Source organism: Ixodes scapularis, unplaced genomic scaffold (genome assembly GCF_016920785.2).
Source record: "Ixodes scapularis isolate PalLabHiFi unplaced genomic scaffold, ASM1692078v2 PGA_scaffold10__122_contigs__length_95168666, whole genome shotgun sequence".
NCBI classification, from domain to species: Eukaryota; Metazoa; Arthropoda; class Arachnida; order Ixodida; family Ixodidae; genus Ixodes; species Ixodes scapularis.
Genome location: NW_024609836.1, coordinates 33,669,004 through 33,813,182, shown reverse-complemented (window position 1 = coordinate 33,813,182; position 144,179 = coordinate 33,669,004). Strand labels below are relative to the sequence as shown.

The 144,179-nt window shown below is 46.5% G+C and overlaps 1 protein-coding gene and 2 pseudogenes across 1 annotated transcript; 1 reads left to right on the top strand and 2 right to left on the bottom strand.

Moving 5' to 3' along the window:
* Positions 1–69,395: 69,395 nt before the first annotated feature.
* LOC120843158 lies at positions 69,396–71,045 on the bottom strand (annotated as a pseudogene).
* Positions 71,046–75,018: 3,973 nt separating this feature from the next.
* On the bottom strand, positions 75,019–76,223 carry LOC120843159. Its single transcript, XM_040214398.1, has one exon. The coding sequence runs from the start codon at positions 76,221–76,223 to the stop codon at positions 75,099–75,101; it is 1,125 nt and encodes a 374-aa protein (XP_040070332.1). The 3' UTR covers positions 75,019–75,098.
* Positions 76,224–81,074: 4,851 nt separating this feature from the next.
* On the top strand, positions 81,075–137,971 carry LOC115312638 (annotated as a pseudogene).
* The last annotated feature ends 6,208 nt before the right edge of the window (positions 137,972–144,179 follow it).

Sequence of the window (144,179 nt, the reverse complement as noted above, 5' to 3'; positions counted from 1 at the left end):
GTACAGGCAACTTGCTTTTGCCCGGTGGCCTTGTATCCTAATGTAAACCGCCTGCTGCGAATCCTGGCCACCACGCCCGTTAGCACCGCTGAAACGAAACGTTCGTTCTCGAGACTTCAAAGCCTCGAGTCATACTTGAGAGCTTCAACGTCCCAACAGCGCTCGCTAGGGGTTGCACTTTTGACCATTAACCGGAACATCTAAGTCAGCCCCGAAAGTGTCCTCCCGCTAACCCTATCGGCCGATGGCGGCTCCCACTAAATCTTTAGACCCCACAAATTGATTGAAACTGTTACTTTTTTTCTGCTCCTTTCTCGTAAAATGACATGAAAGAATGGAAAGAACCCAAAGCATGACCATAGCACGATCATTTCTGAAAAATGTGATCCACGCAGGCAGGCACGTAGCTGCAGGATCTTGTTTTGGGGGAAGGGGCGGGGGAAGGGGGAGGGGAGGGCCCGCCCATGACGAGATGCTCTTTGAGAAGGAGGGGGGAGTGGAAGTCCGAGCAAAATGGAAGATTTCGGAAGTGGGGTAGGGGGGAGGATGGCGGACGGCCACATGCCCCCCCCCCCCCCCCTTCTGGCTATGTGCCTTCATGCAGGAACAATGAGCATGATGTTTCACTTGCTCATTGCCCCAGTGCACATTGCAGAGCTTATATTTAATCATATCTTAAACTTCACTATTCACTGGCACCCTTCTGTAGTTTTTACTCATTGGATAACCGAGTGTTCCGCAGAGAAGTGTATGCAGGCGAAAATGCAAACAGCGCACAGTATACGGGGACTAAAGGAAGTGGGAAGTGGAAAAAGGACAAGCGCTGATCAGTATCAACCAACTACCCACATCGCCACCCTTATTAAGTGTATGCATCGGAATATTTTGTGGGCCTGTCTAGAATTTTTTTGTTCAAAGCAAATTATTATATTTTATGATTGTGTGCTTTCGTTGTTCACCATTAAAGTTTCCCTCTTTAAAGATTGAACGAACGAGATACAGCAAAAAAGGTTGAATATTTGTCTTCTAAGAAACTGAAAAATAGTACCTAAGATTGTGTTTGTGCAATTTATTTTCCTCTCTCTTGTTTCTTTTCTTCTTTTTTTTTTTTTGCATTTTGAACAGTTTGAGCAAAGAAAAGCGCCCACTGAAAAAATTTTCTGCGTATGCCTCTGCTCGTCTAAAACTTCATTCTGCTTTCTACCAGGCGGTCCATGCAAAAGAAGCACCCCTGACGAACTGTTGGGGATTCATTGATGGCACGGCACGCGCCATCTGCCGCTCCTCAGAGTCCCTGGAGGAGTATTTCTCTGGGCACAAGCGCCACCATGTGGTAAAATACCAATCAGTCATGTGTGCTAACGGAATAACATGCGAGCTTGACGGACCATACCAGGGACGTGGACATTGCATCGCGGGGAAGGAGCGACCAGCCACACCGGAGTCCGGAACCCAAGTGTTTTGTTATCACTTCTCTCGAACTAAAGATAACCCCAAGCATGCGCACTAGCATGGACGCGTTGCTGCGGGGCACACTAGTGAGAACTGTCGTGTCATCACTACATCCCCCCTTCTAAGTTTTACAAGTCCAAACGTACTGGTCGCCTAACTTGGCGGCCCGACCGAGTCACTCTTATCGGCGTATTGTCCGCCGTCGACGTGTCCGTCGACGTTGATGTTGAAGGGGAGTTCGTCAAGTTCGTCGGCGCTGCTGTTGGTGCAGGCTAAACTGCAGTCGGCTGTTGTTGGCTCCCTGCACCCGGACTTGCTCTTGCCGTTGAGATCGCAGGACTGGCTGGAGCCGTAGTGGCCGTACGCTCATTGGTCGAACCACCGGGATCCGGAGCGTCGAAGCCCGCCGGAGACGCATCGAATGGCACCAGGTGCCGGCGGTTGCGTTGCAGGACTCCTGTTCCGGTTTCGACTACGTAGGAGCGCGGCCGCTTCGCTGGACTGAGGACTGTTGCTCAGCATCGTACGTCTTGTACCCACACGTCCTCTCCTACGGACAGCGGGCGAAGTTGGCGAGTGGCGTGACGGCGATTGAAGTCCTTTCGCTGGCGTCTTCGGGCATCCCCGTCTTTCCTTTTGAAGTCCCGACGTGATGGCCACGCCGGCTGCAACGTCTCTGGCATCTTCGGTACCTTTGCCTGCAACCGTCGGCCCATTAGTAGTTGGGACGGGCTGTAACCGGTCACTCCAGGGGTGTCTCGATACACCAGGAGGGCCATGTGCGGGTCCCTTGACTTGTAGAATAACTCTTTCATGGTCCGCACCACACGCTCCGCTTCCCCATTCGCCTGTGGGTAGCGTGGGCTGCTCGTGACGTGCTGGAAACCGTAGCTCTGGGCGAAATCGGCGAACTTTCTTGAAGAGAACTGCGGCCCGTTGTCTGATACCAGCACGTCGGGGATCCCAAACCGGGCGCATGTGCTCTTGACTGCTGCGACGACGGATGTTGACGTCGTCGACGTCAAGCTGATGACCTCTGGGAAGCGGGAGTAATAGTCCACGACGAGCACGTAGTGTCTCCCCTCGAGCTCGAACAGATCCGCTCCGACTCTCTGTCACGGGCGACTGGGAGTCTGTGTGCTGATGAGTAACTGAGAGTGCTGTACTCTTGTTTGAGCGCACCGCTCGCAGGCTGTCACAAGTTGCTCTATTTGGCTGTTTAGAGTAGGCCACCAAACTACGTCCCTTGCTCTTGCCTTGCAGCGTCCGATGCCCTGATGGCCTTCATGTATCAGCTGCCGCATCTCGTGTCGCAGCGAGCGCGGAATGAAGATGCGGCGGTCTTTGAGTAATAAGCCATTGTACACAGTGATGTTCCCACGTTCCTTCCAGTACTCTCGTAGATGAACAGGATCTCTGGAGACGTGTTCTGGCCATCCCTTTTCACAGAAGCGTTGCAAGCCCGAGCAGATGCCGTCTTCCGCTTGGTGCTTTCGTAGGGCTTCCAGGCGGGATGACACGAAATCAGCGGCTGCTGAAACCACTTCGCCGACGAAGAGTTCTATGGAGTCCACCCGACATTGGCAGTGCTGATCCAGTTCCTGCACCGGGGCCCTTGACAGGGTGTCCGCCGTAGCTAAAAGTTTGCCGGGGACATAAAGAACGGTGAACTGGTAGCGCATGAGGCGGATGCGTAGTCGCTGAATTCGACGTGGCATCAGATCCAACTCCGCAGATCCCAAGAGCGTGACGAGAGGGCGGTGATCCGTTTCGATTTGGAAGTCGATGCCTCTCAAAAACTGATCGAGGCGCTCGACCGCCCACGTTACGGCCAGGGCTTCTTTTTCGGTCTGGCTGTAGCGAGTTTCGGTGGTTGTGAGAGCCCTTGATACATAGGCCACTGCTCGTCTCTCGCCGGAGGGCTGATCTTGAAGCATGACGGCCCCGAGTCTGTACGAGCTTGAATCAGCTGAAACTACCGTTGGATAGGACGGGTCGTACTTGGCCAAGCAGATATGAGAGCTAAGCATGCTCTTCAGCTTCTCAAAGGCAGCTTGCTGGCTTGGTCCCAAGTACCACGAGTTGCGCTGTTGCAGCAGTTCTCTGATTGGCGCCGTGACGTCCGAGAGGTGTGGGATTAAGCGCCCCACGTGGTTCGCCATCCCTAGCAGTCTTCGTACCCCGCTAACGTCCGAGGATATCGGCAACTTTCGCAGGGCCTCGATCTTTTCGGGGTCCGGGCTGATTCCTCTCGCGCTGACCAACACGCCGAGAAACTTGACTTCTGAGGCAGCGAAGCTGCACTTCTTGTTCAGTTTGACGCCTGCCTCGTCGAGCCTTTGCAGCACTTGCTGGAGTCGACGATCGTGCTCGCCCTTTGATGCGCCGAAGACGAGAATGTCGTCGATCATGCTCACAACTCCTTCCAGTCCCTCTAGAATGCAACTCATCTGACGCTCGAAGTACTCTGGCGCTGAACAGATGCCAAAAGGCAGCCTGCGGAAGCAGAACCTTCCCATCGGGGTTATTAACGTCGTCAGCTCCTGGCTTTCTTCAGAAAGCCTCACTTGGTGGAAGCTTGCAGTGGCGTCTAGCTTCGAGAAAACCTTCACTTGCCGAGACGTCCGAGGATGTTCTCAACCGAAGGTAAAATGTGACGCTCTCTCAGTACGACTTTGTTGAGGCGCGTGAGGTCTACGCAGATGCGGTAGCCTCCTCCTGTCTTCGGAACGACGACCATGCCCGCGCACCAGTCTGTGGGGCGGTCAACCTTGCGGATGACTCCTTCAGACTCTAGCTTCTGGAGCTCACCACGAACGACGTCGTGCAGCGGGATCGGGACTCTCCTCGGTACGCTTAGAGCGAAGGGCTTGGCGCCAGGTCGAAGCCGGATGACGTACTCCTCCTTTAACTCCCCCAGACCGTCGAAAAGTCTGTTTCTCCGCAGCACCGCTGGTGTCGCCACATTGTCGACAAACTGAATGACTCCCAGCGCTTGTATTGCTGGGAAGCCGAGAACAGGGGGGTGTTGTGAAGGCATGATGTAAATGTCCTGCACGGTCGACTTGTACGCTCCATTGCAGCGTTGCGGGGAACGTGCCCAGTACTTTCAGGGGGTGGTTTCCGGGGCCCGTGAGCTCACCTTCTGGGCCCGTTTGCTCGAAGCACTAACCGCGGCTAAAGTTAGCCGCAGTACCTAGGAGAGGGATTTTGCGATCACGTGTCTGGGCTCGGTAAGGATGCGGGGAAACATGGCGGTGCTCCAGTGAGTGAGCGCCGCTCGCTTTGGAACTAATATGTCGTTGTAGCTGCAATATCGGGCGCGTTAGTCAGCAACGAATGGTGCAGGAGGCTTTCGCTTTGCCTTAACTCACTTAAACCGCAAAGCATGGGCAATGACATCGCAGGATTTTTTAGATAGTGTTTCGATTCTGGGCATTCCTAAGCCTAAATGAACGCGAAAATTGTCGGCATTGCAACGTCTTTAGAAAGCGGATTGTTGATAGCACACAAAAGCAGACAGCGTCCCAACTGACCTTTTTTCTCAATTATCCAAGCACCGAGGTGCATGCTACGACTGTAGTTGCACGCGTCGCACGTGCTGGCGTCTGCAGTAGTAACCGTCCTAAAGCAAAAAGTATAAAACAAATTTTGCCTTGAACGCGCGTTCGTTAAAGCCTTATTATGATTTTTTACTTCAAATCTTTTATAAGAGGAAACGCCAGCGCGCGTGAACCGTAGAATTACACTTCAAGCGTTCTCCTCGCGAAACTTAGATAATCCATGGGAAGGTGAGCCTCCGACCCCTCTGGAAAGAAGTTCTACCAATCTGGGTCGTCGGGACATCTTGCGAATTTCGGTACATGTGAGACAAGAAGGAAAATGTGCATTGCCTTCGGAAAATTTTGCCATTTTCGTGCTGTCTGCATGAGTACCGCCGTCCACATGAATGAAGTCCGGGCCATCATAGAAGTTGGCTGCTTGGATAGCTGCGAGGATGCCGTCCTCAGTACTCCGCAGGTGCACGAAAAGCAGTATCTCCATTTTTGTTCATGTCGAGGAAACGGTGTTATATATTTTGGTTTACACCGGGTCAGCAGCTTCGATGTTCCCTGAAGATACATATCAGAAGAATTTTGATTCTTCGCTTCGGCTACAGGACTTGACTGTTAATTTGTTTGATTTTTCGCAGCGGAATATTGCAGTGACGGGTTGTTTTGTTGCCGTGGTTGCTTACAAGGAGTGAAATGTTGACGTGCATTTATATGCCCTATCGAAAGGCACGAACATACTTGGAATCGACGCCGTCGCTTGTTCGCTTCTCAAAATCAATGGTCAGGCATTGAAGTGTTTCAACACAACGTGTGTGCCATCTGCTCCTGGGAAAAACTCTGAATCAAGATTGTGGGACCTTTGTCATGTGCGCCGAATGATTACAGGTATGCCCTTATGTTAATTGACGAATTCAGTCAGTGTCCGGAGGTGTGCTTGATGAGGAGGGATGTCGGGAAGTATTGTTTCTTTTTTATGGCCGGTGTTTATTTGTGAGGGCTACCCCGCTGAACTTGTCAGCGATCACAATCGTCAGTTCGTGTCTGCCGAGTTTCAAGTATTCTTGAAAGATCGGGGAGTGAAAAACACCTTTTCCTCTCTGCATTATCCTCAAAGCAACGGCGAAATTGAGCATTTTGACCGTGTATTCGAGGACTTTGTGCAACTCAGTGCCCAGGAGCGACGGCCCCTGAAGGAAGCTGTGGTAGAGTACCTGGGTGTCTATCGATGCACTCCTCACACAGCCACTGGTGAGAAGCCAGCCTTCCTGCTGCACGGAGGCCGCCCCAGGACGAAACTGGCCATTATCGGAGGACCATCCAGAGACTTCTTCAGCAACCCGGCAAGAAGTCTTGCAAGCCTACGAGAGCATATGGCCCGGTACCAATGGAAGTCCAAAGCATACACGGACCCGCCGGGGAGCCAAGGTCAGCCAGTTCAAGCCGGGAGAGAAAGTTCGCATCAAGCTTCCAGCGCACGTTCCAAAGGGCCGCACCAGCTGCTGGGCTTTCCAAGAAGGGGCAGAAAGTGTCAATATGCAGCGGCAATGATCCGCCGATGCAAGGGCCATTCTTTAGATGGACGATTCTGATTCAAAACTAGCTGAATTCTGCGGTTCAAAAAGTCACTAAAACGTTACATTTCTTTTCTATTTAGGGCTCCACAATAGAAAGTTCACCCAAGCGGTGAGGTTGTCGTCATTGACACCATAACGACATTGTAAATTCTGATTTTGCGAAGCGTTTGAAAACAACACAAGGCTCATTGTGGTGTCCACTGGTGGTTATAGGGTTTTCAATTTACTCCGGGTAACTTTGTTAATTATTTCTATTGCCTGCAGAAATGCTCCATTTATTTGTGCTAAAACTGAATGTAAATTAATTACAGATGATCCGCACTTTATCTCCTGCATCAATTCATTCCCCTGCAGGTATGCTGCGAGAGAGCCGGCTCTACGACAAGTTGTTACAGTTGGTGGATGGCCACTCGTACGTGCTGTACGGTGACCCGGCCTATCCCTTGAGGCCACTCCTGCTCAAGTCTTATGGTTTCAAAGGCGACCCCAGCACAGGTGGAATTTAACAAAGCAATGAGTACCGTAAGGCAAGCCGTTGAATGGGGGTTCGGCAATGTTGTTGCTGAATTTGCCTTTGTCGGTTTAAAAAAAAAAAAAATCAGAAGATCCGCAAGCAAAAGGTTGCTCTCATGTACAGGGTGGCTGTCCTTTTGTCAAACTGCCACACCTGTATCTACGGAAGCCAAATCACTAGCTTTTTTGAACTGGAACCTCCAACACTGATGGAGTATCTCCAGCCTATGTCTAGTTAATAACTTTTTTGTTTGATTTTATGCGGCATGAAAGGCTGGCATATCATCGATACTTCGAACAATCCAACAATGCAAGGAGCCGGCGGCAAGAAATTTATTGTTGTATGTAAATCTTGTGGTAATCTTATTAACTGTCAGTGAACAAGCATGTAGCCCTTTATAATTTTCGACACGTAAAATATATTTTTCTACTTCAATTTGGCTGGAAGTACCGATGGAATATCGCTAGTCATTCAAGTTTACAATAGAATTTTTGGTTGCATTGCGGTAAATTGAAGTGCATGATATGACGCTGGGTTGTGCCCCATTGTCATAACAATTGAGTAAATTAATTCTTTAGAAACCTCTTTTTTTAGTACTAGCAGTCATTTTAAATCGTGCATGTGACAACACCCAACTATACTCTGTTCACCCTTAAGCTGAGACTGCAGCCAAAGTACAAGTGTGAGCTAGACCGCGCTCCTGGCTTCGAGAGGCGCATTTCTAGCATGAGTGCATATTCTGCGGAAGAACGCTTCAAAGCAGCTACCCCGAGCTCTCATGTATGTGGGATTAGCTGCAGTCTCAGCTTAACGGTAAACAGAGTATGGATGAAGCACAAGGCAATTTCAATGAACTATGATGTAAGTGGGATAGTGCGTGCCATTTCCACAATAGCAAATAGATCTGACAGAAATTGGTGTCTCGTTGCCAAGCTTTCCAAGTAGCAGATGGCTTTCCTTCAAATCTGCTTTTACTTCGTCAGACCGTGTCATCCAACATGTTTATATTGTACAGTGTGTCTACCTGCCCTCAAGCATTGTACATATTTATATTTTCAGCAAAATCAAAAACTTGCAGACTATATCAATCTACTTATTTTCTTCTTCTGATGTGTTCATTGTTAAAACAAGATTTGCTGCTGCAAATGGCGTCCTTTATTACTGAAATGTTTTGCAGATCATATTCAATAAAATGTGTGATCTCCCTTTATTGGAAGTATAGAGCCACAAATCTTCACCTCCTTTTGGCCTGAGCGAGCAGGAACTCGAACATGATCCGTCGTTGTTCGGACAGCTCGCGCCTTTCCTCGGCTCTGGCCAGGGCTTCCTCGGCAAATCGTTCACGCTCGAACTCCAACCGTTTTTCATCTAGAGCGAGTCTCCGCTCTTCTATATCGAGCTCCCTCTTTCGAATGGCTCGTTCCTAATGACTGCGGTGCTGTAAGAAGGCGGCCACGTCCCCATCGCGAGTTTTCTTCATTCCTGCACAAAGTCATGAGCAATCAGAAAAAATGACAGCAGAGTGAAAACAGTTCCGATATGGTTCACCCCTACAACGATAAGCAACTGGTCGTTTCTAATGTTCCGAGGCATTCTCATCAGAATTAAACTTGAGGAAGAAAACGAGAAGGACGGACGACCACAAGCTTCCGTTGGGAGTTCGTGGTTGTCCGTCCGTCCTCGTTTTTTTCCTCAAGTTTAATTATCCCTACCAACCGGGTCGTTCTGTCCTTTCTGATTAGAGGTGCACCCTTGCTTTAAAAGTGCCTTCCACACATTTGAGCCTGCATTTGTAGCTCTTGGTGTATCACCTCATTAAGATGAAACTGAATATTGCAAACCAAGCATCTCAAAAAGAATCTACTCACTCGGGTGGGCATTGTCAACAGCTGTAGTGAACATATTTAACCCAATCACTGGCAGCTAATTGAGTCTCCAGGCAAAATCATACTTCAAGCACTATGCTTTGAATGTAAATTAGAAATAATTGCAGCCGTTGCACATGGGATACCTAATGCAGGACCAAAGACCTAGGCTTCAGCGCACGTGTAGGTACAGTGCCAATCAAAATAGTGAAGCCTCACTAGTGTGGTACTCCCTGCTGCTCAACCTGCCTTTTTGTTATTCCTGCCTCAACACTGCTGCCACACTTAATCCAAAGCAACGTAAAGGGCTGTAAATAGGATGCATTTCCTGCAATTTGCGACATTTGCCGTGACTGAATCAAGGCTTTTTTACACTCTACATCTGCCTTCATACATTATTTTTGCCGCGTAGAAAGCAGGCTACCATACGGAGCTTTTCTCCTGACAAAACTAATGTATGAGAGCAGATGGGAAACGTAGGAAAACCTCCACTACTGGTACAGCAAATGCCACGAACGGCAGAAAACATGCCGTTTGGACAGCTCTTAATAGGGAGTTTGAGCACTTTGTGTTGATGGCTCACACTCACAAAACAATCAGGTGCTCAACACAAGTGCTTAATTTAGCTTGTGACATGTAGGTAGCTACATAAGCACCCACTCCTGCAGCTCTTTGCAGCACTGTGCTGTACCTACTTTGAATTGTTCTTGAAAAAATGAAATTCTGACAAGCTGCACCCATGAAATGCAAACAATTTCTAGCAGAAAAAGCTTAGTTCAGACTAATTTCTGTACAATGCAATTAATCAAACATGCAATGTGAGGTTATTCGTGCTTTGGAAGGCAAAAAAAAGTGTTTGACACTGCTCAACTCAGCATGCTTCCTTCCAGTTTATCGGGAGTTTTGATGTCTAGTACGAGACTTGCCTGGAGTAGAAATTACTCGAGTAAAATGCAAGTGGTCCTGGAAACACTGCACAAAAAAAATAATCATACAATGCTTAGTGAATATTGATGTTCATACCACGTAGTGCCACAGTACTTGCCCTAGGTGGTGGTGACCTTGTGCGGTTGGATCCATTGGCCCCATCGCTGGACGTCGACTGCGAAGGGTCTCCGGTGGCAGACGTGGCAACTGTAGGCATGGCAACTGTAGGCGTGCTTCTGGCGCCATTCTCACACAAGTGCATGAGTAGAAGAGAGGCTGGAGACTCCACACCTGCAGATAACGTGTGAAACAAGTTGAGTGAAATCACAATTTTGGCAATTCTCAGCCTCAAGCACAGAGTTAACCTATTGTGAATCGTGCGAAGCCATTGTAACGAACGCTAGAAGCATTTAAGTATGTGGCACACTACACAGAATAAGGTTCTCTTCTGCAGCCTCTACAAGCGAAACAGAAGTGTAGGAGAGGCTGGGAGGGGAAGGGAGGGGGGGGGGGGAGGCAATCGAAGAGGTTGGCTCGGGGAGAGCTAGTGGCCTTAAAGAAGGTAAGTTTCTAGGTGAAGTTTGCTATCATTAAGGGTCCTCCCAAACTACAGGCAGCTTCTCAAGTTCTCTGTGGTTTGTGAAATTTCAAGCTTAACTATAAAGATACCTGAATCACCTTATAAATGTATCCATTCGTTTTTGTAATAAAGTATGTCATCACACATTCCAGTGGAATCAAATTTTCATCTATATCTGTAGACAGTGTTTCTTCGATGGGTGTCACAATGTTTGTTTATGCTGATGCCACGACAGTGTAGGGGGCTGTGATTTTTGCAAAACTTTGTGTTCTTTTTTTTTAACCTTTGCGCATACTATACCGCAAGAATGTCGGAAATGCATAGTGATGAAGCTCCAAGAACGACACCGATGCCAAGAGTGCTGTGAAAAGCAAAAATCTCTTTTTGTGCACAGCCCCTTTCTTCACAAAAGCCTGCGATTGGGATTATCGTTCCCCCCTTTTATCACTGGAGTCTAGGATTTCGGACACTGGTCTATGCAGGTTATACTTGCCCATGTCGTCCAAATCTTCGTCCACTGCCTTCTCTGCGTTGGCTATGTTCTTCGCAGCAACGGCTGCTCCGCTGACTGCCGTCACAGCCGTCTCCCTGATTGCATTGGCAGCCTGTAGTTCTGCCCTGGCAGAAGCTTTGCTTGTTTTGCTGCCTGGCCCTGTGGCGTGGCCCGGCGTCGTGCCCACTTTCCTGGGCTGTACCTTTACTTGATGTCCAAATTCTCTAGCCATATCATTTATCGGAGCAGATGCTCCTTTTCAGAATATTGCTCCTCTGTGCCGGACCTAATGTTTGAAGAATAAAATGGAAATGATTGCAGCAGGAGTATTTCAATCCAACACAAGGCGATTTAGTATCTTTAAGTGTTAGACGTGAGTTGACTTGTCAAGATTTAGCATATCTGCATGAGACAACCCTGAATTTTATCTAGTCACACTTGCAGTAAGTAACCGCCTCATGAAAAGTCATGCTGCATCAACATAGCCATTGGCTCTTATCAAACAGGAATACAAAACTCTGCATCCGATCAATTTTCAAATTTTGTTGTCTCAAGTCCAGTCACATGGGCACCTAAAAAGTCATCCCCATCAGCAAGGCAAGAGGAAAATAAAATGTACAGGGGGAATCGATATGAACCGACTATAGGCAACCGGCAATGTTTGGTTTGGCGCCATCTAGCGACTGAAACAAGAAATATTGGGTACCCCTGGGAGTGGCGGCAGCATTGTTCAAACGTGAGCTTTTAGTCTGGTGGCGCCGCTTAGCATAGTGTCTGAAGCGAGAAATACTGGGTATCCCAGGAAGCCGTGATCCCGTGACGTGCCAATGGAGCGGAACCTACGTCCCTGACGGGCCAATCGGAACGCGACTGCCTATCACCGGAGCGCGCCTCAACTCCGCAAAAGTATCAGACTTTTCGCTGTGTCATGCTCCAATACGTGTGCGTTGCGCTCGTATACTTGGCGCATTTCGAAGCCTTCGGCACGCAATGTGGGGCTTATCGTTTACCCTTTGCCAAGTTACAACGAGACAGGGTATAACCGTGCGCTCTCACCCTGCTGGCGCCGCCTGGCCGGTGCCGGCTGGCTAGAATCTAGGAAAGAGCATCTAGGAAAGAAATCTAGGAAAGAGCAACGCAGACAACCTCTTATTAATTTCGGAGAATTGGAAATAGAACGCAAATAAACTGCGTTAAACAACGATTTCCTTTCAAAATATATGCTTCGTAAAACAGTCTCCCAATTTCACAAGATATAAACTCCGAAAACACGACACCCGTACTATAACTGAATGCAAATCTGGCGTATCCGTGGCTGTGCCCTCATTGCATCATCGCTTGCCAGTTCTGCACAGGTCAGTTCAGGCAGTGGATCTCAGAACGAGCCGCAGACCGCATGTTTGGCCGATTTCTGCTTAAAATACGCTCGAGGAACGGAGGTTACTGTACTTACTTTCTCAAGTTCGTCCTGTCTTCTCGACGAAAGTGGCCGAGCAACAGGTCACAGCGTTCGCGTACGGCACGAGCGGTGAAGCGTTTCCTGTTGTCCTGTTCATCATCTCTGTGATAGAGGCTTTGCAAAGTACTACGGGTGTAGCCGATGACCCATGCGGCAGTCTGGCAACGCTGTGCAGCCGCTCCCTAGCCGCCATGAGAAAGGAAGGCTTAGAGAAAGGAAACTTCGAACTCGTCGACATGGCCTGCGCTTCGCTCCCTTGCCGTTACGCAGTGAGCAGCGCATTCTCGATTTTTATTCGGGAAGATCGTGCACAGAAAGGAGCGGTGCAATGTTGACATCGCTGTAAAACAGGATCACGCGCAAACTCGACAAAAGTCGCGGAAAGACAAACCAAACGCATTGAAACTGTCTGGTCATCACGCTCTGTGTGTGGCGCCCCTTAGAGAAAAGTCGTTCAAAATCAGTATACTGAAAGTATACTAATAGTGAACTTGGGGTGTGTACTGAAATTGTGTTAGTTTCACACTTTTATGAAACAAAATAGTATACCTTTAGTGCACCCAATGTACCCAGGCAGCACAAAAATATTGAACCAATAACGGACAAATATCGGTCAAAGTTTTAGGAAATGACGGTCCAATAATGATTTGCACCCCGGCTCCAGATCGGTCCAATAACTTGAACCGATCACGGGGAAAGTTTTGAGACCGATATCGCCAACCGTTTTGTGACCGATGTCGTCAACCGTTTTTCGGCCGTCTTTCGAAACCGTTTTATAGCCGTCTTTCAAAATGTTTCGTGGCCGTTATCGTTGAACCATTTTGGGATTTAAATGTCTTCTTGAAATACGTAAGAATGCGAATGACGTACTCCGACATCAAATGTGAAACTCTTTATTTTCAATGAAAACGGATGCTTCATTTTAGTGGGAATTGGAGATGTCTGACCATCTTCGACTTGGACAAGGGGTATGGCAGCACTGCAAAAAAAATTTCACTCAATTTTATGGGTAAAAGTTGCGGGTTCCATAGTGCCAGCATGGTTTCCCGTAATCTAGAAACCGAACAGTCTGTTAAAAACAATGCATATAATTTTGTAAAATGACGGAACGTCTATATTCCACTTAACAGACAGTTATCCGTTTTCCCATTTTATTGGTAAAAGTTGCTGGTTTTATATTGCCGGCAAGATTTCCCGTAATCTAGAAACTGGACAGTCTGTAAAAACAAGGCACATAATTTCGTAAAATGACGAAATGTTTGTAGCTCACTACGGAGGCCTATCCGTAGGAATTATGAAAGCTGTCGGCACTAAATAATGAAGCACAATACCTTTCGGCCTTAGATAAGGCCAAAGTTACGAGCCATCCGTACCACCCGCACCTCCAATACGTCAGGCGACTCCCCTGGGAGGGCTATACCTTTGCCAGGGGTGCCACCTGACGTATCGGAGGTGCAGGATTGGTGCGGATGGCTCGTAGCTACGGGCTTCAAGAAGACAGAAAGGTCTAGTGCTCCGTTATTTAGTGCAAACAGCTTCCATGCTCAAGCAAGCCAAAGTCCCATGAAACTTTTGAGGTATGGATTGGTATGGAGAGTTCATAGGCTCTGTCATTCAATATACTAACTTGTATAATTTTTTATCCTTACACAAAACAACAAGAGTTCAACAAGAAAAAGAGGAAAACAAACAGCGCAAGGAAAAGGACAGAGTAGAAGGCGGTAGACAGACACAGCGCTGTGTCTGTCTACCGCCTTCTACTCTGTCCTTTTCCTTGCGCTGTTTGTTTTCCGCTAATATGAATGACCAACTAGCCCAATCGTCAACACTACTGAAGAAAAAGAGCACACAACCTCTACTACTCATTGCCAGGATTTTGTTTGTGTGAGATCAGCTGTTCGTAGAGATGACAGCTGAACCAATTAAGAAGTTTTGCCACAATGCCTTTATTGGAAGAAGGCATGCCTTGCTTTAAGTTGGGAGAAATTTTACATTACAGTTGTCCTTCCGCTTGCCATCTAGATGCCCCTCCATGCTTGCGCTTATAGTTGTCCTTCAATTGGAGACCTCTTCGGTATCTTCATGGTGCATGTAAGAGCAGCCTGAAATAAAGAGCAGAAGAGGATTCGAAATCAATACACAATCACAACAAGCTGTATATGACATACATGGTTAACATCAGCAAGCAACGTGTTTACTACCTAGCCCAGCTCCCCACCTTTCTACTGCACATGATATTTATTTATTTATTTATTTATTCAGATACCTACAGCGCCATGGGGCATTACAGTAGGGGGGGAGAAGTTGGAAATGAAGAACACGAATAGTTATACAAAAGTTAAAAGAGCAATATTCACAAGCCATAAATCTTTCAGTATCACAACAAAGTGCAGGCTACATAAAAAATAAAAAATGCAGTCTACTAAACACTCCGAACGTTACTCAACTACTAACTAGACACTACGAGGTTAGTGTTGAATAAAACATATCGTTAGGAACAATGTTGACCACCGAGGCTGGCAAACCGTTCCAATCCCGTATTGTTTTAGGAAAAAAAGAGTTCATATAGACGTCACTTTTACAGCGGAATTCCTTGACCTTATACACATGATCTTTTCGTTGCGATATGTAATCTGGCGGGTGAAGGTAGGCATTTCTATCTATCCCAGTCCTACAGTGAAATATGTTATTAAAAAATTTCAGTCGAAGGTTCTTCCTTCTAAAGCTTAACTCCTTCCACCCTAGGCTCTGTTTCGCACGAGTCATACTAAGTCGCCTGTCGTAAATGTTTAAAACAAAACGGGCAGCCCGGTTTTGTACTTTTTCAAGTTTGATTATCTGGACAGCAGTGTGAGGATCCCATATAGTGCAGGCATATTCTAAAATTGAGCGGACATGCGAAAAATAAAGTCTCTCTTTCAAGGAACGTGGTACAGGCTTAAAGTTACGAGCGAGAAAGCCAAGCATTCTCGAGGCTTTAGAGACAGTATAGTCAATGTGCTTACTCCAACTTAGGGTCGAGGTTAGGAATACACCAAGATATTTGTATTCGTAGGCAACAGTGAGTGGCTCGTCATTAATGGTATAAGTACTGAGGGACGGAACACGCCGTCTCGTAAATGGGATGTGGACAGTTTTCTTAAAATTAATATTCATTTCCCACAGTTTGCACCAATCGGTAATTGCATTTATGTCTGCCTGTAGAATGTCGACGTCATCACTCGCTCGTATTTTTCGATAAACAACACAATCGTCTGCAAAGAGACGCATTGGTGATGACACAACACCCACGATATCATTCAATATAAAACAAACCTCCCATAAATTGAACCAAAGTAAAAGTTGCATTGATTTGAATACCCAACACAACATGTGCTTGAGAAACAAAACTAGCAAATTAAACTTTGCATAACCATTCAGTGATATTAAGCACAATCAAGTGAGCCATATCTCCTTTAGAGTATACAGTAGGCTCGGAGATATAATACCTCTGGTTAAGTCAAACAAATTTAAAAACTTGGGCTGTCCCGCTACGTTTTCAATGTATTCATAAGCCGCTTAATTTGAACGACGTTTTCGTGTAATCTATACTTTTTGTTCTCGCGGCCCCGTTGAGTGCACTTCTTTCCGAGCACCGGTGCACTGCGGAGAAGCAGCACCTGTAAAGCTTGCTTTCACAGGCTTTGTTTTCCTGCGGTGCATTGGTGCTCAGTAAAAAGCACACTCTACAGGGCTAAAGCAGAGCAGAGCCGTACATATAGATCTTGGTATATGAAAGGAGCAAGGAGAGCCAAGGCCTGCATCAGACGCAGATAGAGGGTTCGACAATCTCTCGTGGCCAACCAGAAGCTGAAAATAATCCCCTAGCTACGGTAGTGAGAAACGGTTTTGATAAGTGCCTAAGAGTTAATTGTAGTAACTCTCCATGGTTGAAAATATGGTGCACGCACTGTTTCGATTCTGGTAATGCAAGTAGATGTAGGAGACTCATGTTCCGCTTGATTTCTGTTTTGCTCAAATGGAGTCTGACCGCTTCGACGCCTGGTGCACGGATTACGTCAATCGTTCAGCTGGTTGCGCACGTTTTTTATATTTTCTATATCTTCCACCGTGACTTTGCATGACCACGATCAAAACATCACTGCACCCCAGTCACCGAGAGTTACTCTGACGAGCTCATTAATTTTGTTTCTCACAACCACTGCCAGGATATTATGCGCGGCTGCTGGTTGGCCATACAAATTTGTGAAAATGCTCTGGAACACGCCCAGCCCACCTTGAGCGAAAGGCGCCTCCTCATTTGCCTTCTATACATCCAAATGCATGGTTAAACTATCTCTATATACGTCTCTGAAGCAGAGGACACATGAGCGGCAAAAACGGGCGCCGCGCGGCAGTTTCCATATCAATTTGCAAGGATGCTGTGATGTGGCGGCATGGCTTTATATCGCAGTGTTCACGCAAGTTGCTATAGAAACTGCAGCACAATGCCCGTTTCCATTAGTATACCATAAGTGCACCTCGAGTGTACTTTTAGCATACTATAAATGCACGTTTAGTAAACTACATGTATGCTTTTAGTGTACTAAATGTACACTACCAGTACATATATACGGAGTGTCCCAGATAACTTGCACCAAACTTTAAAAAGAAAAAAAAAGAACAGAGCGTTCTGCGGGAGTGAAACCAACTCTACGCTGTTAAAAAGTCTTTGCAAAAGTGCACGAAATTGTTTTAGTGCGCCTATTTATTTAATTAAGAGTAACAAGCTAACTTTTGAAATCTTCATATAAAAGCCGAGGTGTGAAATGGAAAGTTGTAGAGCGCATTAAGAAACACCCAATGAAACCATTTTCAACAAGGTGCACTTTGCATGCTCCTTTTTCCTAAACTTCAAAAAAAAAAAAAAAAAAAACACGGCCGCGAAATACAAAAAAAAAAAAATACCGCGGGACAACTCGCTTCCCCAATCACGGCGTGCGAGCACGCCGGGAATGTGCATTCTTTGAAGACCAGAAAAAAGCACGAAAACGTATTATGTTTCAAACACTTTAATTGGGTGTTTCTCAATGCGCCCTGCAACTTTACAATTGACAACTTGGCCCTTAAAAGAATATTTTAAAGGTTAACTCATTAATCTTATTTATTTACATAACCAGGCGCATTAAAAAATCTGTGCACTCTCTCTTGACGCTTGCTAACGACAGTTGATTTCACTCCTGCAGAGCCCTCCGGTTTTTTTTTTTTTTAAGTATGGTGCAAGTTATCTGGGACGCCGTGTATGTCGGACGTTCTGAATGGAAAGAACGGTCTCAAATTGGCCAGAAAAATCGGCGCCTGCATTTAAAAAACTGACTTTTCAAAGGTGTTTCTTTGAATGCTGTATTCCAACCTGTGAAATTTCAAGAATGGAGCTCATATAGCTCCATTTTCGTGAAATGTTAAGAAACGCCGTTGACAACTCATTTGATGGTGATAATGCACAGGCGCCACCATCGGGAGATGCACTCTTAAAAATTAGTTGGGAAATTAACGACAAAATCTTTGGCAGCTCTATTCCTCGTGAGAATGACGTACCGGCGTCTTATGGAACTGTGTGAGAAAAGCCATAAAGAAGAGGTGCATTGCATTTTTCAACTGAAAGTATGTATGTGTAGCATACAAACATTATAATCAGTGTTCTTCGCGTAATTGATAAGACAGAAATTGAAATCCTACTTATCACTTTATTCAAGTTTCCCAGCCTGCCTCACTGTATACTCTCCTTTGTGATGATGATATGCCATTACATCCTGCGTAAAAAGAGAAGAGAAAATTACCCTACGCCACTCTATGATATAACATCACATAATTCTCTCGAAGGACCACTATGTGAGGAAGGCAAGATAGTAACGACTTCATCCTGACGAAAGAATGAGGAAAATCGGACAATATCATTTCTGAAAGCCTGATATGTCAGACATTGGTGGTGTGCCTTCTTTGCATGCCCAGGGCTATGCTACAGGTAATAGTGTTCATTGCAGGGCACAACATTTATTACCTCAAATCTTAGGCACCACTAAAGAAAAAAAAAAAAGAAAAGATCCAAGGTTGCAGCTTCTACATTTTAAGCACATGGATTGATGAAGGCCACAACGAAAACATCTTAGAATGGCCAATTTCAGGGGTGTGTGTGCTAATAATAAAATTGTATGTTAGAAGTTTAGTATAATACGGCATTCAATACTGGTTTCAAGATTAATTGTACTACTGTAAACGACCTAATTTTCACGAAGGCTTCACATTTCACGAGTTTATCAAAATTGCTCAAAATTGGTCATGCAAAAAAGTAGCCCCATGGGTACGAATGCATTAAACATTACTCCTGATTGCAAAATTTTGTACCTGCAAAGTATTCTCAACACTAACACTTCATAAAATGATTGAAATATTGAGCTCGAGCAAACAAAGTCGTTTATGCCATTCAAACCTTTCAAAGCGCTCGCAGAGTCACCATTGCGATAGATTGGCTTTGTTCAGTGCGGTTCTCCGCATGTGCCAGTGCGCTGCAGAAATTAGTCCTGGATGAAATCCCAAGAATAGGGAAACATACACACTTTTTGATTAAATAGAATCTAAAAATGTTCACGTCGAATGGCTTCCCAGGAGACTTCTCGGGTCCGGATGCACTGTTACTCCGCAACAAGCAGGCTCTCTTGGGATGACAAGAAAAAACCCAGCGCCCTGAACGCTGTTCGAACCAGCACTCGGGAAAGTCAAAAAGCCTGTCAAGAGCTCGCTATCGGGACAGGCCGCTTACTTGCGGTGGCTTCATACCTGTCTGCCCGATGCATCATCCAGTCACCCATAATAGAGATAAGTGGGCGGACGTCACTTTTACTCTTGTGGTGCAGGTCCCTGCAGGTTCCCATAGGTTGCAACCTGCTAGCCCAACTAAGTCAGGCCTGCAGCCCTGCGGGAAATGTCAATTCCACTTTTTTAGACGTAGACACCCACATTTTGCGTGCACCTGAAAGAAGCTCTAGCACAGAGCAAACAAAATGATTGGCCTTTTTTTAATGCCTCCTTTTCTTTTGCTGAGAACACACATACAAGTCATACGCTATTACACATTTCAGTGGTGCGGCTTAATTTATGATAAGCACTTTTTTATATAACTTCGAGCTTTTAGAGAAACGATTCAATATAATGGGCCGGATATAAATGGTTGCTATGAACTATCCTATATATTTACACATTATCTGATATCATAAAAGCACTAGAGCAGGGTAGGGGTGTACTGCATCAATTATAAATTTCTAACCAATTAAAAGTTGGCATTTATCTTATTTATTAGTATTGGCTATTATTCTTTGACAATGAATAACTGGGCGAGTTGGTACGTTCGTAGTCTTTAAACTCCATCAAATATTCAGGTCCTTTTAACATTTTTCATGCTTTTGCTTTTTCTGACTGCTCTGCTTTTTGTAGCAGCTTTCGCCGCCACTAAAAAACGTGACATCCAAACTCACTTTATTCACAAAACACAATCGCAAACTTGGAAAGCGTGCCGCTTCCGCATACCCAAAGAGATCGTCCGTCTCTACGGCACAGGCATCAGCACGGGCAAGAAATCATGCTGCTCGCTCTTGTAACGTTTTTCTCGCTCCCGCCTTATGAAACAAATCGTTGGCGAGAGACTGTTGGGACCACACGTCAGAACTAGAATGACCTGTGATTGCTTGAACTGCCGTCAGACTGTACTTGGACGCTCCGCAAAAGCGTCGTCGGGCGACCGTCGTAGGGACGGCGCCCAGGACAGGCCCTCGGCTGGCCCTCGGTTCCGCCGCACGCGAATCTTTCTCACCCTGCGGAGAGAGCCATAAATTTTTAAAATACGCTCTTCTTAAATAACGAAATACAAACGGCTAGAGCATAGTGAGAGTCAAGCGTAGCTCAGCAAGCTCACGGTACAAGACAAAGTTTGAAACAGCGGCGCACTTCGCAGAAACAAAAGAAACTTCCTGACCTTCGCTTGCACCAGTCGGCCATGACTGTCCGCCACTTGCGACGCTGCGTCTCACAGCTCTCAGTAATCACTTGCTATTATTGAACACGGTATTCGTAAGTAAGCTATCTAAAATATCCGCTAAAACGGCTAAAACGTAAAAAGGAAGCGATGCTCGAACCCTCCGGAACTCAGGGTTGCCACTGGGTTCGGTGTCAAAGTAGCCAAATCACGTGCAGAAAGTAGCCAAAAGTAGCCATTCTATTCGAAATTTCGCCAAGAAGTCGCCACGCCAAATATGTACAATATAAAGGTAATAAAAACAAGAAAAAAATAATGAACACTATACTAGCAGTCTTGAGTTTACTGCACACACGTGCCGGCCGTACTCGGACGTAAATTGAATAAATGTTCAGAAGTTCACAAGGGTACGTGAGGATGAAGCGCTTCAAACGCTTCAAACTAATATCAAACACTGAGGCGAAGTTCTAGTTATCTAGTACATACTTTAAAAAAAAGGAGTAGTACTTCGTCCTTTTTGGGTACTAAATCGATGTCACTGAGAGTGATCCCCCAAAAACGGCAAAACCCCGGTTTAGTCCCTCCCTTTTCTTTATTCCCTTTCCATTGATCCCTTCCGGTCAAAGTTTTGAACCGTTAAGAGGAGTGCTTTTGATCCCTACAGCAGGGCATCAGGGACTAAGCTTAACTCTTCAGGGGATTAATTATGGTCCCTTGAGCGCCGTCGTGTTTATAATTGGGGGAGTAACTTTGATCCCTTTGGGAATCAACAGTGGTGATTGGGGGACTAACGTTTTTTTATTGGGGACTAAAGTTCGTCCCTTTGGGGATTAATTTTGCCACTTAAAGGGATGATATTTATAGTGACGGGGGAGTAACTTTCGTCCCTTTGAGGATCAATTTTGACCCTTTTAGGGATTAATTTTATAGTATTGAGAGGGTAATTTTTGTCCTTTTGTGAACGAATTTTGACACTTTTAGAGCCGAAATTACTAGTAATGAGACCCTTTAGCTGTGAATAGGAGTGAAAGGTTTGCGGCATTGAACAGCTTCCTATTCAGAAAAGGCAGATTGTGCAACTTGTTTGAAGAGGTATATCTTCTGAAAAGTTGCAGAAAGTGTCTTTTCAGAGCAGGGAGGTATTCAATACCTCAGACCTTTCACTCCCAATTCACAGCTAAATATTGCAGTACATATGAAAAGTCGCACACCTTTATTTGGAAAAAGCAAGCCTTTGTTGTGAAAGAAGCTGCGAAGACTGGATATGCGAACACTCGTAGAACTTTCAGGCAGGTTTTTTTACAGCTAACATCACCATTTTACGAAACACGTTGCACCAGCTATCTGTAGAAAAAAAAACTAGCACTTTCATTGTAAAATATATTTATTCTAGAACTACACAACACTGTAAATGAAAACAATTGCACATCACAAGAAAGTATACAAGAAAATACTGCCATCTTGGCACTGAAAAACTTGCCGAAATTTTACATGACTAGCATATATATAGGAATCTACAATGGTTCTTAGTGCTGCTGAACGAGCCCGACAAATTGGTGCCTGCACATTAAAAGTTAATGCATTCACTGAATGTGCATGTTACCTGTTGAAATTGTAAGGAATTTCGCCTCCTTCCTGTGAAAAGTTAGACGAACTTGCCAGGGCCTACGGTGGACATGCTTGCAGCGTTAGCAATGCTTGTAAACTGCGACGTCATTTTGTTCTAAGCAAGGGAAGCAGAAGGCGATCTCATCTGCTCGTTGTGCCTACCGGGAGTTACAACCATCGCTAACTCTATCATCTGCAGACATGACTGCTATTGACACTGGCCAGTTAGTTGGTCTTATTTTTCATGTGAAGGGAGCTAAGCTTTGAAATTTCTGCAGGAAAAATTCACATTTGGTTAAATCTTAATTGAGCTTTCTAGATGCAGGATCTGATTGTTCTGGCTCGTTTCACAGCACTAAAACATACTGTAGACACCCTATATATCCATTCAAAAATAAGAAAACTTGTAGAGAAAAAAAAAAGCTAACAAGAGACAGCTCTTTTTAATGTCGTTTGTTCCCTTTTTTAATGAAAATGACTATAAAAAATCAAACACCTTAGTAAAAGAGCTCCCAATCATAAAATGTGAGGCAGTAAAATTACTAGTATATTTATAAATTTAAAAAAAAGAAAAAAACCTGGGAAAGGTTTTTGGCCTGTAGGAACATATCTCCAAGAAATTACTAGTATATAAGATGACTCAAATCCCCAGGCTCGACCTAAAATGGACCGTAAAAATTGACGCCTGTACGTAGCGATCTAAATTTTTCGTCATAGGTGTACTTCACAGGTAGTTTTTTTAATTACAAAGCGTAGCTCTTTTTCTGTAAATAATAGGGCGAATAAACTTGCCACGGTCTACGACGTGAAGGCGACGATTTTTACGGTCCATTTTTGATCGAGCCTGGTGAATTGAATCACCCTATATTTATAAAAAAAAAAAAAAAAAAACAGAACAAAAAATTAGCCATGGGTTTTAGACCTTCAGGAATGCATGTGCTCAAGAAAGTAAAAATAATGTTCACTTAAATGCGAATGCATTCCTTCAATGCATTACACAAGCCCAGAACAACATTCCTTTAACAACATGTGTGGAAAAAACTTTTTTTTTGAATTTAGGCTGGTCAGCAGCCTTGTGCCCATGCAGCCCAGCTTTGAATGTTCGAGACCTACAAGTCTCTCTAAACAAACAAATGTGCAAAAATATTTAACGAAGTACTGAAGGTCGAAAACCCATGCCAGGCAGAAACGAAGTGCCACAGCTTCCAGAGGGCCCTCTGTCTCATAAGCCAGATTTACAAAAAGCACACTGCAGCGGTCTGTTGGGGTCCTGGGACACACTTCGATGGAATAGACTGCGGGGCACGTCTGAAACAAAGGTTGGGAATTAAAACAAATCATAAAATCGAAGGCTTTCTAACAAAAAGAGAGGCCTGGCCTTAGAGCAGATACAAGTAACTGATGATAAGCAGACACAGGTAACTGATAGACTACCTGAAACAGGTTCAGTACATACTCCCTAAACCTAACACCCCAAACCAGTTACCCTAATATTGTTCTTGGCAAATCAAAGCTAAATTGGTCATTGGAGCAGCTGGAATATCCTCTCCAGGCTAGGTCATCATCGGGTACCCAAACTTCACCACATTGTTCGACTGGTGAGCAAAGGAGTAGCACGCAAAAGATCGACCATCTCCGGTCAACAGTAAGTTTCGGGAGCACTGCGATATCTAAAACTCCTAGATGCGGTTGATGTATGTGAAAAGGCTCTTAACACGGATTCATCTAACGCCTTGCATTAAAGCCGGAAAGGTATTTCGTTTATAACGAAAAATTCAGCCTTCAGGCTCAAAATACAAACGTGAGATTGTAATTTACGGATATTGTTGATCATATTCAGCCTATTGCTGAACACGACGAGTATATTTCAAATTATGTTGAAGTATCCCTTTAAATTTTTTCGTACCACATAGCACAGACACTTCAGGAATTTTTTGTCCAACCACCATCAACACTATACTCCGTTTCCCCTTAGTCAGGGCGCAGCGGATGCTACGAGCCATCAAAGCAAATCCAAAGCCGTGCGAGTGTCATGTGTCCCTAGAGAGCGGGCGCAGCGACACGTGTTATGTGCTATGTTCAAAGAGCACGATTAAATGGGATTAGTCTTAGCATCCGCTGCATCCGGACATAGGGTGAAACAGTAATACCATGCAGTCAAATCCTACCAGGTGAGAAATAAGGGCCTGATTTTGTTTCCTCATATGCACACAGTTAATAACAGAATAATCACCCATACTAGTGGATTGTCTTTTAAACTAGTCCTTTCAATTGTGCTCAGTGCCAAGTGTCACGGCAATTCAACACAAAATATGAAGGCTCTATTTAAGCATCACATCAGTAATACAAATTTATATTTCTTTTTAAATACAGCCATTCCCCCATTTGTTTTAATGTTACTCATCACCAGACGGTCACTCACAATTTAAAATTAATGGTCAGAAGCATTTGGAATTTCAGATGCCGTACAGATAACTGTTAGATATCTCGAATTTAATTTACATAGTTTGTACCCACCTATCACATGAACTGAGTCGGCACCAATTCGGTTGCAATAGAAACCTAGCTGGATTGGGACTTCCGCTAACAGTCAATGAAGGCTAAATTGTAAAGCAGGTATACCTTGTTTCTCCGATTCTTTAACACCATCCATCCTTTCAACAGTCTGGTAGAAAATGTCCGGCTTTGTCTCGCCCTCTGTCAGTTCAAGGGCGGTCGCCAGGTTTTCTGAGGCAATTTAAAAAGAGAGTTGCTCGGCATCGATGCTTGTGATGCGATTAAACTCAGCAAAAATCTGAAATAAAAATAGATGATCTTTAGTGAACCAATAAATCGTAAACTATAGCCCTGTAGAAAAGCAGGAGATAAGAAAAAAAGATTCCCAATTTATTATGAGAAACAGAATCGTAATTGCAAAGATGTCAGTGGGATAATGAAAGACTCGTGGTGCTTGCTTTTGCCATGGAGGAAGTGCCAGTTAATAAGACTATGATGTTGTTATCAGTTTTCTGAAAGTAATTCGTTCCAAGCACATCTGATTATGCTTGTGATCACATTTAGTTTTGCCCGTGCTTTGAGAAGTGCTGTTAATACTTACTTTAAAATAAACAAAGGAATAAAAACAAGTATGAAGTACCCCAATTTTCCACATAAGGCAACTAATTCAGAATGTGCAGTGTTTTTGGTTGGACAGTTACGATCAGATACATCTCAGCTGCACCAAATCTCGCTCAGCAGGAGGAACCTACCAAAATATAAAGCTATATGCTCGGTTTTCTAGCCCTCCACAAATATAACTAAAACGCAATTATTTTCTTAAAAATGCTGCTATAAAAAAGGCAAGCAAGAAGTGGCCTATGAGGAGAATTTTTTTTAAAGGCATGTTGAACTTGAATAATTCCCACTGAATTGAGCAACAGGGCAAGGACAGTGTGCTTGCTCTCTTGAAAACTTCCAACAGGTTGGCAGGGCAGTGCCATTTTAAACGTTGTTATCACATTGGGTATGCTCTCAGATCCAGCCAGCTGTCGATCATAAAACTGGTGACCATGCTTTCTGCACATACTCATGTGCATGAGGGCAGGGTCAGGTAATGAAATACTGGTCCCGAGAGCCCGAAGTTTCTGCCAACCCGTAAGCTGAGCCCTTGGAAGGAAATTAATAGCAAAAGACGAGCGGCTTCATTTACTGCAAATCTGCTGAAAAAGAAAAGTGTAATACAACAAAGGGTAAAGTGCACCTTTTTTATACCTTCTGCATCATGAAGCCTTACAATGATCTCGCAGAACAGGGCCGGTCTTGGTTTTCCCTCAGTCACCATGAGAACAGTTGGCAGGTTTTCTGAGGCAACATTCATAAATCGCTCCTTTGCCTTGGCGCCGGTACAATACAAAAAGACACTGCAAATATCTGCAAGAAACATTATTTTCACATTTTCAGTCTACTTGAAGATATTTGTAAACTGCTCTTTTTAAAAGAAAAAGCGAAAAAAATCATGACTTATCAGTTGTAACAAAATCGTAATTGATGTAAGTGGGATAAAAAAGGAGACCCATCATGGTGCCAGACTTCACCATGACAGGACTAACGGCGCATTTATGCCAGGACTGGAGCCGCAACTGCAAAGCAGATATGTGCGTTGAGGAACATTTTCCTCAACCGCGTCACCGAGATCTCCCTGCAGGAGCTTCCATACGCTAGCAGCGCGAATGCACCATAATGGGGGTGCTCGTGGTCTTATCAGGGAAATTACTGCTCCTAAAAGCATGAGCAACATCGTTAGTAAGCAACATATTACCTGGTCTGTGAGCTTTAGGGCTGGATAGTCGTCTACGGTGTTGAAGATTGTAGGATGTATGCTGATGTACCCTCTTTGCCCAAAAAGTCCTCTCCATGGCATCTTTCACCATCTCCATATACATAGTCGCTCCCTTCCTTTCTCTTCTCATTGGGTCCATGTGGCCGGCTATGAAATTTCAATCTTCAGTCGTGGGCGAGGATGCTTGCAGCTTCTGAAAATTAGAAGGAACGAAGTAAACCAACCTTGAACATAGTAAAAACACTCAAAGATTTCAAAAGAGAAAGGACAGGCAGACAAAGTCTTAATTAACTAGCACCAGCTCGTTTTCGCCCTAAACCTCATAAATCAACCCTTTTCCATATGTCTGTTCTCCACCTGTGGTCGAATTTTTTTTTTGCTACATCAAAAGTATTTTTCTAATAACATTCAAGAGGCAAAGAAGCCTACAAGTGCGAAATCAATAGCTTAAGGAGCTCAATAATCAGAGATTACTCAGTTAGTTCAATGCCTCCTAGATCGCAAGGCTTTAGTGTTGCTCGATTCTACCCCCTCTCATAGGTCATCGCAAGGCTGACTGGAAAAAGTGCTGCATTTGCATTCAGCTGGAACACGTATTCTCAAAAACTGAACACGAGTTCTAGGCCAATGCTAACATAGCACTGTCCACTATATACCCTGCACTGAAATATGATAACCGAGAAAGAAAATTAAGGGCTAAGGTATTGGTATTTAGGAGGTGCTAGGCCAACTCAAAATTAAAGTGTCCTTTAAATGAAGCTATAGCAACATTTTGTGTCGTGATAACTGTTCATGGCATGTGCCAATTTATTTTTACGTGACTTGTTTTTATTTTTGATTGCAGCTACTTCTGTTCCAAAATGACGATGCTATGTGGTAATACCCTATTATTTATGTAAGATACTGTCATAAAGCATAGTGTCTGTCATAACCAGAACTTAATAATGCGAAATCGAATGGCAGTCAAGACGAGAAAATTGCACCCTAAAGGACCACTGAAAAAAAAAATTCTTTTAAACAGTTTGTAAGGGACACAAGTGCCAAAAAAAATTAATTTTGCGCAAAAAAATTTTTTAGCAATATTGACGGCGCGAGATTAATTTTCTATTAATTTCATGACGTCACGGAATAATAATACGCAATTTTCCCCTCAATAAGATTGGCATACCATTTCTCCACCTCAACGCGATGGCCAAGGCAATCCACCTCTCCTCCCCGCACCCGAAAGAAAACAAGTGGAAAGGACGTGATTACCGACTAAATCGCGTCTCGCGCAGTAGACCCTTTCCGAAATTCAGTCTGGCCACTATGATCACTATCATCATCTGTGGAATGGCATCTTTGCCATACCAATGGCGGCCTTCTAGTGACTGATAAAGGAAGACGTTGAAGATGCTCCTAAGCAGATCTTGCGAGGCCATTCGGGGGGTCAGTACGACGCGACGTGGGAATGGAACTCAAGAGCTACGTAAGCGTTTATTTCTAATAACTCAGATTCAGTCAGTCTGTGGGCGGCACTGAATCGGCTCTAAACCTGAGTGGGTTGGAGATTTGTTCTGAATGTAGGTTCTTGGTCAATAGGCCCGTAGCTCTCAAGTTTTGAGCAGCGCTCCAGGCGAGCAAAATAGAATATTTGTCTCGCGTTTCGAACATGCGTCAATACGCTTCCCCACTAGAGTTTTTTTTTACTCCGTTCCATTCTAAGTGCCAGCGTAGCAGAGGCTGCAAGAGCGAGCTGTGAGCTTTCAGCGTCCCTGTCAAGCACGCGCGCTCGTGCAGTGCGAGCATCTTTCAGGAGGACGTGCTGTTGCGAGTAGCTTCGGCTTCGCTATCACGTAAAGTGAAACATACGTGCTCGCGGAAGCTATGAAAGAAGGCAAAGATGAAAGGAATATTTAATGGGACGCTGTGGCCGCGAGCTGCATAATTCTTTTTTTAATTTTTATTTTTTAGAGGTTTTGTTATCGCGCATCTTGAGATGCTTGCATTCGAACGTGGCACGTGCAAATATCGAACGTTACAGAGCCACCTGGATGGTTCAACCATCATAACATGGTCGCGTCTTGCGGATACGCTCGCGCCCCCTGCCCCAGAGCAACGGGTCTATATAGAACTGAAAGTGGTCGAGAAAGAACTCATACTGAACAATTCGTCGCGTCCCGTTGACTTGCGAAAGTGATGGTGCCGATACAAGTTCATTTCCGCCATTGATATGGCAAAACCTAAACTGCTTTACAAACTACCAGATGGCACTGAATTTCGGAAAGGGTCTATCACCAACTAATTTAACAGTGACCCATGACCTGTTGATTTTTTTTTGTTTGTTGCATATTTAATATGAGCGATGCTATATGCACAACGTAGTGCACTTTGGACTGAAATTGCTATATGCACTACGTTGAGAGCTCATGCCGCTCGGGCCACCCTTTTTCGAACTGCGCGTGTATCATTGGGGAGCTCGTTAACCCAGCCCCCCGCCTGCGTTCACGCCGCTACGCGGCGACAGTATGCGGCTGCTAATTAGAAAAGTTAACCAGTACACGCCGCTTCGCGGCGTCCAGCCGGCAACCCAAGCCTTTTCTCTTTCTTTTTTGTTTAGTGTTCATCGCAAAAAAGCTTTTCTTTTTGTTTAGTGTTCATCGCAAAAAAGAAATATAAATATCGCCAAATGCCTCGTCAAAACAACGTTCAAGACAAAAAGAAAAAGAAAAAAAAAAGGGTAGGATCACCGCGATTCGAACCTGCGTCCACTTGCGTACGAAGCGGACACGCTATCCCCTACGTTATGCCACCGGTTGGAAAACTCGTTGTGATCATTCATTTTATACGAGACCCACGTAGTGCATATAGCAATTTCCGGCCGAGCTGCACTCCGGAGTGCATATAGCATTACTCATTTAATATTGTTCACTTGTTACTATATTAATATCTTTATTTTATGTATGTTCCTCTCCCCCTCTGTAATGCCTTCGGGCCCTGCATGTACTTTGAATAAATGAATAAATAAATAAATAAATATTACTCTAAAGTTTTTTTTTGTTGTTTATTCGCGTAAAATTTATTTTTCGACACGCGTGTCCTAACCAGACTGTTTGAAAATGCTCAGAGTCCAAATCAATGAAAATGCTCAGAGCCCAAAGGAAACACAGCTATCAATAAAAGCATAAAAAAAAAAAAAAAAAAAAAAAAAAAACTTTTGAACGAAGATTACAAGAGCAGCTTTGAAGAATACAACACACATTTCGAAGCCACGAGCACAAGTTACACAGGGCGAAAGCAAACTCCGAAGTGAGGATCTCAAAAGCAGAAGTATTACAAGACAAAACACCTCTACGCTGGGCTCTATAAACAATAGTATCGTCACAGCGTTCAAGTTCAATTCCAATTTGGTGAGTCCCGACCATGGTTGAAACTATAAACTGTGCCGCGGAGCCGACCAGCATCGGCCGAAACATAGAGGGCCGAAAGACACTCGGAAACACGCAGAGAAAGTAAAAACATAAAATAATGCTTCACTAAACGCGCGCGTGCACGACTTCGCGGCACCGCTCAATTTCGTCGATACGTGCTCCTACAACGTTTCGTCGACTTTGTTTTGTTTCGTTCACAACGGGGATCGCATTATTGGTTTAATTTCGTTCGCCGCAAACCTACCTCAACTAAAGCGGACTTGCCCAGGCGACTCTGATACGCCACAAATGAATTGGCGATCGTCGCTTTCAAACCGTCCGCACTACGCGCTGAAACCCTTCGCTTCGCTCGGAGACACTTTAATATTGATCGAGAACATGTTTATTTACGCATATCGGATACGACCATACATTTCGCCTAAGAGCGTAAGCGCGAAACTTTACTCTCGAGGAGCGAACTCGCACCAGGCCTCATGCGAACCGCAACGGTTTCGTCAAGGTCGCATCGCCTTGGTCGCCGACCGAGGCGATATGTGCGGAAAGACGCTTCAGATGAAGCGTCGCAAGGTTGGTCGATGAAACGAACATGGGTACTTTTCGATGAACCTAAGTGGCATTAAAACGCTGCTGCGTCGACGAAACCATCTGCCGGTGTTACATCGTTTGTTTGATGAACTGATTGCCGCCGGGTCTAGTTTTGAAGTGCTAGGCCTCGTTTGCACGCTAACATGGACGAGTACGAGCCCGACCGCGTCAGAGAGCGAGCGCCTATCGTACAGGGTAGCCCTGCGACTTTATGAAGTACGTTCTGAAATGACTATAACATTTCTGCTGCTCAACAAGTAGCCAAAGCAATCAAAACTCACCGTCCAATCGGTTGCCACTCCGACTGCATCCGACGAGGCTTCCACCGCACTGCCACAGGTCAACTGGGTCAACCGTCACCTCCAGTTCAAACTCGGGCGCGCGCGCGGCAGTCGGAGAGTAGGTAGCTTCGTCTCCGGCGCCTCCGCGTCGCTCGGATTCCGTTCTCATGTTTTTCGCGGCCGGAAACATTCACCGAATATGCGCGTGTAGTCACAATTTCTAAATCCCGGGGCCAGAGTCTTGTTTTGCCAAGGCTTCTTTCCAAAATAGATACTCGAGTGATGCTTCGTCCACTTTATTGAAGGCTTGCGGCAGCCATTATTGACGAGGGGACTAAAGTATTCGTTAGGGGATCAACTCCAGCGGGAGCAACGAAATGCCCGCGGGACGAACTGCTCGAGTTACCGCTTCTTGGATAGAGGGCGCTAGGGTCGCGGGGATGAGAGATGGCGATTGGTCCCTTTGCGCACCTTTTTTTTTAAGAGTGTAGATGCTGCTGGCCCCAGAAGAGTTTGCAGTCATTTTCTGGAGCACTTCATCTGGGACCGCGTATCGAGATGATGTTTTCTGCTGCTGTCGGAGGCCAAACTTTTTTCTTGGGGTGGACTCCAGAAGGTCAAGCTTCATCTTATTGCGAAGTTCCGTTTTGTTCAGCGACGTGGGGGACATTTGAGATAGGAAGCGTCAGAATCTTGGCGGCGCCCGCGATTACTCTGCAGGGAAAGGGCATATAGCGGCAGCATCCCTGAAAACCAGTAACAAAAGCTTAACGCAGAGCGTCTCGTTCGTGGTCAAAAAACAGACTACAGTAGTCGGATCTCCGTTTCCAGCTCATTCCTAGACATTCTGAAAAGGTGAGAAGACAAACTGAAAATTTCCCGGCAAGCATTGGGACCCATTACAACTTCCGGGCTGATTGCTTGAAGCCTGCGGAGTGCAGATGTCGCGTTAGGAATGCGCGTTTGCAGTTCACTGGCCATTTTCTACAAAAACGAAAGCATCGTACTCGAATGCAAGGTTGGTCCCTGCACAAGGTCAGCTTGTGCAGGGTCCAGGTAAATGCTCTGTGTTTCTTTATTTTTTTCAGTCAGTCTGCTCATTTCCAGCATTTAAAGATACATGAACACAGCTTGCAGAACGTGCACGCCTTGGCCCGGAAACATGTCTGTGCGATACTCATAAGACCCGCAACGGGCCGCAGAAAGTAGCCGAAAATTCCCCAAATCGCCATGCGTGATTTTCGGTAGCCAAGTGCCCCCAAAAGTAGCCAATTTGGCGAAAAGTAGCCACCAGTGGCAACCCTGCCGGAACTCCAACGGCGGCCGAACAGAAGCTGATTGCAATAGCGATGGTCTTCCGCAGTTTTGAAAAGTCTCTTTTTTTTTTTTTTTTTTTGAAAACAAAACTATGCAAATCAATATATTAATAACAATAATGTCATTTTATTATATTCACAAAAAATTAACAAAACGTTTAGTCTATCTTAGGTTTTATCTAAACTTTCAGTTTTCTTTTTCAGTGTAAAACCGAAACTATCTCAAGCAATTTCTCCCTTGTCGCCAAGGCTACTTGAATTCATCAGCGCATGCTTGCACCGCTGGGATTTCGGCTTTTCTGGAAAGATCGGCTCTCGCAGCACATAAATAATGAGGGCAACCTTATGTGTTTTGATAAAAATAAGCGTGCCCGTCTTTTTTCACGAGGGAAAGACACGTTAAATTTACGTCCATTTTTACAGTGTGGAACTCTCGATCGACGGTGTTGTTCGTTTTTGCAATTGTCAATCTCTTTTCACGTGAATTCAGATGTCTTAGAGTTTTGCAAGATAAATCTACACCATGAAACACTTTCCGTGAAAGCTTGAAGTTGTTACATGGAGGCGTCGATTTCTCCAGCCAATTTCAGAGCGAGCTTCCACTCATAACACCACTTCGCTTACGCGGTTCAGAAGTTTATTTTGCCCTGCATGCGACTATGCAAGGTGGAGCATTTTATGTCCCCATTATTAGCCGTGGTTTCTTTTGCCTCCTGTCCTTTTGATCGCTGTGAATGCAGATATGTGAAACAGCGTATAGTGCGCTGAGACCTGCATTAAAAAACACCGGATTATCCTGCAAACGTAATTTCTCTACTAGCCTATGAGGCAGCACGCAACAAGCGGTGCACTTTGAAAACAAAGTCATGTGCATGCTTTTTCATCAGCAGCATTGAACACTTGGTGCGATTGCCCTCAATCGCATAGCTTCCGAATACTTCTAACAGTTTTTTTACAGTAAACTTTTATTCTTCAATAAAGGTAGCAAATACAGCTCAGGAAAAATAAAAGCTGTTTTTGCAATAAAAGTAGACTTTTCAATTGCTAAATTCATAGAAATGACTAGCTAAAATAATTATTGACAAGTTAGATAACGCTACTTTCCGTGGCGTACAATGTAGCTAATTTTCTGTTTGTGCTTTTTTTTAGGCGTAAGTTCATGTTCCATTTGCGACGTAAGTATGCTATGACTGTGCCGGTCGTTTCCCCGGGGAACTTTTGGACCACGTGGTCTGCAGTGAAATCAGAAATGAAGCATCCCTTTGTCATATTATGTCAGCTATACCCGGTGATATCTTTTAATCAACTGGTTTCAGGACAATTGGGGGCTCACTGCCATGTTGATGCAATCTTCATGTGTGTCGTGCGACTCGGCGGACATTACATGGGTGAATAACCGTGGCAACATTTTTTTTTTAAGAAATTAAAATTCGTAAATTTACTTTTTTTATTATTGCTGTTTTAGAGGCAGTCGTTATTATAGCCTAACGCAATCAAAACTATTCACGAAACAGTAAGGGGCTTTCAGATATTTATTTATCAAATTTCGCACTTTCTTCCCTCTATTCAAGAACCACGCGCGGCAGGGGCGGGCAAAGTGGAGAGTGACTTAGCGGTTTTAACATGGCATATCGGTGATGGCATGTTTGTTTGTGTTAGCGAGAACTTCTCATACTGGAGTTCTATGCATTATTTAATTTTCTAGTGAAGTTACAACCCTCATAAAGTGCTGTCGCATTCAGCATGAACGAAGTTGCACACTTTTGAAAGCGTGCCTTTGGTGGATGCTTCAGCATCATAGTTCCAACGGTTCGACTGAAGGGAATACGTAAGAATAGCATCCTGCGCTCTGTCCAGCGCGCTGTTTTTAATCAGGCGACGAAAAACAGAGTTTTGGCAATGAATAACCCAAAACTCGTCACCTTTTCGCAAATTGTTTCAGTTGGGCTAGAGTTTATTCATAGCCCCTTTAAAATTGAAAATTCAACATGGTCAATTACACCGTGAATTAAAAAAGCTAATTAGAGAACGTACCGTGACGTTGATTTACTCATCTAATGTCCGCCGAGCCCCACAAATATTCTGTAAAAACGGCATCGGCCTTTCTATCGCATTTTTAGTGTGGTGATGTTAAAAATCGCACTATATATATATATATATCAGTGTGTCCAACCGAAAAAAATACGGGTTCGGTTACGGTTCAGGTAAATTTATTTTGTTCCGGTTCAGTTCCGGTTCGATTGATTCGATACGCGAACCGGTTCGCGAACCGGTTCGGAAATTATAAATGACAAACTGCAACATCAAAATAAATTACAAATAAAACATCTGAAATCAGCACATACGAAACGGGATACATCGTAGTGTAAGGCTCAGGGATTTCTACCAGGAATGGTTTCTTTATGTGCACTCAAAGGTTACTTCACCGACGTTTACGCATTCGGACTTCATCTAATTGGGTCCGACGCAGTAGCTGTAAAATACGCGACCTCCTTACAAACCCACTTACAAGTAAAACTCGCTAACTATCCCGTCACCTCGGCGTGTAAGCAATTGAAGGAACAGTGGGGAGAAAATACAGCTTTCTTTATTTGAACTAGCCTTCGGTAACTCAAGTTAGACCCTTAAAGAAGTATTCATTAAACAAGATACGGTATATGAAAAACACTTCACCAAACGCAACGCCAGAAGGACGTAATAGGATAAATATTAAAATAGAAGAGTTCGCTCTCTCACAAATATGTTAGCTTTTAAGTGCCTATACAAAACCGGATGCATTATTATCAAAACCCACAGCCTTTTCTTTTCTCATTCCGATAGAAGCAAGCTTCAAGAACTCGCGCATTCTAGAAACGTGTTATGAAATGAGCACACAGCAGCATTTAGGATTTACGAGATTGTAGGAAAATAAAATCTCGTGACGGGATTTTTTTTTTCTTTTTTTTTTTTTTTGCGCAGCCTTTTAGTTCTCTTTCTCCCGTGCAAGCCGCGACCAGCGCAATACTGGTTCCTATGTCAAGATCCATGGATGCAGCGTTTGTCAAGATTCATGGATGCAGCGTTTATATTCCTAAGACTGAGTGGAGAAGAAAATAATGTAAGCGAGGTGTGTGTCAGTTGACGGCACTTAAAAAACAAATGGCATTGATAGCACATTCATTGTCAAAAGCGCGTGGCTGAACCATTTTGACATGAGCCCGTAACCGTTATTTTTTTTCCGGTTCAGTTCCGGTTCGGGTTCATCGCGATAACAATATAACGGTTCGGGTTCAGTTCCGGAAAAAATACCGGTTCGGTTCCGGTTTTCGGTTCGGTTCGGCTCCGGTTCGACACCCTGATATATATATATACGACGAAGGCCGGACTCCGGCCGAAACGTCGAAGATTAAATCGTCCGTTGTTGCTGTTTTCACTACGGGTTTTTTTCTTCCCAGTTATATATTTATATATATATATGCATGTATGTATATATGTCCGTTATTATAATTTGAGTACACCGACTGCAAGCACTGAAAAGAGACCTTTAGTATGCTTAAGTGCACTTTCTGTATACTGATTTTGAACTACTTTTTGCCGCGGGCACTACGATTCTACTACATGTACTAGCTTTGTACAGATGAGCATACTTTCAGTCCACCGCCATTTTTACTGGAAGTATACTTTAAGTACACTTAAAGTATACAATCAGTACAAAGACCGCACTGAAAGTATACTTTTAGTATACTTCAGTACACTTCGAGTGTACTGATTTTGAACGACTTTTCGCTAAGGGGCCCGACACGAACGTCTCGTGACAGTGCACTAAATTTTGATCGTAACAAAAGCAACACAGCGACGCGCGAAAGTTTCTGTTCACATCGACAAACTCCGGCAAAAGCACTAGCTGCGTGATCGGCGAGCTCAACGGGCCTGTCTTGAAGCGACACACTAATAGCCTCGTACCACAGAGTAGGTATGTTCTTTACAAAAACAAAAGGGAAAGAAATTGAAGTACCAAGAAAGTGACCGAGCAACGCAGCTTAGAAGTTTGTCCAAATAAATCGTACGACTAAAGACGCGAACAACGTGACGCGTACGTACCTTTCGTCCGGACTCGTTCGTGTATCCGTACCGCTTACAGAGCGGAACGCAGCAGTGGGTAGGCATATTGATTCAGTCTCGAAACTGCGCATAAGCAGCTCGCAAAGCAGGCGAGCTTCCTTTCTAATGGCGTCCACGTGGGGATGTACTCAGTCTAGTCTCCATGGAGAGTGCAGTGTTGCCCGACATTCTGCAAAGCCTCTATTGCTCGCCACCTGTCATGGTCCTCGAATGGGTTGGTAGCTGCAACCTCTTGTAGCAGCAGAATGTCGTCTGCCACGGTGAAGCGCGACCGCGCAGCGGGCACATGCAGAGCGACGGACATCGCGGACATCTTGGAAACTGATCGAGAACGCTGGCTTTCCCCTCCCTAACCTCGCAACGACTCGTTCTCGCGAGACCCGCGCTAGCACATCCCGCTACGTCCACCGCTATTTTTGCAGAACAGCGCGCCTCCGCTAGCCTCCGCAGCTCCGCTAATTTTCCGCTAGCAGCGCGCATGCCCCGTAGCGCCGTATATAGCGTCGTCGCTCTAGCGTATAGCGTAGGGGGAGAGCCAAACGATCTACTAAAACTCTATATTCCTGCGTGAATGGGCTATGCCGGCGAGGTATTTCTATTTGCGGTCCCATGGCAGCCATCTTGAACAAGGCGTTAGTTCAACCAATAGATGGCGACACGCACCCGTGGGGTGCCCGAAACGTTGGTTCACAGCAGACTTGGACGTAGTTCAACTACTCTACTCAAACTACTGTAGTTTAACTACTTTTTCGAGTAACTTGGTAACTTTCAATTACAACTTGATTTGGGTAATTAGTAGTTTAATTTAACTACTTTTTTCAGGTAACTTCTACTCAAATTACTAACTACTTTCGAAATTATATAGTGCTAATTTTGCCCATCACGAAACTTTGAGGGCAGAAATGAATAAGACGCCGGCAGATAAAGTGGCATTCCCGAACAAGGGGCCCCCTTGTTTGGAAAGGCGTCCTTGGGCCAAGGTGGCGACGAGCAGCCAAAACATAACACCGGCACGCACGAACGCAGGAAGAGATGCTTAACAAGCCTTGGTCGGGTATTGACCTAATCCGATAATGCACGCAGGCGCCGCGTTTCCAGCTGCAACCATGAAAGACGGGGACACTCTGAGAGTTGTTGTTGTTTTCGTGTTGTCTGTCTTTAGTGAGTTCTGACTCAAGCGGTAGGTTCTACGGGAGGCGCCACTGGAATGACCTCGCAGCTGGGCGCCTGTTCCCATGGTCGCCTTGTCGTCAGCGCATACGCCTTTGCAAAGCCGGACTCCCCCGCGCACAAACCCTGGCACGGATAATCCGTTCATGGGAGCACGTTCCCGCTTCAAGCTGCAACTGTATACGAGCGACGATGCTTTTTCACGTAATCCTTCGCGTCCTTCCGACCATCCATGCCTGGGAAACCTCCTCTTTGTTAAAAACGATTTACTTGTCAGGCGCATCAGGCGCATCAGGCGCATCAGAATATTGTAGTCGCCGGGGAGGATTGCGAGTTGCCCTTGGGAGATCATTTGGTTGGACCCGGCGTCAGCGGCGTAGTATACTTCGGTTCATCATCTGTTAATCCTAGGGTGCCTGAAACGTGTAGGCACCCTAGTTAAACCAAAACAATTTTTCTTTTCAGTAGCGTAGCACTAGCGCTACAACGGGACGCGCAGTCGTCCGGATGATCTCATCGTCGTGGCGCGAGACTTGAACCCTTGACTGTCTGGTGCACTCGCTCAGCGTACTCTCAGAACGACGTCGGAATAAAGAGGGGCCAGTCATAACAATCTCAACTTGACGACGAAAAAAAAAATGGAGGAAAGTTTGTTATAAAAGATCCTCTACCCGAGCAAACCTCACATGTTTAGTCATGGACACCTAATATACCGGCACTCGCTTAAACGACCCTGCACAGCCTGTTTTTCAAATTCAACGCTGCCATTCCATCCAGCCCGTCGGTGGAACGTCTATTTAGCTTGGCTGGGGATGTCCTCAGAAGGAAAAAGGGAAAACTCTCCTATCAAGAACTTTGAAAGTCTGTTGCTTCTGCGAGCGAGTAAACTATTTTGGCGAAAACGCAAGCCATAAATAGACTGCATTTATTTTAGGCTCGCAGGGTTTTTCATTGATTAAAACTGCTGTTCATCTTGTTACTACAAAAGTATAAAAAAGTAACTTCGAAAGTAACTTCAAAGTAACTCGCTACTTTTTGGAGTAGTTAGTACTTTACTCAATTACTATTACAAACGCGTAATTTCTACTCTACTCCAATTACTTTTGGCGTCGATACTCAGTAACTTAAATTAACTACTTTTTTTGAGTAATTTGTACATGTCTGGTTCACAGTGGGATGGCTGGCTCGAGCACCATCACGTTCCCCTCGTGGCCTTGCTCCCGCCGCTGCCAGCTATGCTCAGCTGGGTCATGTAGCGGCCCAGCAAACGGATGTATGCGAGAATGTCAGGCTGGAAATTGTTCTCTGATATTAGCCCCGAGAGCGAACACAAGCGTCGCTGCGGTCGCCGCGTCCTGATTGGGTGAGGTGTACCGTGACGTCAGGGGGAGTACTCCGCTCCGCGATCTCGCATCGGCTCGCTTCTCAGCACTGGTTTCCTGGTTTGGCGTTGTGTGCCGCAAGCTCTTCGAGGAGCTGGACTTCGTTTACCTAGTGTGCAAGACGTTGAGTTAAGCCGATATTGACGTGCTTCCGTACATTTTATAAGCCTGCTTGTCCCTTTTAACTTTAAAATTGGGTTTAAAATCCCGAAAGCTATCGGCGGAGGCAATTCCGCCGATGTACCTCCCCGTTCGTCCACACGACACAAGGCAATCTTGCGAGGGGTCGGTGAAGCGGTGGCGCGAGTGTTCCAGACGCTGGAATTCTGTTCCTTGCACGTTTATGATTTAAGACGATATTACATCCCGCTTTCAAGGCACTCGAACTGGCATTTATATCATGGGTTTTTGGGTGGTCGGCAAATTAGCTCGCGACCCTGACTCTGCGCTGCCACTCTGCATGCGCATGTTCGCAGATGTTTTAAAGGCCCTGTGTCTGATTATCTTTGAAGTGCTCGTGGAACAGTATTGTTTTACATAAATGTAGCTTCTTCGTGAATTAATTATATAGTTTACACATGCATGCAGGCATATTTCTTAGAAGCTGCACAATTACTGGAAATTAGTTTGTATGGTAGCAGCAAAAACGGCCGAATCGCCCCCAGTTGTTTGTATGATATGTATTGAACTGCCAAACTATGCACGGCAATAGTGCCGTAATATGCAATGTTTATACTTTTTCCTGACATTCTTTATTCCAGCCTTGGGTATTCCGAAAATACACCGTTTAGTCTGAATTGTCATTTCCAATTAAAAGAAACACTGCTGCAGGTACCCAAAAGCTTCCTCAGCCTCCAAACTCCCTAGAGCTGGACTCTCTGATATCAGAGGCAAACAGGAGTAAAAGCAAGCATTCGAACGTCTGTCCAGAGGTAGATGCAGCACTAGCAGCAGAAAATGTGGAACCTGTGAAGGGCGACAGTCTGCGTGAGAAAAGCTTCTGGTATTTTAGCTTCAGGACAATTCGATTTAAGTAAAATTTCAATTTTAGGGCTCAAGGGGCTAATAACGAGCTAGACACCTTCGCTTACGCTTGTTATACATTACTTGAGAGTTGATATAAACAAGTCCACAGATACCACCCGTGTAGTTCATTGAAATACTATCCGAATCCAGCAAAGGTCAAATGCGAGCAATGCATATAATAATTGTTCAGCATTTATTGTGCAAAATGTAAATCTATAGTGATGCTCCTGCAATTATGGCCATATTTCTTTATTTTCATATACCAGCTGTGATTCATGCGTTGCCTGCCCTGTCAACCATGCTTAAAATGTTGGTTGAAGTTTCGCCTGTAGCTACAGGCCATACCTCAATAAAGGCTCATATAAAAATTTACACTTCCTACGAAAAACACGTAAAAAAAAAATTAAATAGAAACGAGCGCGCCGTCAGCTAGCGTCGTCACAGCCTCGACAGGGCGAGCGGGCCGAGTCGGGGAAAAATTTTCTCCTCGCCGTGAAGTCACCCCGGTTCGCCGTAAGGGGGCGCCACGCGAACTTCTCGGGGCTAATAGGGAGACGCGGTTCCGCGGGTTGTAACGGGCTTTCGCAATAAATCTTACCAAGAAGGAATCAAATGTTGATTGAGGTGTCAATATTCTATCAATAAAAATTTCTTCTGCAGGAATACACGCTCAGTAGACTCACGGCCGTATTCATAAACGGGCCTCGACTCGACACTCCACCTCGACTCACTGGAGTGGAGGAAAGCAGCTCGCCTACACTCGAGGAGCCATTGGGCTTCACAGACGCGCCTCGGCGTTTCCTCGGCTGAGGAGCTCCTCGAGAAAACTTCCTCCACTCGAGCGAACTCGAGGAGACGTGAAAGGCGTCTGGTTTCGAGGTTGTAGTAAAAAACGAAGTTGAAAACAATATTATAGTGTGAGTTATGAACATATTAGTTCATTTTATTTGAAGGGACACATTTTACTAACATTGAATTGAAAGTCTGCAAGATTTCTGCTTCGCATAACGCACGTTTTATGCGTTTGAGCCGGTTTTCGGACAAACAGCCACAAGCGTTCTCCAGTCTGGCAACAGTGGCGGCCGCTCTCCCGCTTCTGCGTCGTAGGGGCACCTGTAGCTCGCTGCTGTCGTCTCGCCCGTTCTTCGCCGTCTCACCTTGCCTCACCGCTTGCCTGCATCGCTGTCACCGCCTGGAACGAGCATTTTCACCCTTCCTCTTTCTTCAGAGTCCTACTAGAGTGCCTTGCCCTACAACGATGTCGTTCCACGAAGGTGACAAGAAGGGGCGAGTGGTTCCATAAAGGGGAGCTTCTTCGTCGTTCTACTAACAACTGCGCGAAAGAAGCTGAAATTGACGCGTAAAAGAGTCTGCACCAAGAATAACCGCCAGCCGCATGTCCGCCCACGAGTGTTGGGACAACGGTAGATCCAAGTGGAAGAAAACAGACTCTGAGAAGAAGCAGGGCATCCATGCAACAGGTGTGTAAGCAATTTCAATATTCGGGCAGAATAACGCAACGCGTTCGCAAAATCACATGACAGGACGTGTGTACTAAATAACTTTGTAAGGGACTTTTCCGTGGCTACCTGCAGCGTCCGCAGGGGCTAGTCAAGCATGTTAGTGTCGAGGCCGTAGGTGGGCAGTGACGGCGAATTGTCGCTATTTTTGGTGATTCTTGTGCCGACATCGACAACTTACGTTTGCGTATTGTGCTATATCTAAGCGAAAATTACACAGCGAACATTCTGGTTGCGTCACACTGCCGTAGCTTGAGCTCCGGCCCCTTTCTTGAGATTAGAGAGGCAACCTGGGGGCTATGTTCGACAAATGTTTCGTTTCTCCTAAAAAAAAAACGGAAGTGACGCAAGGGACGATATCGCGTCTGATTAGCTAGAGGCTCAAATGACGAAAGTTCCCTCTTTCGTCATTTGAGCCTCTAGCCAATCAGACGCGATATCGTCCCTTGCGTCACTTCTGTTTCTTTTTAGGAGAAACGAAACATTTGTCGAACATAGCCCCACTGGACGTATCAATAAAACGCGACGGACGAAACTGACGCTAGTGCACGTAGAAGTTACGCTAAGTAGGAGTTTAGAATATGTTAATTAGACCGAGCACCTCCTCTCCTTATTTGCTAATCTTTTGAAGAAAAACAATTGTGCCGGTATAATTGACTACCAGCTTTCATTTCTTAATTTTAACCTCATAAGAAATGCCATTATGTGGACATGAGACGTGCTGGAGTCCAGTTGTTGGCAGTTGTCTTTTTTCAGGTGTCCATGTTAGTGTGCAACCATTGTCATTTATTTGCGAGGTTAACCAGCGCATTGTACTGGCATGATTAAGCGAGCACAAATTTAATATGGGTAGGAGTATACATTATTGATTTGAAAAATTGTGTGTCCGCAATATGACTGTTGTCGATGATCACACTAAGCTACTCCAGTATTTTCCATGCATATCAAGAAACAGCACAGGTATGGCATCACTTGTTTCGCATTTCATTCTTGCAGTTAAGTGTCGAACGACAAATTGTACCGCATAAGTTGTAGTATGATTTGTTTTTCTTTCTACGTTGTGCTGTGTACATCTCGACTCATGGGTGCTGTCACAGGGTATTCTTTGGCCTTTCGTTGCAGGAGTGGGCACTGGTGTCGCACCTGCTGAACGATGAGCCCGTCTCTCCAGCTTGTGGGGGCACTGATGTCCGACATGGCAATGCGGCTGCCAAGCCCGTAGAACAGTGGCAGCACCCGCGCTGGTTAGCAGGTGCTCTCAATGCTGCCAGCCGCCATTCCCGAAGCCACAGTGAACGAGCGTGACGACTGACATGATGCCTGGTAAAAACTTTCGATTGCATTTGCTACGTACACATGAAGGTTAGTTGCTACTTGATCACACGGCTTCCAGTGTTTGTTTATAGAAAACATCTGTCTCTGCTCTTCCGTTTATTATTTCGATTTTGGCATACCGTCTCGTAGGAACCCTAAAAACTGTGACAATGAGCCGCATTTTCATGAATGCGACTTGTTAGGGGTGCCACGTAGGAACACAGTAAATTCCTTGGGTCTGGATAGTGACATGTTTATTGACGAATACGCCACACGTTTGCCCGAGGGCCAGGAAGTCGGAGATAACAGCGCTGTCTCTTTTGACGGTATCACCATTTGGAGCCTGAGCTGCCGCTACTGGCAGTATCACAGAAAGGAACAGTCAGAACAAGGAAGAAAGACTTTCATGTTTACCAACAGTTGACATCTAACATTTCTATAATGGGGTTGTTGTAGCAGTTTCTACCATTTTCCGGTGTCTTCACCGTGCCTGTAACACTCGGCGTCAATGTGTTGTGCTTGCCTAGATTCGCCTGCCTCACTCCTGCTGGACTGGGGTGACATCACGGAGTTTGCGGTTGCTGCGTCACCAACTAAGTCCCCGACTCCTCTACCTCCTCAGACGCCACGTGTGGTTGTCCGAGTGAACCGACTGGAGGAGCTGCACCTGCTGCAGCTGGGGCTACGTCAGTGTCAGGTTGCCTATTAGCAGACGCAGGCCCAGGTTTTCCATCAGCAGCAGCGTAACGAGCTGGTTCGAACTTGAGCTGCTCCAGCTCAACAAACTAATCAAGCTGCAACAACTGCTTGTTCTCGGGGCCCAGCCACAACAGTAGGCTGATTTATTCGATTTGTTTCATCTTTCTCTTTAGTAATTACCATTCTCTTTTGTGTTTAACAATGCTTTTTTTTAATCTCTATAACTTGCTTCATTTTATCCCTGACCTGAAGTTGTTACAAGTGTTGACCGTATCTCATTCAGTAAAGCCCAGCATTTTTTTAAACTTGTTTCTCTATTGGCTATTTGTAGTGAACATGCAAAAGGGCAGCTACGTCAGCTTTAAATATATTCGTTTAAAACTTAAAAAGTAACCGAGTATTTTTCTTTCTTACTAATTACATTGTTTGTATGTTTAGACAACAGGAAGTTAGTCAGCCCCAGTGAGTAACTTGTCTCCACTGTAGACGAGATATTGAGCCAGTGCCGTACCACAGCTATCGTTGAGTCTTTAACTTACATCACAGTAGTGATACACAACCGCATGGTGTTACAATGATCATCCACATCGATACAGGCAGAGGCAGAGATATAACTCAAGATTCCCATGTTCAGCTGTGCGAGCTTTCACTTCACGTGCTCCAAGCTGTGATGCGTTAATGCAATCGACCACCGATCCCCTTGAAGGAAATATAGGAATCTGTTTGAATGTACAGCCAGGTGTTTCCTAAACATTGCCTCTGTTATTTATATAATGTATCTTTTATTATTGTGTTGTCCATGTGCAGCCTCGTTCATTAAATGCTGTTGTCACAGAGTTTTGCCATAGTTTTCATTGAGTTCAGACGTCTCATTTCCAGTCAGGGGATTTGTGCCTCGCAATCCTCTATGGACTGGCACCGCCTACCAGAGTAAAGCCAACACCACATTGACGAGGCTTGCCCATTGTCTTTTCATTGCGGAGGTGGCGCCATGTGACCGAGCTTTTGGTTGCTTGTCAGAAGATCCCCAGGTGGTCAAAATTAATCCTCAGTTCTCTGCTGGGGCATGCCAGATGCCCGTCGTCGATTTGGCACGTAAAACCCCCCAGTTCGACTTCACTGCCTTTTCGCTGCACACTACTATACAGTGCCGGCGTAGCAATTGGGCCCAAGTTAGCAGCGGACCACATAGTGATACAGTAATTGAGCAGCGGTGCTCACCTCATTCATGCTCGCATACAGTAATACCTAGTGTGATGCCATCAGTTTGAGTGCATGGGCCCTGCATGCTTGTGTTTGGTACTTTTAGGTAGGACACCCTTGACTGCCTAACATCCGAGGGTGTCCTCACAAGGAATTGCTGCACTATTGCAATATTCTAACCGAAAGTTCTTCATATGGGGTCACAGCTGCAAGACATGATTTCAGACATTCTCATGTATAAGTGTATTTCGAACAAATGTGCACTGAACAACTTGCTGAAAAGTCTTGAGTCTGATCATGCAAAATTTTGTGTTATTTCAATGTAATTACCTGAAGCTTTTCACTTTCTTTGCATCCTGCTACCCCCCCTGCGTCGTGTGATAACAAAGATTGAATAGTTCTGGAGCAAAACGTTTTCACAACAAAGAAGGCAAGTTGGTCATGCTTCTTTTGGAAGATTCACAAAACAGCAACCACCAGCATAGTTTTAAACACTGTCGTCCAGCGGGAACCTGAGTAGAACAAAGACGTTGCAACAATCCGTGGTGACCAACTAGCTGAGAAACCGGCGGATTTTTTTCGGTTCAAACTAGAAGGTGTGTGGCCATAGTATAAGGTTGATTTGTTTCTGGGCCGATTGCATGTTGAGCTTTAACATGGCCAGTGACATGATTCTTCGCTGACCTAGGCTAGAAAGGACATGCTCTGCATTGAGTGCCTACTGGAAGCACCACGTAATTAGTTGAGCCTGCACCACTGCCCCGTTGAATCTGTCCACGGCGTCTTGAGTCGATGGGAGATAAGACTGCCTTCAGCATCGTCAGTGGGGGGTGGGGCTGGTAGAGCGGGAAGTGGCTCGTTCTGTAGGTGGGCCAAGTTTTGCAGTGCAAGTCCACCAGTGATCATCACAGCTGACCATTCAGGCTTGTGCTGCAACCACATGTCGAGGCACGGAAAGTGCCTAGGCCCGCTGCACTGAGTTCCTAGTCCGGAAGTGGGCCTTTTGGTACCTACATAAACAAGAATGAAGAATCAATACACATCCTCCTTTTGGTACCTAAATAAGACAAGAATGAAGAACAATACTGCACAATTATTGTTTGAATAGAAAATATGGGACTAGTTTGTGGAGTAGTGTATGTCCGATTCATGCTCAGACTACTGTTTTTGATAGAAAGTGCTGTGTACGATAACACTCTGAAGATGTACGCAGCTTTTTTTTCGTGAGGGGATAATGTCCCTTCGTGCACATTAAGCTTCAGAAAGTCTCTTTTAGATGGCTGCAGGCATCAGTCCGGTTCGCGTGGTATGCTGTATGAAATGGACTTTTGGTACTAGTTGTATTTTCGGTACACTCTGCTGCTTGCCGAATGATGTCAATCTGCGAATGGTGTGGTATCGGCGTACGCTTCCTACATTATTGTATATTTCTGTGGACTCGTAGGCCGCGGTCTCATTTAAGCAACAAATGCCAAGAACCAACAAATAAACAACAAATGTTGAGCAGTGGGTGTTCGCCGTGCAGTTTGGTGAACACGACACAGACACATGCAGACACAAAAACTGTTTACATATGGGACTGTTGTAGTTAAAGATTGCACAGACAATTTAGTGAATGCCACCAAATGAATGCTTTCATCTGTATGGAGAAAGTAGACACTCGATCATCATCATTTTCCATTCTAATTTAGTTTTATTTTAAGTCTTCATATTTGAGAATCTGACGATCAAAAAGGTTCATCTGGGATGAGACTGTTGCAACACAACATCGTCTTATCCCACATTCACTGGAAATGTGCTGTGGTAAATGATCATTCTTGCAAGGAGGGTGCGCTCGGGCCGCTGCTAACATTGTGCTCGGTAACCCGATCCGGAGTTCGTTTTATTTTAACGTATTTCTGTGCTCTCACAAGAGCCGGCAACCGTTTAATGACATTTTCTTTTTCTTCATAAGAACGGGAGTACGTGCAAGCTCGGTCGTGCAAACTGTCGCGGTACACAGATTTGTTTTAAAGTTTTGATTGATATCGGTACGTCAGAGTTTAGACCTACGATATCGCATCACAGCGTATAGTTTGATTAATTAAGTTTGGCACTACTAGCGCGAACAACAGGGGTGAACTTACCTGTACGTTGATGGAGAAGTATCCATTTCTTTTTCGAGAACACTTCCACATCGGGACCGCCGGGTCCTCTATCAATGCACCCAGTCGCCCCTGGAAACTTCATTTCGCAGCAGCCCCGCTCTGCGCCGTGCGGGAACTTCACCGAGCGGGTGAAAATGGTCCGTGCGAGGAGCCGCGAAACTCGCTCCGCAACCCGGCACACTGTCGGCTGCGGCATGTTTACATGGTTCCCGAAACAACTTGGAACGTCCTGGCACCATAAAAGCTCGAAGCAACGAGGAGCTGCAGCATCGTTGAGGGCGGCAGGCCCTGAGCACTCGCGCTCCTGGCAGAGACAGCGGAGTGCTCGCTACGGTCGCCTTCGTGAAGCGGCACCTCACAAGAAATTCGCGGTCACTGAAGTATTCCAGCGGGTTCAAGCGTTCTCGGAAACTTCGTCTCGTCACACGTCTCGATTCGCTGTCGCCTGCGTCGTCGTAGAGGATCTCTTCTGCGCTTAAAACGAAGTGCACGAACTACGCGAACGACTCGCCGGCCGCCATGACAATCCAAACTCAAGTCGAGGAGCGGCTCGAGGAAGCGCCGGACCTACCTTGAGATTCTCGAGGAAAGAGTCGAGTATTTCCTCGAGTCGAGGAGCGTTTGGAGTGGAGGTCCGTTTATGAAGCGCAAAATCGGCCTCGAGCGGAGTTTCGAGTCGAGTTCGAGTCGAGTTCGAGTCGAGGCCCGTTTATGAATTCGGCTGTCAATCTTCCAAGACACCAGTGGAAGCGGACGTCAAGCAAACCGCTTCGCGATTTACGGTATGCTTACCTCACCATTTTAATGATGACTAAAATAACGTCACGAAATATTGTGTTTCACAGGGTCCGGAAGATGTTGTAAAGGTTGTTACATCATAGGGGGGGGGGGGGGGGGAGGTTTCCAGAAAGCAAACGCCGTTGCAATATTTTCGGAAGTACCTACACACATAATGTTGTAAGTACAGCTTAGGAGGAATATGATGAAAACCATCAGAAGAAATAGGAAGACGTTTATTTGCAATGAAGACGCTATGAATAAACGGCGTTTAGCGACGGCAAGTTATGAGCGTTCGGGAATTTATAAGTTGACGTAATTGCTAACTATGGACATGCGGAGAATGAAGACCAGTCTTGTCGGGAGATGGTGTTACGGTGATGACCTGATATCGGACGACTCATGGCAGACAAACAAGCAAGTTTCTTCCCAGCGAATGGTAAGTGTCCACTGTCAAGCACAACACGTGGCTACCGACGTTGTCGACGTTTCGAACACTTACCGCTTTCGACAAAAGTCCTGGCACCTGGGCTAACTTTCTGGAAAGACTCGAAGTTTTCCTTGAGTCCAACGCCATCATGAACAGTAACTGAAAACGATTCATTATTCAGTCGGTGGGTGGCGAAACGTATCTGCATCTGCGGAGTCATGGTCGATGCGTACTCTAAGTGGCTGGAAGTTTACACGATTCCTGCCACGACGTCCAGACACGTCATTGACGTTCTACGGTCTCTTTTACCTACTTTTGCCCTACCGAAAATACTTTTCTCTGAGAACGCGCTAAATCTTGCTTCAAATAAAATAAACAAGTTTTTGAAGAACAAAAAACGGCATCAGGCATCACATTAGTGCACCATAGCATCCTGCAACTATCGGGCAAGCAGAACGGATGGTGTGCAAAACGAAAAAAAGCCCTTTTGAAGCTTACGGAAGAAGCAGTTCAGTGAAGAATCGCCAGGTTCTTGTTCCAGCAGCACGCGACGGCCTCATCTTACACGGTAAAAACACCCGCCGAAGCAATATTCGGCGGACGAAAAGCCACACCACTCGATCTCATGATACTATGGCCTACGAACGAAGATCGAGAGATTCCCAGATCGGGAGTAATGGCAGTTTATTCGGTCGGACAACTCGTCTACGTGAGGAATTTCAGCGGAAGTCGGGACTTCCATGTAAAACTTGAGTAGAAAAGGCTCTATGTTGATTGACCAGAAGGTGTCATCCCTTTGAATACGTTGGATATCAATGCCCTTGAGTGTAAATATAACTAAATCACACAACTCTCTTTGTGTATTGTCTAACAGCCCTTGTATTTGATAGTAGAAGCTATGGTGGTGATTTCGACCTTTCACACCAGGCTCCTTTTTCTTATTTTTCGCCTCATACTCGTTTGCGGTTTAAGTATGCTTCAAGAATCTCCTGGAACGGGGACACTTTAAGTCAACGAGTCCATTTGTTCCAAGTAGTCAATCAGGGAATGCTGCTAGAAATCCGTCCCTCCTATTAACAAATAAGCCGCACTTCTGCACTGTGCAGTTTTCCCGTTCCACGTACAGTTGTAAAGCAGTATCCTCATTGATTCTACCGTATTCTGTTGCGGGTGAGGAAAGTCTTTGGGTGCACGATACTTGAAAAAAGTCTGGCACTGTACGTTGTGGTTCGACACCCAGTAATGTCGTCGTCCTTATAGAGCCTCATCATTTAATCATTACCTCGTCACCTCATATTGCTCTTCATCAACAGTAAGTACAATAGGGTACCGCCATATTACAATCCAAGAATTGAAAAATTGAGTCGTTCAGTCCTTCAACAAGTTTATTATTTATATAATGTTATTACGTTACATTACCTCGAGACGATCGGCGTCTATTGTCGATCTTCAAGACTTATACCTGTCTATAAATTAGACGCACAAGGGGGGGGGGGGGGGGGGGGGGGAGGGGTCAGTGGCTGAGTGTAGTGCATGGTCTAGCGCACACCAGCTTGGAGCACTTGGAGCGAAAGCTCGCTTTGCAGAACCCACCCCGCCCCTGCCCGTTTCGATCTGGAAGAGCATCGTACGGCGTGCGGTCGTGTATCACTACAGCGTGGTGCACGTTAAAGACCCCAGGTTTGCGGTTGTGCCGCACTGGCTAAATTGCTCATCTACAGCTGAGACCAGACTTGGACGTAGTTCAACTACTCTACTCAAACTACTGTAGTTTAACTACTTTTTCGAGTAACTTGGTAACTTTCAATTACAACTTGATTTGGGTAATTAGTAGTTTAATTTAACTACTTTTTTCAGGTAACTTCTACTCAAATTACTAACTACTTTCGAAATTATATAGTGCTAATTTTGCCCATCACGAAACTTTGAGGGCAGAAATGAATAAGACGCCGGCAGATAAAGTGGCATTCCCGAACAAGGGGCCCCCTTGTTTGGAAAGGCGTCCTTGGGCCAAGGTGGCGACGAGCAGCCAAAACATAACACCGGCACGCACGAACGCAGGAAGAGATGCTTAACAAGCCTTGGTCGGGTATTGACCTAATCCGATAATGCACGCAGGCGCCGCGTTTCCAGCTGCAACCATGAAAGACGGGGACACTCTGAGAGTTGTTGTTGTTTTCGTGTTGTCTGTCTTTAGTGAGTTCTGACTCAAGCGGTAGGTTCTACGGGAGGCGCCACTGGAATGACCTCGCAGCTGGGCGCCTGTTCCCATGGTCGCCTTGTCGTCAGCGCATACGCCTTTGCAAAGCCGGACTCCCCCGCGCACAAACCCTGGCACGGATAATCCGTTCATGGGAGCACGTTCCCGCTTCAAGCTGCAACTGTATACGAGCGACGATGCTTTTTCACGTAATCCTTCGCGTCCTTCCGACCATCCATGCCTGGGAAACCTCCTCTTTGTTAAAAACGATTTACTTGTCAGGCGCATCAGGCGCATCAGAATATTGTAGTCGCCGGGGAGGATTGCGAGTTGCCCTTGGGAGATCATTTGGTTGGACCCGGCGTCAGCGGCGTAGTATACTTCGGTTCATCATCTGTTAATCCTAGGGTGCCTGAAACGTGTAGGCACCCTAGTTAAACCAAAACAATTTTTCTTTTCAGTAGCGTAGCACTAGCGCTACAACGGGACGCGCAGTCGTCCGGATGATCTCATCGTCGTGGCGCGAGACTTGAACCCTTGACTGTCTGGTGCACTCGCTCAGCGTACTCTCAGAACGACGTCGGAATAAAGAGGGGCCAGTCATAACAATCTCAACTTGACGACGAAAAAAAAAATGGAGGAAAGTTTGTTATAAAAGATCCTCTACCCGAGCAAACCTCACATGTTTAGTCATGGACACCTAATATACCGGCACTCGCTTAAACGACCCTGCACAGCCTGTTTTTCAAATTCAACGGTGCCATTCCATCCAGCCCGTCGGTGGAACGTCTATTTAGCTTGGCTGGGGACGTCCTCAGAAGGAAAAAGGGAAAACTCTCCTATCAAGAACTTTGAAAGTCTGTTGCTTCTGCGAGCGAGTAAACTATTTTGGCGAAAACGCAAGCCATAAATAGACTGTATTTATTTTAGGCTCGCAGGGTTTTTCATTGATTAAAACTGCTGTTCATCTTGTTACTACAAAAGTATAAAAAAAGTAACTTCGAAAGTAACTTCAAAGTAACTCGCTACTTTTTGGAGTAGTTAGTACTTTACTCAATTACTATTACAAACGCGTAATTTCTACTCTACTCCAATTACTTTTGGCGTCGATACTCAGTAACTTAACTTAACTACTTTTTTTGAGTAATTTGTACATGTCTGGCTGAGACACCAGAGGCCCACTAAGGCAGACTAACTTCCGGCTGTATAAACATACACACAACATACACACAGCAATTTGCAATTAGACGCATAATAACAAAGAACACAGCGTGCCGCCTCTTTTCTTTGGATGCCTTCTTTTTTCTTTTTTTTTTTTTATCCAGCGCAAGCTCGCGCGTTCTCTCTTTTGAGACGGTTAGAACGGTCGCACATAAAACCCGCGTTTCTCATACCCGGCCGCTTCCTCCTCTATTTATGTGTAGTTGGTTATAAGTATATAAGCTATAATATTGGTGTATCATTCATATCTACTTTCAGTTTCAGTCAGGGAAAAGGAGTTTCGCGGGAACTAGAGCCAATAAATGAGCTGCGCTTAGAGTATCGCACTCTCTTCCCCGACAGTGTTGTGAACGCCGCCATTTTGGTGCTTGTGCAGAGCAGGCGCAACTGCCGATCGTCATGATTCAAAAGTGCGGCATCCTCAGCATTAGATTCTGTGTTAGGAAGCTCATGTAATACTGCTTTGCTTTGTCGCAAAATGTTTAAAGTGGAGGACGGAAAAGCGTTTCTTGTGATTTCAGATAAAGCTTCAAATAACTGGCAACCATGATTTTAAGCCACAACATGGCCAAGTGTCGCTACTCTGAAGCGTAGCTTATTTAATGACTCTATTCATGCTCTTGTTCAAGAGGCTTGTAATACCTGGAGGGGCCATGAGGTAAGCCCCATGGATTGTGCAAGCCACTACCTTTTGACACCTGCCTATTCCTCATTGTTCCCGCTTGTGCCAGTAAGCTTGTGGCTTAAAATCATGATTGTCAGTTATCTGCAGCTTTACCTAAAGTCACGGGAAACGCTTTTCCGTCCCCCACAAATGTTTAAACAACCCGCGACAGAGCATTGCAATATCGCATCAGTTTCCTAGCACCGCATCTAATGCTGAGGAAGTCGTACTTTTAGATCCTGACGATCGGGAGTTGCGTTTGCTCTGAACAAGACCCAAAATGGCGGCGCCCAGAACAATTTTGGGGAACGGAGTGCCTAGTGCCACTAAATAAGCTACGCTTCAGAGTAACGACACTTGGCCATATTGTGTCTTAAAAGCATGGTTGCCAGTTATCTGACGCTATATCTGAAATCACAGGAAACGCTTTTCTGTCCTCTACAAATCTTTAAACAGTTCGCGACAGAGCAAATCAATATTACACGAGCTTCCTAACAGCGAATCTAGTGCTGAGGAAGTCGCACTTTTGAATCACGGCGATCGGCAGTTGCGTCTGCTCTGCACACGAGCCAAAATGGCGGCGCCCACAACAATGTTGGGGAGCAGAGTGCCGATACTCTAAGCGCAGCTCCTTTAGTGGCTCTAGGACTGCCGATACTTTAAAGCTTATTTATTGACTCCCGGCATGAAGTGAACTCGGGTGTATTCTTTTCCTCTTCGTCTTTATTGTTTATTGATTTCAACCATATCGAATAATGAACACATTATATCACGCTACGCTTGTGTAATTATTTGTCTTAGATTTATTAACCTGACCCAGCACTTAAACCATTCATTTATCGATAGTAAATCTTTCAATATATTTTTTTTTTGAATCTGAAGGTAAACAGACACGGAGATTGATAATGATACAGACGCCAACGCCGCCCTCCGAAATTTTTAAAACACTAGAAATCAGCAGTTTGTCCGCCATCCGCCAGGTAGCGCAACAAAACACCCAAACAGTTTTTAATTGTTTTTAAAATTAGCTAAGCTCTACACATATTAAGAAACCAAAGCAAGATCATTGTGAAAATGTAATACATCGCTATGTATATCTATTCCAACCAATAAATGTTATTAGATGCCAATAAATCTGTTAGATGTCCAAAAAAGATACGCGTCAAAAACAGGTAAGTTTGAAGGGCTCCTGTAACGTTATGACTTTGAAAATGAAAAAAAGCCATCGTCCACCTCTCGGGAAACCATTGTAGCTATAAATGTTATAAAATATTTTATCATAGTTTAATGATTTCCTCAGCGGCATTTGAAGTACCATGTCTCGAAGCACAAAAAAGTGCTACGTTTGATATAAAATATCTAAACAAAAAAATTTTACACAACATTAAATGTTTTTTTTGCATATTAATAATTATAAGCACTACATCTGTAGCTAATTTAATTATCCTAGCTCTTGTCATTAAAACATATTTGTGCTGTAAAATGTCAATTTTAGGGCAATATTTGGAGGGATGAAAAAAACAACGTATTGCAAATACCAAAAACGTGTATCGTCACATTTTGCTCCGACATCATCTTAACAAAACTGCTATATTGGAACCGTGTTATCTTTAATGGATCGTTCATAAGACATAAACTGGCGGAGCAAGTGAGGGTCCGCGCCATCATATTCGCAACGCTACAAATTCGCATGAACAGTAAAAACCAACACATACATAATATCAAATGAAAGAGGATTGCACTGTCTTTCGAATGACATCAATCCTACAAAAACGTATTTTAAAGGAGATGAGTAATGACCTGCCAGAAAGTACCTAAACTGCCACATTCAGTGGGACCGCGGCCTTAACCGCCTAAAATCCGCCGTTAAAAAAGAAAAGAAAAACAAGATTAATAAGCAAAACGAAATCTGCTTACTTTTAAAGCGAGAAACACATCCTGCTTCGAAGCCTTGAACAAACTGTTGCGCCCTCATTTCGGTTATTACAAGCTCACCCGACTGGGCCTCGCACAACTTCAGTAAGATTTTATTTTTCTGTGTAGTTCTGCAGAAACAATGCTGCAAGACAATCAAAAGTGCCGAATTCATGACACCCCCTCTAGAGTACGCGATTCTTTTCTCTGCGTGTTGACACCAAAATATCTAGCGCCCCGACGCTTTTTTTTCCCCTTTTTTTTTCTAGTACGCGTTCGAATTTGTTTTGTGAATTTATTTTCCAGCCCGCTACTGCATGCCAGGCCCGCTACGGCATGAAGCAGGTTCTGCGGTGTCCCATTTTGCGATCCTCCCTGGGCAGGGCAGGTGTCCTATAGACCGTTTTATCGTGGGTAGCGCCATTTTGAGAGCGAGAGAGAAAAGGGGAAAGGGCTACCGGCGCTTTCCCCCTTTCTGATTGTGTAGAAAGAGTGGACGTCCCGGATGAGAAGCTTGGCCGGTGTTGGGCGTCTGCAGTGCCCCAACTTCGTTCGCGCTTTCTTCTACGTTTCAAACTCCCAAACTTAATTAGAGCCATGGTCTTTGATGGCGACACTCCCCCGGTCATCGGGACACCATTGCTGGGTGATAGGGTCCACGAATAACGACAGAAAGCGTCGAATACTGTCCGAGGACCTATGTAGCTTGCATGGAATCCGGCAAGGCAAGTACGGCTGGAATGTTTTTAAACTCCATTGCTTTCCGCATGACTGGAAATGATGAACCATTTGTACATTTTTGCCAGCAATGGGCCTATTTAAACGTAGCCGCTTTTAGTTGTAATCAGCAAGCGATACACGAAACGGGAACCTCAATTAACTTTGTAAACGCCCGGAGCTGCTACATAACGTCTTGCTGTGCTGTTTTTATCTTCGTGTCCCTGTTCTTATATTTCCTTGTGAATGAACGACGAAGACGCTCTAGATGTACTTTTATCGAACCGCAGAAAGCCTCGAAGCAGCCACGAATTATTTTACTATTTGATGCAATATTTTGACTACTCACCTCCAATTTCTATAGCTGGCACGTTCGCTGCTGCTGTTCCCCCCGTCGCCACACTGGCGGATGCCATGACTCAAACAGAGAAACGTGCACACTGGGCTCGAAAACGCAGATCGCAACACACGAGTCGTTCCCTGCAGCGACTATCAAGCGCCTCAAAGCTCCTTAGTCAACGGAAACAACCCACCAGCGGCACTCCAAGGAGAGCTTTTGCCGGCTCTCTGATATCGCGCAGGAAATCGCAATTAAAAAAAAAAAAAAAAAAGATAAAAAAAAAATCAATAGAACTTCGTTTTCAACAATTTCCAGCCTCACCCGGCGGCGGAAATAAAAGCCTTTACCTAAGTGTTGTAGATGATAAAATCGATTCAGTCACCACTACAAATTATCACTATTAAGATAAATTCAGTTACGAAATTTTACAAGCTGAAACAGCAGTTATCATGAGAAAACTCGCACGCACATTGCGGGCGTACCCCATGTTCATCGGCGGTACACCGTTCGGTGCGCGCTCCATTCACGAAATGTTCCGAGCAAAGTCGAGAGGATGGCGTTGAGGAAACGCCTTTTCGGTTTACGGACGCAAGCAATCCACTGCCCCCGGAGACAGGGGTCATGTGGAAAGCGATGGAGTTCGAAGACATTGCAGCCGCTCTCGCCTTGCTGGATTCCTTGCAAGCTACATATGTCCTCGGACAGTATTCTATGCTTTCTGTTTTTATTCGTGCACCCTATGACCCAGCAATGGTGTCCCGATGACCGGGGGACTATTGCCATCGAAGCCTCTGGCTCTAATTAAGTTTGCGAGTTTAAAACAGGAAAGAAAGCGCGAACGAAGTTCGGGCACAGCAGACATCCAACACCGGCGAAGCCTCTCATCTGGGACTTTCAGTCTTTCTACACAATCAGAAAGGGGGAAAGCGCCGGTAGCCCTTTCCCCTTTTCTCTCTCGCCCTCTTTCAGTAAAACGGTCTATACAAAGCGCCAGAAGGAGATTAGCTGCTTTGTTCACCCCCGTTTGACCTCGTCTTCTGATAAGCCTCCACACCTTCTTTTCTGTCTTCGTGTGGCTGTGAGCGAGTGCGAAGGCCGCTTCTAGCAAATCAGAGGGGCGGTGCGAAGCACGTGACCACTCTCCGTAGGGCAAAAAGGCTTGGACGAAAATTTGTCACGTGAGTCACTCTGACGAGCTGATGGGGTCACTGGGGCCGTAGTGTTTGCCATATTCCAAGTTATGGTGAGTTGTAGGGACAAAGTAGGCAAGGTTTGCGCCCGTCAGGCGTCAAGGCCCGTTCACACAGTAGCGTTCGGAGCGACCACTATGCTTACGAACGAATGCAACCGGTTGGAACGACGAGTTGCCATGGCAACGGAGCGCCAAACGGTCGTTTCGTTCGTGTTCGTTCGCAAAGCAAGAAGTTGAACGGAGCTCAACTTTCTCCTTGTGCACGGAACGACCGGAACAACAGACCAATCACGAGTCGAGGTGCCCGCAGCCGCGCGCGTTGTATGCCGGTCGTGAGTCTGTTCTCCCTCGACAACATGGCGGCTCCTCCGGTGGCTCCTTGCTCGGAAGACGCGCTCATTCTGGAAGTTGAGCGCTATCCGTGGTTGTGGGATGCCAGCCGAATGGACTACCGGGACACGGCACAGCGAGAGAATTCCTGGAAGGCGATTGGAATCGCTTTGGGTGAGTATGACCTCTTCACGGAACTATAAAATGTGCGCCTCGACCCAGGGCGTCTCTCTGGATGCCCTGCCTTCGTCGCGCGCTCGTTGCCTTCTGCCAAGCTTTCGCTGCGCATGCACGCTCGCGTTCACACGCAGCTGCACGTGTCTGGGCGTTCCCACTCGAAGCTCGCAAGCCGCCAAAGTGCTATCAAAGGTTCGTTTTGGGTCACGCCAGAGGCAGGACTGCCAATAGGAAGTATTCACTGGCGGCCATAGCTGTGTGCGCGACTGCTGAGCGCGTGCTGATGGCTAGCTTCCAGGGTTCTTTTGCAACGTGCATTCCACGCCGTCAAAATGGCCGGTCTTAGCAGCCTATTAATGGGGGTTCGTTCTGAGCATGCGCTCTAGACAGCACCCACAAATATGGCGCCCAGTGAATACTTCTTATAGACTTCCCTGCCGTTCGCAAAGAAAAGTTTGGATTGTTTGGCATGCCAAACCAAGGAAGGCCATCGCATACCTCAGCGATTAATTTATACCACCTGGGATTGTTTGGACGTGAAACTGAAATCTCGGTTACACGGCGCCTTCTCTCCAATGCACCTCGGTCAGATTGCGGGCTCCTCAGCTAGGATTCCAAGCCGCCAACTGGGGATCTGATTCTTTGTGCCGGCAGTTTGCCTCGGAGCCATTGATGCGGTTTCCGTGCAGCTATCTGTGTCCAAACATTTCCGAGTGGGCAGCGCATACCCGCCCCCAACCTACTGCTCGCACCTCGTTTGCGTACCTCGCATAGCCGTTTGCCAAAATTATGGTACGAAATGGGAAGCGATTATTGATCGAGCGATCAGTAATGAAGAGATCAAACTGGTAGAACATAAAAAGTGTGAATCCTACATTTCAAGAAGTTGAAGAAGGTTTGTAAAGTTTTGGCTGAATGCTGGCAAGCAAACCTGATGCATGTCTTGCACCTATTGGCTGTCCTAATTGAAGTTGTATTATAAATCTAGTTCGATCTTGATTTCTGTTCTAAAACTTGTCTTCATAAGCAACACTTTAATTATTTATGCCATATTTACTTCTTTCACTTCAGGCAGCAACTCTAATGCCTGCTGTCAGGCTTGGCGGGCCTTCAGGGCCAAGTATGCAAGGGAGTCCAAGAAACAAAGTGGCCGGAGCGGTGCTGGCCGCGATGATGTTCCCGTGCCAACATGGCACCTGATCAAGTATCTCGCGCTCCTCAAGGGCCAGATTCAGCACCGACGGTAATATGCTACATTACTTACTGCCAAGAACACGCACAGTTGATCCCGAGTCTGAGTTTAACACATTTTTTCTCTCTTCTATCAGCACCAGAGTGCTCCCTGTTGCCAGGGGAGTGGCATCCACTTCTGCAGCGGCAGCAGAAGCAGAAAAGTCATGCATGATCCCTAGAGGTAAGTTTGCTTACACGGTAACAAAATCTAGAATCGATTTGGGATCACCTACAGAGTCTTGTGGTAAAGTAAAATGAAGGTAAAAAACATTGTGAAAGACAAACAAGCTTAGCATGTCCGAGTGTTGTTAGGACGGGAAGCATCTTGTTTCCTCCCACACACCAGGCTAGATGCCATGTTGACAGACGTTTGCCCCACGTCATTCTATGTGCGGAGGAAGTGTTCTCCAGCTCACTTGATTTCTTTCGCGTCAAGATTTACCTCATGTACTGGAGCCATCGGCGACAAAAAAGAATAGCGTCTGGTACTCGCTTTTTATTTGATTTTTGTACCTGCCAGTCTTTATTCGGAGTGCAGAAGAGCTACCTAACTTGAGGTCAACCCGTCGGTGGCCAGAATGATCCCCGGGGGTACTATTTTGGTCATGGGTGAGAGCGAGATTTCTCTTTCAGTGATGTGATTGCTGCGCCAAGGGGCTAACCATACATCCTGCTACATTTCGCCAAAATATGGGTAATCTGCGCAAGCCTGCGCCAGAGGACCAATTTAGGTCGCCTTTCAAAACCAAAACTAAACTGAGGCACCAGCTGGGACGCTTGCAATTCATTGTTTTACGTTTGCTTTCTTTTGACGAAAATCTGGCACGTCGGAAACCAGTAAAACGGTGCAAGCGGTTTTTAGAAATTGCTTGGCAATGCCTACCGCATTGTACGCTTGTGGGATGTCTGTGCAGTAAAAAACAGAAACAGCGAGTTCCGTCTCAACACGTCACATCAGAACTCTTCAAAACACAAAGTGCCCTTTGTTTGTACAGCACTCAAAACAAGTGTTCTAATTTTCCTAAAAATATCTGCTCCAAAATCCTCTTTTGTTGCTCAGAAATACTGTCCTGGCTGGTCCAAAAGCCGCTTTTGCTGCTCCAAAACACTGTTTTGATTGCTCCAAAGGCCACATTTGCTGCTCCAAAACACTGTTTTGGTTGCTCCGAAATGTGTGCCAAAATGGCTTAGGTCAATCACATCAGTTGATTAGATCTGGGACCATTACCGTCCATTATCGACTAACGGAAGTTCATTATAATACCCTTGTTACACGGGCACACTTAACTGCGGTTACGCTAAACCACAATTAGCGCACAATACTTGCCGACAACATTCTGCGGCGATGCAGTCAGAGCTATGGGCGAACGTGCGCTTGAGCATCTTGAGCACCCATCAAAGCAGTGCACGCGCTCTCTTCACTTCTTTTGAAATAGCTGTCCGAGGATATAGTGCGGCATCTGTGCTGCCACGTAACCGCAGTTAAAGCTGAGTTAACCGCGGTTAAGTGTGCCCGTGTAACAGGGGTATTACTGAATATAATTAGATCTGTTTCCCAGTCTACGGTCGGGCAATATTTCGGTGACAACTTCTTGCCTACCCACAAATGAGAAGAGAGGTCTTGTGGCTTCTGGTTTGCCTGACCCAAATCAGCCTTCATCTATTGGTCAATATTAGGATTTATCAAAATACGACGACCAACCAATCCCTAAATCAGGGGCCCAACGTTTCGAAACCGGTTCGGCTTCTTCTTCAGGGGCAACTTTGGAGGAAAGGAGCCGCGATCTTCTTTTTCCTCTATGACGGAGGCGAATGTGCACGATCCCATCTTCTTCCTCTTTGATCGTTTTTTGAAGACAACTGGTGGAGTCCGTTCACATACACAAATGGCAGTGCGCCAGGGGACCTATTAATGTTTGTTGGCGTGGTCTGAATGTGCCAAGATTCAAGCAAGAGCCTCCGGCGAGGATTAGTTTCGATGTCCAGGATGCGTGTGTTTAGAACCTCAATGCGGTGGTCATTTTTTTTTTTTCACAGTGTTCAGCAACCGCGCTGCGCTCTTGATCGAAGTTGCACACATCAGCCTTGTGTTGACGAATCCGTTCATGATAGTTCTTTGTTTCCCCGATGTACGAGGACGAGCACTCCGCGCAGGGAATCTCGTACACCACACCTTGCGCTTTCTCTTTAGGGGGCCGATCTTTTGGTCGTGGCATAAAGCGTCCAAGGGTTGAAATTGGCTTGTGGGCCACCTGAAAGTCTGTTCACGCGATGCATCTTTTAGGCGCGCCACAGTTTCGCGGCACTCAAGTTTCGCGAAATGTGCTCGTTCACACGTACCGTTTCACGGGCAACAACGATGACGTTTAGACTCGCGAAAATAGTTTGAGTGTTGACCATAAAGTGGCGCTTCAGTTGAAAGCCAACATCGTCATCATCATCATTAGCCATTCAGCGTCGTGTTCTCCATCTCCTTCCACATTCTAAAGCGTGTTTCACATGCAGCGATTTTGGCCCTAAAGCGGCGCAATTTCTGCCGTCGCGGCGCTCGTGCCACTGAATTGCTGGTGCTGGAGTGCTAAGCTCGCCTCCGGCGGGAATCTCTCCGATGCCACGCCACGAGGGAGGGGAGAAGCTTCTTTTGACTCCGCCCCGGCGAGTTTCCCACTCCCCCTCTTACATTTCCGACCCCCCCGGCGGCGGCGAGTTCCCCCAGCGTAGCTCCGATTTTTCCCTACGCTCCGCAGTGAAGTTTTTTTTTTTTATTTATTTTATTTAAATCGGGGATTGGTGGCCGGCTGGGCTAGCGCACAGCAGCTCGAAGCACGTCGAGGGAAAGGTCCGTTGCAGAACCCAGGATCCTGAGTTCAATCCCCACCCCTGCCCTTTTCGATGTTGATGAGCATCGTACCGGCGTGCAGTCGTGTATCACTACTGCGGGATGGACGTTAAAGACCCCAGGCTAGCGGTTGTACGGCACTGGCTAAATTCCTCGGAGAATCGCCCCCGTTGAGGCAGACCACGTTTTCGGCAGTATCAACGTACATACAGCCCAATTTTCTTTATTTAAATCGTAAATGACAAATAAGAGTAGGTAACAGCAGGGATGCTAATTATACAAACATTGCTTGGATATGGCCTATACTCTTAGAAAAAAGGGTATGGATGGTCCTCCCTTAGGGGAGGAACGGTCTTGTAACCTATGTTCCTTTAGAAAGGGAGAAACTTTCGTCCCTGAAGCAGGGGAGTAAAGTTCCTCCGTCGCTTGCATCTCAATATGGCGGCCCCGAATCGAGCAAAGCGAGCCCAATAAGGCTTGACGAGGACGCTACGTCTCTTGTACGGGACGAGAGGAGCAGCAAATAAAAGCATAACACGAGCTTTCCGCGAACTGTGTTTATTTCCGAAGCCAGATTCCCGCCACAGGCGTTTCGAAAGCAGTTACTCAGTCTTCTCGTCGACAGCCATGCGATGTTAAACGGAGACAACCGATACCCAGTTACTTCGCGCACTTTGCGTCTTACCTTAGGTGTTCCTCGAGTCACAATTCCTTCGTCAACCGCATATCACGGAGAAGGGCAAACTCAATCCGCGAACCAAAAGCCGCTCTCGAAAGAACAAACTCGAAGCCGCTGTTTATCGCGTAGCGTGAAAGGTTGAATCGCTAGCCACCAGATGGCGGGGTCGCGGGGTCAAGCAGAGTAATTGCAAGTAGCTAGGCTAGGTGGCGCTAGGTACCGCCCCATTCATGTTCTACAAAAAATAATTTGCTCTTACCAGGCCACTACTGCGCTCCAGAGCCGCTCTCCGGAGCTTGGGGATCCTCTACTATACACACATTACGCTCATTACAAGCATCAGATGAACATACATTTAGCACATACACGGCACACACAAACATCAATACAACGGAGCACCACACAAACCCGAACACTACACCCGTTCTCTGCGTTTCCGTCTTTTATACTGGTCGTTTTGAAAGTACGGAACTTTTCGGTGACTCCCTAAGCATAAAATATATTCCCAGCATGTTGATTTTCTTCCAGCAATGCCATACCCCTGAGAGTATTTTAAAAGGCTCAGGGGATGAATCTCTTATTAAAAAGTAAACGCTCGATCATGCCGTAATTATTTGAAAGCCAATGAATCAACCGCTCCAATGCGGTTCGAACCCATGAGTTTGTTTCCCCACACGGCACGTCGTAGCCTGTATTTCTATTGGTTTTTCTATTTGTGCTGTTCGCGCAAAGCTGCATTTGCCGCCTTAAATTAATCTCTGTAGAGCGGATATTCACTCAGCTGGAAGTGATGCTTCACGGGCTGAGAAATCGCTTTTCGATCAACTTGAATGCAGTCAAAGCTGCGACTAGCGGCAGGTACGGAGCTACGCCGTGGCGAGCTCGAAAACTTCTAGCGCTCATCCCAGCGCGCCACTTGGAGGGCAGTTTCTCCAGGATCCGTAGTATATTTAAACAGCAAAATAAAGGGTAGCTTCTTTTTCCGATTTTACCTACTATTGTTTTTAATGCTAAAATTAAACACAGTAAATATACGTACTTTCCGTCACGATTTCGTACTGTTGTCCTTTCCCCAGAGCGCAATCGCTGTCGGGGACGAGACAACCGACAGTCACATTGGCCACTGTACGATAGGAGGTTACCGTTCAGACCAGCATTCCAACATGACTATCCGCACGTTGATCGATTGCACGTAATCCCTCAAGTGGTATTAAACTTTTTAATGTAAAGCGGAATGTCAACCTGCGACACCCCGCCCCTCCGATCACGGCCCGACCAGCGGCATCAATGCCCGACAGTTTACGATCTCATCTTCTTGTTACACCACTGATACGCGAACACACGGTCACATCGGCGATAATTCCAGTCTTCTGTTCACAACCCACGACACTGCCATCACGATGTTGCAGCTATGTTGTTGACACGCACAAATACAGAACCACGTTGAACGGCGGTTGCACTCAGCATCGGAAAACAGAACCGAACTCGGGACGGAAGGCACCCAGGCAGCCGGCAGCAAAACCTGCCTGTCTTGGACGCAGTTCCTGCGGTTTCCGTAACGTCGAAAACGTCGACACAGTTCCGCGTGGTTTTGCTACCGTAGTTCCGTGCCGCGCGAGTCCCGCAATGCGGAGACGGCCATCCCCCAGTGTACGTGGCGCTGCTGGCACTGCTCCGGAACTTCGCTGTTTCTAGCGGCTTCGTTTGCGCGTTTGATAAAATTAGTGATAAAAACGTCAGTGCAACCGAAATGTTCTGCACGTTTAGACTAGAAGACGGAATTACAGGCAGCCTTCGCTGCCGCTGAAGCTCAATCAACTCAACAGCTCTTTATTAAACAATGTGCGCGGCCTGCTCGAAAAACGAAACCGAAAGAAGATGAGTCGGGAGGGCGAAAGCTTTCTTCCGTCTGCCTGGAGAAGGAGAAAAACGTTTCGTTCCTCCCCTTTTCTCGTGTCCGCTTGGGGGCGCGTCAGTAGAAGGGAGGAAGACGCGCCGTTGCTACTTTTTTCCTCCATTTTTTCTTAGAGTGTAGTTGACTAGACATTGTGATGGTTTGCTGCGCCATGTAGATGCAAGAAAAACGCTCTTGATAAAGATTGAAACTAAAGCAGAGAATAGACGAAAAACAACATACAGGAATGGCGCAGACTAACAACTGTGTAATTTATTTCTCATCTTTCTCCCCCCACACCGCCACACAGACACATTGTGTTTCTTTTTTTTTTTTTTTTTTTTTTTTGTTTCAAGGTAGGGTGCACGTGGAGCGAAAGCTCGCGCTGCAGAACCCAGGATCGTGGATTCATCCCCACCACTGCCCGTGTCGATCTGGATGAGCATCGTACCGGCATGCGGTCGTGTATCACTACTGCGTGGTGCACGTTAAAAACACTAGGCTAGCAGTCAGACTGCACTGGCTAAATTGCTTATCTACAGTAGGTAACAATGTCGCAATGTTCTGGCATGTTCTCCTGCTGTATAAACAACTAACGGCCAATTTTTTTTGTCAAAATACGGTGTGGAAGGAGAAAGATGAGAAAGAAATTACAGTTGTTAGTTTGCGCCATTCATGTACATTGCTTTTCTTCTATCATCTGTTTTAGTTTCAATTTTATCAAGGGCGTTTATCTTGCATCTACGCAGCGCAGCAACCCATCAAAATAATTGTAAAAGCCTGTAGGTAATGATAAATTGCGTTCCTGGTTGCAGATTGCCGTAAAAACACATTTGTTTCTAGGATTCACTTTGTAGATTTTGTATGTAGGATTCACAACGGGGACAACAGTCCATTCATTGCTCCATCGCCTCAAGCCCGGTTCGCAACGAAGTTCATCGCACAGCCACCTTACCACGTCTTTCGAGACGCGATAGTGTTGTTGAAAATCAACGTAGTCCCTGTCAAACACATTGGCGCGGTTTAACTGCCTATGCCGACGGCAAAACACGAACGAAAACGCTGCTATTTTGGACGCTTCTCCCTGATCTCGCACCCAACTCGCCCAAACTCGCCTAGGTCGGAGCCGGCAAGCTTTTCCCATCCGCGGCGGCTTCTCCCACGTCACAATGACGTCACCGCATCTCGCCGCGAGTTCCGAATATGCAACTCTCCGACCGCCTCAAACCCTCCGTTTAACGTCACGATCTAGGGAGTGTCTGCGCGTGCCGTCATGCACGGCGCCGACCAATCGCGGCGGTCGGCGAGTTTGGCGGAGAACTCGCCTCGATCTCGCCGCGCCGAGCTTAGCCCCCCTGGCCAGAGCGCCGCGACGGCAGAAATCGCGCCGCGACGGCAGAAATCGCGCCGCTCTAGGGCCAAAACCGCTGCATGTGAACTGGGCTTAAGAGTCAAAACGCAGGTGAGCTGGTGAACAATCATAATTAAGAAATAAAACCTTAAGACAAGGAAACAAAAAGGGGACATACACACCACCGTCTTGAAATGACAGCATCCAGCTGTCATTTACTTCCATTTACTTAATTTACTCTTAAATTGTCATTTACTAGTTGTTGAATTGTCATTTACTGCCATTTGCTTTATTTACTGTTGAATATGTATAATTTGGATGGAGGTTGACAAAGAAGACTGTTGTGAAAGTAAATGAGAGCTGTACGCTGTGCTGGTTTTGAGACGGTACTGTGTACGTCCCCTTTTGTTTCCTTGTCTCAAGGTTTTATTTCTTAATTATGGCTAAAAATAGACGCGAATTATCATCATCACCAATTACGTCTTCGTCCATCGCTGGATTTTTTTCCGATATGCTACTCACTTTTCCTTCAGTGGTGCTTGCAGTGCTTGCGGAAGCGCCGGCAGTATCCATCGTTCGTGGTTTCGGTTATTTTCGGATTTGGCTCGGCTACAACACCGGCAGTGGTCTTCTCAAACAGCTCGCTCCCCCCTCAAAGGCCACGTGTAAGCGTATCTGAGCGGCCATTGGCGGCGCCCTAAGAGTGATTGACAGGACTCGGCAAAGTTTCAGCAAAAGCTCGCTCCAGAAGCGAGGTGTGCGCGCAACTTTTTTTAGACGCGCGCGTCCTTTTCGGACTCGTTCAGACGGCGCAACCATTTCGCGAAACTACGTATCGCGACCCTAGATGCGCGAGAAAAATGCATCCTGTGAACGGGCCTTGAATACCCTCCTTTGCTAGCACCCGGTACAGCGCTTCACTTGTTCCCTTGATGTATGGAACGCTGATGCGCGTGGTTGGCAGGCGTTTCGTATCAACCTGCGACTGGCGGTGTTGTCGACTTCAGTTTTGACGACGAGCAATGCGGTGTATGAAGCTACCCGTATTTCCGTTCTTCTTGAGGTCGCAAATGAGGGTTTCTTCTTCTTTTCGTCGGTCAGAATCAGTAGAGCAAAGGTTCTTTGCTCTTGATAGGAGTGTGTTAACCACCGATACTTTATGGCTCGTTGGTTGTATTAACCGCCAGTCACAGGTTGATACGAAACGCCGGCCAACCACGCGCATCAGCTTCCCATACATCAAGGGAACAAGTGAAGCGCTGGCACGGGTGCTAGCAAAGGAGGGCATTCAGATGGCCCACAAGCCAATTTCAACCCTTGGACGCTTTATGCCACAACCAAAAGATCGGCCCCCTAAAGAGAAAGCGCAAGGTGTGGTGTACGAGATTCCCTGCGCGGAGTGCCCGTCCTCGTACATCGGAGAAACAAAGGACTACCATGAACGGATTCGTCAACACATGATGTTCGCAACTTCGATCAAGAGCGCAGCGCGGTTGCTGAACACTGTGAAAAAAAATGACCACCGCATTGACTTTCTAAACACACGCATCCTGGACATCGAAACTAATCCTCGCCGGAGGCTCTTGCTTGAATCTTGGCACCTTCAGACCACGCCAACAAACATTAATAGGTCTCTTGGCGCACTGCCTTCTGTGTATGTGAACGTACTCCACCAGTTGTCTTCGAAAAAACGATCAAAGAGGAAGAAGATGGGATCGTGCACATTTGCCTCCGTCGTAGAGGAAAAAAGAAGATCGCGGCTCCTTTCCTCCATAGTCGCCCCTGAAGAAGAAGCCGAACCGGTTTCGAAACGTTGGGCCCCTGATTTAGGGATTGGTTGGTCGTCGTATTTCAATAATCATTTCCCCAACCAGACAGACTTCTGTCTAATGTTTACTTTTAAATATTAGGATTTGTATGGCAGGAAAACAATTTCATATTTGCTAATAGCCTCGTCCCACTAGAGCGACAAACACCGATTTTTGTCCGACAACACCACAAAGTTCCGTGTCGCCAATGCTGTCCCATGCACTGGAACGACCAACACCCGCGACAATCGCCGACAAGTGCTGACAAACAATCGACGACGGACGAGCTTTTGTCTGCCGTTGGACTTGAAGTGCAGCAAGCAGTCCCACTGAGAAACATGTCTCGGAGACAAACTTATCCTCCTCGCCCGTTTGTGCCTTCCCTCCCTTCTACCCTTCCTCCCGTTTTTCCCGTGCATCGCTCCGCCGCTCGAAATTCAGAGAAGTCCTTGGCGGCCACTCCTCGTTCCCGTAGTTACGGCCCCTCGATTGCGCGTAGTGGTCGCGGGCGCGGCTTGCTTGCTGGCGCCGGGCGGTCGTGTTGCGAAAGGGAAATTTCTGTAGCTGATTTTGCTCGCGAAAGCTTGGTGCGCGAGGTGGTACTTTAAGACGCCGAGGTCTACTCCCCTGCATAAGAATGGATACACTCATGCTCGAGGACTGACCAAAGTAAGACCGCTCTCCACGAAGTAGGACATGACGTTCCGCGGCAAACCATTCCGGCTGACGAGAGACTTGTCATCACGTTCTGTGATAATCGGGATGCCGTATTGTCCTCCCAAAAACGCCTGCCCTCGATCATTCGGATGTGAAGCTATAAACATCCTCAAAATCGGCGTAAAATTCCGTGGCGCTCACCTACAATTCCTCGAACGACCCAAAAAAGGAAAGATTTGGGTGTTCTAGTTCGGAAAAAGTTTTGTGTCGATTGTCACGACAATTTGCGGAAAGTCGCCAACGGCAAGGGAAGACAAGCGGAAGCTTTAATAAAGAAATAAAGTAATCGTCTCCACTTTCACCGTGTTTGTCAGCGCGCTTTATGCCCAAAGAGCAAAACACGAAAACAGTGTCGCCAGACTCAGTTTGTCTGTGCATTTTGAAGTGTTTTGTTGACAACTCCAGTCCCACTAGGAAACAGGTTTCCTTGTCCCCGTGTTCTGCGTCGTGTCCGCCAAGTGGGATGGCGGACTCCGGCATACAGGCTGTCTGTCGGTGTCGTCTGTCGCTCGTTGTCGTGCGTCGCTGTCGTTTGCTGCTGTCTGTTGCTCTATGGGACGCGGCTATAAGGAACCACAGGTCTGACGATCACTTCCAATGTCAAATTGCAAACAATAGTTGCAGCCTGCGTCCGGTTTAACTTCACCGCGGCATTTGGTTCGTAGAACATAATTTGCTTTCTATTTTTGGTGTGTTAGCAGATCACTTAAAGGTACACTAACAGGGTATTTATGCTCGTCAAGGTTTTTATTTGTACTTGACATACAAGGACCCAACTATTCAGAACACAATCCACCTTTTTCGGAGAATTTTGTGCGCAGGCGCGAACTTGAGGAGAGAGTAGGAAAGGGAAAGGCGCCATCTTTGCGGGCTCTCGCAACACCGACGTGCGTCGTACGCTGCCTGGCTTCGCTCGCATTGCTAGGCGCGTCTGTCCGGCACTGCCGCGATGCCTCAGCGCTGCTCGGCTGTTGGATGTTCAAACAGCAAGAAAAATACGCGGAACGTGAGCTTCTTTAGATTTCCGAAAGCTGCCGCGCACCTCAAAAAGAGAGAGAAATGGATTCAAGCGCTGCGACGCCAGAACTCCGACGGGACGCCTTGGCAGCCATCTGCAAACTCGCGTGTTTGCAGTGTCCACTCCATTGGAGGTTAGTAACATTCACATTTGTTTGAACTCAGGAGATACCCGTCATACTCCGTGCAGGCTAGTCATTCATAGCAAGGTTTTCTTTCCCGATTTTTACGACGCAGGCGTATCTTCACGAGACCAGAATCACCCGGACTTCGCCCCCTCCTTGTTTACATACAAGCCGACACCTGCCTCCGCGCCGAGTTTGCTTGCACGGTACAGCAGGGCAGCGAAGAGGCGGGACGCCAAGCCGTTGTCACGGAAAACAGATCAAGGCATTTGTTCTCATGTGCGGGATTGTTGCCGACTGGTTCCAAGTCCGTTGCGCCGCGTCAGTGATCAGAACCCACCTCGGAGGCACTCACTTGATCGAATGACGTTTTAGCGAACGCCCACGTTTCATCGAATGACACTTTAGCGAATAGTCGGACGCCGCCAAGTGGGTTCACATTTTTGTAATAAGCGCCGCAGACTGTCGCCGCGAAGTGTCGTAAGCAAAGCGCGGGGGGGGGGGGGGGGGGGGGGGGGCGGGGGGGGGGGGGGTTAACGCGCGCCCCCGTTATTCGCTAAAAGTCGATTCGCTCAAATGTCGCTGTTCGCTATAACATAATTCGCTCATGTGATTTGGACCCGAAGGTATGGAGCCTCTGCCCCCCCTTTGCCGAAAAGTTCCCTGCTTCACTTTGCTGAGAGTACCCATTTCTAAGAAAGAAAATTGACTGAGCGCAAACCCTTCGAATGTAATCTATCTTTTAGCTGCATAGTGTCGTACTTTCCATCAATATGTCCCTGCGTTTGAAGCTCCAAAGCAAATATTAGTTTTAATGCTGCAGGTTCAGTTGCTACAACCAGCTCTACTGTACCACAAGGTTGTGCAGCAGGCGGGCTACCGGACGACGACGATGAGCCTTCTGGTGGAATGGACGAGGAAGAGCCTGCTGTAAACGACATTGAAGCCTCTGGCTTCATGTCGTTTCGTCATTGCCATACTGCCTTGGGTCTCCAGGCTTCAGTTTTTGCACTTTTTGAGGGTACAAAATTTCCCGCACAAGTTTTCAGTGCGAGTGCAGTGCACAATGCGGCGAAACATTGATGCACCCAGACGGCCGACCTTCTCTTTCTTCCAGGTAGGATTGTCACCTTGTCCTAAAGTAGATTTGCACACGGCATGTCGCTCGTCCTCACTTAGTGGAGTTGCTGATGACACGCGGCTTGCCATAATGTCCAGGCTTGTTTTCGAGAGATCTTCAGTGTCCTCTATGAGTTGTCGTTCTTTAGCCGGCCTTGGAACCTCGGTTGTATAGCGGTTCCACTGCGCTGAGGGAGCAGCAGATTGCATTTGCCTCAAAATCTCCGTAGTCTTGGGGTTCTTCGGCACAGCTGTTGTTAAGGCCGCACAGGTTCGGCGCTTCGGTTGTTTTGGTGTCGTCTTGTTGATGACATGCTTTCTGAAGGTGATGCCCTTCAGTGCACTCACCGTTTGTTTCTTGACTGTAACATACAAAAGAATAAACGAGTACAGTTGCCTGCAATGTTGCAGTCTTAGCAGCCTCAGTTTCCTCTCTGGGACGCACAGTCATACACACAAGTTAGTTTATGCTGTTGCGTGCTTTTTAAATTTGTACGATCCTACTTTTAGTATAAGCAAAGGCACCCTTAATGATTGCTACCTGGCGGGCCGCGGGTATCTCCACCCTAAAGTTTTATTACTGCTGTATAGAAAACAATATGTTCAAACCGTAGAGTCCAAGCTCGTGAGCTATACTATTGCCAAGAAGAAACTAGACTACAGTAGAATCAAATAGCAGTTCCGCGGTCTACAAGGAACACACGCTCTACAGTTCATGCCCATGCCGTACGTTGGTACCTATGTCATTAGGAAATTAATGTAGAGTATATTAGGAGCACACATGCGTGGTTGATACGCTCAGTAGATGCTTTTGATTTGCCTACATTACTTGTGCCGGTGTGAACTATTTGCAAATGCAGCCTATTTTGGAACACATAGAAAAGTACATTGCCGTATGCAGGTATACAGCTTCACAATAGTAACTAAATCACTCATTCTCATGAATGATTCATCCAAACACCCTCAGCTCCTCCCTAGCGCCCCACACCCCACTCACTAGGTTAAAGAACTCTGGATAAACCCGATTCGCACTACCCACCTTGTGCAGGTGCGATCCATTTGCACCTGACATCTGTTGTTGATGGTTTCTGGATGTCGCACAGCGTAAAGAGCAGGCCAGCTATGTGCTGACATGTTCCGCTCAACGTGCAAAATTTATATTTACGTTTGAAACTCATTAAAATATTGAATACAAAAATGTCCTACTACAGAATTTTATATCAACAGGTCATCTAGTTCGATAAGTGGATTCATGGTTTAGCTTGGCCCTTTTTAGTTCCATGCTGAAGTACCACGAAAAAAACAAGGACGACAAATGTTTTTTTTTTTTTTTTTTTATATGACCTATAGCGTCACGCATACAATATGATCAAAGGACTGGCACACACGGATCTCGATACAAATGTGCCGAAAGTAGGAGACTATGGAGCTCACATCTTACAAATGACACATCTTGTAATCCCTAAGACACATTATTACATCGCCACGGGTTTTACCGAAGAAATAAACTCACCCTGCAACGCAGTCGCAATACGCTTGAACGATATCGGCGCTCTTGGAAAGCGATATCAGTTGCCTGTAATGTCCCGGCTTCATAGACGGTGCAGACGTGCTCCTTACAAGGTGAACGGTGTGGTCGGCATCAAAGTTATTCACCATGACCTTCTTGACGTAGGTTTCTTCTTTGAAGGCACATCCTTTTCGGAGTTGCCTGCAGTCCTTCGCGAAGTACCGATCGACGCACGCTGTGCTGACGACCGGTACCGATGCAGCATCGGCAGTCTATCCGTCTTGAAAAGCGTACAGACGGATAAAGTCCGCAGTGTCGAAGACGGTTGCTTTACTCGATCCTCCGGGATCGTCATCAGCCATTAGTAGAGAACGACAGCCGGAAAACAGCGAGAAAAACTTTCCACAACGAACGAACCAAAACAGTCGCGTCGAGGAAGCGAACAGAGTGGCGGCGTGACGGGTTGACGGAAGGACGGACTGAGCCCGCAAACGTTTTGAATTATCTCCACGAGGGTGCGCCACGGTCGCGACAACGAACTCTGAAAAAGGCGAAAAAGGTCCATTTGCGGCTCAAAACTTCTTTTCTTTCCGCCCGAAAGCCGCCGACTAAGAGCTGGTTGGTTTAAAGGGGCACTGACACCCCAAAGGTCGTATTTTTTTTTATTGTCTAAAACGATGCAAGTTGCTGTCATAGACATGCAAAAAAAAAAGAAAAAAAAAACGCATTGCGAAAAAAAAAACTTCCCGCGCGCGCGCGCCTTTTTATTTTTGGCGTTTGATTCTCCCGTCTCTAGCCTCCTCGCTTCTTTTGATTCGTGACGTCAAGAATCACGAAATTTAGAAACTTTGTAGGCGACATTTTTATAACATTTAATAACGACAACCGTAAAACATGTTTTTTAACGCAATTGCGAACGCACTACGGCCCTTCTTTTTCAAATACCAAAAATCGGGAGTTCGTTGTGGTGCCGTCTCCTAGATTTGTATCCTCCAACGGAAAACAGGTGACACCGCTCAAAACCGGTCCGCCGGCGCTCGCTCCGCTCGCTCCTTTCCTCCTCGCTTTAGGTCGCCATGGCAACAGCAGGGAGTCGTGAAAGAAAGTGGACTCTCTGGACTCTGCAATATTTGACGTCAACGCACCGGCGCGGATCGCGCGGGAACGTCGAGGTCGGCATTTGGAAATTGTTTTTTTATTTCACAAATACTGAATTCCCAAATTTCAAATTTTTAGGGTAATTTCCCGGCATCGTTTTCAATCGTTTGGGATAATAAAAAAATGATTTTTATGTGTCAGTGCCTCTTTAAGTCGCGCTCACTCTCTTCTCTATGGTCACATGTCGGTTTCTATGGTTAGAAACAACCACCCAAGCTAATCAAAGTCGTGGGTCATCGAAGGCACACACTTAATACTAGAAATCGACAAAAATATGATACACATTTTTTGTGGCTTCTAAAAAACTGCAAATACGTTGATTAAGAAAAAAAAAGTAGCACAGCCAAGTGATTTCTGGTATCTTTCTCCTCTATATTTCTTCCTCCCCAGTCCAGTTTCGGTTTCAGTGTCGAGCAGTCGCGTTTTTTTTAATTCATTAAAAATATATGTGACGCTGTAGCAAAATGCTGACTGGGTAGTCTTCTTGCACCATAATAGATCGCCTGGCAAAACATAAACAACATTTGTTTCGGGATGTCAGTGTCCCTTGAAGGTGTTCTCTTCTTTAATTTTCGTCTGCGATGGTGCTTTCCATGCCCGTTCGCATTTCACCATCACAAAAAGAAAATGATGCCGATAACTAATCGTCTTTTTGAAACAAAAAGGGAAGTGGCAGATGCTGTTCATCAACATGGCAAGACGCAGCTTACCAGAAGTCAAAAGGCGTTTCGTGGAACCGCCTTTTACTATTTCAGATAAAGTAAAAGTTTAGGGGCATTATACGTATATGTACAAATGCTTTAACAGAAAAACTAGCACACAAGCAAAAGCTGTGTTCTATTTCTAATCTTTTTAAGTGGCAGGGACCAGTTTCTAGAAATATTTGACTTGTTGTATAAGGAATGTTAGAACATTATTTTATGCTTCCGCTTCTCTTTAGATTATGACAACGCTGAATTTCTTCCATTTTTGTTTTTTGCTGGGCAGATCTGCTCATAGAGGCCTACAGTCCTCAAGAAGAGGACGAAGGGCAGTCTGGGGTTCGAGGCATCGACAGCGTGGAGGACACCCGTGTAATCTTCTATTTCCTCACACTTGCTCTTTTTCTGTAATTCCTAACACCCCTACACTTCGTTTCACCATAAATTGTCGAACTGTGGAGGCTGCGGCTTCTGCGACCCAATAAGAGCGTCAAAGTAAGGCACGTGAAAGCACTCTATGGTTGAGCCCACAGAGGCCTCGTTACCGCCACAGCAACAGTGCCGTCCATGACAAAAAGTAGTTCTAGGCTTCTTTTCCTTTGAATGGCAATTGAACTAGCGCGATGCCATCTCTATCGGCAATATACAGTCAAATCTCGTTAATTCAAACTTGCAGGTAATTCAAACGAGCATGCAGGTCTCAACCTATGCGTCTCTATGGGAAGAAACTGGGAGGAAACGCCCAAAGTTGGCTTCACAGCAGATGACCCTTGGCCAGCAGACGACAACGGGTTTCTCCGGGCCTCGTATTTGGCGCAGCGACACACGCTCCCGTAACATGATGTCACGTGCCTCGTTCTGATGCTCTTGTTGGGTCGGAGGGGCCGTGACGTCCACAGTTTGCGAATTTATCGTGAATCGGAATATAGATGCGTAGCATAGGGGGAGGTTGGTGGTCAGAGTATCATCTAACCATCTATTGCTATGGCAATCTTAGTTCAGAGATCTGCAGTTAGTTCCAATTCACTGGTCACAACCAGGAACTCAAACCGTAACCGAAACCGAAACCGAAAACCGTTTAGGAGCGAAATTTTTTCAGTAACCGTAACCGGAACGAAACCGTTATTTGAAATTTATAAAAACCGTAACCGTAACCGTAACCGTAAATTACCTACCGGTAACCGGTTTTAACCGATATTAACCGAAAAATAAAAATATTCGTTTTTCCCAAGTATGACCTGGAGGAGGCATCTTGAAATGTCGCCGTGATTTGACAGTTACTTTCAGCGAGTGGTGCATCTGGTAATACATTTCCGTTCAATCTAACTTTGGGATTAAGAATACTTAGTTATATCAGTCGTCGTGCTTATAATAAAAAAAAAAGTCTCTATTTCTAAATCTGCCACACTCCTACATCGCTACATGTATTCAGTACGTGCCGCCTTTAGGGTATTAACTAATAAGTTCGAATTCTCAGATGCCCATCCAATTCGGTTCTATCAAAACCACCGATATATATATACCGGGTAATCCTTTTTGTTCTTGCAGATTTGTTTTAAAAGAAGCCGTGAAAGCTACACTTATGCGGTTTGTGCGAGTGTGTTATACGCCCAGGGGGGCATTATGTAGTTTGCTAATCTTTCCGATAAGTCAGATAATTAATTAAAATTCATCAATTAACTTTTACTTAGTGAAAATAGACATATGGTTTCAATTAGAAACTTGCTGAGCGTCGTCCAAAACCCCTAAACCAGTAATTTTTAGAAAGACTTTGAGCGCGTGTGAAGCGCAGTAGTGCGCTAAAGTTACCACTTCTGGACAAGGTTCAAGGCTGGGGCTAGATAAGAGACGGAAAAATTGCGCGGGCGCCTTACCGAAACCGCTAGCCTCGTACCTGCTCCACTTGTGGTAACTTCAGTGCACTACTACCCTTCTCAAGCGCTGAAAGTCTTTCTGAAAATGACTGATTTGGGGGTTTTAAACAGCACTCAGCAAGTTTCTAATTAGAACCGTATGTCTATTTTCTCTAATTAAAAAGTTAATTAGTAAATTTTAATTAATTAGCCGACTTATCCCAAAGATTAGTAACTCACATAACGTCACCCTCGGCGTATAACTCACTCGCACAAACCCCATAAGTGTGCTTTCATGGCTTTTTTTTTTTAAACAAATCTGCAAGAATAAAAAGAAACACCCTGTATATATAATATGCATGCTCGAGCTGAGAGCGGCGGAAGGAACGAGAAAATGTCCGAAGGGTTTCCGAGTTTGTTTTTTTTTTTGTTTTTTTCATGCCGAGACTCTTTTTCGAACCGAGTGGCAGCCGCCGGCACTGCCACGCAACTCAGCAAGACAAGAGAAAAAGCCAAGGAGAAGGATGCCTCGTCGTTGTTGTTGTTGAAAAACTTTATTGAGTTGAAAGATTTAGGAAAGGGAAGGGGAGAAAGGGGAAGAAAAAGGAGAGAGTGGTTGTGTGCCCCTATTCCGGGGCTCCAAGTGCGGAGTGAACTCGGAGTGCTCGGGCCACGAGCAGCCTCTGCTCGCTAGCCGTCGCGTACTTGAGTCCCGCTTCCCACTCCTCGAGTTTGGGCTCCTCGACTGGAGCCAGTCCTGGGAGGTTCTTGCATGCCCAGACAACGTGATAAACGCCCACCCAGGGCTCACCACAGAAGGGACAGTCCGCCGTGGCGTACCGCTCTGGGTACCACAGATGTAGCTGGATCGGTGTGACGAACGTGTCCGTCTGAAGTCGTCTCCACGTGAACTCTTCTTCTTTGCTGAGACCTTTGGCCGGCCCAGGATATTCTGCCCTATGTGTTCGTAGAGCCTTTAAGGCCTCACTGTAAGTGAGCGCACTGTCCAGATCCCTCTGGAGCAGAACCGAGTCCCGGTATAACGCACCTCGGGCCGCAGCATTCGCCGCCTCGTTTCCGACTTGCCCCATATGGCCGGGGGTCCAGATCAGATGTACTCCCTCTACTGCGGTTTTGCGGAGGAGCCTTAGAGCTGGTTGACCCACGACCCCTCGCGCAAAGTTTTGACAAGCTCTTTGTGAATCCGAAATTATCGTCGCACGAGGATTGCAAACCGCCGCCAATGCTATGGCCGCCTCCTCCACTTGTTCAACCGTCTGCGCTCGTATGGAGGCGACGCGTCTGATCTGCCCTTGCGCATTGGCCACCGCTATTGCAGCCACCCCCAGCACCGGACCGGCCCCATCCACGTACAGGGTTCCCTCTCTGCTGTCCCAGGAACGCGCTAGGGCCACCGCTCGCGCTTGTCTCCGTTCCGCATTCCTATCCGGGTGCATGTTGCGGGGGATTCTACTGATCGTGAATCTCTGCCGGGTCTCAGCCGGCAGCTCTTCCCCCGCGTCTCCGGGCCCGTGAGAACCGCCGGGTACTGCCATTCCCAGTTTGTCCAGAAGCCACGCTCCATTCACTGTGGAAGAGAGTCGCTTCAGCTGTGACACTAGTTGAGCTTCATGAAGTTCTTCTATGGTGTTATGCACCCCAAGTTTAAGCAGTTTCTCGGTCGCCGTACGCTCTGGTAGCCCCAGCGCGTTTTTGTACGCTCTCCTTATCAGTACGTTTAGCTTTTGCATCTCCGCCTTGTTCAAGTTCAGGTACAGAGTGCCGTACGTCAGTCTGGCAATAATGAAGGCCTGGACCAACCGTATTGCCTCTTTCTCCTTTATACCGTGTCTACGGTTCCTAATTCGCCTCATCATACCGCACACCTGCGTGGTCATGGCGTCCAGTCTGTCGATAGTCGACTTGTTCCCCCTCCCCTGTTGTAGAAGCTGGCCAAGAATCCGAACCTCCGCTGGTTTTGGGACCCGGACCCCATCTATCACCACGTCAATGTGATCGACTAGCTTATCGCGAGGGTTTCGGAAGACAAGAAGCTCAGATTTCTCCGGGGCGCACTTAAGCCCGCATCTCATAACGTACTCTCCGACGATATCCGCCGCCGCCTGAAGCTTCTCTTCTATTTCCGCGTCACTGCCCTTACTGCACCACAGGGTGATGTCATCCGCGTAGATGGCATGCTCCACGTTCGGAACCGCCCTCAGCGCTTCTGGTAGACCCGCAGCGCAAGGTTGAACAGCAACGGGGAAAGTACTGCCCCTTGCGGCGTACCCCTGGAACCCAGTCTGTATGTCCCAGATTGCATACTTCCCAACGTCAACGTGGCTGTCCTGTCCGTCAAGAAACTGCGGACATATTCGAAGGTTCTTCTCCCGCAGTTAACTGTGCTGAGACCCCTAAGTATGCTTTCGTGCGAAACATTATCAAACGCGCCTTTCAAGTCTAAAGCTAGAAGGCATCTCGTTTGGCCGCTCCTCGGATTCTCCAGTATATCCTTATATATCCACAAGAGTATGTCCTGCGTCGATGTGTGAGGTCTGAACCCGAACTGCGTGTTCGGAAGGAGTTGTTCCTTGTCTAGATATTTCATAACCCTGGAGTTTATGACTCGTTCGAACGCCTTGCCCAGGCAAGATGTAAGCGAAATCGGCCGCAGATTTTCTAGCTTGAGCTCCTTTTTGGGTTTTGGAATGAAGCGAATGTCAGCAACCTTCCAACTATCTGGAGTAAGCCCGCGCTCCCAGAAATGTTCGTTGAAATGGCGTACCAGCTCTTTCAGGTCCCCTTCCCCTAAGTTGTAGAGGAGTTTCGCTGTGAGGGAGTCCGGTCCGGGTGCTGCGCCCTTCCTCATAACCTCGAGCTCATACTCCAATTCCGCTACAGTAATTGGCCTGTCTAATTCAGGGTTTTCCTGCCCTTCATACTCCACGATTTCTTCTGTGGATTCCAAACACAAATACCTTTCCGCCAGCCAATCCATGATCTGCTTGCGGTCCCCGGGTAACTTATGTATCAGTTCCGCTAAACGGCCGCCCGTCACCGCCTTTGCCCTACTCGGATCGATTAAGGCCCTAAGCATCCTCCATGCCTAAGCCGTGCCTAGGCTTCCCCGTATAGAGTCACACAGGCCATACCAGTTCTTCCTAGCCAAGTCCACCGCATAGTCCTCGGCCAGCTTTGTGAGTGCTTGAATCCTCTTCCTCAGCTTCTTGTTGTAGCGCTGTTTCTTCCATCTCCTGGTCAGCCCGCGTCGTGCTTCCCAAAGATGAAGCAGACGCGTGTCCACTGCTGGGGTCTTCTCTGAGAGTTCAACTTCAGCCACGAACGGCTTGACACTGGCGATCACCTCCGAAGACCAATCCTCGATGTTCTCGATGCTAGCTGCACCTTTCCCTCTCTGTTTTCGCCATCGGTCCCAATCCGTTATTCTTGCCTTTCCCGTCTTTCTTGTGTATCCGGACTCGTGAATAGTCGTTTCGAGGATACAATGATCGCTACCGAGTTGCTCCATGAGGTTAGTCCACTCAGCGTTCGCCACGTTCTTGACAAGCGTCAGGTCCGGACAGGTGTCTCTGCATGAGCTCGTGCCCGTCCTGGTTGGCTGATCAACCTCGGTAAGCAATGTTAGGCGTTCCTGGTTGATGCTTTCCGCCAGCCTTCTGCCTTTCGGAGAAACGTACTTGTAACCCCATCTCGGGTGAGGGGCGTTGAAGTCTCCCGCAATAATCACAGGGTCCTTCCCCGCCTCCTTGACCACCTTCGCGATGAGCCGCCTGTAGTCCGTCTTATGGTTCTTTGGATTTCCATACACGTTCTCCACATGTACACCCCGATCCCCTTTTTTCACTGGGATGATCACAATGTGACAGCAAGACACCTCACAGCCATCCAAGTCTAGTCTCGTGGCTGCGTAGGTCTTGTGCACAAGCGTCGCGACGTATTGGTCGCCCTCAATTGTAGCATAGTCTTTGATCTTCACTGGTTTCTTGCCCGGCTCCTGCAGCAGTATCACCGCCGCACTCTCAAGAAAAAAGGGTGTCAAAAGGTGCATTCTTACACCCTTTGTCCCATATAATACTCCCCAGAATTTCAATTCGACGTACAGTGCCCTACAGTCGAACAGGGGGCCCGAAATTTTACGAAGGGCTTGATAGCCGTGTGGTACAACATTTTAAATAGCTAAAGTACGCGTCAAAGACCACATAGAGAAAACACCGAGTTTTTACAGTAGGGTCAAGAAAACTCGGATTATTTTTTTCGTGTTCAGTAAAACGTACATTAGCTATTTTAATAAGTTGTACCACACGGCTATCAAGCCATTCCTAAAATTTCGGGCCGTCTGTTCGACTGTAGGGCGCTGTATGTCGAATTGAAGTTTGGGGTGTATTATATGGGACAAAGGGTGTAAGAATGCACCTTTTGACACCCTTTTTTCTTGAGAGTGCGGGGGATTGGGATCAAGCGACACCCTCAGGCTAAGGCTCGCCTGTTTCCGACCCATCCCCCTGCAGTTCCACTGCCACACTTTCAAACTTGGCTTCTCTGACTTGCGCATGATTCTGCGTCCGAAATTTCTGCGTCCCGTAGAGGCTCGCCCCTTTTTCTCCGCTTCGAGACGAACTGCCTGAAGAGGCTCTCTTGGTTTTGCTCAAGAGTCTTTCCTAATTTCTCCAGCTCGGTGACCCTGCATGTCAGCTGCATCAGTTGGCTGGTGAAGAATTCTTGAAGTCCCTGGATCGCCCGCTGAACGGTCGTCTCCACGATCGCTTGTACTTGCTCTGCCGAGACTCCCCCGGTTCTTTCTCTTTTGTTCCAAAGTTCCTCTATGGTCTTTTTGCAGTGGGGCACGTTCCTCCGCAGGTCTTGTATCGCTCCGTTGCTGCTCGCCCCTCCACCTTTGGGCTGGGACGTGCTCCTCGACTCCTGATCCCCGACCCTTTGGAGTTCCGGCCACTTCTTGCGATTGCCTGGATCAGTGAAGATCCCTTCCATAGAGGTGCTTCGCTTGCTCTTTTTTCGCTTGACCTTTTGCGGGCGCCGCTTGGATGTAGTCATATCTCGAGACGCGCTTCTCCCACAGCTGGCGGACCGGCTGCGCGAGCGGGTGCGCGAGTCTGACACGCTCCGTCCCGACTCTCTCGAAAGCCACCGCACGTGCTGCGCGCCGTCGCGACGTCTCCCCCGACTCCGTCTAGGCTCCCTGCTTTTAGTCTCCTTGTAGAACTTCTCCGGGCAGTGTCTGTCATAGGTCTTGTGGGCCCCCCCGCACAAGGCACACTTCGGCACACACTCATGGTCCTCACCGACCTCAGTGGCCCTGCACGCCGAGCACGCAAATCCTTCCGGCTTGCTGCATACGTCGGTCCGATGGCCCACTTCACCACAGTTCAGACAAGCCGCCCTAGTCTTCTTATAGATAAAGCAGGGAGTCTCAAGCCAATTGAAGCTCACCGTGAACGGTACCTTCTTCCCCGCAAATACGATTACCGCAGACTGTGACTTCCCTAGCCTCCTTGCTTCTAGAACTTCGTATCCCACAGCTCTGGTTTTCTGTCGAATCTGTTCGTTAGTCAGGTCAGGCCGGACACCGTGTATGACGCCGCGGCACGCATCTTCGCTCGGGGAGACATGATACGCTTCGACGTCTAGCACGCCGACAGGAAAATTCAGTTTCTTGATACCTGCGACGGCTTCCGCTTCGCTCCATTCGTCCGTACAAACCATGATTGTGTTCTGTGCTTCCAGCAGCCTTACGACCGTCTTCTCGTCCAATCCTCTCGGCAGGGAGCTCTGGACCGCTTCCCCGATCAGGCTCCTGTACCACTTCAGGTCCACCGCGACCCGATGAGGTTTGATAATGACCTTGTGCTTGTAGACTCTGAGACTGGGCAACCTCAGAGTTTTCCTCGACTTGAAATTCTCCGCCGTTGTTCCCCCGGCTTCATCTCGAACTTGTTTCTCGAGGCCTCGTGTCTCCCTCTTGCGCTTTTTCTTCTGCATCAGTACTTGCACCCAGCCGTTGCCGGGTCCTCCGTCCTCCTGGTCCCCCAAGGTGGCATCCTTGATTCCATTATCCCGGAGTGGCCGCTGCGCCGGGTTGATAAATCCATGCGCCACCTCGTCTGGGTTATAGCCGATCACTCGACCGGTACCTGGAGTTTCTTGGGTCCTTGTATCCATCCTCCAGCCTTCAGCCCCCACCAGGACGGCGACCGCCACGCGATAGGCCTAGCTAGGCGGCCGCTCCGAGAAGCTCGGTGCGGCGCGCCCTGCGGCGCGAAGCCTAACGAGTGTTAACAGGCCCTCCGTGGGCCAGAATCGTGACAATGTCCTTGAAATGAGAAAGATTCGGCTCACCGGCATGAAAGTGGTATCGAGCGAAACCGGAACGTTAGCTCTGTCTTCTCCAACACTTTTCACCGCACAGAAAAGGAATTTTCCAAGAAAAAGGACGATTTTCTGCGGAGCCCATAGAACATGCGTCCGCTCTCAGCACGTGCGTGCACGCGCTCCCCCCTCGTCGTCGAACGCGCGAACGCACTTGGCCTCCGATGACAGAGCCGCCCTCGTCCAACAGACACGGAATGCCATTTCTGCCTCCTTCGCCTCAACCTTGGGAGTTGCCCTGCTTCCAATTGTCAATGCCCTGGCCGGTCTTGCCCCAAACGTCCAGCAGTCTCAGCAGTCCCTGCCGCAGAACTCTGAACGCGAGTTATTTGAACGTCAGCACGGTAAGCTCGAACATCCACAGACGTGCCAAAGATCGCTTCCAACATCGTCGGAGTCCTCCCCCTGCTTCCGCCGGAGGTATGGCTTCTACGGGAATCAATTCTACCAGAGCCACCAACGCGATTCGACCACCTCCGGTGGAGCCCCCATCGCCCATTCTCAGAGCGAGGGTCCGTCAGGCCTAAGACATTCTGAGCGACCTCGCCCAGAACACCAGAAGTTTGTCAACGACAGATGTTCACGAGATCCGGCATCTTCACCCGTATCGGTTCTACTGGGACTCCATGCTCCCCGAACATCAGCACCTCGTTTTTGAATGAGTGGAACTCTTCCCCATCGTCGCAAGAGGGAACAGGAGGACGGCTATCTTTTACCAGACATCCAAGTTGGAGTCCGAGGTTTCCAAAAAGCTCCCCGACCAGCTACCCAACCAGCCTCGACGCGGACGCCGCATGTCTCGTGCTTCCGCGAGCACCAGCTACCGCCCAGGCACCAAGTCCAAGAGGGCCCCTAATCCTAAGTGAGTCCGGCAGCTACCCTCGGTCTTCGAGACCCACCAGTGCCGTCATCGACGGCATGGTCGTCTCCTCGACGCTCCTGGATGTTTTCCCGGTCGAGGACGTTCTCGCCCATGCATTTAGCGAAGCTTGCGTCTCGGCCGACCTTGCCCTTGCTTGATATTGTACCGAAGAAGACGACACATTGGATCCGGACTCGACGGCCACCGCCACCGAGCGAATCCTGCAGAGTGGCTCAGCAGGACCGACAGTTTCATCGAGCCCCACGCCGATGACGACTCCTTCTACGCCTACGATGACGGGGAGGAACGCCGCACCAACACTAAGGAACACACTACAGACAAACAAAGCGACGTCGAAGACTCCAAGTCGAACCTGGGTAGCACTGCCTACAACTCGAAAGCGACGGGACCTCCGCCGCCAATCCACCCAATTGGCACTTCAAGTCGACTGGGCAGTGTTTAGTGAGGCATATAGTTTTCACGAACCGCCCGACTTCGGCGCACTTTCCATTCGCTGCACAAAGGCTTCTTGCTTTACGGCCCGACCCCCTCTCCCTGGCCAGGTTCCCACGATCGATGCCGCCGTAACCAACATGATGGCGGCATTATCGAACGCTCCTCACGTGGTCCGTACCTCAACCCTGTCTTCGTCGTATCCAAGTCAGCCACCGAGACCCGCTCTGTTTTAGACTGCGCCGCACTTACTTCTTACCTCCAGGCACCTCAGTTTCGCCTTACTCCGCTACCCCAGGCCATCAAAGTAAACCCTCTTCCCGCCCCAAGCGCATATGGTGAAGCTTGACCTTGTCGAGGTCTTTTACCATATCACGCTTGATCCCTCCTCCCGTAACCTGACAACAATTAGACTAGGCCGCCGTTACTGCCGTTTTTGCCGTATGCCCTTCGTGATACGCCCGGTGCCGTTTTACATGCAGCTCTTAGCAACAGCCATTTCCAGGGAAATGCGCGCCCGTGGACTCTGGGCTTGATCTCCTATAGAAAACTTCTTGTGCGCCCATCCCGACCCAGACCAGTTGACGTCTACGGTGCTCCTCCTCGTGCAGGACTTGTTGCGGTGGGGGTTTCGCTTAAACCTGAGCGACACGAGCAGAGCCCACGCGACGCATGAATTTTCTTGCGTTCAGGCTCGACACAGCCGAGGACACCATTTCGCAAACGCCAGAACGGCTCCAAGCCTTTCCTCACTCGCTGGAGCGTCCGCTTCCCCTCAAGGCACTCAGGTTGCGGCGGGCTACTTGGCATTTTACTTTCCTCTCTATGGCTCTGTGTTGTTTTTTTTCGTCTTCGTCCCCTGTTTGACAAAGCTTGAAACCAAATCACCCTTTCACTCAACTGGCTTCCCTTTCTTCTACGTGTTTGCCGACTTTGCCGCACTGCCAACCTCTCTCCCTTCCTCCCTCTACCCAACAACGCATGGGCAGATTCCTCCGGAGTCGGTTAAGGCGTAGATGTTCGGGACTGTGCGCAGGCAATCATCGGCCCTCTGCCGAGGCCAATATACCTCCGGGAAGGACTCGCCGTGTTATGGCGCCCGTGTATTGCCGAAAAAAGGACTATTCTACACACGGAGAACAGAACTTTGGCTCTCGCGCAGCGCCGCGGCCATGGACGAGGTTTGCCTTGGGGTTATTGCCAGTGCCATTTTTCTTCATTTATTTATTTATTGAAATTTATTGAAACCTCGGGGAACCTTTCGGACGTGCCCTTGATCTTTCCGCCGCCCTCAGCACGAGAAGGAAAGTACGTCTCGCGCCGAGAGCGTGAGGACTGGATGGCCCGCCGGCTCGCCATCGAGTGTCAAGCGCGCAACGGCAGGTCGGCGGGGCTCATGACCGACGGTACCCATTTTATTGACATATCTTCATTAAGAGAAAGAAGAGAAACGGCACTGGCAATATCCCAAGGCAAAGCTCGTCCATGGCCGCGGTGCAGCGCTAGACCCAAAGCTGTGTTGTCCGTGTGTAGAAGAATCCCTTTCTCGCTAATGCAAGCGCACCAGAGCATGGCGAGTCCTTCCCTGTGGTATATTGGCATCGGCAGAGGGGCTATGATTGCCTGCGCACAGTCCCCTACAAGTACTCCAAAACCGACTCCAGGGGCATCTGCCCATACGCTCTCGCTGGCCGATCACAGGATCGGCCAGCGAGAGACGGGCGCTTCGATAACCATAGGCAATTGCTTGGAAATAGCAAACATGACGTAGGTGTAACATGGCACAACAACGAAGACTAAGGAAAGGAGCGAACAAAATATGACATATGTTACAGCTTTCTATTGTTCGTTCCTCTCCCTAGTCTTCCTTTTTGTGCTATTGCATTCACAATACGCCTCGCAAGTGGGCTCATTTTCGTCTTCTGCGCATGAGAAAGGAAGTAGCGGTGACGTCAGAACGCCGAGCCCTGATTGGCTGATCGCGGCCCCCTATCTGAGCGTCGTCTGCTCCTTTGCAACGTCGTCTGCTCGCAACGTCGTCTGCGTCTGTCTTACCTTTCCTGCGACTTTCGGAAGTGCAGGTCTTTACGAGCGAGCTCGACTACGCCTTTCAGAGAGGGCACACGAAATAACTCGAGCGGTACGTTGTTTTTGTCTAACATCTAGCAGACGCGCATCAAGGAGGGAAGTCAAAGGACTCACTGGCGAGGTGTCTTCAGGCGCCGAGGTTTGTTTGCTAAGAACCGAGAGTAAGCGTGTTAGTGGTCGCAAGTTCTTTCCCTAATACCTTTTCCCTCCCTTCGTGTGCGGCAAGACCCCTCACTGTTTAACGGCGTCGGCGGGTTTGCGCAGTTAACGTCGTCTGCTTTACGTCTGCTAGTCAAAGCGATGACTGCTTTACCTTTCCTGCGTCTGTCGGAGATTCACCGCTTCTTCACCGGCGAGAGTCATCGTTGCCTCGGGAAACAAGGAGATAACAAGAGGAAGAAATCGACCTTTTAATCCAAAATTGAGGTCAGCGATCAAAGTATAATACGGGAAGGGTTCACAAGGGTCGCGCGGGCATATTCCATTCAGCACGCCAGCCGGTCGTGGGCAGACGGTCGCCGAGTCGCGGAGTGCCTAACTGGGCCTAACTGCCGAGCTCGGTTAGGTCGCCTTCGGTGGAATCGTGGCCGTTGGAGCTTTTCCTGGGTGTTTGTGGATCCAGCGTTCTTGTTCGTCGTGGTCTGTTTCAAGTATACTTTTTACTTTTTTCTTGCTGCTTGAAGTCGGGACGCGTGAGAAGCGCACGTAGAAAAATAAACGTCCGTGGGTCGTCGCGACCGCGACGCTGTCGGCCATGCTGATTTGATCGTAAGAAGTGCGTAAGATAGCTTCGGAGCTGTTGTAGGATTGCGTCGTAACCTGCGCAAAACTTACGAAAATTTCGTTTCGTGAATACGAATTTGTTCTTAAGTTTTGTCTTACGCACACCTTTGGCGTAAGATCGTTTCGTGAATGCACTTCCGAAAGTCGCAGGAAAGGTAAGACAGACGCTGAAGATGTTGCGAGCAGACGACGTTGCAAAGGAGCAGACGACGCTCAGATAGGGGGACGCGATCAGCCAATCAGGGCTCGGCGTTCTGACGTCACCGCTACCCCCTGCGCAAGAAGCAGACGAACTTGCCCTCCGCATATGTTTGTCTTTCACCAACTAGCCCAGCTCTCAATCTTATGTTTACTTTCTCCCACTAGCCCAGCTCTCAATTTTATTACTATATTTCACTTAGCAGTATTTTACTAGAGGATGACTATATATCTGCTCCTTCCTTTAGAGTGGGCGAAGACTCGTCTGCATGTGTTAGGTTGAAATCAACTATAGCGACGAGAAGGTGCGAATGTTTTTTTCCGGCACACAGTGGGAACTTTCTTAGGGTTGTTTACAAACGCTGCCGAACAACAAAGTGGTAATGTTTATTTTAATTTTTATTATATAGAATGCGATGACGATGATCCCCGAGTAGCGGAAGTAACCTGTATGCGCGGGTATCAAACAATATAATGTAAGTAGATGTAATGATCAAGCATTGGAGCTAGAAACGCGTGCAACTTTTGACCAATTAAAAAAAGTATTAAGACGTTTCTAAGTTTCTTGAATTTCATGTTGTTGGATATCTGGGACTATTTTAAACCGTTTATTATAAGACAGCTGTATAGCATTTCAATTAAAGAAATTATTGGGAAAACCGAAATAAACCGGTTTTTAGGAACTTGTAACTGGTAACCGAAACCGTAAAAATTAAAACCGTAAAAAACCGAAACGAAACCGTTATCAAGAGGAAGCCGTAACCGTAACCGTAACCGAAACGTTATATTTTTCGGTTTGAGTCCCTGTTCCCGAATATAGCGGCGTCGCCATCGGCGTCGGCGTATCCGCGCCCGTTGCGTTATGGGACGTTAGAAACCTATACGTCAATTCAATTATCCGCTAAATTTAGTAAAGAAACTGAATTAGTGTTTAGGTCTGTGATGCCCCATATTGCTGCGCGCGTTGCGTTATGGGGCTAGCCCACCACACCCTCCTCGAACTCTTTGTCCTACCTTAAAAAGAAATCAATGTACATTTTTTTCTTTAAATTCCTTACCACGGTATATTGCAAAATCAAAATACCTCAAGACAGGGACGTCGCCAAAAAAAAAGGGGGGGGGGGGCAGCCCCCCCTTCAATATTTTTCATTTTGCTGAGGCCTCCTCTCCCCCCTCCCCCTCATACAGCATTTTGTCACAAGCGGACACCCCTCCCCACCCCCCCCCCCCCCCCTTCCCGGAACCAAAATCCTGGCTACGTGCCTGCCTCAAGAGCTTCGCTCTAATCTTACATTACAAAGAAGCCTAAACGTCTGTAACTTTATGTCTCTTAAGAGTAAATCCGGTTGCAGTTAAAGTTAAAAAACGAAAACGTCCCATAACAGTCTGGGCTTTTTTCTATGCCAAGGTGAAAAAGTAAGGTCGCTACGAGTATTGAGGCTCTTGACGAACGGAAACATAAAAGAAGAAAAATGTTGCAACTGCTCTACGTTTTTTTTTTTTTTTTTTTTCATTCGCATTAACGTGGTAATATTTTAAAATAAACAATATTTTATGGCCGTTGGTCCTCCAGCAGCCTCACGCTTGTTGTTCTAACCATATCTGACTCGCTCACTGCGGGCATCCAGGCATCAGACACGCAAACATCCGGTGTTATTTCTGTCTCTCACGCGGCGTTCCAGGCGAAGCATGAAGGCAAAAGCGAATCAAGCTATTCTTGAATACAAATCGCCATCTGTATTCGATAAAAAAAAAGCCGAAAACGTTGAAGCTTGTTTTAATAGAAGAAAGAAAAGTTTGAGACAATGTCAAACTTCGACATGTGATCTATCAATATGCCGCTCCCGGCAAGCGTAACATCAAAAGATGTTTCGGAATTTATATTCTCGTTATTTCCATTAGTTGACGTGATTCCGGTTTTATTGCGCAAGGAAACAATACCATTTTCTATTTTTTTATTGTTAAATATGCATTCTTCGTACAATTCAACGCGTACGTTTTCAATTCCCTCTGATCGAACAATCCATTTATTTATTTATTTATTGAAATACCTTAAAGCTCTTTCTGGGAAGGACATTACATAAGGGGGGGGGGGGGGATAAATAGATCATGTATGAAACATAAAAAATAATAAAATAAAAACACGCAGAGCAGTGCAAACATAAAATATCGTAAATCAAACAACAAAAAATAAAACCTTCCACAGTGTTGGCAACATACAAGAAGTCGTGTCATAGAATACCTAAATGGCTGCTGATAAGAGAACGAAAGCTATCAGGGTTAATCTCGGTGGCCATGCGCTCTGTTATGTCTGTCCTTCCTATGTCCATGTCTTCAAAGTGCAATCATGTTTTCTAACGTACCATACCAAATTGCCCAACATTCAGCACTTGTAGATCATTCCACCACACTGCTGTTTTGGGAAAGAAGGAACACCAAAAAGAGGAAGTGCGGCAGGTGAAACGGTCAATCTTACATGAGTAACTAAGACGAGGTGTAACGAAATGCGACTCTGTTAGGGTGCCTTGGCTGAGAGATGGTGCATAATAAATGCGATGACAAGGCCATAAGCAAGAAAGCTTGCGTCTTTAGGCCAGTTCTGGAAGGTCGGCTTTCTCTTTTAATAAGGTGACGCTAGATTGTCGAGAATAATCAGAAAAAATAAAGCGCGCGACACTGTCTTGAAAGGCTTTTATTTCAGTGATCCAATATGCTTGGTGAGGATCCCAGATGCTCGATGCGTACTCAAGTTTCGGCCGAATCAATGAAAGGTATGCAGTTTTCTCTAAGTGAGGAGGAGCGCAAGGAAGTGTATGTTCTATGTAGCCCCAAGAATGATTGCACGATGATAACAGTGACCGAATATGTACCTCCCAGGAGAGATGCGAGTCGACGTGACCACCTAAGTATTTATAAGAGGAAACAGACTCAAGAACGTTAGAATTAATAAAATAGTTATGAAGAAAAAAGGTTGTTTTCCTAACAATTGAGATGAGTTTTCATTTAGAAGGGTTAAGCTTCATGAGCCAAGTCGAGCACCACAATGATAGGTTAGTGAGGTCATGTTGTAGTTTCATGCTATCTTCTTCGTAAGACATTTGCCTGTATACAACGCAGTCGTCTGCAAAAATACGGATGCGGGAGGAAATACATGAAGGTAAGTCATTAATATATATTAAGAAAAGGAAAGGTCCAAGGGCGGAGCCTTGAGGAATACCCGCAGACACAGGAATAGAGGTTGAAATATGAGAGTTCACGACCGTGTACTGACTTCGGTCAGAAAGCCAGTCTTTGATACACAAGATGATGTTACTGTCTAATTTTAGATCGGTAAGTTCTTGAAACAGACGCTTATGTGGGACCCGGTCAAACGCTTTGGCGAAATCAAGAAAAATAACATCAATTTGATTGATTGATTGATTATTAGGTGTTTAATGGCGCAAAAAGCAACATAGGCCATGCTGCGCCAAAGAGATAATTAAAAGACTCTATAGTAGAAGGAAGGAATTACTATGCAATGCACTATGCAGAGGATCTATAACTGGTGCAGGTAGCCAGTTTTTTTAAGAAAATCTAAAATGTGATCAAAAGGAACTAAAGGTTCATCTCCCAGTAAGAAGACTGGATGAAATGGAAGATATCCAGAAAGTAAAGGAAAACTCGTCCGGCGTTCCTGATCAAAAAATTTGCAGTGCCATAGAATATGCAGTATAGTTAGCGATTCACCGCAATGCTCACAGACTGGGGTGTCCTCACCACAAAGAAGATGTCGATGGGTGATACGTGAATGTCCAATTCTCAAGCGACACATTAAGACTTCATGGCGACGGTCTCTATGGTGCGAACTCTCCCATAACTCCAAACGTGGTTTGATAACATGTAGCTTATTATTTATTTCTTTGTCCCAGTCTTGCTGCCAGGCATAATAAACTGCTTTTTTGAGAACCGGTTTAAAATCTTCTTGAGGCAGCTGAACAGGTGTTTCCAGAGCATCCTTAACGGAGGCTGCTAGCCTATCCGCCTTTTCATTACCTGAAATTCCCACATGGCTTGGTACCCAGCACAGCTTGATATTGTATCCCATTTGGAAAGCCAGGTTTAACTCTGCCTGTACTTGTTGCACGAGCAGATTCTTAGAATCATTGAGGGAACAGAGAGAAAGGATAGCACTCTGGGAGTCCACAAACAAAATAGCTTTTTTGATGTTGTTGCCTAATATATATTCAATAACCATGAGCACACCATAAAGTTCTGCAGTAAAAATGCTGGCAACAGAGTGAAGCCGTCGAGCTTTTACAAAGTGTTCTGAATATACAGCTGAACCGACAAAGTGTGGAGTTTTTGCACCATCAGTGAAGAATTGTGCATAGTCCTTATACTTAGCTTGCAAGGCCATAAACTCTTGCTGAAGAACTAGTGGTGCAACAGATCGCTTATTGTATTTCGCTAGCGACCAGTCACAGGTATAGTGAACCGCCTTCCAAGGAGCAATGCTTCGAACTCTCGTCATCAAGCTACGCTCAGGGAGCGCAAGTTGCAGGGATGTAGACATGCATTGAATGCGGAGGCATAAAGGCCGTACTATACTTGGCTTGTTCTCAAAAAGACGTGAAAAAGGAGATACCTGCAAGCAACGATAGGATGGGTGTTCAGGATCAGATTTGACTTTATAACTATAGCATAGGCTGAGGAACTGTCTTCGCTTTTCTAGTGGCATTTGGTGCGTCTCTGCATACAAACTCGGAACAGGCGACGTTCGGAAGGCCCCCGTGGCAAGTCGAAGCCCAAGGTGATGCACAGGATCCAGCATTTTTAAAGATGACGGTCGTGCCGAGCCATATACAACTGCACCATAATCGAGACGGGAACGAACCAGCGAGTTGTAGAGTCGCAGGAGGCATCTCCTGTCAGAACCCCAGGAGACGTGTGCAAGTACCTTGAGAACATTGGCAGATTTAAGACACTTTCGCTTCAGTTCCTTTAGATGGGGCTGAAAAGTGAGCTTCTTATCAAAAATAACACCCAAAAACTTGTGTTCATGCCTAACGGTTATGTCAGTGCCATTCATCTGCAAGCTGGGATCTAGCGACAACCCCCGACGTAATGAAAAAGGCACGCACACTGTTTTTTCTGGTGCAAACCGAAAACCATTTTCATCAGCCCACTTACTCATCCTATTTATTGCTATCTGCAATTGGCGCTCACAAATTGACAAGTTGCATGAGGAGAAAGCAATCTGGACATCGTCTACGTACAATGAATAAAAAACTGATGATGGTATAACTGCAGCGAGGCTGTTGATCTTAATTGCGAACAAGGTAACACTCAAGACACCTCCCTGTGGGACGCCGTTTTCCTGTGTAAAAACATCCGAGAGCGTGGATCCCAGGCGGACCTGAAAACAACGGTCTGTCAAGAAGTCCTTTATGCAACGCAGCATGCGACCACGAACACCGCACCTATACAGGTCCTGAAGTATTCCGTACCGCCATGCCGTATCATAAGCTTTCTGTAAATCAAAAAAGACAGAAAGGCAATGCTGCCGGTTCACAAAAGCCTCACGAACAAAAGTCTCTAACCGGACAAGGTGATCCAAGGTTGAGCGACCTCTTCTAAAACCACACTGGTTTTTATCGAAAATTTTCTTTTGTTCTAGAATGTATACTAGCCTTCTGTTTATAAGCCGTTCATAAGTTTTTCCTAGACAACTAGTCAAAGCGATAGGCCGATAACTTGCTGGTAGGGAAGGGTCTTTGCCAGGCTTCAAGATGGGAATGATGTGTGCTTGCTTCCAGCACTGTGGAAAACAAGAAGCTGCCCATAAATGATTAAAGAAAGACAACAAATTCATCAAGGATTCAGCCGACAAGTGCCTCAGCAGTTCATAATGAATCATATCTGGGCCAGGTGCTGACTGCTTCCTTACTGCAAGGGCTATTTCAAGTTCATACATTGTGAACGGCCGGTTGTAACCAGTATCACTTCCAGAGAAATCAATTGGCTGTTTTTCTGCCAAAGACCTGAACTTTTTAAATTTAGTACTGTAATTTGAAGAACTGGAGACATCTCGAAAATGATCAGCAAGAATGTCAGCCTGATCTTTTAGTGATGGGGATGATGAAGGAAAAAGGGGAATACTGAAGGAGTGGTAAGTACCCCGAATTTTCCGAACACGATCCCATACCTCTTTTGCAGGAACAAAACTGTTCAGAGAGGATACATATTTTACCCATGAGGTCCTCTTGGCTTGTTTTCGTGTCCAACGAGCTTTTGCTTTGCACTGTTTGAATTTAATCTTGTTCTGAACAGTCGGGTACCGCCGAAACCTTCCCCAAGCCTTATTCTGAGCTTTTTTGGTGGTCGTACAGTCCTTGTTCCACCAAGGCCTGCATTTCTTGGGAATATTTCCAGAAGTTCGGGGAACTGACAGAGAAGCAGCATTTATAATTTTTTCAGTAAGGTAAAGAGTCGCTTCCTCAGGAGACATAGCTAAAAAAACAGCGGGATCGACGGCTGCCTCCAGAGAAAATAAAGACCAGTCGGCTTTATCTAATTTCCACTTGGGAGCACAAGCTCGAAGAGAAGGAAGGGATACTGAACTTTCTAAAATTACAGGAAAATGGTCACTACCAAAAGGATTTTCTAAAACCTTCCAAGAAAAACAAGGAAGTAAAGCAGGTGATGATATGGAAAGATCAATGGAAGTAAAAGTATTATGAGGTGCACTAAAAAAAGTCGGTTGTCTCTTGTTTAAAAGGCAAAGGCCAGATGACAGTAAAAAACGTTCTATGACACCACCACGGGAGTCTTGACGACCACTGCCCCACATGGGGTGGTGTGCATTAAAATCTCCTAAGATTAAAAAAGGTTGCGGGAGTTGGCCCACAAGTCCTTGCAGGTCATGTACATGCACTGGAAGGTTTGGTGGAAGGTAAAGCGAGACAATTGTAATTAGGCGGTCAAGCAGAACACGAACTGCTACTGCCTCTAAGTGGGTCGCAAGAGGGACAGGAGCACAGGCAATACCACTCTGCACAACCACAGCTACTCCACCAGAAGAGCTGTTGCAAGAAACACGGTCCTTTCTAAAAACCTGATGTCGCCGTAATACCTGTGTATGTGTTTCATTAAGATGAGTCTCCTGTATACAGATGGCAACAGGCTGGAGCTCATCGAGAAAAAAGTTGACATCATCAATATTTCGTAAAAGACCGCGGCAGTTCCACTGCATTATACCTATATTTTTAACCATTTAAAACAAAATAAGTATAACATACAAATTCTACTAAAAAGCTATATTCCTTACGGTTTAAAATCTATTTTTACACGCGGTGCACTTTGTTTTTTGGGGGGGTTATTCTGCCTCCGATTAGAGTCACCGGATGCAGAGGGGGTGGACTCTGATCTTGAGAGGAGAGCCTCCTCATCAGATCTCGACCCACCCTCATCCATGGTCTCGTCTGCAGTTGCTGGCAGCTGGCCCTTGGAGGTCGACTGCTTTGGCACTTCCCCAGGCTTCCTCTGGGGAGCAGAGGTGTGGGGAGGTAGGCCCCGACCCCGAGAGGTCGAAGCAGCTGGTTGAGCAGGAGACGTCATCTCCTGTTCTGGGGTGGATGCTGGCAAGGCAGCATTCACCTTGCGGTTCGGAGGCGGTGCCACCGGCGCCGCTCCCGGGGGTTTCGAGGGGGACCGTGATGGGAGATGCAGGTCGTCCGGAGACGTCTGCGTTCCCATCGAAACCATTGGCCGAGCTGGTCCCCTCCGCACGGCCTCGGCATAAGTGCCTTTTGAAACAAAGGCAAAACGCTTCTTTGCCTCAGTATACGTGATGTTTTCAGTGACTTTTAATGTAACAACTTCTTTCTCGTCTTTCCACACAGGGCAAGAGCGGGAGTATGCCGGGTGGTTGCCACCACAGTTTGCGCAATGGGGCTCATTATTGCACGCATCTGTGACGTGCTCCTTGCTGGAGCACTTTGCACAGGTGTCCCTTCCCCGACAGTTCCGTGACCCATGGCCGAACCTCTGGCACTTAAAGCACCGTTGAGGGTTCGGCACATAAGGTCGGACACGGCACTGAAGGTAACCTGCTTTTACAGTCTGTGGCAGAGTGGTTGAATCGAAAGTCAAAATGATGTGTTTTGTCTTCCGTTCCACACCATCACGGCGGATAGTGATTCGTCGTGCATCTGTAACTCCTTGACTAGAGAGGCCCTCAATTATCTCTGGCTCAGGTGAGTCAAGCAAGTCATCCTCAGAAATGACTCCTTGAACACTGTTCAGTTTGCGGTGAGGACTGACGCTTACCTTGTAGTCGGAGACAAGGTTGAGTTTGAGAAGGGCATCACTCTGCTGCTTTGTGTTGACCTCGACAAGGAGATCATCAGAAGCCATCTTTTTTGCACTGTAATTGGAGCCAATAACACCTTCAAGAACTTTGGAGACCAGAAAGGGAGAAAGTTTGCCAAGTGGCTTGTCACCTTCCGAGTGCATTACAAGGAATTTCGGGAATTTCTGCAGTACGAAAGATTCTTTCATCATGTTCAGTGCTTCGGTGCGGCCCCTTTTGGGGGGCCGATCAAAAGGTTTAAGTTTGGAACCCATATGAAGGGGGAGGGTTTTCGGAAACTGTGGTGCACCGCCCACCACCGAGCCCAACAAGGGAATAGGTAACGCTCCATAACAAGAATGGCTTGGCTGAAGACGTTACTCTATTAGTGCTGCCCAGTTTCTATAACCAAGTGTGGTTCTAGACAAGGTGTCTGTCGCCACCCAGGGTTAGCCCTTGCCGCCAAAAGAGTTGAAAAAGGAAAGAAGAGAAATGAGAAGAGTGAAAAGAAGGAGAAGACAAGGGTGAATGGAAGGGAGGGGATAGTAGAAGTGGCAACTAGACTGAATCATCCTGGCCGGGCCTTACCAGGACTCCCATCTATGAGAAGCAGGGGCCAAAGTGGTGTATTGCCTCGCCCGGGGGGCCCCGAAGGGTCCAAACCTACCCCGGGCTTGGCTCAACCACCAGGATGCCCTTTTCCCCAGACACGGGAAAGCCACGCACAGCCATACGTGGGCGGGCGAACCCGCATGGCTCGGGGTCCGTGGAGACGCCACTCTCCAAACACCTGCTTTCACAGGTGCCCCCTGCGGGGAACATCAATTTGGTAACCAAAGTCAATAGAAAGATGGATATCATGAATGAATCCTGCGAGTTGACTCTCGCAGGAATGACCCTTCCGGAACCCATGCTGGTAATTAAAAGTTAATTGATTTTCCTCTAAAAAACGAATGGTGTTCGAATGTAATCTATGTTCAAACATTTTTGAGGCTAAGGTTCTAATGCATATGGGCCGATAGTCTAAGGGTTTGAGCTGATTTAATTAACGGGATAATTTTACCGACCTTCCAGTCAATAGGAATTGAATTAGAAAACAAAGATTGTGAAAAAATTCTGAACAATATGACACTGGAAATTGTTTTAGTATTCATTAAAACCTTCGCATTAATTTCGTCTTGACCACTCGAAGAAGAAACCTTCAAGTTATTAATTAGTTTTACAACACCAGATGAATTAATCGTGATACTTTCCATTTTATCATGTCCAAATAATGTATCCAAAATAGGCAGAGCTGCATTCTCACATGAAACGAACGCAGAAAAAGCAGAATTCAAAACACGAGAACGTTCGAGGTCAGATAGTGAATTTCTTGATACATCAATAATATTTAATGCATCAGCCGATTTAGGATTTATTTCTGTCCAAAATTTGTTGGGGTTTGTACGCAACATATTGGGGAGAGTGATTTGGTAGTAAGAATTTCTAGTTAGAGCAACTTTTTGTTTATATTCTGTTTCGCACTCATGGTATGCGTGCCAGTCGGAGGGACTGTCACGACACCTGGCACGCCAGAATATACGTTTTTTTTCTTATTCCCTAGGCGCCTCGATCAGGCTTCGTACCACGATGAAACATTTGACGTCTTAATGAAAATAACAGAAATATGCTTATGAATAAGATATTTCACTTTATTTTTATATAGCTCCCAGCTTTGCTCAACTGTGCGACTTTCAAAGTTATGCAAGGAAACCTGCCCATAAAAAAGTGCTAATGCGCTGTTTATTGCATCGTAGTTAGCCCGGCCATAACTTCTAATGGGTTTACGAATGGTTTCCTTTCTTGTGACTGGCAGAATGATTTGCGCAAACAGGGCGCTGTGGTCAGATAACCCTAGAAGGGTAGTAATTGGATGAAAAAAGTCGGGCTGCGTAGTCAAGATGAGAGAAAGAATATTTGAGCTCGAAGGAGTGGAGCGTGTAGGTATAGTTACAAGCTGCGAGAGGTTGAAGTCAAGGCAAGCCTCGATGAAACTTTCACACTCAGCAATGTTTCTCTGACAAGAAGGTTGAGTTGGAGACCAATCTATTGAAGGATAATTAAAATCACCGAAAATTACAAAGCAGTAGCCAGAAAACCGCAAAGACAATTCACAAAGTATATCATGAAAAGCTGAAACAAAGCCCAATTTATAATCAGAAGGTCTGTAACAGAACTCAAACACAACAGTAGCATATTTTGTTTTCAAGGAAAACTATGCACTTTCTAAGCACGTGTCAACGCAAATGCCCACACCCCCATCGCGCACGCGCGGCGGCGGTGGCGTCCGCGAGGGGGCTCCGGTTGTTTTAAACATGAGTTGGTGTATACACCTTTCCAAGAAACACTCGATCCCGGGGGCAGCAAACCGTTTTAAAACCCAGTTAGTGGGTTTGAGGCTAGACTTTCACCGGCGTCTTCCTAAACCTAAGCAAGTGGACTGTGATTTCAATAAGCGCAGCCTGCGTAGGCGCAGTTTCAAACATTGCTGGCGGCTAAATTCTCGTCTTTTCCCTCTGTATTTTGTGTTTCATGGTGAATATATTTTCTCGAAGACACTGAGAAAGCATTGTACCATATTTGAAAAAAAGAAAAAAGCTATAAAAAACCTCTAAACTATTTTTGTGGGGTACGCGCACGCCTAAACGAATGCGACTGGAATGTATACTTCTAGTTTTTTGTTGTTGTTTTTGCGATACGTTTTGACGGCGCCGCGCGATTCGCCGCATATGAAACGACCAAGCGTTTAGCTTTCAAAGAAAGTTACGACAGAAGAAAGACGAAAGGCATATAATTTTCACGCTCACAAATAACGTTTTACCGATGGACAGGGCACGGACAAACAATTTAGAAAGTGTTAATATTCGAACAATATATTGTACGTACCACACCATGCAACATTATCCGAAAAAAATTTATTTGAGCAAATAACGCAGTCACAGTCGACGACAGTCACATCTTGACGATCGGACGGAATCCAAGATAATTTCGTTTTGGGGCACGCTTGGGAGAGCTTACTTTTTTTCATAACAGCACCAAGCCAAAGGAACGAACGCGATTGACCTGTTTCCTACCCCGACCCGGACAACTATTTTTGGAGAGGACTGAAAATTCTACGCGGATTATCTGTAACAGGGGGGAGAACAATGTTCGCAAAATCACGTTGAGGGTCGTTCGACGTTTCTCACCTCCGTCGTTTCCCGTGAATGTCGAGCAGAAAAGCTTGAATGGCAGGCACTTACCAGCCTTATTTCTCACAATGGAAGATAGCTCAAACAGGATACGCAGCACGCATAAAAAAATTAAATGGAAACTTTCAAGAGGGGCGAGAAAACGTCGAATGTAAAACCGCAAAAACGCAGGTAGAGGACCGCGCTGAGCGGGTCTTCACAGTCCAAGAGAGTGGCAGAAAATTTTTAGCTGATAGAGGGCGCGAGAGTCGCACCGCCGCATCTGCATCAGCAACATGGCGGCGGCCTAGGAGCGTTTTTTGGAAAGGTGTATAAGGGGAGGTGGAGGGGGGTGCCAAGCAGAAAATCGATAGCATGCCACTTGTTCATGACGCCGGTGGCACCGGTACCCTGCGACTGGTGCCATCGGGCGGCCCACAATGGCAAAAAGCGTAGACGCTCTCGTGCCCCGTGACGCTTCACGCCGCGCCCCTTCCAGCAGAAATGCATCGGTGTCCTGGCTACAGCGCCCCTCTTTCGTCATTAAGCGGCGGCACGTGGAACTAACCAGAAACGCGGAGTGCTCGGTACACCTACCCCTTAGACGCTTTGCAGCAGCAATGCATAGACGCCGCCGTAACCAATCTTCAGTCTTCGTTTCTTTTTATTCAGTTTAGTTCAATTCGCCATAACCCCAGCAGGACATGTCATTGCCGTCTTAGATTCTACCGCGTCCTTCTCCCTAGCATTGTCCCAAATAAGGAGGCTCGTCAACATCCGCTTCAGTGGCTCGGCATCTCGGTAAGACAAAAGATGGTCAGCAATGGCGGCTGTTACCTGGAGCGTTTGCAAAGCGTCTATAGCCACCGTAACGCAGCAGCCGAATTGCTACGACTTGACATCATCATCATTCAATTTCATTTTTTTTTGCAGTATTTAGACGCACAGCTACGCGCTAAAAACGTGTTTTTATATCTTTGAATGGCGTTCAGAATACCAACTCATCAATCTGAAAAGGTTGATTTCCAAAAGTGATTGATTTCAAACCAGAACCAAGCCTTTAGCTATCATCATCACCACCTCAGGGGTGTCACGTGAAAATATCGCGTCCCTGATTCGCTGCTGCCGCTTCAAACGTCTTCGAGTTGTTTGAGTTGGTCGTCCGGTTCGAGGCCGGACCTGATCTCAGCAATTCGTGTTGATCTAGGGAAAGCTAGGGAACAACCCGCCAGCAACCTCAAAATTGCTGGAAAAGTTGCCCCGTCCGAAGCGGGCCTTAGGGCGTTCTAGCCGATTTAGAAACTCTGTTCCTGGATATTTGACTAAACGCTGGTCGCTGATTGTTACACATAATTAATTGGGTTAATATTTTTAATACCCTCGGCTCAGCGCACCGTGGCGATTTGTAAGCGGAATAGGAACAGCCTCTTTCAAATGAGTTTGGGAAAAAAATTTTTTATCCAGGATTAATCCAGTACCAATAAAAAAAAAAAATCTATAATTCACGTTCTGAAATAAAATAAGAAAGCAACCCAGATTCCAAATGTTAAGAAAGCAGCTTTACGAAATCAAAGCCATTAATCTAGTACGCTCATGAAAACCTGAGAAATAGTCCTAATGTGAAGTGCGCACGCTTATTGCTCCTGTCCTTCTGAGAGTTTTCGTCTGCTTTCCCACAACAAATTACCCACAAAATATCGCCGGGGGAGCTCCCCGACCGCAACTCCCTTTCTTTTCTTTTCCCCAACAAATTTTCCGGAGGCCCTCTCCCAGTTTCCTCCTCACCCCTTCCCCTTTCTTCTTTTTTACTCTCCCTCCTTGTTTCCTTCTCCTCCTGGAGCGTAGTAGGAAGCTGCAGTTGAATCTGTACCGATTCACAATATCACAAAGTTTAATCTTCGCCTTGATTCCAAACCGAAGATTTTGGACTCAAATAACTGCTTCACAAAGTCGTGAAACGTTACTTCTTCGTCACCGATAACTTCCGAAAACGACGATCTTGCGACGAGAAAGGTCAGAGTATTCACAGCCTGCCTAAGGACAATGCAGGCAGCATAGACTCTATTGCGGCGAAGGAATGCAGAAACATGCGGGCGCGACGTCATCAGCGCAGCTGTTCAATCGGCTGACCCACGGTGTTGCTCGAGCGTGCTTCGATAAAGGTCGCTACGACTTCGCGTTTCACAATCTCGCTGGAATTCGAGCAGCGAGAGAGGTTAGATGATTGACATCTCTTCCCGCGTGACGCTACTGTCGGGATGCTCCGCGAACTTCGCTCCCAACTTTGTGTTTGACGAGTTAGGCGACCCTGATCGAAACGGGCCGATGTGGGGCTTGGACCCAGTATCCTTGGGGTTCTGCAGCGCTAGCTTTCGCCCCGCGTGCTTCCAAGCTGTTGAAGCTTAGAGCCACTAAATAAGCTACGCTTGAGAGTAACGACACTTGGACGTATCGGGTCTTAAAATCATGGTTGCCAGTTATCTGAAGCTTTATCTGAAATCACAGGAAATGCCTTTCCGCCCTCCACAACATGTTTAAATAGTTCGTGACAGAGCAAAGCAATATAGCGTGACCTTCCTAAAACTCGAATCTAATGCTGAGGAAGTCGCACTTTTGAATCATGACGATCGTCAGTTGCGTCTGCTCTGCATACGAGCCAAAATGGCGGCGCCCACAAAAATGCCGGGGAACGGAGTGCCGATACTCTAAGCGCAGCTCATTTAGTGGCTCTAGTGAAGCTGAGATTGGAAGCTCCGCCTTCTGCTCGAGCTGGCTGGCTTCCGCAGTGCTCTGGTTGCGTGCCTGCGCGTTCACACTTGTGTTAGCAAGGGCAGAGAGCTCGCGCTGAAGGCACAGCTTCTTGAGGGTGAGCGGAGTATTAGCGGCGAGATGTTTCAGTGGCGCCCTCCTATGGTTCCCCCTTGGGACGTTATTACCTTGCAAACAACGAGTTCGATGGTGTTTGTTATTAGCATGGTGGAAGCTTGAAATCATTGCGCTCTCAAAGGAACACTGCCAACACCGTCCAAATTGAACTTCTTTCATTCCTCTTATTTCCGTCGGTGATAAATCCCCTTTCCGACGTCATAGTCAGCGTTCGGCCAATCGTGGAGGGCCGACCACAGCGACGCTTTCGGTCACGCACGGGGCTAATAGCCCACCCGGCCACCAATCCCCCTAAAAGAAAAGAAATAAATAAAAGAGAGGAAAAATGGCATGCATGATGGCGTTGTAAATGGCGTTGCACCTTGGGAATAGCATATTTGCTCAATCATTTTATATTAATTTGCTTCATGGCTTTATTTCTCGACGTTTTGCAGAACAATACTTCTTTTGATTCATTCGAACGCCAACGAAGGAGGGCAGATGTGGGTGTTAAGATCATTCTTCATAGCGCGATAATCTGACGTAATATTTGACGTAGATATTGACGTCACGCATCATGTAATGTCTTTAAAGGTGGCAAAGTTAAGACGCAGCACAGCTCAAGAATTTACTTCATTTCATCGCTAAAGGACCGTACAGTAAGTGTGCTTATGGCGAATTCCGAGAGAACATTGTGGGTCCGCTGATTATTCCTAACTTTTAAACATATCAATAGGGTAGGTTCTGTTTTAGCTTGTGTGAACCAAAGATAACGCTTGATTAGCACAAAAAAATATAACACGTCCCACATGCGCGTATGGAACTGGTATGTGAAAACTAATTTTTTTAGCCAATTTTTGTTTTTCGGTAAAATACTTTTCTGAAAAGAACGCTTATATAATGTAGTACGTGTGATATATTTATTTGATATACCGGGGGCTGCAGTGAAGATTTAAAATAATATCGAACTAGAAATAGGCTGGTTGAGAAAGAAAGCAACTTTCCTGGTAACAAATTGCCAGACATGTCGTATGTCCAAGATTAAAAAAATAAAATAAACAGCTAAGTAATGAACTAAAATTTGCTAGTTCGGTTTTTAATCAATGAAAAAAAAAACAAAAAAAAAAACAACACACGGTTTCAACTAGAAACGTTTTGACCAGCGTCGAAACCCACTAAATCGACTCATTTTGAAAGAGATACAACAGTTTGTTTATTTTTTTTTTAAATACTATCAAGTTTAATTCATTGAAGAGGGGAGTGAGTTGTAAAAATATTTACATTGTGCACATCTTAGTAAGGACATTCTTAAACAGGACAATATCATCGATGTTGGCGGTCGAGGCGGGAAGGCGATTTCAGTCCAACGATGTTTGAGGTATGAAAGAATATTGAAATAACGATTTCTTGAAGTTTGGAATGCCGATCTAATGACAATCATCAATGCGAGTGGAGATGTAAGAGATTGGGTTAACTAGGTTTTTGAAAAGGGACAGCATTTTGGCGTAATATTTTACGAAAAAGACGCAAACGAAATATTTTACAGCGCTGAATAAGTGATGGCAAACCTAACGTGTTTTTCATTGGAGTAACGTTGGCGGTGCGGTCATAGTTTCATAGAATGAAACGGGCTGAGCGGTGGGGAATGGATTCAAGTATGGTAAATAGTGACGAGTGAGCAGGATCCCATACGGCTCCAGCATATTCCAATTTTGGAAAAATTAAAGTTTTGTACGGTGGTTAGTATCAATGAAGACGGAGCAAGAAAGAAATTTCTCTTTAAGTACCCTAACATGCGGTTAGCACTGTTAACTACGTATTAAAAATGAATCTTCCAAAAAAAGTTTCACGTTATGTGAACCCCAAGATATTTATAAGCTGACACTGCAGCGAGAGGCTTACTGGTAAGATGGAAGGTAGCAGGCACACATGGAGAGCGTGATACTTTCATTGATTTGCATTTGTCAGTGTTCAGTTCCATTAGCCACTGGTTACACCATAGGGTTATCAGGTTAAGGTGAAAATGTAAAAGTAAAGTGTCGGATATGTCAGTAATTTTTCAATAGATTACGCAATCGTCAGTAAACAGGCCGATGGAACAGCAGATGTTTATTACTAAGTCAGTAATGTAGATAAGAAAGAGTGGCGGGCCAAGTACGGAGCCCTGGGGGACACCAGAGTTAGATAGAAAGATAGATAGATAGATATATAGATAGATCGGGTTTATTTGCGTGCCTACAAACAGCCAAGTGGCCTGAGCAGCAGTACACTGTCCTGTACACAGATACATAAAAGTATGAGATAAAAACATAATCAGGCGAAAATGTCTGGTTCCCAAAAAAAGGCATCGTGAGTCTGTTGCAGACGTGTCATTGGGCAAGTGGCCCGCACAACAGGACAAAACGTGTCTTTGCATTTTGATGTCCTCCCTGACGGTACCGGGAACCTTAGCGACATCAGCAGTTGGGCACAATCAAGAGAACCATGCACAATTTGACGCAGGAAATGCATGTCGCTTGCAATTCGTCTATCGTGCAGAGGCGCTAGACCGAGCTCAGTGAGCAGGGAGTGATAATTGTAGAAACGGCGGCGGCCAATATATCGGTCGTTTAAGACTCTTATAAATTTACGCTGAACGTTTTCAATAAGATTACTATTAACATCGTTACAGAGTTCCAAACCACAGACGCGAACTCTAGGCGTTATCTAACCAATGCACAATACAGACATAAACGACACTCAGAACGACGAAAGTTTTGTGTCAGCCGCGAAATTATACCCAGTTGGCGAAGTCCTTGACCAACAATGCGAGAGACGTGGAGGCGAAAATCCAATCTCGAGTCCACAAAGACACCAAGATACGTAGCCAACCCGCAGCATTTGCTCTTCAAATATAGTGTAGTCGAAGACTATGCTCCCCTTCTTCCTGGTAAGGAACATTACTATAGTATTTTTTGGATTCTGTTTAAGCCTATTTTTTAAGCACCAATGTTCAACTGGAACAGAGCTAGAAATGGTATTATTACTTAGTTCGACGTCAGCGCGTTGGTGAAGTTAAATAAAAACAGAAAAAAATAAACATAGGGAATAAACATAGGGATGCTTATTCTTTCTGTTTTTACTTATGTTGGTATTGTTAGCAGTAACAAATTGCAGACGGTTAGTTGAAAATGCATGCATGTATCCCATTTAGTATTCATGAATCGATGTTATGTGATTGTAATTTACGAAGATAGAAGTTTGTGGGGAAACTTGATCTTAGGGTTTGAAGAAATCTAAAAAAAACACAATCAACTTCGTAATCACCATCGAGATAATGAGGGAGATCGTATATAGATGATGTTAGTTGCGTCTCACATGAGAAATGTTTCCTGAAGCCATGCTGAGAGTTTGTGAAATCATTAGATCCAAGAACGTTCATCAACTGCGAGTAGATACAAGACACGCTTGTCAAAGAAATTTGTCAAAAATTGAATGGGTTATGCTTTTCACCAGATTTATATATACCACCTTCTCAACTAACCAATTGCTTGGGACAGTACTTTGGTTAAGAGATTGCATATCAGTATTTGAGAGAATTATAGAACAATATAAGTTATAATTTTTTAAGAGCTTGGTGTTAATTTTGTCCATTCCGACACCGGATTAAAGTTGCATAATATTAAAAACACCAGCCATACCAACTGCGTCTGTGGTTACAGGGTCCATTGGCAAAAACTAGTATGGACGTGCAACGTTCGCAATTGATTAACATTGGAGGCCGTCAAGGACATACAAAAAGCATCGTTTAAGACAGGAGCACTTTTGAAAACCGCTATATCTACGGCGTCAATAAAATTCAGAACTATACTAGAATGAATGTTAGGATTAACAATAATCCATAATTGTTTAGTATTATTCGTTAACATGGTGGGCACTGTATAATTAAACAAAGGGACTGAGTTTCGCTAATAGTTGCTGTTTACTAACTATTTGTATTATTGTATCTTGCCCATCGTTCCTCAGAGGGCAGTCACCTGGCAGCGCGAAAGAGTCTTTGCTTTCTCTTTCGCAGCCGCCTGAGGTTAGCATTAAACCAAGGTGCGTTAGTATTGAATCAAATTTTCCTATATGGTATGTATGTTTCAATCAACATTATAACAGAGTTTTTGAACAAAATCCAATTAGACTCGACGGAGCGCTCTAAAAAACCGGGCAAATGATCTTCAAGGAACTTGGACAGGGCCAAGTTAATAGAAGAACAGTAAGCTCTGCTGTAATCAGGGATATGTTTCATGCCAACTTTCAGAGCTAGCAGTGGAATATGTAGTGAAAAAGTGGATAACTGAATGGTCGCTTAGACGTGGTATGCAAGTTAAGGGTGATCTGACGGGTGCGTAGTTACATAGCCCCTTCTCTATCCTCACAAAGCCTGGCAGTTCACCGACGGAGCCATAGAGTGCGCGGTAGCAGATTTGGAGCGCGAGGATCTGGTAGCACAGAGAATCAGAGTCATTTCTCGGGGAACCTCGACGTCAGCGCCTAGCTTTTGCAGCGGCGAGGATCCGAAACACACTTGTTCGCTCGGGAGAAGTGTGTTTCGGTGTCTCGCCGCAGCGGGGCGCCAGTCACGTGGCTCTCCTCTCATCTGTTGTCTGCCGCTCCACCTTTTCCATTTCAGCGGCCGCTTCTAGTGGCGATCTGCCAGGCTCTGTCGGTATATTAAATTCCATTCAATTCAATTTTTATTTTCATATCAAGTCATACACAATAAAGAGCTGGCCCGCAAAAGCAGCATTTTGCTTGTATGTGGGGCCAGGCGACCAACTAAAATATGGGAGGCTATTGTAGTTAGCACCAGATTGAGTCTATTTGGTGATTGAGTTGTGAGCTGGTCGGTTCTGTGAGGAGTTGGGAAAGGTTGATGTTAAAAAACAGGTCGATAAATTCGTTAGTTTCGGATGAGAAACGACTAGACACAGGATCAGCGGTAGACCAAGCAATGTTGGGGTAATTGAAGTCACCCATCAATAAAATCGGCACTCCTGGATGTTGTACAACAATTTGGTTAATACAATCATCAAGCAGGCTCACAAACGAAAAATTGACAGTTGGAGGTCGATATTATACACCTATAGCAGTTTGTTGGTTCTTAAAACTAATGCAGACCCAAATAATCTCAAGTTCACAGGCTACCATGACAGAACGAGAAACTCTTGAATCAGCAACCGCTAATAAAACACCACCGCCTCTCCTAGCCTGTCAATCACAGCGGAACGTGTTGAACCGTTTCTGACAAAGAAATTGCTCGCTATCAGTCACTTTGCAACATAGCCACGACTTAAGGCTCTGTTATACTCCGACGTAACGCGCGCGCAAGAGAACGCTGGCCGAAGTCGGCTACGTCACGTCAGTCACTCCGCGCGGGTCAAAAATTCGCCCTCTCTATACTCCGGCGGCCCTGGCGACTTCCGCAGCGCGTGTCGTTGAGCCGCCAGTGCGGCGCATGCGCAGAATCTGGCTACAAGGGCGCGTTTCCTGCGGGAGTGCGCCATTTCCGGTTCCTTTTCGTTTCGAATAGCAGACGAGAATTCTCGCGCTTCTTGAGCGCCGAGTTCGAGCGATGGCGTGGACGTACCTTGCACGACGAAAACTCGGGCTTGCACTGGTGGCGCACTGCCTGCGCCGCATGCGTAGGCGGTCAATGTACATGCGGTACATATTTGACAAGCGCACGGTCTACGGTACTCAAGCTTCCTCGTGTCGTAGACACACGGGTGAGGACGAATTCCCTCGATCAGCTTCTCGACCGACCGAGTCCGATTCTTCAAACATGACGCCACACGGAGTGGTGCTGATGCCGTCGTCTGCTATTGCTCGTATTCGCCGCGAGGGCTACTGGGAGCCAGCGCGTGATGCATCCTGGTCCGGCGTCGCTGACGCGGCCGGCGCGGAATACGGCATGCTCCATTTTGGCGCCGAGGTGGTTAGGCTGCGTCGAACGCCGCCGGTCGCGTCGGTTACGCCACGACGCCGGAGTATAGAGCGCCGGGTTTTCGCCGACGTGGCGTCGCTGTGACGCGCTCGCACGCGCGCACGCGTTACGTCGGAGTAAAACAGAGCCTTTAGTGAGAGCAATGACGTCTTCATCGTATAAATCGGCAACTGAGCACAGTTCGTCATATTTACGGATTAGACTAGGTATGTTAGTAAAAAAAAACGGAAACATTTTTTAAAGTCATACGCGTTTAACTGCAACTCACTGGTTGTTAAGAAGACACAGGAAAAACGGCGCATTCTGAGTATGGGAGGGAGCTATTGCAGCAGGAACTTGGTGACGGGGCGTGGCTAGTTCATAAATAGTCTTCGATTACATTTTACGCATAGAACGTGTTATTGGCAAACAGTTTCTTATACTTTAGCTTAAACTGGCTCTCCTGTCCTTTACCGTATTCCACTAGATTACGCCGAGTCAAACCTGCGTAAACGCTAAAGTCTTAAGAGACAGAAACAGGGCTGGCTTTAAATCTGGGTTTGATCTGCAGAAAACTTTTTTGGTTTTAAAGGACTGAAACTTCACTCATACGATACGGTGTTTTCCAGTTAAAAGTGATTTTAAAGGGTGGGCGCTCACAATCTGTTCTCGTGATATACTAAGCGAAGCGTATTCTGAAAGTTACCCTATCACCTTCACTTCCGCCTGGGCCCACATTTCGCTAGCGCTATCATCTCCACCGGGGGCGGCCAGGCGGACCCGGCCTAAGAGCCGCAAACAAAACCACAAAACTTCCAAGAGCCACGGCGTGGGGGGCGAACTTTTGTACAGAACAGTAAACGAAACTCGAAATACTTCCTGTCTATTCGAGTCAAAAGCAGTCCAACTGTACGTAGGGTGGCAGTAGCAAAAGACTACCAAACTGCAACCTGTCGTTCGATTTAAGACGCGTTTCATGTTTCTTTTAAATGGGGTGCGCCGCGAGCCGCGCTTTAACTCGTGAAGAGCCACAGCTTGGTCGCCCATGATCTACATCATGAAATGCATAATTATCTTTGCGTGACTCGTCTTCTATTTTGGAGAATCTGAGGTGCAAAAGTTCACTATCTTTTTCAACGCGCTGAACAGCTTCGTGGGCTCTAGCCAACTCATGGTGAAATTCGAAGAGTGAAGCTGCTTTCAATTCGATAGTAGAAACCTTCGCACCAATAATTTGCAACCTTGGCTTTTAGTTCTTCATGACTTGACTTTAGTTCGGTAATGGAGGTGAATATGTTGTTTTGCCCTTGTCAAACCTTCTGAGTACGCACATTTGTATCTTGCAGTAACTGCGTTATTTCATCTAGTTCCTTAGCCATTTTGGCATTAGTTGGACCGGGGTTAGTCTCGACATCACCGCCAAGCAAAAGCAACAGCACTCTAAACAAACTCAGCAAAGCTTCTGGCATGGAAGCACTACAACATAGATATTGTTAGACTTAGAACAATAACAACCGTCTTGATTACCAACCTGTAGGGTTAGAAGAACGAAGTTTAAAATGTGCATCTTTGGCGTGCATCTGTGCTCGCTGACGATCCACGGTGAGGGGACCGGGGGCCCTATGTTTCGCTTTTTGGACTCCCACGGCGACTACGGAGAAGGGAGTGACGTCAACAACGCAGCAAACGGAGATTGGATGTTGATTTTGTCTTCTTTTGTCAACACACAATTAGCGTTTGCTGTGTCGTTTACGTCACTTCCCTCTCCCTAGTTGTCGTGGGAGTCCAAAAAGCGCAACATAGGGCCCCAGCTGTCTAGGCCATTGTGATGGTGCAGGTGTCGATGTGGCTGTTCCGAAAGGACAGAGACAAAGCTGGTTGATCATAGTCACGAAGAATGCCTCGATTGCCTGGCCCAATGTCTATTTGCTTATAATAGAAACTCCGGTAAAAGGGACGCCTTCCATGTCGAGCAAATCCCTTGGGGCAGACAGGTTGGCGCCCGAAGAGCCATGTTCGTGACCAAAGGCCGTCTCGCTCGAAAACTGTATGGTTAGATGAACGATGTTTAAGCTGTGCATCTTTGACCTGCATACATGCCCACCCATTACGGGTTTGAATGAGACGCTCCATTTAGACGCGGTTTTAGGTTTCGGTTTCCTATCAAAGCCCATCTTTGCGTCAGTGGTTGTCGCGTGGCCGTGGCGCGGATCTACGGGCTCGGCTTCCTCGCAGCATGGAAGAATAACGCTGGCGCGTGGAGCGTCTCGGTCATCGACGGACAGGACCGGTGGTGCAAAGATGCGCTACGATAGCAAACCGAGACCTAAAAACTCGTCCAAATCGAGCATATTTTTAAACGCCTAAAATGCTGCTTCAGCCTCGCATCTCTCTAAAATCAGTTAATTAGTGGTTCTTGACGATGCTTAGGAGAGTTATAAGTGGAACAACATGCTTATCTTCACTATTTAAAAAAAAGCAGATTAATAAATTATAGTTACTAAAACTAACTAGTTTTTTTTGGCAATACCTGACGTTTCCCGTAGTGGCAGGTTGCTCCCGGAAAGTATTTATTTTTTTTATTTTTATACCACCCTATTTTTAGGAATTCTTGAAAGTATTCGGTAAAACACCCGGAAGTTCATACGAACACAATTTTTCTTCCTTGACGACCTACTACGATGTATTTGTAGGCAATTCGGTAAATCTAAATGTTTGTTATTTTAGAACATTCTCATCCGAAATGTTTCACATTTTGTTTGGAACATAGAAGCAGGAAGGAAGACGCCCTTTTCCCAATAACCCTTTTTAGAAATATTTGTTTAATGTTGAGCGATTCTGCTTTTATAAGTAGGATAAACAATTGATATGATGCTCATTGGCTTGATATTAGGTTATTCGAAAGTCAAATCCTCACATGTACTTTTTAAATGTTTCTTCTTTGTTACAGAATGATCGCCCTTTTACTTTTAGCTTTAGCCGGGCTGTCAGCGGGAGAGAATGCCGAAAAGAAGAAACCACCTCACATCGTTTTTATTCTCGCAGATGACTTGGTATGAAACAACTCAAATACTCACGCGCGCGTTTTAACTGGCAGTTCCCCTAAAAATCAAATGGGTTCCAAGTTTCAAATTCTAGAAACTAATTCTTAAAAAAAAAGGAGAAAAAAGACGTGCGTAAGAAATTTCATTTGTCCAGAAACTAAGAAGAAAACGCTTTTCTTAAATCCCATTGTCAAGGTTTTTTATACGTGGCTTGCACATGACGTCATTTCCGATGCCTCCAGGGAAAAGGGGAAGAAGGAGCTGGCCTCTTATCAGGATCCTCCTTTGTGCCTCCCGGATTTGCACAGGGGTCGCTATTCTCCCTCCAGAAGGTTACAGAAGATTAACCTGTCACTCAAAAATTTTACAAAAGCAGCTTCTCTCTCCTCCTTTACATGGCGTTCAAAAGTATGCGATGTCACGTCAGTGCAAGGAGCCTATAGGTACAGCCAGTGGGTGCCGGCGCTTGCCGCTCCCTCCCGTTTGCGAAGAGCCGCGACATCGAAACGTAAAGGCGTGTACACGGCAAAAGGCCGTCCTTGGCCAAGACACTCCCGCAGTTGTGATGTCCTAAACTCTCCATCTGATTTTGAACCGACGCTATTTGCTAACGAGCAGTTCGTTAAGACGCTGTTTGTTAAGATGCAATTTCTCCAGGCGGAATTAGTTGAGATGCGATTAGTTGAGGCGGAATTTCTTAACCCTCACCATGGCATCACTTGAAAAACTTTCAGCCTTCCCACTCTGGTGAAAAAGGAAGACCAGCGGAGCTGTACAATAGAAAGTAATGGTCGGCCGCAAGTCGGCAAGCCAGAGTGGAAAGGCTGCTGCCATCTATGAGCGACGGCGGGAACCAGATACGTGGCTTTCCGCCGTCGATCATATATGGTGTTAGGTGTCCAGAGTTCGGTGTCTTCATTTCTTTGCGGGGGGCACGATCCTGGGGAAACTAGTCCTTAACAGCTGCACTGTTAAAGGGGGCGTGCGAGTGGCATGCGTGAATGATGATGCGCATGGCGTGAGCGCTGACAACGCCCCCTGTGGGTAAAAAAAAGTAGCAGTGCAAAATTGTCGGCGTCACCTAGAGAGTGTCAATGCAGATTGAACACGAGTGTTGCCTCAGTGTTCGGCTGACACACACGTCTTCATCGATTGTGCACGAGTCTTCTTCGGGTGAGGGCGAAACTTTAGCCTTTTGTGTTATCTTTTCTTTGTCTCGGAGGTATTGGCGATGACGTGCTTTTACGTGACTGAGAGCTGGTGGTGTGGGAGCGTCAATACAAAAAGGGCGGTGTCGACGGCCCGGAACTGCGGCAACGCCTGCACACATCCCAACGTAACTCCTTTAAAGCGCGCTAGGGATTTAAAAAAAAAATAGAAGAAAAACTTTCACCCTTTCCACTCTGGTGAAGAAGGAAGAGCAGCGGAGCTGTAGCTTCTGTCCTCGGCGGTGGCTTTCTAGACGAACAAATTTTTCCGCTAAATTTATCGAAGAATTTTTCCGCTAAATTTAGCGGGGAAATTTTCCAGCTAAACTTAGCGGGGAATGTTTTCATTCAAATTTAGCGGAAAAATTTTCCCGGGAAATTTAGAGCGATACTTTTTCGCTAAATTTAGCGTAGAAATTTACTGCCAAATTTAGCGGAATTATTTTCCCAGTAAATCTAGTGGGTAAAGTTTTTTGCTAAATTTAGCGGTGAAACTTTTCGCTAAATTTAGCGGGGAAGTTTTCCACTAAATTTAGCGGGACAATTTTCTCCACTAAATTTAGCTTGATACCTTTTTCGCTAAATTTAGCAGGGAAATTTGTCTGCTAAATTTAGTGGAAATGTTTTCACGCTAAATTTAGCGGGGAAATATGTTCCTTAAAATTGAGCGGGGGATTTTTTTCTTAAAATTTAGCAGGGAAATTTCTCCGCTAAATTTAGCGGGATAGCTTTTCCGCTAAATTTCGGTTTCCCGAGTGGTCTAGCGCACACCAGCTCGGAGCACGAGGAGCGAAAGCTCGCGCTGCAGAACCCAGGGATCCTGGGTTCAATCCCCACCCCTGCCCTTTTCGATCTGGATGAGCATCGTACCGGCGCGCGGTCGTATATCACTACTGCGCGGTGCACATTGAAGTCTCCATACTACAGGTTGTACTGCACTTGTTAAATATCTTACTACACCTCAGAGACTGGACGCCCACTGAGCCAGACTAACTTTACAAAATTAGACAAAAAGTCAAATTAGTCGTTAGTTGTTTATACAGCGGGAGATTAGTCTGCCAGAAGATGGCGGCATTGTTACCCACTGTAGGTAAGCAATTTAACCAGTGCAGTACGACTGCTAGCCTGGGGTCTTTAACGTGCACCACGCAGTAGTGATACACGACCGCACGCCGGTACGATGCTTATCCAGGCCGAAACGGGGAGGGGTGAGGATTGAACGACTAACTTTAGAGGCTGTATAAACATACACACACCATTTTTTTTTATTTTTTTTTTAAGCTGACAAACTGCCGTTTATGAAAGGTCTCCTGCTCTGAATCTCTCAACACACTGTGGCGCCCTCATATTGGGTTCTACAAGCTCACTTAAAGACCGACCAACGAAACCATTTTCCGCAAGGTAGGAAAATGGCCCTCGCGCCCTCCTCTTTTCACCCTCTCCCAAAAATCACGTGACGGCAGGGGCTCGTTTTGTGTCGGCTTTTTCTGTAGGGATAATCCTCAAAAACCGCGAAATGAGCGGCTAGCTGCGAGCGCAACAACGACCTTGAGACGTCCAGGTGTCTTCCCTCGTTGACGCGGGCACGCTCAATCCGCGAGATTGAGGAAGCCAGCGCGACCGAACGCTCTTTTCCCATGAGCTACAGGTCTGAGGCCGCTCGGTCGGTGGAGATCGAGGGATCTTGGTATGCTGTGTTCGTTCCAGCAGCCGCTCTCTGGCATCGCGCGGCTGCTAAAACCATTCCCGTCTCTGCACAAGGATTGGCTTGCGCAATAAAGGGTTCAGGTCGTTGATAATACTTTTATTTTCTAAACTTATAAATCAAGTGGCTTTTCCTAATCTCTTCATTACTGTTTGAAACACATCTCCTCTCGTATGTTGTTCCTCCCATTTTGGACTCTTTTACGTATTTATTCGTCCTTACCTCTCCTTGATGACTGTTTTATAACTTGATAAAGACCTTTAAATATTAGCGCGGGCTTGCGCGATCAACGCTGTCCCGGATTTATTCAAAATTGGAAAGATTGGCGTCAGGAGGGGTTGAAGAAGCAAACCGTAATTCTTGCTTCTAATGAAGATGGCACAATCGTAAGATCGGTCTATGCTTCACCTGCCTCCACAGCGCCCCATCGTTTGCATTATCGCAACTTCTCAGTGACTTAGCTGTATACCACATTTTACTGATGGTTACTATAGATGTGGCCCCACAGGCTTTCCCGGTATCTGCGAGTCGACTTTTTAACGACCGGCGACTCTCCTGAGTGAGAATAAATATTATCACGTTCCCACAACATCCACACCTTTCTCACCTCCCCCCCCCCCCCCTCCCCTCCCTTTCCCGAGTTGGGGAGATATCAGGCCACTCCAGGAAGCAGCCTGCAGACTGCGCTTTTCGGCTACTCATTCTCAACATATTCGAACGTGGAAGTAAACACATTGCATGAACGACGCCCAGTTTATTTGCAACCTAAATAATGTGGCTGTATACTGTTGGGGCCCAATCAATTTCATCACCAATCATTTTTTGTTACGACTTCATGGTGAAAGTGTGTTCGTCGTGATGCCACAAAAGTGGTCGATTCAAAGGTAGAAATATGTCCTCGTATTTATTTTGCGGAAATATGCGCTCCTGTGACGCTCTAGTGCGCAAGGTCAACGCACCCGAGGCAGTGCGTAATACTTTAAAAATGTCGTTGACGATGAAATATTTGTGGGAAGTGCGTAAAATTGTTTACACCACAAAAGCATACCGAAAGACAACAAAATATCGCAATGACTGAAAAAAAAATAATAAAAAAAATCAGCTCGCTAAAACCGTTGCTTTCCTCTCTCTCTCTCTCTCTTTTCCGCGCCACTACAAAAGATAGCGGCCGAGCAACAAAATTCCATCAAAACCTCGCTTCTTGGAGAAAGGACAGTAGGCTATATGGTAGTGAATCTCCCAGGGAGTTTGTAGAAATAATAGGCGACCATTGAACCTACCCTTCTGCACAAATCATGCCCGAGACATTTCCATTTTCCTTCCACGCGATTCGAAGGCAAGACGCTGGGAGAATTCATGTGCACTAACATGCTGCTTCTAAAAGAAATTACCAGATTTATAGTGCATGTCAATTTAGATGTAAATAGTTTAATCGCTGTGCACAAACATTCGCGGCCTGGAGGATGACATGGAAGCATGGCGGAAAGCAGCTTGCTGAAAATAGAAGTCTCTCTTGCATTGCACTGGTGTGAAGAATTATTACGTATGTTTGTCTTATTTCCGTGCCAAAATAAAAACAGCGTTTAGAAACCGAACCCTGTCCTTTTTGAGGAGCGCCGAAAGGACATAAAAAACTGGGACAACCAGAGCTTATCCTGGTTCCTTGTTTGTTCGGAGCCTTTCAAAAGGGGATGAAAATTATGGACTGACCTGACTTACCACATTAGAGCAGTTCATTTCCATTGCGACAGGCTGTCTTCAAGCGTCTTGCATAGTCCAGCTTGTACTGGTCCGTTTTTATTTACGGTTCCTTTCAAAACGTGGGCTCTAAGCCACTGGACCAAACTACCACATTCATTAACTGCGGAAGCGGAGAAGTGGAAATGCAACAAAAGGAAAGATTCGCCCATGTTATTTGGGGCCTATAGAAAAGCGGACTGGATAGAAGGGGGCCGAAATCTCTTTCAAGAAACACACTATCTTCTCTTCAATTCTGTCTAACAATTTGATGTGAAGGTGTACTTGGCTATGGCATTATTCGTTTAGGAATCAAGCGAAACTTTGTATCGGATCATTATACGTTTACTTTCACTCCCATTCGATGCTTATCATGTTTTCGAGTATGTACACGGGGTGGTTCTCAGCGGTAGTTTTTTAATCTGATTGCCCACCAGAGTGCGAGCCAGAATTAACGCACTACGGCCGCGGGCCGTCGCGCTCTTCTCCTTCTCCGTATCAATATACACTCAAAGACGCGGGCGGTGCCGTCAATCGTGCTGGTGTCGGGAACCAGTAAGTCTGACCCTTGAGATGCAGGCGTGACGCACAACCCAGAGGCGTCTCGTTCGCCCACTTACGTTCTTCCCAGGCGGCGGAGATGGTTGTTTAGAGGGGATTATCTTCTGAACGGATCCAAGTTACTCGAGCAAGCTCGCATTCTGCTCGCAAAGCCCAGCCGCTAAGCAAAGGTAACGGACGGTGGTTCGAGGGGCGTGCAACCCTTGCCCGTTTGGCCCTCCCAACCACTTCTCCGCTTCCGTAAATTTTGAATGTTGTAGGTTGGTCCAGTAGCTTAGAGCTCACATTTTGAAAAGAACCGAAAATAAAAACGGACCAGTACAAGCTGAACTATGCAGGACGCTCTAAGAGAGCCTGTCGTAATGAAAATGAACTGCTCTAATGTGGCAAGTCGGGTCAATCGGTTCATAATTTTTCATCCCCTTTTGAAAGGCTCCGGAAAAACAAGAAACCAGGAAAAGCTGAGTGACGCAAGGCGCCTTGTATTGTTCAGGTTGTCCCGGTTTTCTATGTCCTTTCGGCGCACCTCGAAACACACAGTGTTCGGTTTCTAAATGCGGTTTTTATTTTCGCACAGAAATAAAACAATAATACGTAATAACTTTTCACACCAGTCCAATGCAATAGAGACTTATATTTCCAGCAAGCTGTGAATGGTTCCAGCAGCCGCGCGATGCCAGAAAGCGGCTGCTGGAACGAACACAGCATACCAAGACCCCTCGATCTCCACCGACCGAGCGGCCTCAGACCTGCAGCTCATGGGAAAAAGCGTTCGGTCGCGCTGGCTTCCTCAATCTCGCGGATTGAGCGTGCCTGCGTCAACGAGGGAAGACACCCGGACGTCTCAAGGTCGTTGTTGCGCTCGCAGCTAGCCGCTCATTTCGCGGTTTTTGAGGATTATCCCTACAGAAAAAGCCGACACAAAACGAGCCCCTGCCGTCACGTGATTTTTGGGAGAGCGTGAAAAGAGAAGGGCGCGAGGGCCATTTTCCTACCTTGCGGAAAATGGGTTCGTTGGTCGGTCTTTAACTGGGCCTCGCACTACTTATGGCACCTTTACTAAGCTTTTATTTTTTGTGTAGATCTAAAAAACGGAAAGCAGATTTCGACGTTCAGAATCGGCTAGATTTAACGCCACTGGACAAACGGAAGTGCCAGATTCATGAAACCACCTCTAGGGTACGCGTCTCTTATATCTGCTCGGTGACAGAACATCTGGCGTCCCGACGCGTTATTTTCTATTTTTTTGTTTCTTCTTTTTACTTTGGAACGCGTGAAACGGTGTCTCTTGGCTCCCGCTCTTAGCGTCTTAGCTTTGTCCTCTGCTTCGACGGCGTTCGAATTCTTGTTGTTTCCTTGTATTTTCTTCGTGATCTCGCGATCCGCACCAGAGCAAGCAAGCTTCTACATCTGTGGCAGTCTGAGACGCTTAAGATTGCAGTGCCGAAAACAAGTCCTAACGAGTCCCTTTTCGCAGCGTCCCGTGGGGTGGTCTACTCATCTCGCGGCCACGGCCGGCGTTGCGTTCACGAGGGATTTGTATGTCACGTGACAAGCTCTATGGGGACATGGAAGTACCTCGCGTCTCTGCCTAATGGTAGAGAAATCCGTGTCGCTTCGAATACTAAACTTTAATTTCGCTCGCAGGAATTGACCGCAGAGGCTTTCAACTTGAGTCCAAATAACCGCCCCTTTATACTTTAGAAGCCGCAGGTACAGTTAGGGCCAGGAAAGGTAAATATGAGAAAAAGGAAAATAAAAATCACGCGATATAAAAGCGACTTGACTCAAGCCGTGTGCTGCAGTCCTGATAAATGCTCCCACCAGAAAATCAGGGGTGCAGAGAGCCACTAAGAAGCTATCGGGCAATAAATCGCCGGGACCTGACGTGATCGGCTTCAAATTCTACAAAAAAAAAAAAAAAATACGCGGACCTACTTTGCCCAATACTGGTGAGGGTGTTTCCGGACATTTTTCGCCGCAGGCTCCTCTCACCTTCAATAAGGGAAAGTCTGACAGTACTTATCGCCAAAGGAGAGAGCGGACAGCCGTATACTTTTCAAACGGTGTTTATGCTAGATGCGGCGACCTCAATTATGAATTCCGGATGCGTCACTTGGTGCACACCGATTGCTGATGAACAGTACAATCAAGGCGAGTAAAAAGAATGATTGAAGTGAACAATACGGGAACGAGGGAAGAAAATCTCCCTCTTTCCCACTACCACGATTGTCCTCCCCCACTCCCGAACAATTCCAACGTTTCTGGTGGCGTGCCGGGGGTTATGTTCGAATTTAGTCTGCTCGCTATGGTCGAGAAGATTGAACATTATGGGGTATTTTGCCCAGCTTGTTTTCTACAGAGCTTGTTTTCCCATCACAAGGCCTGTGAACTTAATTCTTCACATAACTTTATTGATCAAGGTCGGGGAGGATTCAACACGAGTGTTGCATCAGGGTTTGGCTTTGACTCGTGTTCAATCGGTTCCTTAATGTGAACTCGAGCATCGGCCGAACACTGTTTAGTTTTTAATTAAGCTTCTAGGGGAGTATAGTTGTTATTTCTCCCCAATAGCTGCCATAGTTTTTTTTTTAATATTTATTTAGCTGTTAACACTATATGTTCTGGGAAATAATATTTTTAGCTTATTCTATAAATTCTGTAGCCGGCACGCTCTAGCCTTCAAAGCTGCCACTTGTTTTTTTTAATGTTCTGCTAAATAATGTATGGCCTGACCAATGCTTTTTTTAGCCCGCGTGCTATAGGTGCCTATAGGTTTTCCACTGGTTTCTTTAGCCTTCTACAGCTCGTAGTTTGGTCAGGTAGAACATTTTATGGCTAATTTTATTAGATTAGCAGGGGCGTGTCATAGATGCCTATGAAATATCTGATGATTTTTGTGAGAGTTCAAGATTTTTATACGGTCTTGCAACAAATTTCATATGCTTTTTCTAGCTGCCATGTTATAGCTGTCTAGAAGTTCTATCACCGCCTTTCAGCGGCATATGATTTTATATGACAAAGTAGAACGTTTTCATGAATGTTCTAATAAGATACCTTTTCTTCATAGGGATGGGATGACACAAGCATTCATGGCTCTTCCCAGATTCCCACTCCGAACATGGATGCGATTGCAGCAGACGGCATTATTCTGAACCAGCACTACGTTCAGCCCCTGTGCACGCCTTCAAGGGCCGCGCTCATGACAGGCCGTTATCCCTTTCACATAGGTAGGGTACACTGCCTGACATCTTGGGCTTGTTCGTTTAGAGGGCTCGTAAGTCTTCCGGTGTATTGGAGCGGCACCTATACTTCATTTCAACTTAAGTCCGAGCGCAGCGTACGATACGAAATGAAAGAGCCAATCAAATAGCGGCAAAGGTGCAGCGTTACGGAGTGCATCACCCGGGGACCCAATCAGGTGCAGCTCGACGCGCGTGGAGCGAAAGCTCGCGCTGCAGAACCCAGGAATCCTGGGTTCGAGCCCCACCCCTGCCCGTTGCGATCTGGATGAGCATCGTACCGGCGTGCGGTCGTGTATCACTACTGCGTGGTGTACGTTAAAGACCCCAGAGGTTAGCGGTCGTACCGCACTGGCTAAATTGCTCATCTACAGCGTGTGACTCGTCGCAACTTTAATCGCTGACCAACTACACGCGGTATAAATATCCCCATAACCCAATTTTTTTTTTTTGTCTCGTAGCGTCTGCTGCGCTCGGACCTAAAGTGAAACGGAGTATAGCATTGCACGAAAGTTGGTTTGTTTTAACTAATATTTTATAGGCTGCGTTTAATGCCCACTCAGCTTATGGAGCTTAAAATAAAACTAAATGTAATATGGTACAAGTTTGATTGACATGCGTAGAAATACATATACATATCTTTCTCCCAGTAGATTTTCATTTTCTTAATGTTTAGCCCCATGATGAAGTACAAGAAACTAGGTCCGAATTGCGGATAAAAAATGAAAGACCCCCCTGTAACGTCGAATCAGAGCGCAGCTCTTGTGGAGGAGGAGGGGAAGGTACGGAGAGGAGGGTATGCCCCTCCTCCTCTACCGTACCCTACCCTCCTCCTGTCCTCCTCCCTTCCGATTTAGCAAGAAATGTTCACTAAATTTTCCGCTAAATTTAGCGGGCAAATTTTACGGCTAAATTTAGCGGGGAACTTTTTTGCTAAATTTAGCGGTGAATTTTTCACCTAAATTTAGCGGGGCCAATTTTCCGGTAAACTTAGTGGCGAATTTTTTCGCTAAATTTAGCGTGAAATTTTTTCCGCTAACTTTAGCGGGGAAATTCACCCAAATGCAACGCGCGGTGACGTCACGTGTAACGTGATTAGAGAGTTTTCGTAGACCGCGTTTGACCCTCCGCTAAGCCCTCCGCAACGAAGAAGTCGCTACTGCGCTTGTGTGCCGACGGCCTTGGCTGTAGAGTTCCGGGTATCGGAGCGGGTTGCGGAGGGCGTTGGGGGACGGCGAAAACGATCTGCGAAAACTGCCTATTATGGCAAACGTCCCATAACGCAACGCACAGTTACGCTGACGGCCACGCCGACGCTGACGGCGACGCCGCTCAAGCCGGAAACGGCCGCCTAAGAACTGGGCTCTAAAACAGCTCTCATGCAAGAATCGTCACAATATTAGGCGCTGGAGAAAATAAGCCACATAAATTAAGTCTATCCTGCGTACGTCCAGGTGAGCTAACATTTTTCAGAAGTGGGATGACATATATTAACCTGCGGGAGTGCGAACTGTGCAAACCGAGCAAGCTGTGCGAACCGAGTGAGCTGTGCGAACCATGCGAACCGTGCGAACTTTGACGAGTGATATTGAGCCTAACCAAAGATGAGTAAAGAAAAGTCTAGGAGTGCGACCGGCTCAGCAGAAGCTACCGATCTAAACGACACGATCTTTGTGAGAAAGCTTTTGAGTGTGATCTTGGAAAATGACAGGTTGCTAAAAGATTTACTGAACCGTCTAACTGCAACCACGGCGCCGTCGGCAGCTGCAGAACCTTTCGGCGGAGCCACGTTTCAAGTAATGACAGACTCAAAAGAAAACGTAGTGTGTTTCGAAGGCAGTGAAGATGGGGCATCAGCTCTTAAGTGGGTCGAGAAGTTACGGAGAATGGCGATGCTCTATCGAGACGGCGAAGTCTCATATGACCGGAGGGGCGAAGGATTGACTGCGTTCATGCAATGATGAGATCGCGTTATGGAAAGGTTTCAAGGAATGTTTCCGACGGACATTCGTCAGTCAAACTCACGCTGCGGAGCGCTGGAGGAGAATGAGAAACCACACGCTACAACGCAAGGAAAATACGACGGCCTACTTCCGCGCCAATGTTCGTCTGCGTCGATAAGTGCATCTCAATGTTTCTAACACACTGGAACAGTTCATCACGGGACTGCTCTCAAGACAACTCAGCACAATGCTACTGGGAAGAAACTATGACGATGATGACAACCTCCTGCATGACATCAAGGAATTTGAGAGGATTGAACGTAAAAAGCAATAATCTTTCAATGTTGCATGCAATGCGCGCACGACCACTGACTACGCGAATCGAAGATACTAGTCCGACGTCCGCAAGAAAGACTGGCGACGGACAAGAGACAAGCGACCACCGCTTTGAAACAAGAAGAGGAGAACCTAAGTGCTACATTGGAATCTCTACGGCCGCATGGTACGAAACTGCCCAAAGACAAAACAACCCTTAAAGTGCCTGCGTTGCAACGGAACGGGTCATACCCAACGTCAGAGCAAGGTGACTCAACCTGATGAAGCAAATGGTGTGAGCGCTTTAGCGGAGGAAACAAAAGACGTTAGTGCCTTGATGATTCAAGTGTCACTGAACGCGAGTTACACTCGTCGGGCTCGTTGACACTGGAAGCTCCGGCTGCCTTCTACGTGCCTCTGCAGCAGCACGTTGTGACGTTGAGCTTGTTCTGGAGAAAACGCCCCTCTACGGTTGTGAAAAAAAAAGCAGTGTGCCTGCAGGCAAGAGCAGTGCGGACATTGCGATTGATGGAGTGGTGGCCAAGGACACCCCGCCCTTGTTGTTCCAGATAAAGCCCAGTCCGTGGACTTGCTGGTTGGACGTACGTTTGCCGAGCTGCCTTACATTACATATGCAAGAGCAGAAGGCTGTCTTCAATTCTTGCAGCAAATGACTGCCTATTTGTTCACTTGGACCCGCTCGAAAACATACATAATCTTCCATTGAGGACCAAGGTGGAGTATCCTCCAGAAGGTGCGGAGAGGATGTCTTGTTCGACATGGCAAATGGCGAAGTAACAGTGCCCATGTGCCGTGTGAGACACGATGAATCGGTCATCCGAAAAGATAAGCCACTTGGGTGAGCGAAGACGGTAGAAGTTTTGCAAGTTGTCAGCGAGCAGGACGGACACAAGAAACAAAGCAATCGAGAAAGACTGAGCGTATGACCATTCAGAACACGTATGTCAACGTTGGTCAGTGACTGAGATGCAACGGACTGAACTGGTGCAAGTTGTGAACGGCTTCAAGGTGTGTTTTGCAATAGCATCCAGTGAAATGGGTGGCACGTCAATAGTATAAATGGACATCGTCGAAACTTCAGAAAGCACCCCTTTGGCAATGCGGCAAACATGGAAGCTCGACAAACAATACGCAAGATTGCAAAGGAGTGGAAAGACCTCGGTACAGCTACTGAGACCTACTCCGTCTACGCTAGCCCAGTGCTAGTGGTGGACAAAACGAATGGAAAGAAGCGACTCGTAATTGGCTATAGGAAGCTGAATGCTCAGACAGTGAAGTTTTCTTTTGCCCAACATTCATGACCAGTTTAAAAAAATTGTAAACACTTACGCAATCCGTAAGGTGAAACACAGTGATAGGTGAGGTTTTACGTCAGAGCAGCTAACATGTCATTTCGGAGCAGATGGACGGAATATACGGTAAAGGTGCGAACGCGCACCATTAAGTTAGCATAGGCGTTTGATATGAAACCTAGTAATGTTGAACGGAAGAAAATGTCGTAGCGTTTTAGAAGAAATGAGGGTGTATGAAGTACAGAGCATTTCAGCTGTTTGCGTAAGAGGGGATGTGCTTTCGTACGTCACTTCGGTGCGGACAGTCACACGTGCTAAACGGACAGCGCCGAATGGAGAGGGTCATGGATGTAGACAAGACGAAGTGTACTCTCAAATGAAAATTTGTTGAAACAGACAAACACAATTAATGCCATCTTTCTTGCCATTCGTTTAGAAAATAAAACTTCGCGTCTCACGGGTGCATTGACGGGGCACTGACGCACTTAATTTCCTCTTGATTTCTCATGAAGAATGCATCGTAAACTTCTGAGGCAGTGGAACCTGTGAAATTCCCGAGAATTGTTGCTTGTGCTCACTCTAGGTCACGTGGGCACATTATCCCAGTGTACTGCAAGATTGCCCGGCGGAGTCTATTTTATTTACGATTCACGTTATTTTTCTACCATGCATGACTATGCATATTATCTTGCTTGAGTGCTTTTTTGTTATGAGCGGCCCGTGGCATGTTTTGGAGGAGTGCCGAAAATAGCGCGCGTCAATATGGAGCGCGGTCGACGGAGCGAAAGCGACAATTATCCCACTAACAGCTAGTGCTGTAAACCTTGCGGGAGCAACCCCCTGCACGCTCCTGTACCTTGCACATGGATGAAACTCGTCAGTTCCAAAAGATCATGCTTGGCCTCACAAACGCACTAGCTGTGTTCCAGCGACTCATGAATCGGGTTCTGGGATACCTAATGGGAAATGTGATGATGTGCTACCTAGATGATGTTCTCATCCCAACGTAAGATTGAAACGGCATGATCGAAGGTTTGAAATACCTGCAGGTATTTCAAACCTTCAGGACGCAAAGCTTACCCTGGGCTTCGGCAAGTCTAACTTCGCCAGCGATTGTGTGGACTTTCTGTGTTTCCATCTAACTAACGGCTAGAGGCAGCCAGAACAGGCCAAGGCAAACGTAATCGGCCAATTTCCGACCCATGAGAATGTGCACTACGTAAAGGCCGGACTCCATGGGGTTAATATGCTGCGAAAAGTCAACGAATTTCACCCGGCGGCCTTCGCTCTGCGCGTGGCATCTGTTGAGGAACCAAGGAATACGAAGGCAATTACGCTAGACAAATCGGTCGGTACGACTTTTTCCTTTACTGCTTGTTTTTCAGACTGATAAAAAATAAAAAATGCATGAGCTCCCGCCGCTTCTCTTCTTCCTCATCGTCCGGTTGCAACATCCTCCCGAGCCTGAAGTTTACTTGGACGAATTTTCAGCAAATAAAGTTTCTGCGCAGGTCTCTTTATGAGCGTACCGTTTTGCTGTTTCACGAGACAGGCACGAACAATTCCGTCAGTTCCGGGGTACGTCTCTACGATTCTCCCCCGTTCCCAGAACAGCTCGGATGCTCGGTTATTTTCCACTATGACTACGCCGTCCACTTTCAGGGAGCAAGTATTGGTGACGGGATATCAATGAGCTGCCCGCAACTCCAACATGTACTCAGACCCCCAGCGTTTCCAAAAATGTTCCATGATTATTTTTCGATACTGGAACTGGCGAGCTGTTTCCTTCTGTGTTACGCATCCTGGGCGGTCGTTAGACAAGCTTGTTTCTGGTAGAACTGCCAAGCTTTGCCCTATTAAGAAATGTGCAGGCGTGATGACTGATGGCTCTCCTACTCCCGAGTAGAGATTTGTCAGTGGTCTTGAGTTTACCATTGCTTCCACCTCTGCAAGGATAGTCGTCAGTGCTTCGAAGCATAGGCTGCTTCTTCCCAATACTTTTTTAAGTGCTGTCTTGACAGATGGAACGAGCCTCTCCAACCACCCGCCCCACCATGGAGCGACCTCCACAATGAACTTCCAGTTGATTCTATGTTCTGCAATGTGTGATTTGAAAACTTCTTGCTCCAGTGCACCCAATGCCTTCTGGATGTCTTTTGATGCTCTCTTAAAGGCTAGTGCATTATCAGAATATATGTCCAGTGGTATGCCTCTTCTTGCTATAAAACGCCGGAATGCAAGCAAGAAAGCTTCTGCAGTGAGGCCCGTTGAGAGCTCGAGGTGAACTGCTCGAGTGGAGGCGCGTGTGAAAAGTACGATGTCCTCTTTGCTGCAGCTACCGTCGTTTCTGTTTGCGTACAGGGGCGCTGCGAAGTCGACTCCGGTTACCTCGAACGGCTTTGCCTTCTTGATTCGATCTGTCGGTAGCGGAGCTTGCTCAACAGCAGTTGGCCTCGAATTCAACACTGAACATACGAGGCAACTTTTTATTACCTTCTTGGTCAGCTGCCTAGCACGTATTATCCCGTACCTCTCTCGTAGGTAACACATTGTGCTTGTTACTCCCCCGTGCCTAACCTTACACTGGGCGTGCATCACAATTAGCTTGACAAAGTTATGGTCGTTCGGTAATAGGAGTGGATGTTTCACATCGAGACTTTCCGTCAACCTCTGCAGTAGTCCTCCGACCCGCAGGGTTTTGTTTTCGTCAAAGAAAGGATGATACTCTGCGAGTCTTACATTAACCTCCGTCGTATTTTTCTCGCGGAGCATAATATCCCTCTCAAACCTTTCGTTTTGTATCTGCCTGATCCAATACTGCTCTGCTTTGCCAAACTCTGCCGCAATTAAGCCACCCGGTATTTTGTCATTTCTCTTCTGAGCGTTTTAGCGAACCTAATTACCCAGGCAGTGATCCTCAGAACCTCCTGGTAATTCTCGTAACTTCCGGTGTCGAACACTGATGGAACTTCTTGGTCTTTCTCCAACAGCACATGTGTCTCTTCTTTTATTTCGAGTTGAGGCGTGTCTACCAAAAACACTGAAGATTCAGGCCATTCTGAAGGTTCTTGACTGAACAAACTCGGCCCTTACCACCAAAGAGTGTTTGTGCGAAGCTCCTGAACGCCTAGTTCTCTGGTCAAGAGATCCGCCGGATTGTCTTGACCGGGCCAGTGCCTCCAATGGTCCGGGGAGGTCATGACGCGTATCTCTGCCACCCTGTTTTTTACAAATGGCTTCCATTTTTCAGGGACTCCTTTCACCCAACTGAGGGCAACCGTTGAGTCGGTCCACATAATGTAATCAAGTTCCACGTCATAATATGACTGTTTCATGTATCATAGGAGTCTGGCTCCAATATTCGCCCCCATCAGCTCCAACCTAGGCAGTGATAAAGGTTTTATCGGTGCCACTCTTGTCTTCGCAACAACTAACATGGTAGCTATTTTTCCTTGGTCATCGGCTGTTCTAAAGTACGCACAAGATCCGTAGGCTTTCGTGCTTGCATCTACGAAGACGTGTAGCTGTACTTTGATGGCTCCTGCCTGGATGCCTCGCTTGACGTGTCTTGGTATACTTAACGAGTGCAGTTGAACAAGGTCCGCCGCCCAAGCATGCCATTCAGGGATCAAATTAGCGGGGAGTTCTTCATCCCAGCTGATTCCCAATATCCACAGCTTCTGAAATAGCAGCTTAGCTGTTAGGACGAAGGGCGCGATTAATCCGAGAGGATCGAATACTTTTGAGGCTGCCTTGAGGATGAACCGTTTAGTGTCCACATTTGCTGAGAGGAATTCAAGCAAAGCTTCAACTTTTTAAATAAAGCAGTCTCGTTCGTGATCCCGCAACATTCCAAGTACCTTGGAGAATGGTGAAGGTGAGAGGCTTTTGTTTTTGGTCATAATTTTCGGCTCCTCCTTGTTGAACTGCTCCTGCAGTTGCTCATTGTTCGCAGTCCATTTCCAAAGTGTCATTTCTGCCTCTCTCATGACGTTCCTGGAAGTGTGGTAGAGCCTCACAGCGTCCTCAATATCGTCAGCCCCGAGCAGTAGATCATCAACGTAGAAAGATGTTCTAAGTTTCTCTGCTAATTGTGGGTCTTCTTTGCAGACCAACTTCAAGTGATGTTGTATTGTAGCTGTGAGCATGAATGGACTAGACGTGGATCCGAAAGGAACTCGAGTCATCCTCCACTCTTGAATTTCTTCTTTGTTGAAAGGGAAACTTGGCTCCTCAGCAAACCAAAGGAATCTACAAGCATCACGATCATCTTCACGGATGGCAATTTGTAAAAACGCTTTCTCAATGTCGGCGGTCATTGCAACTGAGTACCATCTAAACCGAAGCAGGACCTGCAGAAGCTCAGGGTTCAAGTTGGGTCCTGTTACTAGGCACTCATTAAACGACCTGCACCCTTTGGCAGGAGAAGATGCGTCCAAGACGATCCTTAACTTTGTTGTTGTTGCATCTTCACGTATTACTTCTTTATGCGGCATGTAATACATGACCTGCGCGCTGTCGCTTTCCTTTCTGTTCTTTATCACTTCTGCATGCCCATCACGCAAATACTGTCTCATTGCATGATCATACCGCTTGAGTAACCCCTTCCTTCGTGAGATTCTTCTCAACAAGCTCCCTAGACGTAGAATGGCAACTTCCCGGTTGTTTGCCAGCATATCAGCAGCGTCTTCTTTCCACGGCAGAGCCACTTCGTATAGTCCGTTTTTCTTAATGATGTTTTGCTCAAAGTGTGTAATGGTTAACGAAAAAATAGTTAGAGTGCAGGCGAGCTGGTGTAAGTGCAACATGGTTGTAAACCTGAGACTGGGTCAGAAAAGAGAACGCAACAGAAGGTAGTAAAAGAGACGTTGCCTCCTCTTTTACTACCTTCTGTTGTGTTCTCTTTTCTGCCTCAGTCTCAGGTTTACAACCATGTGTAATGGTGTCTGCATCAGTGTCACCGAGCTCACTGTCGGCAACTCCCATTCTGTCTAACTCCCAGAAGGATTATAGCGCCTCTTCCACTTGGGTTTCCTTTATCTTCGCTTGTTGGACACATATCATCAGACTTGAATCTCATAGGAGCCTTCCCACCTGTCTTGAAGGATCTTGCAGCGTCCAGCCCATCTTTGTGTTGATCGCTATCAATCCGTCCACATCTGCGCACCTGATCACGTCTCCTGTGCAGAACTTCCACAACTGGTCGGATCCACTCAACAGACTTATTCCAGGAACTGTTTTTACACCTGGGAAAAAGCACGTCGTCTGCCAAATTCTTACTGCTTTCTCGCAGAAATCGCACAAACGGGATGTCAGTTGTTGGCGTAGATACGTCCAGGCAAATAACCGGGGTGAAAATTGCTTCAAAGGTTATTTCTGTATTGTCGAATTGACTTTTGAGCTTTACCTCCACAACGGGACTGCGCTCTATAACCTTCGAAGCATTACTGGCGAAAGTGTTGAGTGCAATCTTTATTCTCCGCAGGACTTTCAGCCCTAGGCGTTGCGCTACCTCTTTTATAAATCTGCGCTGGCTGCCACCGTCGATTATTCCCTTGACATGGCAGCTGCCAGCGTTGGTCACTAAAATTGCCTTCAACGTCTGGAGATATATGCCACCACTAAACTTCTTTTCTGAGTGCGCTCCCGAGCTGGATGCAGACACGCAAATCGTATAGTTACCTTGGGGCGAACGTTCCTTCATCCGCCTAACAAACTCAGGATCGCACATTGTGGTTGCATGTCTGGCTCTGCAAACTGCGCAACTGAGCATTTTTCTGCAATCTCGTGCTCGGTGACCTTTCAATGTGCATCGGAAACATCTGGAGTATGTTGATAACAGACCTAATTTTTCCTCTCTCTGCTGCAATCACAAGATGGCGTGGTGTGCTTCTTTGAATGGCAAAAAAAACACTGAGAATGTGTAGCATTTGTTGTGTTATGAAGAGCTGATGCTGATGCGAACGACTTTACCTTTCTCTCGTGTTTGCCTTGAGCATCCTCAAGGCTACTTCTTTCTCGGCTTTCTACTTCCACGCGCAGGAAGCGAAGCATTCCATTCAATTCGGTCACTGACTCCGACGAAGGATCCGCTGACCTTGAATTTCCAGCCGCCGATCCATCTCCTTGGTCTTGAGCCGCTGCGTTAGTGAAAGCGGTGTTGTTGACTTGCCGGTGATACTCCACTGTAACCTCGTAAAGCAACGCCCTGACAAGAATGTCACACAGCATGGCTGAAAAACTTGACGTGGGAGCATTCAAAGAGTTTAGACACCGAACGTTGAGTTGTGTGGTGTCATACAGGTTTCTCAACCCTCTCACGTCATTAGCTGAAGCAACGTGCGGTAGATTTCTGAGGGCATTCAGATGCTGCCGCTCTATTCTCCTCTGGGGCCCTAAACTCGTGAAACACGAAGTTGGGGCCGAAGTTGAGGGAGCGCACCGATTGGACTATCACGACGATGACTCGGCGTTTTTGTCGCCAACATCCAATCGGCGCGCTCCGCCAACTTTCGGCTCCAACTTTGTGTTTCACGAGTTTAGAGCCCCTGGTCTCCAAACCTTTGTTGCAAGACGGTGATCGCTTCGGCATAGCATATTTCTGTTGTTGGTAGCCCGGCTATTGCCGCAGCAGCATCTCCCGTTAGACACCGACGAAGGTAGTGGAACTTATCTGTGGTTGTTAAAGTTGCACTGGTATGGATGGCTCCACCAAACTGCTCCCAGAATGTGAGCCAGTTGCTTAGCTCTCCATCGAAGGTAGATAGCTCCAGCTTCGGAAGCTTTGGTCCACGTCTCGTTGCGTTGTCTTGAATGCCGGTTTGGTTTCCGGTGCTCGCCGCCGAAGCTATCATTCTCTGCGATTGTTGGGATTCAATCTCGCTCTCCAACTCGCTGATCACCATGACGGCTTCGTCTTGGTATTCTACAGTGGCGGTGCACTCACTTTCCAGTTCTTGGATTGGAACTAGTGGCTCTATCTCACCGTCAAGTAGTCGGAGCTCTGCATTGCTGGTAGTGAGTCTGTCCTTGATCGAACGCACTCTTGCTAGGTCGGGGCTGGAATCTTGTAGAATTCGATTGGCGTCGTTAATTATCCTAGTGTTCTGTGCCCGCCGAGCCGACCACCTAGCCTTCAGCCTTTCCATTGACTATTCGTATTTACGAGGCCGTATGGTCGCCTGCCAAGGTTCCGTCGCTGTTCTTTTCCCAGTGGTCTGCTCCCGCCAAGGAACTGCTGAATTCCCTTGCAGCTGCAGGATTGAAATTCCCTACGGCGTGTAGCTTGGGCCGTTGTAATGCGGGAGTGTCCCGGGTTTCGACACCATATATTGAGGAACCAAGGAATACCAATGCAATTACGCTAGACAAATCGGTCGGTGCGACTTTTTCCTTTACTGTTCGTTTTCAGACTGATAAAAAATACAAAAAGCATCAGCTTTCGCCACTTCTCTCTTTTCTCGTCGTCCGGTTGCAACAGCATCAGCACAGTGACTGCTGCGTCGCGTGCAAAGCAAAACGTACCGCGGGGCGAAGTTCGCCAGTTATTACTAGCATATTCGCTCCATCGAGTAACGCCTTAAGACAGTTTTTCAGACTGACTGGTTTCTTTCAAAAGGTTATCCACAAGTACCCTCTGGTTGCTGAACAACTACAAGAGCTGTCTGAAGGCGATGAAACTACTTAGAAGGATCCAAGCGAGCTGCTAGCAAAAGCGCGACTCTGCTGGAAGAACAGGAAAGCAGTAAGCAGGCATAGGACAATCGCCACAATGCATCAAAGCTGTACGGTGTGGGACAAGTGGTATTCTTGAAGAGAGCAGCTCAGCACACTAGGAATCCAACCAAGACACTGCCAAAGTATCAAGGATTCCTGGCAGTCACGGAAGTGTTGGCTGCAGATACCTAGAGGGCAGCGGAGCATGACCAGAATTCAAGTAGCCGGTTTGCAACAACGGCCCATGTCTCCCATCCCAAGGGATGATCAACAACTTCCAAGGCATCTCATCTTGAGGACGATGTATTTTCTGAGGATTTTGACGACCAAGAGAATAATCTTCAATTTGGACTGCCGAGTCGGAAGCGTGTTCTTGCCACACTGCAGGTCTGTATAATCTGAAAGTGGTATCATCGTATCTCTTTTTGCTGAACTTCTTGCTTTCTAAACGAGAACGTTAAGTGGGCCGGACGGCCGAATGTAAGGATTTGTCTCTTTGACATTTTACTGGGCCCAGAACCGCGCGAATGGGAGAAGAAACTGAGAGTGGGAACCCTGGCAGTAGTCAATCGATGGGTGAGCGCGCGGGAAGAAATGTGCGCGTGTGCGACCATGCGCGTAATAAAATAAATAACCAGCGTTTTCCCACGATTCAACTGAATGTATGAATATAAGCGAACGATTGTAAATAGTAGAATAATTAATGTAGCTTTTCTAAAATATTCTGTTGCATGTGACTAAGTTTTCACTAAAATGGTAACTCGGTTAAATGCTTTGCCGTCTATTTATAACAGGTAAAACTCGAATAAGTCACCTTTCATATTGTTTCGTTAAATGCGCTACAATCAGCTATTTTATATAACTTTCATTAGTAGCCATTGAATGTACGAAATTAAACAAAGTTATTGACATAATACAGTCATCTGAAGTTAGTAATAATAAGTCTAGATATTTTACGAATATAAAAACGAATTATATGTTTAGAATGAATGAATAATGTTATTGGTTCCTTAAAAATATGCTTTCTGCAACCCGTCGACTTGCTGAAAGTGTTTATCATTACATGTGGCGACATTAATCTTCTTTGGAACGGTTTCTCCGTGTCAGAGTGGGCCGAAACAAAATATATATTTTATTTCTAGGCATGCAACATGCAGTAATCATTCCAGCCGAACCAATGGCTTTGCCACTTAAATATACTCTTATGCCAGAACACTTCAGACGTCTCGGATACAAGACACACATGGTTGGAAAGGTGGGCAAATTTTTCTGTAAGTTTCAAAATAATTTTTTTTTTCAGGCACTACAATCACAGTGTGCGTTCGAAACGGGTCTCTGATTGGTGTGTTTGGTGTCTTATTCCGACGATGCATCCAAAGTGGTCCCAAAATGGCAACACAAGACACCACAAAAGCCGGAGTGTCATTCTAGCGGATGTCGCGATTCTGGCAATTGGGCGTAAAAGTACCGAAAAAAAACAAAAAAACACCAGGGAAGGAGAGTGTCATTGTCGTCGTGGTGTCCCCAACTCCATGCTGCCGAAGCTCCCGTGAACTGTCAAACTGGATGGGCACTTGCAGCAGAAGAGGCGTCTGCCGGATGCGCCACCACTGTTGTGACACCGCTAGGATCGCTGCCGGCGACAGAATGACACTTTTATGACGTTATCAGGCGGAAATCGAGGGGGACGCATTAGACCATAGCCTCGTCTATACTGACAAAGCCTGGCAGATCGCCACAAGTCGCGGCCAGCGAAAGGTAAAAGGTGGAGCGGCAGACAACGGATGAGAGGAGAGCCATGTAACGGGCGCCTCGCTGCGGCGAGACGCCGAAACACACTTGTCCTTAGCGATGGAAAGTCCGCTAGTGCTCCTCGCGTTTCTGCGCTACCGCTTCTTTTCTCGCCGGGTTTGTAAACCATGTCTCGGGTCCTCGCCGCTGCAAAAGCTGTGCGCTGACTCCAGGCTGCCCGAGAAATGCTCTGTGCTACCAAATCCTCGCGCTCCAAATCTGCGACAGGGCAATCTACGGCTCCGTCGCCGAACTGCCAGGCTTTGGAAGTATAGAGTACTCCAGAGAACTGAATTTGAGTAGCAATGCTTGTGAGCTGCACAATAATATAACAGTGACACCAAAAATTTTGTTGCAGTGGCACCTCGGATACTACGATAAAAAGTATGTACCGTTGAGGCGTGGATTCGACACATTTTTTTGGATTTTACAACCCCTCGCTGGACTACTTTAACCAGAACTTCACGGCAGGATGTCCACCTATTGCAAAACCATGCAAAGTAAATTAAATTGTTTTATTACTTTATTAGTCTATTGCTTACAGTCTATTCTAGTGTTTCAATTAAAATACTATTTTCCATTCTTTAAGGCTACTCACACTGGGCATGACTTTAGATCTGGCGAGGAGATTTACAGGGAAAAAAATCTCCAATACTCGACTCATTATTACACGAATAAAACCATTGAACTGATTCGTCGCCATAAAAACTCAACGGTAAGAGAAATAAAATCATGTTTGGGATACTCATGCAAAGATCGTTCCCAACTACGCCTAAATGAGAAACAGTGTGTTATCGATATGTTTTTTTAGATGACACAAAGATTACGTTGAACATTTTTTGTTATTATTATTGTTGCTAAAAAATTCTAAGTATTGCGAGCTTATAATTTCTTTTTATATGATTGCAGCCATTGTTCTTGTTTTTAAGTCCCCAAACACCTCACATAAGTGGTGGATCCACGCCTTTCCAAGTTCCGACTGATGGCGTCAGAAATTTTACTTACATTAAAGAAGAAAACAGAACTTTATTCGCAGGTTTGTATTAAGTATAACTTTTCACGTGTTGGTTTAGTATTGTTTACTTCGATGTGTGCGTCCCAAAAAGTAGGATATAAATAGTATCATTGTTCTATTCAGGACTGCCAATATAAAAATGTAATTATTGTTTTATGGCTTCACCAACTCATAGAGAGTGATTTCCAGGCTTGGAAATCAGAGTACTGTTTCTCAAACTGAATTTTCAAAAAGAGAATTCAGGTGCATGGGCAGAACACGTATCTTAAGGATTGCACTTCCACTCAAAACAAAATTGGCGCAATATTTACATCGCGAGACTCGTTTGAGAAATTGTGGAACGCTATTAATAAAAACATGTTTCCGAAGCGCTCCTCATTGAAAGAGTGTCTTGCAACGTACATTTTTTCAGAAAACGTCTCTCCATCGGGTAAATTTATTTTTGTTGTTGTCACATATGTTTACATTAGAGGCGCCTGATTAGGGTTAGGGCAACACACGACAGATGGCGGCACCTAAGATCGCAGATGGCCACGACTGCAGTTTTTCTCGACCTCAGCAATAGTAGATGTTTCTGCGCCAGAAGCAATGCGCGCTTTCTCTGCAAGAATTGTGAGCGCAGGCTTATTTTTTACTACCGATACGAGTTTTGCCCATGCTGTTTTCAGATGCAAGTCATCTTGCGAAACGACACAAGTACATGAAAAGATAAAACATCGAGGACGGAGGTGGAAACAGCACTTCTTTCATTTAGCAACAACAAAAAAGTTATATCCTGTCATGCATTCGTATATCTTGACCAACACGCTCGTTTCCAATTATTAAGTCATCTTCATGGCGCGCTTAGCTCAAACGAGCGAGTGAAGGTTGCTCACTGGTACTGGAGTGTAACAGGACGAAAAAGGTCCACCGACGTTTTCGGGCGGAGTTTTGGCGAAAAACTCCGGGCTCCTCTACAATTCACGAAGCTGACGCTAAAAAATGCGCAATTCGGCGCCTTCATGGCCAACTTCCAACTCCCCCCCCCCCCCCCCCTCCCCTCCCACGTCGGCGCCCAGAGCGCTTCTGACATTTGTCGACCATTGCGCCAATGAGACACCTTTGGTTAGCACATTGCCCCGTAGGTAGAGATTTCAGGGTTTTCATTTCTAACTTTTTACTCCGATGTTTGTTCAGCGAAAATTTTATACCTTAATGCAAGTTCGCCGGCCACTTCTGTGCAAAATTTCAGGTTGATACGTTCAGAAACCGATTTACGCAGTTCTTTCAAACAGCCATCGATTTCGTTGACACAGCCTGTGCAACATGTGAATAACAGAATTTTCGTAAAACATATTTGCATTTATTTAAAACATTAAATAATTATAAATTTGTGTTTTGTTTCTTAAGGTATGGTGGACGCACTGGATCAATCTGTTGGTAGAGTTGTTGCTGCCTTGCAAGAGGAAAACCTGTTAAACGACACTATCCTCGTGTTTTCTTCTGACAATGGTGCACTGCCCTGGGGATTCCAGTCAAATCGAGGCTACAATTGGCCCCTGAGGGGTGGAAAGTCTACCCTATATGAGGGTGGCGTAAGGGGCACCGCTTTCCTATGGAGTCGTCGTCTAAAGAACACGAAGCGTGTCTCCAACCAGCTGATGCACATCTCAGATTGGCTTCCGACGCTCTACTCTGCAGCGGGTGAGTATTACGAGTACAGGGTAGGGTGTCTTGTAGTCCGCACATACTCTAAATAAAAAAGCTGTAAAAACTGTAGTAATGCGGTTTCAGAAGATGTGTTATACGGCCAGGGGGACCAAATACAGCAGGCTCTCATCACGATGAGTAAAGTAAATACTATAAACGACTTAATTTTCGCAAGGACCTAATGTTCCCAAATTCCGCGAATCGCCTACAGTTCTCAAAAAATATTTTTTGCGAAACATTCCGGTAAGATATAAACACATTGGAAACTATTTCAAGATCCCACCGCGTCACGAAAATTAGAACCCGCAAATTATTCCAAAACTTCAGCTTTGACCTAAATCGCGAAATATCGAGCTCGCGAAAAAAAAAAAGTCGTTTACGCTAGCTATTTTTTTAATTTAACTTTTTAATTAGTGCAGACAAACCTGAAGTTTTAATTAGAAACTTGCTGAGCTACATTGAAAACAACTAAATCAGTCAATTTTGGAAAGACTTGAAGCGCGTGGGAAGAAATGTGGTGTGCTCAAATTACCACTCGTCAGCTTTATGCCTGTTGCACGAGTGATAAATGCATGTTATCCCGAAGAATCAGTTTTCTGGTTCCAGTGTCCATAACATATATATATATATATATAGAGAGAGAGAGAGAGAGAGAGAGAGAGAGAGAGAAAAAACTATTCTGTATGCTGATCTTGCCTACCTAGCGAATATCTCAACGAGAAACTATTGGAAACGTGCGACAAGACAATGACGTCACGGTTTTGTCTTGGAGACACGCCATCGTTCCAACGACACGAGGATAGTGTCGTTGAGAGCCATAGTTATTTTTTTTTTTACTGCAAGACTGGTAGGTTGAGAACACAGACCCTCTCCTTGCATTGGTACAGACAGCCACGACCATCTCAATCCCTGTTCGTCTAGCGGATGCGCCAACGAGTGAAGGTCAATGGGATCAAATGAGGAAGGAAAATACTTCCACGGATTTTATCAATTACTGGTGCCCGTAAATATGAATGTCGTTCCGTAGCGCTCTTCCGAACCGTCGAAGGTACGCACCCTTCGTAGAGGCGTGTTCCAGCGCAGATACGCGAAAACATGGAGGTGTTTATACAGTGTTTGCCGCTTACAATCGCGGGGGACAAGAGTGAACCCGAGCTCCGAGCAAGCCCTGCAGGGCCGAATGTCGCGAGATGACACGCAGAGAAACGCGGGACGGCGGTAGGTTTTCGAATGTCAAGGTACAAAACCTTAACCCCGGAGAGAGATTGAGAAACGTCCGTTCAAAACGCTATGGGCGTATCAGAAGGGGTCGTAGCGGGCAGAGCTTCACTGTGCGGCGTAGCGCGGACGCTGCCATTGGAGGCGTTGCCAATCTTACATAGGGATAATGTATGATAGAGGTTCAACTGGTGCTAATGGGCTGTTCTAAAGTGAAGCAGACGGAAACCAGTCGAAAACTGACTTACGGTGATGCATTTCTGCGAAAAAAAGTTAAAAGAATCTGTTATTGAAAGGTGTTTTGACGCCCCAAGAACTCTTTCAGCTCGTGAAAAACCGTTTCGGCTCAAACGCTATCGCCTCCTGGCGCACTTAAAAGGCAACTGGGAGATGAACTCTTTCCCATAAAGGAAGAGCTTAAAAGAACCCCCTATAGGTTTTTCACGAAGAAACCTTTTAGGCTGTGACCGAAAGAACTTTCTTAGGTGAAAATATGAACAAGAAGAATCCAGAAGAGTTTTTTGCGACCAAATTTGTGTTAATGTGAAGAGAATGTTAATGTAAAACCAGAAAGACATATGCCCGATGAGAGGTGTCCGTCATAGGAAATAATAAAAAGAAACGCCTTTCCTGGCACACCTACTTTATTCTTCACGGTTTGAATGGTGTTTACCGCCCGTCAAGATGCGCGACGGGGGACAGTTTTATATAGTGACCGCATTGGCATATAAGCAATGTATAAGCGCCACCGGAATGCGCACGAACCATGGGCACACTCTACATTCCTTCGATAGCTATCTTGCTTAGAATTGTCGCTCGTTTTTACACATTTGCTATGGAACAGTGGTCTGCACTTAAACATAGCAAAGTTCAACATCGCTCACTGGTAAAAACAAATACTGTAAATAAACCAATTTATGTTTAGCAATCTTAATAAAGGTACATACTATTCGGTACGACCCAAATAACAAAAGTGCGCCATAGGAATGCACAGGAGCACCGCAAAAGTAGACTGGTCTGTCTGCTTCAATTTGCTTCCGGGAAGCCGCATAGACACTAGCGCCAGTTGAACGTCTAGCGTACATTAAAATAACTCACACAATCTGCTGCCAAGGCGGAGCGGCGTTCCTGCAAATGGTGTCTCATCGCATGCTTAACGAGTATCGTCTCTTTCAGGAGGGAACGTCTCTGAGCTTGGCGATATCGATGGAGTCGACATGTGGGAATCGTTGTCTACATCAAACAAATCCCAACGTGGCAGGGTCGTGCTCAACATAAATTCAGTGTTAAACTACTCCGCGATTCGAGTTGGTGACTACAAACTGATTGAAGGACGATTCAACAAAAGCTTGTATGACCAGAGATTTGAGACCGTGGGAGGCAAGCGTCCGTTGGATGACCTCGATGCTTTGATGAATGAGTCCGTGGCTGCCTCTGCTCTCAGGGACTTGTATAAACCCGAACCCCTACAATTTTCTCCCTATTGGAGGGCCGAGGCCAAGATAAACTGTAGTAACGAACCGTCGAATGTCGACATACATCAAGATAGATTTTACTTATTTAACATTAAAGAAGATCCTTGTGAAACAAACAACTTGGTACGCAATGAGACGGAGGTAAGTCATCTGAATTATACTCTGAACATAAGCCATTAAAAAATAAATCGAAATGTCTCCGTACATATTGGACACAAAGAGAAAGAGAAAGAGAGAAATATGTTCGCATCAGGAAAAATACGTCTACTTAAAAAAAAAAATCGAACGAAGCATGCATTCTGTTGTCAGTTTTTAAGTATAGACTGCCACGAAAGAGGTTTTCACATTGATACGATAGAAAAAAAAACTTCGGTTCTCGCAAAACAAAACAAACAAACAAAAAAAAGACAAAGGAGTTGCTTTTAGCGCAGAGTTAAGACCCGGACCTTTCGCTTTGTAATCTGCTGCTCTACCCCTGCGACAAAAAAGAATTTTTTTTTTTTTTTGCTTATTCATCTGCGACAGCAAAGCGGCCTGGATGAGCGTCGTTACCGCTGCCATGTACTTCTGTTGTCGCAAAACACTTGTCGTCCCAGTGCCTGATTTCACGTAATCAATCACTATGTGTTACACGATCATGTCATAGCAATAGGCTAAGGGCTAACGTTCATCATAGGCGTCACGGGATGTACTAGATTTACGTGATCACGTGCCTAAACTCTTCGAGAGTAACCAATAACCGAACAATAATAAAAGTTTAACGTCATAGATTTTAACAAAAGTTTAACAGTCTCTCCTTACGTTCGGGCGGAGGTAAATAACTCACCTTGATAAAGTACGAGAGAACTGACGAACGCAGAGTGCGACGTGTGTTTTTGCCGGCAACTTTAAAAAAATTACCATAAAAGCCGCTCGGGTAAAACAGGTAAACAGAGCTAAATAGATAGCGTGTGCGAACCACCGTACGAAACACGAAAATCGAAGCTTAGAAACGTTTTTCAAGTAATTTTCTTTTTAATAGCTACGTGAGGTATCTGAGGTAGTAGTAGTAGTAGTAAACAATATTTATTGGCCCAAGCATGTGTTAATGACTGAACGGGAGATCCCTAGGGTCGACCCGCGAGCCACCCCTCAGACGGCGGCCTAAACCCTCTGGGTTTTGGCGGCGTCTTCGGCCAGCTGGACTAGTTGGTTCTGCACCTAGGGATCGAAGCAGAGGAGCAGGACTTCCCAGCTGTCCTGGTTGTCGATCTTATCCAGAAAAGGGTGGTACCTGCGGTCGATCCTGCTGCACTCCCACACCATGTGTCGGAGGTTGGCGTGGCCGCCGCAGAGCTTGCAGTTTGGCTTGTACTTGTCAGGGTAGCATTTATTGAGAAGGAAGGGGCTCGGGAAGGAGCCCGTCTGGAGGCGGCGCCATGCCACCGACGTCTTCTTGTCCAGCGAGGGGTGCGCGGACAACCTCTCGCCAGTGTAGTGATCGAGAATGTCCCTGAATGTGACCAGCGTGTCACCCCCCGAAAAAAAGGCCAGAGAAGGGTCCAGCGGTTCCCCGGCCCGGCGGGCGAGTTCTCGGGCCGCGCCGTGTGCCTTCCCGTTGCCGAGGAGCGGCGAGAGCGCCGGTGTCTAGATGAGCTGTACTCTCGTTGACGTCTCCTCGGGGTCGCCCAGGACCTTGAGCGCGGCTGTAGAGATTCTTCTCTGCAGCCACGCTCAGGGTCCATAGGTAGGAACATCGCGAATATCCTATTAACCGAGTCATGTTTGCGATTTACGTGGAATAGATAGGCTACATATTCCTGAAAATACAGCGAAACGACTTTTGACAGGTTTAGGTTGCTGTACGATATTCCGAAGTTTCCTGTTTCGCACGCCTGTTATGGAACACAATCGTCTGCCACATCAAATTTTATATGTCTCATAACAATATTTGATAAAAGCTGAACAATGCGAAATAACACAACAGGACTGGTTGTCCGGATAGAAGCGTTTGCTTATTTATGCATTACTTGTGAGTTGCCAACACGTGTGCGCTTCGGCTATCTTTTTTTTTTATGAATCGCTTAATGCTTTTGTATGCTTTTACTGGTTTATATAATTTGTGACCTTTCTAGGTAGCTGTCTGATACGACGTTTACTGAAGTCATAAATATTCTCTCCAGATAGTTACTGCCAGGGAATTAATATCGTTTTGTTGACCATCACAAACTCAAGTGACAATTATTTTCTCTTTTTCAGGCTGATAAGCTAAATGAGCTAAAGGAAATACTCACTTGCTTTAAGCAAGAAGAGGCGAAGCCTCTTAACAAAGGAGTAGATCCTGCAGGCCTCCCTGAACGCCACAACGGCGTATGGGATCACTGGGTTCCCACTGTAAAATAATAATAAAAAAAGAAACATCACAATGACAACCTTAAATCCTTTAGTATGCGAGTTATGAGTCTGACTGCACTTTGTATATGACTATGTATATGTATATGACTGAGTGAGAGACAAAGTTGCACATATTACTTCATTTACCGGAGTCTGCTGAACATTGTTATTTTGCTTCTGTTTATGATAGAAATCAACCATTACAATGTTAAGGCAATTATTCCCTTGGCGTGCGCAGTTTTACTTTTGAATGCGAACGAAATAACTTGATATACGTTGTTCTTTGAATGTTATATACTTTGTTTTCATACATCCTGGAAATCGTTATCAAAGTCACTATAAATAATATAATCAGTGGGGTTTGGCGTTTTTGATTCTAAAGAAAACAATAATCTAATATATGTATAATTTATTAATCAAAGTTGGGTTTAACCGAAAAAACAATATCAGTTACGCAAAGCGGTAAGGAACAACGAGCCGGTCATACCTTTCTATATTTCAGCCCAGCTCTATTCGTTGTTTTATAGTCACCCTCTTAGGGTGGTTGAATACTCTTCGCTTGAGCACTTTCATGAACACCACTATTTCTTAATTGGCTATAACTAAAGTAATCGGTCAGTGCTCATAAAAAAACAAAGTTCTATTGTACTAAGTGAAATTATCATATCATAAAAAAAAACTGGTAGACTTTTACATGTGTACCGGCTGTGCTGAAAAAGCAATGTACACATCGCGACACTGTTAGCGCGAACACGACATCGGCGTATTTTCGCATTTTACTTCTGGATAGTATTAGCAAGCACGAAATTTTATACGCTTACATTACAGAACTAAATTAGCTCTTTCCGTAGCAATAATAACTTGGATGACATCCCTTGGTTTCAAAGAGAAAAGCTGAAAAAACCAGTGATCGCTTGTTCGCGCTAACAGTGTCGCGCTCTGTACAGTACCGTGTTTTGCACGCAGAAACAAACCACACACTGCCGAACGCCGAGAATCCATCCAAATGTAGCGCTGGGGTCCGGACAAGATGGAAAAGTTTCAGAGTTTTTTCATTGTCTGAATTGAAAATTCTGAATGATTCTGAGAAGTATTTAAATGGAAAACAGCTGCCGACGAATCCCATGAATACATTGAGCTGAATGGCGGCAGCTACCGAAAATGAACTACATTTCCTCATTCAAGCTCAGTTCAGGAATCACATCAAATACCACGTAAGCCAATATTGGCAACTCCCGTGGATCGCGGGCGAAAAGTGATCGCAGCGCTCCTGGCGAGCTCGGAGTCTCAGCTAGCAGACGAATTCATCACAATGCATTGGCTTTGCCTATTTCCGTGCGAGGTGACCAATGAAAAAAAATTGTCACGGGTATTCGCTGCTTTGAATGTTAAACAGTATGTTCCACCTCATAAGTCAAGGACATTTTCTTCGCGTGGGAAAAATGTTACAGCTTGTAGGGCCCAATTTGCGGGCTCTCCTGAAGAAAACATTGTCAGAACTTACGCAAGCCAGGCAAAATACGAATGTACCTTCGCCCTGTCTCTTTGAAAAGGGCAATGTGAACAAAAATGTTTAAAACATCGCTACGTTTCAACTTTACTGTTCATATCGATCAATTCGTTTTGTTGTTGAAATTCCAATTTCTCATGAATGTATTGCTTAAAACCGTTTCGCCGAATAGGCGAGCTGGCTAATCCCGATCGTCTCTGAAACAAGAAGCAAAATTCAATTTCGAACCAGGTACGTTACTGCGATGTCAGCATGCTATGGAAGAAGACAATTGTGCACCTGCAAATTTCACGCTATTGCTGAAACTGATGAAAGCGGAGTTACATAAAAGAACAACTGTCCTGCACCTCCTTTCATCCTTCAAAGTTTACTTTCTTTTCATGTTTGAACCGATGCTACGCCGCCGCGGTCTTTCTTCCTCCTTTTAGAGCGCAGCTCTTAGGGGCCCGTTTCCGGCTTGAGCGGCGTCGGCGTCGCCGTCGGCGTCGCCGTCGCCGTTGGCGTCGCCGTCGGCGTCGGCGTAACCGCGCGGTGCATCATGGGAAATGTCCCATAATGCACCGCGCGAGCCCCCCACCGGGGTCACGTGACCTCGTGGGGGGCACGTGACCCCCGCCCCCCGAGGTCACGTGACCCCGGTGCATCATGGAAAATGTCCCATAATGCACCGCGCGAGCCCCCCACCGGGGTCACGTGACCTCGTGGGGGGCATGTGACCCCCCCGAGGTCACGTGACCCCCCGAAGTCACGTAACTCCCCTGAGGTCACGTGACCCCCGCCGATGTCGCGTGACCCCCAATGACGTCATCGTTCCTGATGACGTCACAGGCATCCACATCGTCATCGTCATCATCACTGATGACGTCATCATCACTGATGACGTCACCGGCATCCACATCGTCATCATCACTGATGACGTCACCGGCATCCACATCGTCATCGTCATCATCACTGATGACGTCACCGGCATCCGCATCGTCATCGTCATCATCACTGATGACGTTACCGACATCCGCATCGTCATCGTCATCATCACTGATGACATCATCAGTGACGTCACTGATGTCGTCACCGGCATCCACATCGTCATCGTCATCGTCACTGATGACGTCACCGGCATCCGCATCGTCATCGTTATCATCACTGATGACGTCACCGGCATCCGCATCGTCATCGTCATCATCACTGATGACGTCACCGGCATCCGCATCGTCATCGTCATCATCACTGATGACGTTACCGACATCCGCATCGTCATCGTCATCATCACTGATGACGTCATCAGCGACGTCACTGATGACGTCACCGACATTCGCATCGTCATCGTCATAATCACTGGTGAAGTCATCAGTGACGTCACTAATGACGTCATCGGTACCCGCATCGTGATCGTCAATGATGACGTCATCAGTGACCTCAGTGATGACATCATCGGCATTGGGGGTCACGTGACCCCCAAGGTCACATGACCCATCAAGGTCACGTGACCCCTCCCTGGTTAGTTTAACCCCCCCCCCACAGTGCCCTTCCCTCCTCCTCCTCAAGAGCTGCGCTCTAATTCGGCGTTACAAGGAGTTGTAAGCAGCTTTCACTTTTTGTATTTTCTATTATTCGTCGTAACACGAATGTTCGAAATTAATTGAATATTCGAGAACGTATTCGGAAGAGTAAGTTTTGCTTTCGGTTTCAGTTTCGGTAAGCAAGGCCCATTGACAGCGACATAGCTGCATGGCGGCTTGAACCTAAACTGGTGGCGTCGGTATCGGCAGCGGTAATCTGCGAGTTTCGGTTCCCTGAACTCCTGAATTTTTAAACTGTGCTCACGGTGCTCACTTTCGCGTTCGTCCACCAGTGTTATGGCGGATGGAGGTGATTGCGGTGAACCTTCTGCGAAGCGGAGGAACAAACGGGAAACAGCACCAAAACGAAGAAAGAAGTGTGCTATTTGGAAATACTTTGCGAGGGTGACGGCATCCATGGCGGAAAGTACGGCATGCGAGTCAACGCTTAAAACGCCCACAGGCACGACAACGCCCCTTGTCAACCGCCGCAAAGTACATCCTGCGTCGTTAAAAGAGTATCGTGGGATTACCACTGCTACGCCAGGGAACGATGAACTGGCGCTGACGGACTTCGTGCGCCGCGCGGGGCCCCAGCCAGAAAAGAGGGTGCGAGCGCTGAATAACAAAGTGGCCGCCATGGTGGAGCTTAATTTACAGCCTTACAGCATTGTGGAAGACTGCGGCTTCAAAGAACTTCTGACAGAAGCCGTTTCCAACTATCGCCTACCGCAACGTAGAAATTTGGGCTAGTTGGTTCATGATCAGTATATACAGCGCCAAAAAACGACAGGACAAAGACGAGAGTAAACAGGACGAATCGCCTACCATCCCGCTCCACACTCTCGCGTCTGCATGCTAGTGCAACGGATATATGACGACACCCGAAAGAAGTTGAAAGCAGAGCTCAACAGTGCCTTTGAAGGTGACACTGTCGCTGTTGCCTTCACGAGCGACGTGGGGACATCGCGCGCTAACGAAAGTTACGTGAGCTTCTCCTGCCATCTTCTCACTCCAAAGTTGATGATAGAGCGGTTCAGTCACACTGCTGTGAACATTGCAACTATTCTGGACGAAATGTGTCGTAACTGGGAGATATCCGATGAATGTGCGAAGTTCATCGTAACGAATAACGGGCGCAACATCTGTCTTGCTGTAAGGAGACTTCCGTGGACTGAAAGGGCGTGCTTCGCGCACACGCTTCAGCTGGCGATTAATGACGCGAGACCCCGTTCGCCGGCCATTGAACGCCTAAGCTAGGGGGCTAAGCTCGCCTTCGGCGGAATCTCTCCGATGCGACGTAGCGGGTGAGGGGAGGAGCTTCTTTCGACTCCGCCCCGGCGGGTTTCCCACTCCTCTTACATTTCTGACCCCCCCGGCGGCGACGAGTTCCCCAGCGTAGCTCCGATTTGTCCCTACGCTCCTGTCTTGTCTGTTTGTCTTAAATGTCCCTCTTTCCTTGTCGTGAATTCAATCCTCACCCTTGCCCGTTTGGATTTTGATGAGCATCGCACCGGCGTGCGGTCGTGTATCACTCACTACTGCGTGGTGCACGTTAAAGACCCCCAGGCTAGCGGTTGTACTGCACTGGCTAAATTTCTCATCTACAGCTGGGAGACAAGTCGCCTTTTCAGGCAGACCAAATTTTTGGCTGCAAAAACATACAAAGGACCCAATTTTTTTTATTTGAATCGTAAATGACAAACAAGAATCGGTAACAGCACGGATCCTAATTATACAAATATTGCTTGGATATGGGCTAGGTGGTTAGACATTGTGATGGTTTGCTGCGCTGCGTAGATGCAAGAAAACCGCAATTAATAAAGATTTAAACTAAAGCAGAGAATAGGCGAAAAACAACATACAGGAAAGACGGAGACTAACAACTGTGTAATTTCTTTCTCATTTTTCTCCCCCCACGTCGCCACACAGCCACAATATGTTTGTTTGTTTGTTTGTTTTGTTTTTTTTTAGGAAAGGGTGCACGTGGAGCGAAAGCTCGCGCTGCAGAACCCAGGGGCCTGGGTTCTGCAGGTCCCTGGGTTTTGCAGTCGTGTATCACTATTACGTGGTGCACGTTAAAGACCCCAGGCTAGCAGTTGTACCGCACTGGCTAAATTGCTCATCTACAGGCAACAATGTCCCCATGTTCTGGCATGTTCTCCTGCTGTATAAACAACTAACGATCGATTTGTTCGTCAAAATACGCTGTGGAGGGAGAAAGATGAAAAAGAAATCACGCAGTTGTTAGTCTGCGCCATTCATGTAGATTGCTTTTCTTTTATCCTCTGTTTTAGTTTAAATCTTATCAAGTGCGTTTTTCTTGCATCTACCTACGCAGCGCAGCAAACCATCACAATAATTGTAAAAGCCTGTAGGTAATGATAAATTGCGTTCCTGGTTGCAGATTGCCGTAAAAACACATTTGTTTCTAGGATTCACTTCGTAGAATTTGTTTGTAGGTTTTACGACGGGGACGACGGTTCATTTACGGCTTTATCGCTTCAAGCCCGGTTCGCCGTGCAGTTCATCGCACAGCCACCTTACCACGTATTTCGAGAGGCGATAGTGTTGTTGAAAATCAACGTCCTCTATGTCAAACACAGTGGCACCGACGGCGAAACACGCACAAAAACGCTGCCATTTTGGACGTGCCTCCCTCATCTCGCGCCCATCCCGCCCAAACTCGCCTAGGTCGGAGCCGGCAAGCTTTTCCTATCCGCGGCGGCTTTTCCCACGTCACAATGACGTCACAGCATCTCGCCGCGAGTTCCGAATATGCCACTCCGACCGCCTCAAACCCTCCGTTCTGACGTCACGACCTAGGTAGTGACGGTGCGTGTCGTCATGCACGGCGCCGACCAATCGCGGCGAGCGGCGAGTTCGGCGGAGAACTCTCCTTGATCTCTCCGAGCCGAGCTTAGCCCCCCAAGAAAGGGAAGCATATTGTGGGACATTACAAGCACAGCTCATCACCTCAGAAGAGGTTTGAGGAGTGCCAAAAGAAGATGGGGAAAGACATATTACGTCTGGTGCAAGACGTGGAGACGAGATGGAATAGCCAGTATCTAATGTTGTCTCACCTTCTGAAAATCAAAGAAGCAGTCACTGTGGAGCTTGTTACCACGGACTGTGACATCGATGGACT

Bases quoted from the DNA above. Each gene is read 5' to 3' on its own strand.
- LOC120843159 (XM_040214398.1), bottom strand. From the start codon at position 76,223: ATGCAAAAGCTAAACGTACTGATAAGGAGAGCGTACAAAAACGCGCTG.